Source organism: Pempheris klunzingeri, chromosome 5 (genome assembly GCF_042242105.1).
Source record: "Pempheris klunzingeri isolate RE-2024b chromosome 5, fPemKlu1.hap1, whole genome shotgun sequence".
Lineage (NCBI taxonomy): Eukaryota > Metazoa > Chordata > Actinopteri > Acropomatiformes > Pempheridae > Pempheris > Pempheris klunzingeri.
Window position 1 is genome coordinate 8427014 of NC_092016.1, and position 111680 is coordinate 8538693.

Below are 111680 nucleotides of genomic sequence, written 5' to 3' on the forward strand. Positions count from 1 at the left end.
ATGAGCAAGCTGATGACTCAACAGTACAGTTTGTCACTAATTCGGTAAAGCAACACAGTTTTCACCTGGCAGATCACAGGCGTGGATGTGCAGCAAGATGGTGCTGAAAAAAACACACAAAAAAAGACAAAAGTAGATGTTTTCCTTTCAGGCATAAAATCATAGATGCATAACAGTTACTGCCAAAAAGCAATCCATTTGCAAGAGAAGGGAGGTGAATGACGCAGTTGGTGAGTAAACAGATGGTGTTTTAATGCTCAGATGTGTCAAACACAAGCTGGCTAGCTGCACTTTCTGACTAATTTCATACTGCATTAAATTCAGCAGATTTTGTAGAATCAACAGTGGATTTTCTATATGGATATACAGCATAGTGATGAACAGTGGGGTTAGCTGTTATCTGTATGTATGGTATCATCTCATAGAATAAAATGTCATACTTCTTTAGCCAAAACAAAACTATGAAGACGATGGCAAAGGAGGAAACAATTTAGAAATGATTTTTATCATCCATCTGTTGTCTACACCGTTTATCCTTAAGGGTCGCTGGCAGGCAGGAAACCCCCCCAGACAGGTTGCCAGTCAATCACATAGAGACAGACAACACTCACATTCACACCTATGGCAGATTTGAACCTGGAACCTTCTTGCTGTGAGGCAACAGTGCTAACTGTTTGTGGACAGAGATACTAACTAGTCTTGTTATTTAGAGCTGTCACCATGTTTTTGGATAGCAATTAGGTTTCACAATGGATTTACTCAAGACCATAGCATAAAAGCAGATTATTGCTTATTTTTATTATTTATCAATTATTTCTCATCAAAACAAGGATGTTCTCTTTGGTTTGTAGATTCGTGTTTTCTTTCTTTTTTATCACGGCTCTGAATTCTGTGTCTTGTGATTAACTTGGTATAACTGACAAATCAGTTGGTTGTGCCATTGTTGACCACTAAGCCTCCTTGACTGATTATAGTTAGCTAGTGTAAATCCTATGAGAATGAACACTTAACAATAGAAGTATTTACTAATACTTCAGTTATCATCACCATTTCTAACCCTTAACCAGGCTACTTCATTAGCACCTTCTTTCTGCCCTCATGGATAGTTAATTGCAATGAAATCCCGATAGACAACCAACAGTATCAAAATATCTAAATACTGACAGATCATGGCAATTATACAGATATTCAGAAATATTCTGAATAGTTTCTGGAAACAAAGACACATAGATGCATTATTGTCAATATACATTAACTAATAAATATGTTTATCTCATTTTCTTTAATCAATTAACCTTAACCCGCTCGTGCTCAGAACATTTTTGGTAGGGTCACCAAATTTCGCGCTACACCTCCTTCGTCACGTTCCCGCGCACGTACGCGTCGCGTACCTGTAAAGTGCTTCGCGCTCGTGCCGAAAGTAGCAAACAGGTGTCCACCGGAGCACGTGAACTGTAGGTAAATATTTGAATATTTGTGTAGAGAGCGGTAATTTGATAATAACCTCACGTATTTTTGTTCCATGAATAATGTCTTCGATTATTTTCACGCACATGCTACCATTTGTGCAATAGCTTTTAGCAAGCATTAGCTTTGAATGTATAAAATAGCGTTTCCTTAGCTAACGTATAGCTATATTAGCTAGCTATGTTAGCTGGCGAACTTGGTCAGTAGTTTTATTTATATGATATATTTGCTTTCTGAGCGTGTTAGTCAGCAGGGTATCAATATCTTTATCTAAATAATGAGTGCCGTAAGACTCTCATGCTCTGCTTTGTTCTGTCCTGTTTTTATTGATGCGGGTAGCTAGCTAGCTAGCTACTTTAGCTATCACTCTGCAGATATGCTTACTGCTGTGCGGTGTGTGCTGTCTAAGCTTGTTTCTCCATTGTGGAGGAGAGTAGAAGTGGATGGAGAGAGCATTTACTCCGGTACAGCAGGTAAATGCTACATTGGTACAAAGTATAGCTGTCAACCATAGCTAGATAAAGTTCACCTAGTTAGCACTACGAGCAACTCACCAACAGATTTGATGCCATGCTGTTTTTGGTCCACTTTTTTTCTGCTCATCAGGTATGGAGGACATTCGCCACCTGCGGGGCAGTGTGGTAACCCAGCTTTGCCTTGACTATGGCATGATAGACGATGCAATCTACTTCACCAGTGGAGAGGTGGTGGGTGGGGTGCCACTGAAAGAAGGGGACCTGGTGAACTGCATAGCAGTCCGAGGTGGTTCCCAAGGGGGATGGAAAGCCTTAAGGGTGAGAACGCCGTGCTTCCCTCCTGCATATATACATAATACTTTAGATTTGCCTTGTGTCAGTAATGTTTTTTATTTATTTGGGGGTTTTTGGGGGGTGGGTTGATGAAGTAGAACATGTCATATTTTATGCATGTTCTCCATCTTTATCAAACACCAGAATCTTAGGATCTTTTGCTATTTTTTTTTTTTACCCCACTACACAAAGTTGGGGTAGACTGAAAGGTGTCGGAGGACTACGTGTGTACTTATTTATTCTTCCCCTTTTATCTGAGGATTCAGTTAGGAATGTAGGGACATAAGCTTTTTCAGGCATACACCATTTAATCCTGCCATGTAGGTGGAGAAAAGTGCAGTTGCTTGGGAGGATGGAGGAAGAACCGCCCTAGAAGCTGACAGTATGCAGCTGCGACCTCTCATCGGCACAGTCACATCATTTGATGGAGAAGGTGGCTACATAAACCAGACCACATACTTCCCACGCTGCAGTCTTTGGGAAGGTACTGACACTCACGACTTTACATGCTAAAATTGTGAGCCTCTTGACCCTGTGATGCTTTGCATAAACTTACTCGGTTGTCTACAACCACAGGGCTTTTTTGGTCCCAGAACTGTCCAACATATTTGTCTGATTTCACAGCAACCTATATTTTCACAGTGTATTTGGTTAGCTGTCAAATGGAGAGCAAATGGACAGCCACACCATAATTTACTCTCGCTTGGCTGAAGGCTGATGTTAGCTTTCATCCCTGTTGGCACATTCTGTATGTTTTTTTTCTCTTTTGTTAGGTTATGAGCCAATGAAAGGAGACTGGGTCCAAGCAAAATATTTCATCAATCCTACCCAGTGGACCACCCAGGCTCATTCTGTTGCCCCTTTACGCTATTGCCGCTTAGACCAGGTAATTGTACCATTGAAGATTTTTGGCTATACACTTTTTATACAACTTTTTTTAGTATCTGTACAAGGCGTTGCATTTAATGAGCGTTAATGTTAATTTGTGCCTACCTAATTCAACTGTTTAATATTAAAACCTTGTTTGGTTATAAATTAAATTCTTTCATTCTGCTAAGCCCTCTGAATGATCTGCTATCTCCAGGTACATGTGACCAGTGTTTATGGTAACATTGGAGTGGTGGAGGACAGTGTGTTCTTCAGCCTGGACTCTCTGCTGCTGCCTGCCCACTACCAGCCTTCTCCAGGTCACCTGGTCAACCTGGTAATGGTGGAGAGCAGTCAGTCTTTCTACTGCTGGAGGGCCCTGTGTATGGCACCCTGCCAACAGAGGTATTTACCAGTGTTTGGACTTGTCTCTTCATAGGGCTGCAACTTACGACTATTTTCATTATCAGTTAATCTGTTTTATTTTTTTGAGGGTTAATCATTTGGCCTATGAAACAAATACTGAAAAAATGCAACTCTCTACTTCCCTTTACTCAAATGTCCAAAATCCAAAGGTATTCAGTATTACTTGCTCATGTGGGGATTCTTGAATCCTTAAATTTGAATTTCTGAATCAGAGGGTCTTTCTTAATTGAAGAATTTGGTTTAGACCTGCTCTTTTTTGAAAAGTGTTTTGAGATAACTTCTATGAATTGGTGCGATATAGATAAAGTTTGATTAATATACTATGACGGATCAAATCCATCCTTTTTCTCAATTTTTCTTAATAAATGACTGAATCTACTTATCACTTTAGCTCTATATTTTATCATCAGCAGTGTAATGGCATTTTCCAAACTCATTTAAGTTTTCATGTGGGTGATGGAGATCACCAACATCATTATTCGATGGCCTTTTGTTATTTTTTTGCAGTGTGAATGTTACTGCTGGGCCTCTCCCTGAGGCTAAACTCCAGAGCATTTTGGAAAACAAAGGTGGACTGGATGTAACGGACTATGGCCAGTTTGGGGATCTGATGATTGGGGAGGAAAGAGAGCTGGTGCTCTGGATACAGTGAGTGATTAAAGAAGAAAGAAAATATTTGCATTTTGAGTGTAAAACTAAGTCAAAAGCACTAGTCACAAACTTCTGTAAAATGTAAGTATAGTCTTTATGAGAGGCACTGGACATTACCCACAATGTTTTTTATCTTTCCAACCTACATCAAAGCTCTTGGTGCTATAGTTCATGTGAGAGATTAGATAAGACTATGGAATACCTGTTACAGAGCAAATTACTTTTTGCATCAATAAGGCAATGCACTTTACTGAATAATCTTCATTTTTGTCTCAAAACAGAAATAAGAGCACAGATGTCCAAAGACTGAAGTCCTGTGACTTTGCTGGCTGGGACTCAAAAGAACAATTCACCCTGGTTACTGTCAAAGGGCCCACACCTCTGCGACAGAGGCAACAGCATTTGCAAGAAAACGGCTTAGAGTCTGAAAACTGCACAGAGTCTTTAGAAAAACAAGTCAGTGATGCAAAAGAGGTAGACCTTGAAAATGGTGAACTGCTGAAGGAGACAATCCATTCCCCTGGTGTAAGGACCGACATGGATATTCCACCAGGAGAGAGGCTGTCTATTGTAGTAGCCTGCCAAGCAAAGTAACTTTATTTTTTTTTTTTAACCTCCTGTGGTGGCACTTTTGTAAATGAGATGCAGTTTGAGGAATAATGGATTAAAAAGATGAATGTAGATGGGAATATTTGTTGACCTATGTCTGGGCCTTCTGTGTTGCCATATAAAATAAGCTTTATTTATTTAAGAGTTGAGTATCTCTGTGGAACTTGTGTTAGTATGTTGTCTGTACAGCTAAATTCCATGTTGGAAATTTCCCAGGAGCCTGGGAAGCTGTGCTGAGCTGCTGTTGCTGCACTTCTCCTCTTTCACCATTGGGAGGCGCCTGGAGGTCACTGTGGGCAGCGAAGAGGAGAACCTGCTGCAGCCTTCTGTGCCCTACAGTCCCAGTGATGCATGTCCAGTCTCAGTAATGCCTTCTCATGTTATCACTGTCTCTGCTCCAAGAGGGCCACCAAGGTATCAAAACTTTAGATTCCACTGCTGCCTGAGGAAGCACCCCAAGCTTGAAATGAACCTCCTAATATACGTATAGCTGCTCTGATATTTGCCACTCACTGCGCTTATTTGCACTAATATAAAAGTATGCTGGCAACTTCAAATTGTCTGTTGTAGTTGACAGTATGCCCAACAATGAAAGTACGTCATGAGCCATTGTTGTTTTTTCACATCCCAAGTGGAAAAAAGTTATTGAAAGAATACACAAACCTATTATTAAATATCAATGTAATTGTTGGTGTGCAGTATTGTTTTGCTATCTCTAAAGCCAAGGCCATCATACAAAATGAGTTATTTATGTCATCCCTTGTTTGAGATTGACTTTCCCACCTGTAGGCTTACAAAGCGGCGGCTGCCAAACTTCCTACCTATGTACCCAGTGCCCCACGCTCTCAGAGACTGTGTGGAGTCGCAGAGGGACGTGCTGGTGGTTCAGCCCTTTCTCGGAGAGGTGTGCATACCCATGATGAAGTTAAACTGGTCATGTAGAGTAACGTAATAAAAGTTGATTGATTAGTGGTGCTTTAAAGAGCTTTGCATTATGGAGTATACCAATATGTGTTTACTTTATGAATGCATGCTTCTTGAATCAGCATCCTAACAAAGAAGTGAACATTTGGGCCTCTGAATTTTGCAATTAAGGTGATGTTTGATATTAAGATTGTCCCTTATTTAGAGAGCACAGGTTACGACAAAATTGGCTCCAGTGGCTACTGTTCTGTGTCTGTCTTCATCAGTTTTGGAAGAAAAAAAAATACAGTTTACCTTCAGGGCTCAACTGAAATATTGTATTTTCTCTCTCCTGCTGTGTCTGTTTGCTCAGGTGCTGTCACCATCCAACATGCATTCACGTTTCTCAACCCTTCTCTGGCTGGAAGAGCTGCATGCAGAGAAGGAGCTGAGAGAATTCACAATCACTGGGGCCCTTCTCCGGAAAGGAGCAGTCTACCTGCACCTAGACGTCCCTGGGCTGGCCGAAGGCAGACCCAGTGTCAATATAGGTGAGGACGCCTTGGGTGTCTTGCTTAATTACTGCAAAGGTCAATGTAGTGAGTTTTTTGAGGAACACAAGCGTTGACAAGTTTGCTCTGCAGGTGACAAAATAGTATTGAAGAAACCACACAGTGACGGCCTGGTAATGGAATATATGAGCTATGTGGCTGAGGTATGGCGATATTTGATACTCTGAAGAATTAAAAGTAAAATGCTTTTTGAACTTAAGAATTCATGCAATGCTCTGTTGTGACTCAGATCAATGATGAGGATGTGAGTTTGAGAGTGAACTCAGAATTTCAACGCAGCTACCTTGGAGAGCCACTTGATGTTGAGTTCTCTTACAACAGGTTAGAAAAGAGACTGCGTTTTCATAAATGCAATGCATTCATATTTCACGTGGTAATAATGTGACATAGTTTTAATATGAGTATTTTAACTGCTTGTGTTGCCAGATTAACCATTAGGCGGTGTCACAATGCACTTGACCAGACAAAACAGTTTGGGGAAAGTAAGTAGATACAGTATAGGTTTTTTTTTTTTTTTAATGAAATGTCCAGCCACTGTCTCATTGGAAAAAAGCCTTTTTCCCATAGTTTGTTTTGCTACAAAAGGATAATCAGAGGTCCCTGATGGCCAGAAATATAACAAAATAAAATAAACAATGTGTTTTAAAGAGATACATTCCGGTAAGGCTTAAATTCTAGGAAAGGAGTGAACATTGGTTGTCTTTATTTTAGCAGCAAAGCGATGCGCTTTATTGAAAAGCCATCCTAAAGCCATCTGACACTGCCAAAAAACTGACTCTGGAGGGTGCTGTTTGTACCTTACCATATCCTTAGGAGTTGAGCAAAAGCCAACTGGACTTGTTGAAGAACTGAAGAAGCCTCTTGGATGGGAGGCGAAACGTCTTCAAGTACCTTCAACAAGTCCAGTTGACTTTTGCTCAACTCCTAAGGAATAACTATGACCTGGATGACTGAGAATCTTCACAGACACCTTACCGTATCCTATTTGTTTTCGTAGGGAGAGACAGAAGAAATAGAATTGGCTCTAGGGATGAATTTAATATAACATGTTACTTCTCTAGCACTATCTGCTTAATTAGGTGCTTGGAATCATTTTGACAACCAAAAATTATGTTAGACTTCTTGATGGATATGTAATTGTTTAATAGACAAAATTGCAACTTCAACCATTACAAGTTCAATAAATCTTACTGAATCTTCATTTTAGGCACTTCTTGTTTTGATTTCTATTGGGCTTCACACTATTTTTCATAAATAGTTTAAAAAGGAATCTAGTAAAACTTAAATTGCATTTTTCATTTCTCATCGTTGTGCAGTTCTCTACCCCTCTAGAGTGACCGTTCAGACCCCTCAGTGGACAGGAAAATGGATAGAGGAGGAGCCAGACCAAAACAAAACAGTGGAGGACACTGAGGTGAGTGAAGGAGAGAAAAAATTAATGGCAATAATGTCATTATGTCTAGTTTTGATTAAGTGTAATTGTATCTGAACACCAGGCTCCAGCCATGGAAAATGAAAAGGTGTCAAGCATTTCCATCGACATGAAGTCAAAAGCCACACAGACTAAAGGCACAGGTATTATGAGCAATTTTTACAAGCATTGCCTGTGCATATTAGTTAACAGTGAGAACATCAATGACAAAAGTGTAATCCCTTATAGATGGCAGACCACCATCCAAACCCATCCCCAGCCAAGGGCACTTCTTTAACCCGGACCTGAACCCCCCTCAGAGAGAGGCAGTGAAGAGGATCCTGGCAGGAGAGTGTCGGCCCATTCCTTATGTGTTGTTTGGACCTCCAGGCACCGGCAAGACCATCACCCTCATTGAGTCTATACTACAGGTATGTTCCCATTAAGATGACATAATATACCTCCAAATCAGTTGATAGGATTGGAAAAGAAGGTCTCAGGTTGCAGGGTGAATAAGGAAAACTGAACACAATTTTAACAACTTAAGACTGCGATAGTGTGGATATGTCACCTTTCAGTGTTATGCTGATTAAGCTGAATGAAAGTCTTTCCACCTCCAGGTATACCACTTTCTTCCCAGTAGTCGGGTACTCGTATGCACCCCTTCCAACAGTGCTGCTGACCTCATCTGCATCCGCCTACATCACAGTGGCTTTCTGCATGCTGCAAGCTTGGCCCGTGTCAATGCATCCTCAAGGCAGGACGAGGTACTGAACAGCGTCAGGGAAAAGACTTACAGACAAGACTTCTAGCAATAAATTTACAGTGTATGATCAAAGGGAAAATATGCATGATCCTGTGTGCTGTAAGGTCTGCACAGGTGCTGGCGGCATTCGCCACCAGGTTGGGCGGTTCGATTGTAATCCTTCTTAATAATAGATGAGGTTGTGATAACGTGCTCTGGCTGCATCTACCTTTTGTGCAGTGCTTTATCATCTAAAATGTGCGTGTGATGTTGATATGACTGCTTTTTTCCCTTAGTCCATCCCAGAAGTGCTGAGACCGTACTCAAAGGCAGGAGAGGACATCCGTCATGCCTCTTTTCACAGAATTGTGGTCAGCACCTGCTCCAGTGCTGGCATGTTCCATAATACAGGACTACAGTAAGGCCTTGGCTGTAGTGCAGATAGTACTCAAGAGTTTACATTAGCTGCTTTTGTCCTGTCTTCTAACTCAGTTAACTAACTTGTTTTTCATCAGAGTGGGACATTTTACCCACGTGTTTCTGGATGAAGCCGGCCAGGCTACAGAACCAGAGTCGCTGATCCCCATGAGTCTTGTATCAGAGAGAGATGGACAGGTCAGCACAAAAAAGAACTGGACTTTTACACACACATAACACACTGCTTCAAGTCTGCACCAATCTTACAGCAGAATTCTCACATATTCTCAGCTTAACCGATTCCTCACTCATTATTTTCCATCCTTGGTTCATTATTTATTCAGTTCTAATAATAATATAAATATGTTGGGGTTTTTTTAGGAAAAATTGATTTAAGGTTCATTATTTTGTTTTGTGGGTTATTTATAACTTGCCTTAGCTTTATTAATTAATAATGACCTTTTCCCTCTCCTGCTTAGATAGTGTTGGCTGGAGACCCTTGTCAGTTGGGTCCACTAGTGAAGTCCAAGCTGGCCACTGCCTTTGGCCTGGGGGTATCTTTGTTGGAGAGGCTGATGGCCAACTCGCTGTACTCCAGACACAACTCGGGATACAACCCTAACCTGGTTAGCACAGCGTGTACAAAATCTATTGTGTTTTTAGCCATTTTAAATGTTTAATAGAAGCAAATACCACAGTGACATTCATGAAGATAAGTTTCACATGCTATGCAGATGTTATGCTACATGAGACCTGATGCCAACTGTAGTACATTTGCCCATCTTTATTTTATTTTAGTGCTATTGTTTATACTAGCTACTTGTCAGTGTAAGAGGATTAGATTAGAATAATGAATCTTGGATGGATGTATCAGCAAATACTTGCATGCACTGTATGCATGATGATTGTAAAGCTGGCCTCTTACAGGTGACTAAGCTGATCTACAACTACCGATCTCATGAGGCGTTGCTCACGCTGCCCTCCAAGCTCTTCTACCAGGGTGAACTGTCTTTTAAAGCCCCCAGGGCCATAGTAGACTCTCTCTGCAACTGGAAAACCCTGCCCAAAAAAGGCTTCCCACTCCTCCTCCATGGAGTTAGGGTGAGTGGTCTTTAGACTGATGAAGATTTATGAGAAATATACCCTTGCAAGTCTAATAAACTGTGGAATGAGGCCAGTTTTATATCGCAGAATGAGTATGCATTTACACAGAGTTACCAGTCTATTAGGTGTGTCTGAAAAATCTAATCCTTGTTAGGCTAATTATGGAACTTAGTTACTAGGCTATTCAGCTCCCATATTTATTCCAGGTGTTTTGCTCTACCGTAGGGCACAGAGATGAGGGAAGGCAACAACCCATCATGGTTCAACCCAGTGGAGGCAGTACAGGTCATGCTCTACTGCTGCCAGCTAGCCAAGAAGCTCTACAACCCTGTGGATACCTCAGACATTGGCATCATTGCCCCGTATAAGAAACAAGTAAGATTGCACAGTTTATCAGTGACATGTTAATGGTGCTAATTCAATGTATTTTCACATTCATCCCCAAAGCAGTTAAAAGGGCTTTGAAATGTTTAGTGAAATTGCACATTGTAACAGTGTCCTATTCTCCTTATTACTCACCAGTGTGAGAAGATTCGAGTGCTGCTGGGTAAGGTGGGCCTGTCTGACATCAAAGTGGGCTCTGTGGAGGAGTTCCAAGGACAAGAGTTCCTGGTCATCATCATGTCTACGGTAGGCAGAAACAAAATTTGGGTAGTGGAAGTTACAAACATCAGGATGTGTTTTTATTCTGAATGATCATTGTTTGAATGCTGATTCTACTTTAATCTTTAATTTTTTTTGACAAAATTGAGTATTGTGTCATTGCCATTCAAAGAAAGATCTAACCGTTAGCAATAACTGACCAAAATATGCTTTAAAAGGTTTTGTAGCACCACCATGTGGTCAGTTAATGTAGTTTTTGTTGGGTGAACTGGTAAATCCATCTCTACCAAGGTTGGTCAATGTAGGTGTTGTGATTTCTGAGATCCTGAGTACATTAGGGCACAAGAAGATTCCAGCACTCTATTAATTCATCACGTGTGAGAAATGAAATGACTTCAGCCGTCTTCTAGAGCATAGTGTCTTGTGATGTTTCAGTATGTTCATTTACCATTTCTGCTAAAAAAATCTCTCAAAAGTTGAGGTAAAGGCAGACAAGGCAGCAATTATTGCTGTTGTTTGACCCTCTACAGCCAAATGATGTGTGGTCAAATGTTCACATAGATTAAAATGTCTTTGAAACATTTTGCAGCGATAGATTTGGATCAGTCCTAAATAATGTATTCATAAAAAATGAAAACTTGGTCAACTAAAAACAAAACAATTTCTATTTATCATATCAACAGTATTTTTTTATATGCAGACGGTGAGATGACTGAATTCCATTAAGGTATCAAGATGACGACGAGAAGGCTACAAAAAGCTTTTTTTGCACTTAGACTTTTCCAGTCTTTGTCTCTTTAGCTTGTAATTACATTTTTAGAAGAGCACCTTGATATCATGATTGGCAGTGATAAGGATATGCCAGCTATTGCTTGTGTTACTTTTGCAGTCTGTCTGTTAAGGCTGGATAATCCACTATAACATGAGGTACACTCATCGTACATTTTCAACAATCTGTTGCAATGATTTTTAGATTTAACACTTTTACTACAATAAAATACATGTATTTTTTTACTGAAAAGCAGATGGCATCATAGTCTCTGGAGCATAAGCCCTCATTTGTAACCTTTCCATACATTTATTCTGTATTTTGGCAGTTACACAGTTATTTTCATTGTCTTAAAATATAGGTGCGCTCTAATGAATCGGTAGAGAGTGATGATTTACAGAATGCGCTTGGCTTTCTGGCCAACCCTAAACGCTTCAACGTGGCCATCACTCGTCCCAAAGCCCTGCTGTTAATTGTCGGAAACCCCCACATTCTCATTAGGGTGAGTAACAAAACACAATATTTGATCCTAGGTTTTATATAGTATGTTTTTGTTAAGTGTGCCTTACATCCAGCCTATTGATTGCTTTAAATTACTTAAAGGGACATTTTATGTGGATGTCCATTCAGTGTTAATGGTAAATGTAGTCAATTGAAGTAATAGATACTTTAGTGTGCTGCTGGAAATTTAGCTAGTTAGTAATGCAAAAAACAACAAGGAAGCCAATTTAGCCTGTAGTTCTTCCTTGCCCTCAACCACGTCACTGTACACAGCAAATAGCAGGGCTGGTGGCAGAAGAACAACAGGTTTTGTAGCAGGAGAACACATTTCCATCACACAGACACCACAAGTATTTATTGCTTCAATTGGCTGCATTTACCATCAACACTAATTTGACATCCATATAAGACTTGACGAAATTCCTCTCAAATTTCTTTCCAGGATGCATGCTTCAGGGCTCTACTGCAGTACTGTTTCATCAATGGGGCATATGTGGGCTGCGACCCCCCTCCCTCCCTGAGAGACTCTAAGATGTATGTATATTGATCAGTCATCACATAGTCTTTACTCATGATAAGTCACACTCTGTGGCCACTTTATTAGGTATACGTATAGAATCGAATGCAACCGAATACAACTCTTGTGCAATAAATTCTACTTTCATGATGCCTGTAATCTTTATTCTTTGGACACAGTTAAAACTGTTAATTGCATCATGTGATGCTGCACTAGACTGCATTATATCCAGAGATGTGTCTAATCTTCTGCCTCCCTCATGCATGAACATTTGGAACATATTTCAGGTTGTTTTTGCTTAATTGCAATAGATTGTACAGGTATCTGGAACCAGCATTCACACAAAATATATTTTGTTGGGTATAGCTTTTTTTCTTAATGGAAGGTAGAAGACATGCATTTACTTAGCATACTTTTTTATGTGACAGAACATGCAATGAACTAAAAATTCCTACCAAGAACATTAACAGTTTTTTTTTTTATTAATCAACCCCCCTCTTTTTACAGTGTTGCTGAGGAGTGCATAAGAAGATGATGTAGTCATGGATGGTGTACCTCAGCTCTGTCAACGTGACCGTCTTATCATGTTAAGTTTGTTTTCCCCCTTACATTTCTTTGGCTTGTCTCTCATTTGTCTGTTTGCAAAAAGTGAGCTGTAACTGTCTTGATCATTGTCAGCAGATTTTGTATGAGAAGAGAAATTCTGAGAATGCCAAATGCAGTTCCAGTCGGGGATAGAAATAAAAGATGATGCTTGTGTACACTGCACAATTATTTCTGTGTCCTTTGATTATAAAGCTGATGTGCTTGACTGTGCATAAGATTTTTCAATTAAGATGTCACAGATTATGGGTAAATTATTGTGAACTGCGTCATAGCAGCAGCACTGTGTTCATCTGCCAAGGCTGCACGATAATGCTACTAAAATAATTTGAGTCGCGTTGGCCTGATTTTCCCTATGTGCAAGTATCAGCTCTTTGTTGTTAAATGTGAAATTGGAAGACAGCATTTTAACTTTTATTATGTTGAGTCATTACCCTAGTTTAGCATACTGAGTCGATCCACAGATGTCTGTAGTTTCCGGGGGCAAGTTGTCTGCTCACCTCGGCGTGGCAGCGTCTGCCCACAAGGCCCGGAGACTGGATGTGACAATTGAGTGCTACTGACAGTCTGCGCAGGGACTGTCAGTCCTACTGGAGCCCACTAGGATGGAGAGGGGAGGAGGGGGGGGCACAAGGGAAGAGAAAAGAGGCAAATGGGGGTTCAGTCTCTTAAGGTAATGAGTCTCTTGTGTGCAGGGAGGAGACAGCTTTTATCTGAGTTCGCTGTTGCAAGGGAGGCCAGCTCAGACACCCAGTCCCCCCTCCTCTGGCTCTGTCTTTGATGTATGTCTCAGGTGTGTCCTGTGCTGTCCCACTCTGCCAATGTAGACAATGCTTGGGAGGGAAAATGCCCCAAATAGAATTTATATTATGCTATTCAAATGATTTTGGTTGATAACATTAGCATTTATGAACTGACATATTTCCCAGCTTAATATCGGAGCCAGAGAACTTGAATTTACAAGGTGCTAAGTTGAAAGTTGGTCTATTGGTACTACTGTAATGACTGAGTGTGTGTTCATAGAATATCTGAGATGTCTCTCTCAAATTAGTTTTAATGTAGAATTAATACCTATGAACCAGACATTACCCCCAGATCCCAGTTAAGTAATAATGGTGTGCTATTGTAGTTCTAGTGTAAGTGATTTGTCTCTAGGTGGTGATGTTCATTTTCATGCTGTGCCATATTGTGGACATAATATGAACTGTTTTTATGTTAATGTTTTTTGTCTTTTTTTTGTAAAACAGATGTCTGCAGTGATGAATCAGAAGAACTCAGTTAGTACTAAGTACAAAAATGGCTAAATGGCTAAGCCTTGTTAACATGGTGTAAAAACAGACTGACAGTGTTGTGATTCTAAATATGTCACATTTGGCCATCTGTTCCACTGAAGTGAAACGGATTTGAGCAGGATGATGTGCACTAGTAAAGAAGGTTCTTAAATCCACTGCACATGTTTGTGCACCTGTAGACAGAAGCATAGACAAGTCATGTTTTGGTCCAGTGTAGACCAAGATAGTTATGTTAAAAGGTTTATTTCATGTTCTTAAAAAGCATCTAAATACCACCTTTGCCAGATTGTCTACCGGAGGGCTGTTTTACAGATGGGTGCCCAAGATGAGACCGTTTCAAATTCACATGTGTAGGTTGTATAGCAGAAATAACATGATTTGTATTTTAGATATCTCCTTAAAAGTACTGAGTTATGATAATTTTTGGCAGTTCTGTATAAGAAGAATTTATGGTAACTTATGTGGTGATTTTAAATTATGGCCAGATATTCAGCCGAAAGTAACCTTTGGGTTTAGCAATGTGAATTAGAAGAGGATGACATGCACAAGTAAAGAAGCCAATCCAGGATGTATCCGATATATTGATGTGGAATCTGTCGAAAGAAGGTAATTGTTGTCTTGGATTAGTCATCTATTTTTTATTTTCATGTGTTTTTAAAAGCCAAGTACTGTCTTTTGCAAGACTGTCTACTGGAGTTGTGTTTGACAGACAGGTGCTCAACCATTCAGCTCGTACTTTATCACCTTCTCATTAACTGCGGCAGGGGCAGGCAACACATTACCAAGACAGACACAGTGTCTACAGGCCAACCATTAGGCCCAACAACAGACCCCTGCTGGGCTCCTGGCAGGGGGAGCTTGTTAAATGTGTGGACCCATTGTTCTCCCAAACTGGTCTGTGACTCTAATTGCCCAGTTAGTCCCCTCTTACGGGCTGTACTCGTCTACCCGAACTGGAACCAGCCTCCACTCATCAGATCAGGCTGTAAAAGTTAACTAAGCTGGGGCCGGTGGAGGGCTCTGACCTCAGACAGGGCTGGTGTACAGGCACAGGAGTGGGAGCCACAATGACCATGGCAGGCTGGGTGGGATAGAGACCCTCTGATTCATGAGGGAAAGTCCTCCCAAGGCCCAGAGGCATCGGCCCCAGATACACATCTAAATCTGGAGACAGACGACATCCAAACAAATGCGATGATGCTGTAATGTAGTTCTTTTGTTAAATTAAGAGGCTTAAATACAGACAGAGGCCGAGACAAATTAGAACTTGTGTCTGTGCCCCTGGTCTGCATCTCGGGACGAGATCTTTGGTGTCTTGAGTGGGATGTTGGTATGTTAAGACTGAATGTGTATGCGTCTGCCTGACAGCAGATGTTGCATGTTGCAGTGGTTATATATGGTAATAAGAATAAGACGTTTATATCGTCTCATAAAGATTTAAAGACAAGTTGTCATCAAATACAGTGCAAAGGAAATTTATGTATCTGTCCTTATGAAAGGGAAAACATCTACAGCGGCGCTGAAATTGCATGAACCCATTCTAGACAGTATAACACATATTGGGGTTTTCATGAGTGTCATATACAATGATGCATCTGCAGCAAAGTTTATTTTCTTTCTGCTGATGCATTAAAAGAGGTAGGCTAATAGTATTTTGTATGTGGATCTGAGTTTGTGTTATTGGCAGATCAAAGCCAGGTAAACCAGAAGAGACGCTACTTTGCTAATGAGAACTGGAGGCGCTGCAGATGAAACCCTTCAATTAGGAAGCACGGATACATGAAAGAGACTAGCAATATGAAGGAGACTGCCTGTCTGTCTACGAAAACCTCATTTCTTTCTAAAGGAACTTTCAGAGATGCTGCTTGTGATGCTCTGCAAAATCTGTATGGTACTACAGGATTTGGTTGTTTTTACATATCAGTCAAAAAAATGTCATTTTATTTTTCCATTATTGTGCTCAAATCAGATATAATGTAGGAAGCAGACACATCATTAACTTTTGAGGTTGCAGAGTCACAATTGCAGACTCTGCAAAGATTGTGCCAAGAAGCAGTACTTGTCAGCCACACGTTGTATACTTTAAACACCAAGAGTTAGTTTTTACATTTTTCCAATGAGGAGTTAACATTATGTTTTTTGTTTTGATTATGTGTTTATTTTTCTACCTCCTGAAGCTTTAAAAGCAAGTGAAGCACATTCAGCCTTCTGTGACTGGACTTCACTCAGTGAAAGCTGGCTTGTGATTGCCCATTGTCCCCCCCTCCCTACCACCACCACCCCCCCTCCTCACACACACCCTCCATCTGCTTACTGCCCCCTCTCTGTCTGCAATCATCACAAAACAAGCCGTTGTCTCCAAACACACATCGTCTCTGCGTCTTTGATAGGTAGTTGATAACAGACTTACAGACTGATGGGGCTGGCTGACCTTGCTGTATATAAAGCAAGCAGCAGCAGTTACGAAGTCAGTCAGGGACAGCAGAGACTTCTGACAACAAGCAACCTCAGTGAAAGCTCATTTATCTTCCTCGTGGACTCTGGATTTCACAAACCCTTCAGTATGGCTGCATTCTTCACTGTAGCTCTTCTGGCTCTGGCATGCCCTGTGATGGCATTTGACATAGGTCAGTCCACTCGTTGCGTCACCATCCCCAACCAGATGAAGGTCTGCAAAGATGTTGGATACTCTGAGATGCGGCTGCCCAACTTTTTGGGTCACAGCAACCTGGAAGGCGAGGTTGTGCCCCGTTCAGAGGACTGGAGGCCCCTGCTGCAGACTGGCTGCCACCCTCAAGCCCAGGCCTTCCTCTGCTCCCTCATCGCTCCTGTCTGCCTTGACACGTAAGGAGATTTTTACATTTCTTCTTCATTTTAGCCTAAATGTTGTTTCTGTCATTTACTAGTGTAAGACGTTGACTTTCTCTTTTGAACATTTAAAAAAAAAAAAATCATTTTAGTTTCTTGTTCATTGTGTAACAATTTGTCTTTCCTTCCTTCAGTTTTATCCAGCCATGTCGTAGCCTGTGTGTGGCAGTGAGGGACAGTTGTGCCCCGGTGCTCGCCTGCCAGGGTCACCCCTGGCCTGAGGCACTTGATTGTGACCGCTTTCCTGCAGAGGAAGACATGTGCCTTTCTCCACATGCAAAATTTAGCCACTTTACCAAAGGTATGCACTGACCACAGACTAATCATTAGAATTCTGTTTTACTTCACTGCCCCGTCGACCAATTCTTATGATTGCTGCACTGTATATGCCCTATAGTCCTTCTAAACTATGTCTTATTTGTTGTCACAGACTTACCCAAACCTGCCTGCCAAAACTGTCCTTCTGTGGAAGAGGCTCCTTCAATGAAAACAGTCCTGGATTCTTTTTGCAAGTATGACTTTGGTAAGTTTTAGAATTCTTTCAGTAGGCTGTTATTTGTCGATTGTTTTCATCCTGTTTGGATATGTTGTATAGCCTTTCTGTTTAATTGTCCAAACCAGATGGTTAATTTTTTTTCTTCTCCACAGCTGTGACTGCTAAACTTCACCGCCGTCGCATACCCATAGGAGAGCCAGAATTTGAGGTTGAGGGCCGCGTTGAGTTTATTCGCCAGGGACCTCTGCTGCCTTATGACACCCAGCACCTACTCCAGCAGTGGCTCCTCATCAACATTCAATGTGCCAATGCCCTTGTGCGCCCCGGGCGGTCACAGCTTTACGTGCTGACTGGTTCTGTGCAGCCTGATGGAACCCTCGCTCTCACTCGTCTCTTCCCTTGGCACAAAAAAGATATAAATATCACAATGGCTACTCGCAAGTGGAAGCCCCACAGATGCTGAATGGATCGATATGTACATGTGAAAACGGGAGCTCTGAATCTGTGTTGTAAGTGTAGAATCACATAAGAACAAACTTCTCATATGATTCCACACCTAAAACACACACTGAAAATCAAGGAGAAATTTTGAGATGGAGAGTTTCTTGGCATTGGGTGTTGGCGAGAGTAAAAAAAAGCTAAATGTAAATGGATTTAAGAAACAGCTGGACATGAATACCCTTTTACTCCCTCAGCAGCTCACTATCTCATCTCTGCTCTGACAGCACACAGGAATAGAATGCACTCAAACTTGTACATAATATTAATAAATGTAAATTGATTGTAGATTCTATTTTCTATAACAGTATTGTTGTATTTATGACATCTCTTTATGTGCATGTGTGGGAAAAAGATGGCAATAAAATATTTGTTCTGAGAAGATATACTTTCTGAGTATTTGTAATATTGCTATTGCTGAACCCTTTACAGTCCTGTGGCACACACAATGACATTCTTTAAAAAAGGGCGAGTGATGAGTAGGTCCTCTGTTGCCCTTTACTATCACAGAAACAAAACATCGGGTCACTTTTGAGGTGCTGTGCCCCTTCTCATTGCAACCATTGAAATGGGACGTGACAATGGGTAATACAATATGAAAATAAAACGTGCATGAATCAATTTCAATGTGAATGCATGTACAAATTGGTCATTCCATAATGTGGAAAGTGGCTCTGGATAAGAAGCAGAACTGTTTCAAATGACTCATGACTGTATTTGCTGTACACAGCCTGTGGCATTGACCATACAATGTCATACTAATGAGAAGATAAATCACTCACTTTACAGCTGAATAGCCTTGTTTTCACTACCAGGCTGAGCACACCAAGCAAGGATTGTTAAACAATGGGCTTAGTCTATATCTTTTTATGGTAGTATACATTTTTATGCTATGCTCCTGAGGTTGAGCTAAAATGCTGAATGCACTGAAGTGATCTGAATATTGTTAATGCCCCAATTAGACTAATTATCTTCAATGTATGGGTTTTTAACAGTGTTATTTATCATGCTTTTTATGTACTGCTGAAGCAAGAGAAGAATATTGGGACTTATACACTTTTATATTGGGACCTAAAATTATATGAGGATGGTTGGAGATCCTGCAGCTATTTTAGCAATTGCTTTTTAAATTATTACAATTATGGGCACTTGAGGGCTGAGCACCACAAAAAAGTTTTTCATTTATCTGATACGAATGTTGATTACTTTAAACCGACAAAATGCCTAAACTAGTCTACATTGTGTAGCACCTTTTCCGCCTGGGTTAGCTTTGTCTGCTTTCGGCTGAGCAGATAACTAAGTGAAGCATACTGTATGACGTGCAAAGAGGAACATCACGTTTTCTTTTATAAACCAATTTGTTTAATCAGCAACGTCATCATTTTATGTGCTAGCTTCTGCACAAGTAGCTCCATTCATCATCTGGTGCTCCACTGCAAGCAAGGAACCATGAAAAAGGATAAGATGGCAACAGGCAAGTTCAATGCAATAAGTTTTTATTTATATGTGGTGCTATAGTTTTTCGTGACTAATTTTACGTTTTTTCCCCTCAGTTTGCGTTGTTGTTCTTACACTGGTGTTCCTGGAGCTCTCCATGAGGGTTGACACTACTCCTATCTGTGCCTATGGACAGACTGGATGCCACGTTTCTACCCTGGCAGATCTATTTGACAGGGTCATACAACAGTCTTCAAGGATGCATGGCATCTCCAATGATCTGCACTCTGAATTTGTGAGTTCTTTTTCAGCCCTGACATCGATCATCCATCACCATCCATCACACTTTGACCTCCATTCATATATCATCAATCACGCTTGTTTGAGTTTGGAATTTTTCAAGCCCCAGTATCACTGTGTGATATGTGTGCCATCATTGCAGGAGCAATATTTTTTTCCCAGCAAGAACCTCATAGGAAAACGGAGGTGCCACACATATGGCATAATAACACCAGATGATAAGGAGAATGCACAAAGGCTAGGGGTGAGCATTTGTGTTATAGATATTACATATGGTCATTGCTACTCATGCATGTAAGCATCTTGTCCGAGATAATATAAAGACAATTTTTGCATGGCGTCTGGAAAGTTGTATCTAGCTACCAAGTTAATTAAGTAGTTCTTTCATGTGCAGCGAGACCAGCTGACAGAAGTGATCCTGAGGCTGCTGGGGGCTTGGGCCCCCCCCCGTCACAACTTTACTGGAGCATGTCTCAGGATCAAAATCAAGACTTCAACCACTACAGCTCCAACAAGGCACTAGAGATCAGTGATATGGTGCATGAGCTGAGGGATGGAGTTGCAAAAATGGCTGAAAAGGTAAGCATCCTGGGTGTGTTGTGTGGTCATATTACGTTAATTATTATAATGTTTGAATATGCTGGCTTATTTTCAATGTGTCACATTGGTAGTTGGAATGTATCCCTATAATACATTTTCACAAAGTTTATGTATTTTTATTTCTTGGACCTATTCTATTTTTCTGTATGCATTCCTTGGAAGAATTATGTACCCTTGATTTTTCTTCTGTCCATTTCAGATGAAGCTGTTGGGAGTGCTTGGTAACACTGTGGGTTACATCTCTCCTGAGAGTTTGGTCCCCTCTTCTGCCTTTTCCTTCTACAGACAAGGAGAACTCCACTCTATAGACCATCATGACCTTCTCTACTGCTTCCGCAGAGACTCCAACAAAGTAAAGAATTACCTACGTATCTTGAAATGCACCACCCTTCCTGGACTGGACTGCTAATAGTGATAGCAAAGCAATCTCTTGTAGTATCTTTAAATTGGCTGACTAGAAACCAGTCTTTGTTTCTCATTAGCTTTTAACTGCACGTCATGTTTTGTGTTTACATGATTTGTAATGGATTTAATGTGTGCTTTACTGTAAATGATTGTGTTTGCCTCTTGCAGTATTTGTATTATTGGTAATTAAGCAATTCTGCATGTGAGCCCTGAGCATGAAAATATCAAAAAATAAAAATAAGTAAACCTTCATTATTGTTTTTTGGTCATCGTCTTGTTGATGGAGAATACATCTATATATTTGTTAATTGCAGAGGGTGTATAGAAGTGTTAGATTAAGCAAAGTGGAAATCAAGATTCATTCAAATGCTTTATTTACAGTTGATATATGCATTCAAGGTCATGAAAATAATTCTCCAAAAAATATAAGCAAAATCTGACCTCAAAAATGTTTTGGAGTTTGAGCAGAGTATTAGCATAAAGCTGGTCAAAGCATGAAAAAAAGGCTGATATTTTAAACGAAGTGACTCATTTATGCCTTTAACTGATTGCAATTACAATCGAAGAATGGGAATCTTTCCTGGAAAGACTTGTCAGTGAAATAAACAAAAGATTGCTTACTGAAGCCATTGAAACGCAAAGTGATTGACCAAGCAGTTTAAACTAATTAGCCTACATTTATGATGCAACAAAATGGCTACATGCATTGCAATATCATCAGTGTTAGTCGTAACAGAGTAGTCCATCCACATATTTTTAACTCCCTCCCTGTACTGAAGGCTTTTTATAGGTTTTTGTGGATTTGAGAAAGTCATTAGTTTATCATCCACTCATTGCTGCGTTTCATGTGTCTCTAATACTCTTCTGTGGCGATGATCTCTCTGTTTTTGCATCAGTGTGATTCTGTGATGGTTCTTCCTCTTCCTGAGCGAGACCTTGGGCCATGAGCTCATCCATCGGGGAGCGAGTGTTATGAACCTCCTTCTCCTTGCAGTTCCTCCACTTCATTCGGCGGTTCTGGAACCAGATCTTTACCTGAAGCAGTAGGAGGATGGAGAGGCATTTCATTAAAATTTGTGTGGTATATTCATTTTTTGCCCACCACTTTGCTTCAACAATTGCTAGATGAGTTGACATTCATGGTGCCTAAAGGAAGACTGACTGTACCTCTTATACCACCAGCAGGTCAAGTTTTCACTTATCCTGTGAAGCAGGTGATTTTCTGACTTTTCCTTTAGCACCACCATGAGGTTCATATTTGTGGTTTAAAGTAAAATGTCTCAAACCTATTGGACGGGTTTACCAATGAAATTGGTACAGGCATTCAAATGTTCCTTAGAGTTAACATTGGTGATTCCCAGACTTTCATTTAGCAAAATCGTCAGGTCATAATTTTGATTTTAATATTTTGGTTTATGACCTGATTCCTCTAAAAACTCCACCACCACCCTCTGTACTTTGTGTTCAGTGCTTATTAGCAAATATCAACATGGTAACACACTAAACTAAGATGGGAATGTTATCGTCGTCGCTGTAAGCATCTTGAGTAAGTCTAAGTACAACCTCAGGGAGCAGCTAGTGTGGCGGTACACTCTTGGTCATGTTGTAGTCAATATTCATCTGGGTTTTGCTGACTTTCATGATATTGCCAAGCAGGATTTAAATTTGTTCGTCAAGATTTGTAGTTGATGAGCAAGAGAGATTTTTCTGTTACCTTCCTATGTACCCCTTGTCACATCTGAGCTGTAAAATGAAATATGGCTAATTGGCCATGTGCCTTATAAACACATTTTCTGCTTAATGTCTTTTTGAATCAGAGATTAATCAGGCAACAATTAGATTGTTCATACTCAATTACCTGTGACTCTTTGAGGCTGAGATCAGCTGCCAGTTTGTTCCGGTCAGTCTTACTAATGTATTTCTGTCTTCGAAAGGTTTTCTCCAGTTCCTTCCGCTGTTCTTCAGAAAACACAGCCCTCCGAAGGATCCCTCTGCGTGATTTAGGACTTATGTCAGTAGACCACATTCGAATATTTGCTCCTTCTGAAAAACAAGTTGGGGAAAACGCATATAAATTTCAGTATGGTGACCCAAGCTACTAATTTAACATCAATTAAGTACAGGTCAATAATTAGAAGCTGCCATTGGTGACCTGTGGACATAATCCTAAAATGAAGTGTAGTGTCATGTGAATCCAGATAGACAGAGTACAAGTAGCAGCCAAGGGAATACAGAGGTTGTGAGTTGAGTGAATTGAGATGAAACAGCATGTTATTGGCTAAGCTGGTTGAGGATAATTTGTTTCATGATTTAGACCATTTTAATTTAATTCATTTTAAAGGCACAAAATCCAATTCTGTCCACAATCAGTATGCACGCTTCACCAACCATATCGCATTTCTTACCTTTCAATCCCATATCATGCCTGTTTTTGTCACACTCACTTTATCACTCACTTTTGATTTCTTTTTTCCTATTTGTTCAGTTTAACAAACTGGGGGTGACTAAAGAGAATAGAAAGCCAGTTCAACTGAGAAAAAAGGCATTTGATGAACTGTGAGGAGCAATCCCACGCTACTTCACTCACAGGTGCACGCACAACAAAAGTCAAGTGGAACAATTTATCCAATCCATTCAATGTTGCCTTTTTAATCTGTACGACAAATCTGCACATAGACCACCTCTAGGGAGCACATAACAGGTTTGGACATGCTTCTCACTTCTCTATTGGGACTCAATAGCTTTCACTTAAATAGCTGATTACCAGGTCATTCCTGGGCAACGTGTGTGTCTACCCCAGTGGGCCAACTATAGAGCCCTGTGGGACACCAACAATAGAGCCGTTCAATAGAAATGCCATTACTTGATGGCTCAGTGGCCCAACACTAAATCTTTTCACTTGCAGGTATGAAGCCAGTTTGTATGTGAAGATGAGCTCGAATAAGTCTATAAAAGTCACTTCCATTGAATGCTTTATGTCCTCGTCCAAAAGTCTCCAATGGACAGGAATGAGAGTTGAAGGACAGGAGAAAGGAGGGGGTCGGCGAACCAAGCTCTTTAGCCAGACAATGGCTGGGGGATGTTCCTGGTCCAGCCCTCTTCTGTAGAGAAATGGGCAAGTTTTTTGTGCTTGGCGGAGTTCATTGCTGCAGTGAAAAATTGCAGTGAGGTCGCGTGTGGATGGTGGAGTGAAAGTGCCAATTGGTCACAGCCAGACTTGGCATTGTTGTGTTGCTGGGCACTGTGGGAAAGTGTCAGCCTACTAAAAGGAATCCAGGGACGTGTGGGATGAGAGCTGTCTGATTTGTGCTATTTTCCGCAACATTTGACAGGCATCATTGCAGCAACTGATATTAATAATAACCAAAAACAAAATAATAGAATAATAATAATACCAAAACTGCTAGTCTTAATTAATACTACTAGAGCAATATATAGTACTAGTATCTTGAATTGTGAACTGAAACATTTCAAGCACAGTTCAGAGGAAAGTTTTAACATTTCAGGCATCATTGCAGATTTCCTGAATGTTTTCAAATTTCATGTAGCTTGAAAAATAAATTTGAATCTGTTGGCATTCACAACAAACATATTAATGTGCAGATGGAGTAAGCTTTGAAACAATCTGCCTTATTCAGCAGTAGGAATCCACACCTAGTAATTATAATCTTAATATGACAGAAGACAAGATGTTTATTAGCTGTGCATATTTGCGCTGGTAAAAGTGTGTATTTGCAAGTACAAAATAGGGGGCCCCAGGGACTCTTAAAAGCCTTGCAACCCACCCCTCTTCCCTGTCCTAAACAGCCGTGAATGGTTATGAATAGAGCTGTGCAGAGTTGAGCGGAGAATTAGCTCTTTGGCATTGCATCAGTAATTAGCTGTGGAGAGCATGGGAGACCCTGCTGCTAATGCTTAGAGAGTAGCTGAGGCATTGCTGATGAGGCATAAAACACTCACTGGAGAAGACAGGAGGGGGGCTGGACCCACCACAGCATGCCAGCAGATACTGCGGGCTCTGCAGGAAAACACTGCTCAGCACACCTGCAATGATAGATAGGAACAGTCATATATGGTCATGTAGTAACCAGATGAGACAGGTATGATCCATTAGGGACTATACCTGGGTCACCGCCAACTTCTGAGGGCATTTGGAGTCCTACCTCTTCTTGTTTTTTGGGGTTTTCTTTTTAATAAAATTTTTTCAACAGTGTTAATCATTAGGTGATGTATACAGATGGAATTATTTTTATTTGATTTTGACAGCCATATTTTATTTGGAAATTATTTACAAACTCATTTTGAAAATGAATTGCTTAAATGATAATCGGGTTACATTAATGCACATACCGTATTTAGAAATGTTTGCATCAGTTTGTAATAGTTTAATTCTAAACGCTTGCTTTATCATTTATTATTAAGTCTTAAAGTATTTGATCTATTAGTATTACTGATTTTCTTTTGAAAATAATGTCATTAAATTTGTTAAATTAAATTTGTTAAATTTCAAAGTACCCAAAACATTAAACAAACATTAAATTTAAAAAAAAATCGTACTCAAGTGAGTAAGACTACCCGATAGAGGATATAAATGCTTTACAGTAAATAAATATTTTTCGTTAGTTTGGTAGTATACACATGTGCATGGATATTTTGCAAAAGCGTAGCAGGGTAATTTCAATGGTTAATAGTCTGTCTTGATGAATTAATTTAGTAAAAGTAAAAAAAAAAACAGGAACACTTACACTTTGCTTAACTGGGACATCTCTTACAAAGATACATATACACTTTACATGAATCTGAGATACAAAATTGCTGTCATTAAGGGTGACATGTAATCTAATCTAGATATATTTATTTAAAACATCTGCTTGCATAAAGCATCTCTTTACCTGAGTGTGGCAGAAGTGGTCTTCCTAAATCTTTCACCTGCTGGGGACTGTGGGCCTGGCTTTGGTAGGCTCCATGCTCAGAGCCCCAGGCTCTCCTCAGCTGTTCACACGCTGCTAGTCTCAGGTGTCCACCTGCTAACCTTTCTGGACGACCTGAAGTCGTCTGCGATTGCAGCAGATTGTCAATAAGAAAACTCTTTCCTGTGCTCCCAAAGCCTGGTAAAGCAGGGGGAGAGCCAGCCATATTCCTCCTGGTGCAGCTCTGAACTGAGACCATCCTGTTCACACAGTGACCCGCACCCTTGAGTTCCCTCTTCAGCAGTCACAGCTCAGTGACACTAAATTCTCCTTTAATCCCTTCTTGAGTGACCAGGCCAACTTCATTAAACTCTGAGGAAAACAAAAGTTTTCTGCTCTTCCTCTTTTGGGCCTGCACTTTGCTACAGGGCTGTGTCGTGATTGGCTGAGAGGCTCTAATGTGCTTCTCAATTCAGATAAGGCTGGGGTCCTTTCTGGAGTGGCAGAAGGTGGGTCTGGCTCATTCATTATGTCAACTAGCCTATTAAATGATAGACACCAGAGACAATGAACTGCTGGCCAAAGTTTAACATGCACCAAACAGTCCTCTCCAGTAGTAAATAGTTTTCTCTTTTCTCCAGCCTCCCATTGTGCCTCATACAAACCCCTCAGCACTTCATTTGCAATGTGCTTTTTTTCTGTTTCATTTCAAAAACATTGCTCTGTGAGGGTTTTATTAATTGCACAGTGATTTAAAACCACGTCACGTTTGTGTGAATAAACACAGTTTGACAAAGTAGTGCAATCAAATTTAAAGATATATTTTATCAAGAATCATGAGCTAAGTGCGATAAACAATAAATTTTTTTCTAAGAAAGTGACACCACCTAATGTCACCTTCCATTGCCTAACCAGATGACTTAAAATTTGGTTTCATAATCAAATTTGTATAAATGTAGCATTTTTGTGTGTGTATGCAATTACATAATAAGAATTTTCATAGTAGTTCTATATGATACTTTTTTAAAGATTAAATGTTTCTGTTGATGCAAATGCATTTAGATTTTTCTATAACATGGCTGTGCTATTGTTGTTGAACATTGACAAGATCTATTAAAGGATTGAAGACAACATTCCTTAGTTTTAATTGTTCAATTTTGGTAACTTCTAGTTAGCTCTAGTTTATTTGCCAGTCAGTCAAAAACTTTTGTTTAATTTACAGAGGGGTTTAAGTTGTGCTCTAGGTCAGCGTTAAGAGACCCATGTGTCTTCACAGGCAGCCGACTCAACCACCAAAATATTTATGGAGTGCCGACCCTCAGTGTAGTGGGGGCAAATGCATATTTGAAGATTGCAACTGTATACAAAAATGGTCACAAAAACACATACACGTGCATATAGTGATGTTTTGGCACATACACCTCCAATGAGAGGCTTGTGTAACCTTTCACACTGCAACTAATGATCCTCAACATCATAATAGAAAGTCCAACAAGAGGGGCGACAGACCCTGAGTGTAGGCACAGTAAACAGGCATATCCGTGCTGGTTTGGGGGGGGGTGGTGGGGGGTGGCAAGGAGCGCCAGGCTGCGCGTGTAGATACCTCATGCTGAGCATGGAAATTGGCCCAGACAGCTCAGCCTATTGTGTGATGGCCAGGGAGCCAAAGGTTGCTTGTAATCAAATTTGAGGTTTTATTCCTCAGACTGGTGGAGAAGGCATAGCGCTCTGTCACATGATGAGTGTTAGCAAGTCTGTGTGCGCTATCTACTTTTGTATAGTGAGAGTGTGTTAACATGTTCCACATAGACAAGTGGCTGTGATGGTCCCCCAAGGCTTTTTGTTTGGAGGAGAGTCATTTGTTCATATGACACAGAGAGAAAACAGGAGGGAACCCCAGGCTGCTCTCCAGTGCTGATATTAACTGTATTTGTTTATACTTTGAAAGGGCCCTGCTTGTGGTCAAGGTATGTTTTATGCGATAACACTGAGGATATTTGTGGAGTATTTTCTTCCCACATCACTTTCCACATGAATTAGCCTTTCAGCAACAAATAACAATCTGTGGCAATTTTAAAAGTTGTTATGAGCACCTCAAAACTAACAACACTCCTGAAATCATCATGTATGTATTGTTAAAATCACATATTTTTCTGTGTCCATCGACAGTTTAGGTAGAAACCAATCTTACTCAACGTGGTGCATGTTTTAAAAAGCATCGCTAAGAGCGTATCATCATTAAGATTCACCACTTCGTAATTAGCCAGATTCCAATAGAGCTCTCCAGGAGAGGGAGGTATAATTAGGCTATTCTTAAACAGTAGGTCTTGGAAACACCCTGAAGCAAGTTCATGTGAATTTATTTGATGTCCATCTCTTTTTAGAAATGGAGGGAAAAAACAGGGGTCCCTTCATTCAGGATCCTCACAATAGCCCTGTTGAAAGCTAGCACTCTGCAGACCGGCTGAGATCCCTTTTCTCTCTTTTTAACCCCACTAAAGCTCTTAAAAAGATACCGGCCCATTGCACACGCAATTGATATTCCACCACTCGAACTTAATATCGTGAATGGAGGGCCAAGCTCTATGAATCAGGAAGACAATGCGCTTAGCTTAGCAGCAAACTGGCACTTTGTGTGGTGTGTCTGTGCCCCAGAGGAGGAAGTTTCTAATGTGAGCCTCACAATTGTGTGTCTATAGAGTTCTAATGAGCTTCTGTATGCTGAGTGAATGGCTGCGGGCCATTCACCATGAGGGCCCAATGAGCCAGCTCACTGCACACATTCACAATAGAATCCAGGGGAATTGGGAGTGGCTGGGTGGAACAACTGCACTGCACGGACAGTCTATAAAGGAGCGCCATATGTAAAACCATGTTTCGATTAAGAGTACGTCTATAGTAAGTTGGTTACATTTAAAAACACGTCGCCTAAATTTCAGCCCTCTAACCATACTAAACTCAAGTTTTTCACCTAAAAAGGAAGTCCTTCCATAATGGAATCCAGACTGGATTAACATGGCTTGTTTCTGTGAAGCGGTGACACATTTGGAGTGCAGTAATACAGTTAAGAAAAACAAAAAAAAAATACATCAGCAAATGGCCTGTGGAGCATTTCAAGCTCATCAGTGATGTGAGTTTTCAAGGAAAAATGCCGCAAATTAATAAGAGTTCTGAGTTGTTTGTGCTTTTACTCGTTGACGAAAAAAAAGCTTTTTAAAAGGAAAAAGTCTAAAAAGAGTGGATGCGTGGGCACTGAAAATCTTTATTTTTTAAATGTTTTATATTCGTTTATTTGTCAGATTCATCGACCAGAAAAACATTTTAAAATTCAATCTGTTGTCCTTTTATTTAATAATTATCCTAATTATTTTTAGGATGCTAAACATTTATTGAAATTGAAAGGTATGATTGAGTTGAAAAACGTTATTTTGAAAATCAATTTGACAAAACATTGTGCTAAAATTTGGTCTCAATATTGTTGTGACACAGTCTTAATAAAAGCTGCATATCATGAGCTCCACAAAGCTGCTACTTCATTGCTCCGCAGACATTTGAAAACTGCTAGCAAGCAAAGTTACCACACAAAAGACATATAACCTAATGAAAAGGTCAAACCCAGCAATATAAAGTTGATCATGTCATACTGCCTGCATTTCTCAGAAGCAAGTCCACACTCCTCACTTATGATATTCCTGTATTCCAGGCTGATGCTGTTGTATAGTCTTGTCATTTGTTCACGCTTAACCTCACCTGCACCTGCAGTAACTTTGTCTTGCCCATATCTCAGGTCATCCAGTATTTAGCCGTCTGATGGTCCAAGAGTGACACTGTCTGTTGTACCTCAGTACTGCTACACTCTGATGCCGTCACTGCACTCCACTGCCATGCACACAAGGTGGCACTGAGAGTATGAAAACCACCTGAGGTTAAGTGAAGTGAATGAGATGAAAAAAATCTAGCCTGTGTTCTATTTTATTTTTTCCATACTTGTTTTAATATTTTTTGATGAACGTTTTTGCATTGCTCATCATTTTGTCATTCTATTAATTTAAACTTGTGCTGTTGCAGCTCTTGAAGCCCCTTTGTCATCAAATGCATCGAAAATGCAACTCAACACAAATCTATATCTAACTGTTAGCGGTGTATTTACATTTCCTGTGTTTAACAGAGTTGTAACAAAGTCTCTCTACACTCTCTATTATCCACCTAAGAAATCCTATACATTCCAATTTGCAATAAAGCGTCAAAGTGGTTCAAATGGATATTAAAAACATTATTGAGCGGACAGATGTAATGAATCATTAGAGGCTACAGTTTTAATATGACTCATGAATGTTGAAATTGAAAGACAGACAAGGTCAGTATAATATATATAATAATTAATCAACAAATTAATCCCAGGAGAAAGCTCTGGGTAGAATATGGCCAGTTTTTCTGTAGTTCTTTCAAATCCTCGCACAGCGACAGCAAATGATTCTCCTTTGTCTATGGCATTGGTACGTCTAAATGGTGTAGTTATGGCCAAAGTGAATACGCCCCTTAGAGCTTTGTAATTCATCACCCATCTGGATCTTTTAGAGATGAACGAAAGGACTTCCACTGCCCTTGCCCTGAGAGATTTGGTGTGTGAGTGAGTGTGTGAGTGTGTGAGTGTGTGTGCGCACAGCAGGAGAGTAGGTGTGTGTTGGCACTGTGTGCGTTTATTACTTTTCATTCTTGGCTGGGCACAAGCTTTAATGACTCTTATTTTCCTGATGGCACTTTAGGAAATGACAACTTGTGGGCAATACAAAGTAATTACATTTCCTGTGTGTGCACCCAGAAGAAATCAGTATTATTAATAATGAATAGAAGGTTGGAGGCCCTCTCACACAGCTGATGCGACACTCCGCCACCGCATGGAGAGCCATTGCCTGCCTTTGTTTTATTGACAATAGCCACCCATTAGCCTATAAGCATGCTGTCTGAACAGGAGACAAAGGCCTATTTGTCAAAACACATCAGTTTTGCATGACTCATAATTAGAATAAAACATGTTACTGGAATTAATGAAAACTGAATCGAAGGGGTGGCAGATTAATTTGACAAATAAGTTGGTGTTAATTTGGGGTCCTTAGAAAGAAGCTGAGCACACGCAGGATCTAGAACTGTCCCTATAATCATGTCTGCTGGTCTCTACTTGTCAGCCTACTTCAACAGACTTTCCCAACCATCCAGAGTTTCGCTGGGGTTTCTTGTGGACTTGGGATCACATCTTAACAGAACATTAACAAAAGGCTCCCATTCATGTCCATCTGGCAGGACATTTATTAGGATTCAGTGAAAATATAACTGTTTATTCTCATCTTTAAAAAGAAAAAAAAGAAAAAAGAAAGCATCACTAGCTTGGTATGGCTGCTGATAAAACGGTTGTTTCAACGCGGTAATTGGTCCCATGGATGACGAAGATCCAAGACGGATAAACAAATATTCAAAGCACAAAAAGCATCTGTGCTTCCTAATAAGGCATTAACAAGGCTGAGTCACACAGCCAGCCAAGCTCTCCATTTTAATTCATTTTCATACCACCTGCTGATATGCCAAACTTCAACTTTAGTGGATGACTTAACTAACTGAAAGAACAAAACTGGATGCTTACAGGAGGTCATAGCTCTGATCATAGCATCGTTTTTGGCACTGTTGTAAACTCAATACACTGAGACAGTTGGTAATTTTGTCTTTTGACATCTATTCTTTATATGAGGACAGAGAAGGCAGATGGTTTGAAAGAAGTCTAAGTCAAACTGGACCATTCCTGAACAGAGGAGGAGGCTGCTGCGGCATCACTTATCTGCTGCTCATAATGCTGCCATGACATTCCTTCCCAGGCAGTTTCACACCAATTTACACTTAAATTCATGAGGCTCTGGACCGTCACGGTTACCATGTGACCTTGACAACTTCTGTGACCTCATGTAACATCAATGTGAACCCACCAAAGAGGTTTAAATGCTTGGGGACTCTGCCTTTCAGTAGAACAGATGAAGCCTTTTGGATGAGTGCTGGAACATCTTCAAGACAAATAAACGGCAAACCTAGATGCCTGTAGAACTTCTGGACCACGTTATTTTATCTTTTATTGTGGTCATGTAGTATCAAAAGAATAAGAAGTATAGATATATAAGATAATATTTATCTTATTCATGTTTTAACACTAAAATGCAATAACCGATGAGAAAGAGCCATTATAAACTCTATTTTAAATTCTTGTGGTGATCCAAATTCTTCTAAAGATGCCAGACATTCATGTCTAAATGTTGTGCAAATGAGTAGAAAATGATAGACATCAAAATAATGTTTTAGCAGAGACTTCAAAAATATGTAAATCGGTTGCTAGGGAACATCTGTAGTGCTGTACAATCAAAAGCACTGAACTAGGTAAACTGAAAATCACTGCAGCATAAAGCTGTAACTTAACAGAAAAATGTAACACTAAACATTCCTGACAAAACAAAAACAGAACCTTTCAAAACATTCAATTTCCATGACAGAAGTTATGATGGACACACTGGTCTCTGTTTTAGTCGCCATTCATTTTTGCCAAGACAAAAATCTCATCAAAGAGCCAATTCAACATTTTACTTTCAGACAACCAAAACAAATCAGGGTTCTTCAATTGATTTTTCAAACAGATGATTTTCCAAGTCACCGTACATGGAGCACTGGAGCACAAAATGAAATTCATCCTCAACATCACAAAAATCACAATGAACACATAAACACGGCTCCTCAGGAATACCTTTATATTTGTGCAAACTGCCTCCGTTGCTAGCAGCATAGTGCCAGTTCTTATGGGCTCGGACCCCCTCCTTCTGTTGTTCCTTGGATCCATGGATCTTCACTAGTTATTTGACTCCATTTATGTTATGCTGCAAATCACTCATGAAAATAAAATGTAAATCAGAAAGAAAATATTGCAGCGACCTCTCCTGATCGAGGATAATTGTGTACTCTATCCCGGTTAAAGATCTGTTTGGTCAGCTTTTCCTCCGACAACTGGACAAGGTGTTTCCACAGCTGAACTATTTCACACCTCTGCTTTACAAGACATGGCTCCCACCCCGTGTCCCCTTCGATAGCCCACAGTGCAGCAGGCCTGTATTAAAGAAGAAAGCACCTCATGGCTCAACTCGGATAGCATTACCATCAGGAACGTTCTTAAAAGCCCACAGTCTTGCAGCATTAAATAAAAGTGAGGCAACCATTGAATCATAAAGTTAAAGAACACCATAAACTCATATTTCACATTTTTTGTTCATTTACACTCCATTGTACAGTTTTACATGCACACATAGGACCTATAGAGATGGTAGTGATGGGGCTGCCACAAAGTGGCGCCTCGGGGCAGTTAGGGGTTTGTTGCCTTGCCCCAAGTGATGCACTTCACACTTCAGCCTATGGTCTGTGCTGGACTTGATGAATATTATGTTATAGACACATACTTCAGACTTTAAACAGTTGCTTCAAATATAATATAATTTATGTCCCTTCGTCCCGATAGCTTGCTAATAATTCATGTCATTTGGTAATTTGATCATGGTTAATTTAGTTAGTTGTTCTGAATTTAATAGAAATTGATGATTTCGAAAGGATTTTCTTCGAAACAACAACGCAATTCAATCCCAATTAAATATTTTTCATCATTAGCTAATTCAGTCACTATTAGAAGCTTAATTCTTCATGCACGCTGGATTATATGACTTCCGCATGATCACCTGACCTGCATCATCCTTTAGCATTGAACTGGAATTAATCAACTGATCATTGGCTGTATTTTACCTTCACCTTTTCCAGAATCACACAGTTGTGTCAGAATCAGAATCGTGTTTATTGCCAAGTGAGGTTCCAAATACAAGGAATTTGACTTGTTATTTTCATGCAAACATGGTGAGATAAAAGAAAGTAGAATAGAAATGTGCAACAATAAAAATGTAAGTTATATAAAGAATATAAAGAATTATTTTTTTTTTTTTAAATGAAAGACCTGTAGGCCAATAGTTTATGCAGGAATGTGCCAACTATTGACCATGGAGGTATAAGAAGTATAAGGAATATGTGCAATGTGAAGGAATAATAATCCAAACTACTAATGTATAAAGAATTTGCCAACAAATACCAAGATACCCATCAGGGTTTAAGGTGCAACGTGGGCATTTTTTTTTTTTTTTTAGATTCATTGAGGCTTTTCTCATCTCAGCCCACAAGGGGGCTTCATTGTCCCTCTTTCTGCCTCTCTCACTCCTCGGCAGGTTTTCCTCCCCTCTCCCTCCCTCTCCCTCCCTCTCCTCTCCTCTCCTCACTCACTCTCCGGGTCTCACTCCCGCTGCTGTAGGAGCGTCTGTCTGTTCAGCTGGTGAGGCAGCGGCAGCTCGCTTCGTGCGTCCTCTCCGTTACCCACCTGTGCCGCGGGTGGTGCCGATGGAGCACATCCTGCGTTACATGGAATAATTTCTACATTGTTACATTTTCCCCCCTCTTTCTATCCGGATTTGCTTTTTTGTTTTTGGATCACTGGGCATTTAAAGTTGAGATAATGCCTCCGCTCAGCATTTGGGATTGGTAATAGCCTTCTGCGCGAGGGTGATCCATCATTCGCATGTGACTGAACAATACTGTCTCTCGGAAGTGGACAAAACATGGACTAATTTTTTTTATATACATTCACCATGGGATTATTACAGCTATTTCGGGTTCTCGGCATATTTTGCGCCTCCTCAGGTAAGACACAGGGCTGTCACTGATTGTACAGTAACCATTTCTTGCAACATGTAGTATGTACGGTGTGGATGCATGTAATTGAATTATGTGAAGTTCTGCGTAATTCGCCACCTAGGCTTTTCCACAAATAATCCCATCTACTTGATGTAGCAGCTTGTTACCTCCCATCTCTTCCCCTTACACCAGCAGGAAATGCATGTAGCATCACAGGTGTCCTTGCGTGCAAATAACAATGACAATCTTGTTTTTGTGTTTTCCAATTAGTTGTAGGCTTTGGGGTTGACCCTGCCCTGCGCATCAGCGTGTTTGATGAACTAACGCTGGGGGAAGGCTTTGAAGGAGTTACTCAGGTCCAGGGCTTCCACAGCGAGTCTAGAGCTTTCCACTTCCAAGGTACAGTAACACACACTCCCTTTATTTATGCTCATAGATGGGGTCTAAAATGTGTCCATAGGAGGCGATGAGCAGGTGGAGGAATGCTGACCGAACTGCCCTCACTGAAGAGATTGCTGTGCTTATTGACATTTTGTTTAAACAACTTGTCAGACTAACTGGATGCAGCCCAGTAATCCACGGATAAGCTCTCCTACTGAGATGCCTGATGAAGATCTTTTTGTGAAAATGTCAGATCATCTAATAAGGCCGTGGTCCATATGCCTGTATGTAATGTCACAAGCGTGTAAGAGATTTTCAGCAGCGGCATATTGTGGATTTTCAGTTTTCCTCTGTAACGGGACTTGTAGCCCGGGGGCCCTCAGATTGCCACCTGCCCGAACAATAGGCAACGTTAGATCTCCATGAAAAAGTGGGGTGAGCAGGGCAAGCAGTGGGGGAGAGACGGGTGGATCATGCAAAGAATCATAGAAAGAAGGAGCATAATCAGATTAGGCAGGGACAAAACCCTGTGTTCACAGAGATGTATGATGTGAGTGAATGGGCCCCTTGCTAGAATTTACCCATTGGTGATCTTCTGGAGTGTTAAAGCAGTCTGAACACATTTATAACCAAAATATGAATGGGTAGAGGAGTGAGTCAGGAATCTATGCTGTCAGTTGTACAGCAGTGCGCAGGCTAAATATGTTATCCATGGCATTTAGTACATAGCATTGTGCGAAACAGAGTTGTGAAAGCTGCGGTCGTGCTTGACTTTTTTTATGCACTGTTTTGCCAGTGTTACATCTTTTGTCATTTGATGTCAGACGCTCATTAAGATCCAAATGAGACTGTTAACAGCCCCATCACAGGGATGGAGATGTCTTATCATAACCCAGCCAAAAGTAGCAACAGAGGAAATTGCTTTTGGCTCCCAGATCAGTGGCAAAACCAAATACATGGCAAATCAAATCTTCACAAAGAGGATCACAACATGGATCACATACTGTACCAAAGTGACAGTGTTGTTTTGGGACAGAGAAACACCACATTCATTTGTCGACATTTTTCTTCTTCCCTCCTCCTTGCTGATATCTTCTAATCTCCCCGCACAGCCGCTGAGACAGCAGCACTTCTGCATGGAGCAGCAACTCCAGCATCTCTGTGAAGGCAGGCTATTTGATGTCCTCTGTGTAGACAACACTCAGAAGTGCTCTACCCAGGCAGGTAGCATGAGGGAAGGAGAGAGACTACAAGAAAGAGTTGGATAAAAAGAGCGAGAGAGAGATAGAGAGAGAGAGAGAGAAACAAAGACAGTTACAGGCAGAAGCTCCCACAGCTTTTGCCACAAAATGTAAAACACCACTGCTCCATGACTGGCACCTCTCTGTCATTACGCTCTTATTTCTCTGCATTACCTTTGCTAAGTACGTTTCGTTACCCAGGCGGAGAAGGCAGCTGCATGTTATTTATGGCAGAGCTTGCCTCCATTCTTCATTTGGGATGTCTATGTTAAGTCAGTGATGCTGGTTGAGGGGGAGGCAGGGAGAGGCGTACCGGCAGAGCAGACCTGGGCCTCTGTTTGTTTGTGATCAGAAATAGACAGTGAGAGGCACATACTGTAGAGGAGCAGAGAGAGTGAAGATAGAGAGAAAGAAGCTGAGAGAGAACTAGAAAGAAAGAAAGAAGGAGAGAGAAAGAGGGGAGGGGAGGGGGGGGGGGGTGCAGGGAGCAGAGCTGTCTGCCAGCTGTTTGATAGACTGTGCTGATTCCACATGTATGGATGCTTGGCTGGCTGGGACCAGCAGACAAGCCCACGGTGACATTCCGACGCTCATTAGATAGCAGGCAGAACATATCCATGGCTGTCCCTTCCACTGCCTGCCTGCCCGAAGGGAAAGCTGTTATCTCTGGGTGCTGGGTGGAGGCAGGAGGAGGGGTAGCCGCTGAAAGCTGAAAGAGAAGGAGCAGAGTGATTCACAGTATATAAATGTGTATATGTGCATGTGTGTGGATAAGGAACTGTGGTGTTCCCTATATCTTTCTATCAGTCTGCCAAAGTATGTTTTTTTTTGTGTGTCTGAGAAAGAGGAGAGCAATGAGCAGTGGGGGGATTGCTGTTTAGTGCACCCCTGCTGATGCTTTTGAAGGTAGCTGTCAGCGCAACATTGCATAGCATTAGGAGAGGTGGACCTCAGGGACAGGCATAATAGAGAGAGAGAAAAGCCCGCGGGCTACACTCCTCTCATGTCCTGATACCAGGTGATACCCAGCCACGCCACAAAATCATCACATCATTAGCACTTCCCCCACAGTTTTTAATATCTCGACATCCAGATATCTATCTGTCTCTATATAAACAAGCACAGGGGCCACACCCAGAAGCACTCCCTTCCCCCAACACACTTACACCCATACTCCCTCCCTCTCTGGCTACCAGCGTATGGACCAAACTCATTCGAAGTGCAAACATCACAATTGCTAGAAGCATCCTTTCAGCTGCAGCACATGACTCCCCTTTAATTGTATCTCTGGGTGTGCGTATGTGAATCCTGTCTGAAACATGTTCTTGCTCAGATTGTTTGAACACTGCCAGTGAGGTGTTTCTGTGTATGTTGTGGTGATTATGTCCCAGACTGCAGCGACACTGAAGTGTAACAGGATGGATGAGACTCATTTATAATACAGCAACACTGTGTGCGTTTTCTTGTGTGTGAAGAGGGAGGAAGACAGAGGGACTGTGTGTGAATGTGAGTTGGTTTCATCCAATGATGTGTGTGTAACAGATTTAAGTGTTTGAATAGGATTGACGATTGTATGTTTCCACTGTAGGGGCAACACTTATCAGGTGCTAGTATGCTGTTGCTGATAGTATATGGCCCATAAACTATACTAGGCCATAGAAGGATATAATGCAAGTGGTGAGTGGGCAGCTTAGTTCTTCAGCTACAGAGCCCACATTCAATTCTATATAGGTAAGCAGCTTCTGTACTCTTCGCTGAATTGTATTTAGCATGTTTAGAGCGTGTTGTTTTTGTAGCTAAGGCCACATTTAAAGGAAGGGTTGGAAAGCAAGATGAGAATTTACCTACAGGAATCAATAAGGTAATTAACACTGACAAAGAGGCTGGTGTAACATTCATTCTAAACCTGAAGAGCAGAAAGAGGCAAGTATGTAATGCAATGAAGAGAAGTGTTTTCTGTCATGCAAATAAATACATATATACAGTAAATAAAAACTTTAACAAGCAGAATTGAATTTAAGCATTTTTAGTTATAGGCAATGATACTCTTGAATTCATGTCAAAGGTGCTTGAAGCTACTGGTCCATTGTACTTTAAAAGTTCAATATATGAGATTCAGAACTACTAGATGTTGCACTAGAGCGCCAGCGTCTCAGACCAAAAGAAACTAACAAGAACTGCCTGTACCAGAGTCTGTCACTGAGCATCAGCTCGCCGAATGACTCGCTCATGCACTGCCAGCACAGCCACCAACACAAAGAACAGAGAAGCTTGGATTACCCACGTAGAGGGAGTGTGACTTCATTCTCTGCCATTACTCCACTATACCTTTACCAGTGTTGTTCCTAGCAACTAATTTCCCTGTCGGTTAAACAGAAATTTCAATTTAGACTGGTAAAAGTAAGAAGCAACGTCATGTAGGTTTGCTGAGTGTGGCTATGAGCCTGCAGGTTAATGCCTACACGCCTGTGGTGAATGTGGTTACACGTTGCTCCGGTCAAGTGGTTATATACCAGTTTATTCTGACACTCCTAAATATTCTATATCAAAATACTGTCAAACTGTGCTCGTTTTACAAGATGTCATCTGTGTTTACATCGGGCATTAGCTCGAGGGGGCTGCAGTGGCTTGTGCCTGCAAAACTAGATGCACCACTTACTGTAACTGCCGTTGTACCTTAAGTAGCCCTGGTCACGGACGAAATTGTGTGCATCCCTAATCTTAACAGAGTAAATAGCTGTTTGCCGCTGTATTAATGTTCAGAATCTCCCATATAGAACCTTTAAAGGGTCATTGATCACTGTAATTGTTCTACCCGACAATACTGGGTGCAAAGAGACCACCTCCCTAACAGATGTAACAGATGCAAACAAAATCTACAGTCCTTGCTCTGTGTAACAAAGTCACTTCAAAGTTTAGCTGAAGTTAGTATGAGGCTCTCACAGCTTTTTTTAAAAAAAGATAAAGACTTTATGGTCTGAAATTCCTCATACAAAGCGCTTTCAGACAGACACGGTTCTGGTTTTGGCTCCAGCTCCGCTCTGGTGTCTCAGAACCTTGGTGCTTTCTGGCGAACCAGCCCGCGTTCACACCATCTTAAGCGGAACCAAAGTGGGAGGACGTTACTCCGCGTTACTCAGGCGGAAGTAAACACAACACCGGCAAAATGGCGAATGTCATGGATTATCGGCAAACTTTCGTTGACACGCCCACTGATGATGTCACGGTTCGCGAGGACGAACAAACTTTTCAGGTCCCGAACCGATTTTTTTTTTCGGTTTGAACGCGCCGGCTCGTTCAAAATTAAGTCCGGGAACCGGAACCGGAACCGGAACCGGCACGGAGTGTGAAAGCACTCACAGTGTTTTCTTGCTGAACAGCAGCAAAGGGATGGCAACACAGAGTGGGAATTGTAAAGTGTCTCCAACTAACTCAGACTGCAGAGGCCTCACATTAGTTTAAGCTGAACTTTAGTGTTTTTGCATAGAAGCAAGATTGTGGATTTTATCCCTCATCGCTTACATTAAATCTACTTTCAGAAGGGATTTCTTTGCTAACAGTACAGGACAGGAATGTTTACAGCAACCCATAACTGTCTCAGTGTACTTCAAGGCAAGGCATAATGACTGTGTTAGGATGGACTTGAAAATATGTGAACTTAACCACTGCAGGGGCTTATTTCTTCAAGAACTTTCTGGAATCAAATGGAATTTTTCTCGGCTATATAGTGTAGAAGTCTTATTCTGTCCTGTTTCATGAAACTAACATGCATTTTCAGAAAATTCTTACTGATTTGATTTGGGAACATGTTGAAGAGATTGTACAGCGTGGCCGATCTTTTCAATAGTTTTGTAAGAATAAGACTTAAAGGACTCTAATGAGAGATGAAATAGCTTGAAGTTCTTCACTGTGACTTCTTGGTGTGATCTTAACAGATATCGCTCTGTAACCTCAGCTGATAACTGACATTTACCTGAATTTAGTCAGATAACCTTGCTTAGTCAGAATAATCCAGTCCACACAGATTTTAGAATATAAGGTTATCCTACTTCCATCAACATGCGTTGTGGTCTTTGCAATGTGCCCAACCTGACTGACATTATCCCCAACTCCCTGTGGTCAAAGTCTGCTTTACTTGCTGCTTTCTGAGGCGAGCCTGATCCTGCGTTCTACACCGGAGCGCCGATGACCATGGAGGGAGAGGTATTTCTATCCCCATAAGGCAGTTATACAGTCGGGTGGCTGGAAGGCTGTCATTAGCTCTGTGTATGTGTGAATGTCAGACAGTCGGTCACTGGGGAGGTGATCTGAGAATTGGTGAGAAATTGCTGGCCAAAGCAGTCCTGGAGGTGCCCTTGGCTCAGTTTAGTATTTGTTCCAGGAGAGTGGAGACACAGTGGGGGGAGATGGTCCGCCGAATGCAGATTGGCTGTGCATGGTGGAATATTCAGGAGCTGCAACAAACAGCTTTTGGTGGTTGTGGATGTATGCTTTAATCTTTTTGTTCGCTCATGTTTCAGCATATGTTTGTGGCCGTCTCTCTCTCTCTCTGTGTTGACTCAGTGTTTGTATGGAACTGTAGGCTAGCCAAAGGTCTGGGTTATAGTGTTCTGTTTGTGTGCCTGTCTGTGTTGCCGTCTTCACCTGTTAGTGTATGTGCATGTGTTCATAGACGCATGTGTGTGTGTGTGTGTGTGTGTGTTGACAATAATGAAGGGTTTGGAGTTTGCTGCCGGTAGAGAGTTTATCATTACTCTAATCCCTCTGGAGAGATATTCTCTTGCCTAGCACTCCCACACATATCCTTCTCTGAGCAGATAAAATGTGTTGTTTTGTCATTTTCCAAATAGAAAACATTATGCAATAAGAAAATAGTACACTTTTACTTGTTACATGCTAGTATTGTGTTCCTTCCTCCGCTGATTGGATCACAGTGTTTTTCTGGCCTCTCTTGGCTCTACGTGTTTAGTACATATCATGGCTCACTCACTCTTAACTGGTCAAGAGAAGGCTTATTTGCAGAATTGTTGAAGAGTTGTTGCAAAGACGTAGGAGGTGTTATCTTGTTCTGGCAATCCACTAGAGACCAAAGAATGAAAGTCCTCATTATTCACATTCCAATGTGCCCATGATCTTCTTATCTGATATCAGTAATACTGTTTTTAGTCACAATTTCTCTTGGGAAATAATTAAATTACAAATAGAAATGTACTTGCACCTGTCATTCTTCTGTCTTTGTGTCCTGGAGGAAAAATGATGAAACTTTTATCCAGTACAAAAACTTCTATTCTGTAAATACAGGTAGAAATGAAAACAGGGTGTGAGAAAAGGATTGTGGAAAAGCTGGGTGTATGTGGACTCTCAAGCTTGTGCTGCAGGGCACCTGTTCTAAATGCTAAATGTGTGAGCAAGTGATTGGTGCAGTGCTGCCAGCATACTTCCACGAGAATGCAGTGATGGAAGTGTGGGGGGGGATTACAGCTGTGTGGGGCCAAGGGGTCAGACAAAATAAGACCACATTAGACAGTTCAAGATTGGAAGTGAAGCTGAGGGATGGAAATCGTGGCCTGAGTGTAGCCATTAAAGCACAATGTACCCGTGAGATAAGATTAGGCTGTAGCCCAAAGCTGCGCTTCCTGGGGATGCTATTGAGCCCGAGGCTTTTGGAGATCTCAAGTCAGCTGATAAAACTCTGTATGTCTCAAAAACACAGCTTTCTCACATATCAGCTGGTCCTCATATTCTGTGAACAACTAGGATAGATGACAAGAGCTGTGTTATTGTGCTGAAAAATGTGCTGATTGGAATTTTATGTGCTAGATCATCATTTTCAAGCTATTTTGTGTCAGTATCTCACATCAGAGTGGTCATTAGGAGCAGGTGGCTGCCCCATCCAGGCGTCTGCCAATAGATAATCGACCAAAGGCCCCCTCAGCAGGGCCACATTGATTTGGCAGAAGGGAACGCTGGCCCTCTCATCACAGCACAAACTCATCCACCGCTCTTTCATGGATGTTTTAGAAATGCAGAGGTGTTACTGCTATAGCTTTATCTTTGTTTCAGTGCCTGTTAAGAGTGTTGAGATCATAGTGCTTTTCATGCAGGCAACTCTACACAGACCAGTTTCACGACTCAATCTAAATGAGAAGATGCCCCCACCCTACAATCCCCCAAAGTACCATTTAAAGCAGCCCCGTTCCCCTCAAAGTGTAAAGACTGGTGATGAGAATCATCCACTCATAGATCAAAGGCTCATGGCTGCCAAACTGCAGGGCAGCCCAGTGGTAGAGGTTCTTCAGTCCTCACCATCCCCCTTGCCTCATCAACCTTCTCCCAGTACGGACCCCGCCCTGACACCTGCTCCCACTGCGCTCATTTTTCTCATGATTGAGACGTCAGTGTAATCTCTGTTCAACACATGCCATGGCAATAGGCTGACCAGAGCATACAGCCATAAAACATTGTAAATCTGAAATACTCAAATTAAAGACACTCAATTGTAGCTTAGATTACAATTCAGTAATTAGGATCAAAACACACAAAAATAATTTCCAATAATTTCTGAGATTATTGTCAACAGTGGTCATTTAGATTTGGTTATTATGCGGAATCTGTTGATGGCAGCAGATTATTGCTAGGCAGAACTCCTGTTGCAGTCATTAGACCATCTGTCCCATCTCAGCCAATGACATTGGAATGATACTCCGCTGGCAGTGCAAAATGCATGAAACTGTGCCCTGTGCATCTCCTCTGGTGAGCAACAAATCTAGTGAACATTTTTTTTTTTAGACAGAAGTGACTCAAACTATGTCCCCAGTGGCTTTAAAAGCCTACATCAGGAAAAGGCTAATGCGGTGGTAGGTCCCCACCAGAAGTACGAATGCTTCTATTTTCAGCATGGCACCATGTTATCCTATATAACCAATGAGTTCACTGTGTATGCCAGTCTTGATCATGGCATTGCTTGGTGTTTCACGTTGCATTGTGTTAATTGGCTACTCCCACCAGCTGGAAGTAATGTTAATACACTGAGGAAAAGCCGCCACGCTAGCTTCCTGGAGCGTTTAAGTGTGCCAGGGCATCTTGCATGCATCCCATAGCTGGAAGTGAACTCTTTGATGTGATTGCTTCTGAGAAACGTCATCATTTATTGATGCTTCCATTAAAGTAGCATAGACGTCTGTGTAGAGTTGGAGAGGATGGAGGGGGCACACTGGTTGGAAGAGGAGCTTGTGAGCTAACTACACAGAAAACGCCCTCCCATCTACACAAGCACCATTAGCCTTTAACGTCTTCGCCCCAAATCCTTGGCTTCATATCTCTAATCCCACACCAAACAAGGAGAAAGCATTCCATTGATCCAGTTTTCGGGATAGCTGATACAACCTAACACATGTTTGGTACACTATTTGGTAGGATTAAGTCGTCTGATGGTTTTAGCAAGTGGGTGACGTCAATTTTTATTGGAGTGAATGTGGTGAATGACCTGACTTGATCTTGAAACGACTTAAGCTTCAAGGAGTGGTGCTAGTTTCCTAATGCTTTAATTTGACAAACATCCTCATGATTATTTTAACACATATTGAGGGTACACCAGCATTTATCAAAACAGGCTTGAGATGAAAATGGTCAACCAACTTGCGAATTTGAGTAAAATGATTTTAACAGTGTTTTTGGACTCTTTTTTTTTTTTTTGGAAAGTGTTTGACTTGCAGCTTCCTGAAGTTTAAATGAAATTCCTTTATTGGGAGTACAGTTGTAATATTTACCAGAGCTATATGTGCAACTGAAGTCTCCTCATCAAAATGCAGAAGGGAATACACAGATACATTTTTTTAAAAAAAGAAATATGAAATATTTTCATGACATTTTCTTTTACACCAGTAAGTGTGTTTAGTGTTATTTTTCATTTATGAATTTAAATTCAGCATGAGTTTATGTGAAGACATCAAATATTTACAGCATATAGCCTGTGAATCCCAGCCGGATGTTCTCTAGTTCCTTATAGCAAATGTTCCTATTGAATAACCACAAAATGTCAATACCACATTTCACTTCACTACAACATATTTCAGTATATTTCATACACTGAAAAATACTTTTACTTAGTGAAATAGTTTTTATTGACAGTATTCTGTCAGTATTCTATCCTGGCTATCATCTCATCAGTGCCTTCATTCTGTCTAGATTTAAAATGGTATTGAGATGTTAGCTGTATCCACATACAATTTGTAACACAGTGTATGAAAATTTGAACTATAACATGCAAAATAGACATTCTTAGTCCACTCATTACTATTGCATATTCATATTCATAAGTAATCCCTTGACAATTCACAATTCACAGCTACGGCTCTAGCTTCTCAGGGCGTCGGCCTGGCCTCAATTATTTAGCAAATGTCTTTAGGTTAATAAAGCATACATGTTAAAGACTCAGTGTTAGTCCTAGTTTTTGTTTTCATAATGTTAATGTTTTTGCCAGATCTGCATGAGGAACTGGCTCTTAATCGTGCAAGTAGTGGAAATAATAATGATGATAATAGCGAGCCAGGTATGTAGAGTAGGTCGTCTACTCATCACAGGGTGGGTGGTTTGATCCCCAGCTCCTCCTGTCCAAGTGTCCTAGGACAAGACACTGAACCCATAATTGCAACTAATGTTTTGGGCATGTTAGCTTGCTGCCATCTCTGTGTGTGTGTGTGTGTGTGTGTGTGTGTGTGTGTGTGTATGTGTGCGTGCGTGCGTGCATGCATGTGTGTGTGTGTGTGTGTGTGTGTGTGTGTGTGTGCGTGCGTGTGTGCGTGTGTGTGTGAATGAGAGGCAACTTGTAAAGCACTTTGGATAAAAGCACTATATAAATGCAGCCATTTACCATTTGGCCATTAAAATAATATCTGATATTTCCCTCTTCATTCTAGGGTCCTCGAGGGAAGTTATGGCTCCTGCTGAGGTCTCAGAACAAATGGTTCAGAAGCTGAGAGGCAAGAATGAGTTTACCGTGCTGGTGACCCTCAAACAAGATCACCTCAACTCTGGGGTCATCCTCTCCATTCATCATTCTGAGCACAGGTACGATCATTTTGCATTTCACATTATAATCTGTTCTATAATACATAGAAAAGGGTAGCCCGTGCCATTCATTCAAAATATAGCCATTTTTGAAAGTTGGATAGACTTAGAAATATATATCAGCAATGCATAGCAAATTTTCTAAGTTAATTGGAGATGCATATTTTAGCAGTGTGTAATGGAAAAGACGGAAATGTCACATGGAGCACCGCATAGCTTTATAAAGCCCCACTGATTCATTCAAATTAGATTAAAATTGTTCTCTAAATTTAGTGCCACTCTCTGTTTTGTCACATCAGCAGTCTGTAACATGTTGATTGTAACCTGAATATTTGTATTTGATGAGCATTTAGATGTTTTACACGCCAGTCGAGTCAACAAAGCAAATCACTCTGTATGCCAACATATTATTCACAGCCCATCAACGTTCCAAACATTGAGTCTGTGATCGTGGATCGAAAACTGATGTGTCTCTATCCGCAGTTAGCATGCTAATGTTTTCCATTAGTTTGTGGTAGCTGAGCCGTTGGATGATCAGAACAGCAATCTGAATCCACATAATGTGTTGATTGAACAGTTTGTACATTAAAGTCAGTCCTGAGAAGAGAGCTCAGAGGGATTTTAATGACTTTCCCCACTGCTGATGAGCTTTTCCAGCCATTCATATGCAACAAAGCAGCACTGCATGGTTACGCTTGGAAACGCGAGAAGGACTAATTTAGCGTCAGAAGAGTTAGGTAGTGCATTTATGGAGCTGGGACGAATGTGTCCCATTCGACGAGAGTAAATCTATTAGATTTGGTTTGTAGATAAATCAGCTCCATTGCCACACTTGCATTTGTGTCCATTTTTCTTTTGAATAATGTTTCCAGCAAATGGCTGTAGTTCAAATAAGTCTGTCTTTAAAGGCAGAGGTGAAGGCAGCTCTTACCATTAGTGTCACTACGCTGGGTGAATCTCAGTGGTGTTGAGAAGAGGATTCTGTTAGAATACTAATACGCCAATATAAAGAGTTGAACCTCTACATGTGAGTTATTGTTGTGTGTTGCTGATGTCGCACTTAACATCCATAGAGCACCATTATGCCTGACCAGTGATGTGATTAAATTCTAAATGGTGCTGCAAATCTGGGGAGATGTGAGTGCACTGCTTGGAAATGAGTGACATGTTTATCTCAGCACTGTGCTGAGAGAAGCCCAGACACTTTGGTGATGCATGCAGGTTTTTGTGTTAACAGAAATAAGGATTCGACCTTAATGCAACAAGGTCTACTGTGCGATGCAGGGAGTGCAAATTGTCATTGTGTTGCTGTTACTAGAAGCGGGTTGCCGGCGCTTTTATTCCGCAGGTTCCTGGAGCTGGAGAGCAGCGGCCAGCGCAGTGAGGTGCGTCTTCACTATCGTACCAAAGGCCAACAGGCCCACACTGAGGTGTTCCCTTACAGCCTGGCTGATGACCAGTGGCACAAGGTCTCTGTGGCCGTTAGTGCCACACATGTCATACTACATGTCGACTGTAACAGGTAAGAAGCTGGGGATGAATATTTGTGAAAATAAAACTGAAAATACAGATATGACTGTCTCCTGTGTTTCCAAAGCTAACTTTAAATTAGGATGCACCAATCCCATGTAACCAATTGGCGTCCGCCCCGATCCTGACCTAATTAAGTCGGGGCCGTGACGTGATCGGTTCGCATTGAACTTGTTTTTTTTATTATTATATTATATTTGTTTATCATTATAAAATTCAGTTGCTTTCATTGAGTGACTAAACTCAGTTCATGTGCCTGCAGCATTACCAGCATTATCATAAAAAATGATTCCAGTGAGTTCTACAGATTTTAAATTGGCTGGGGTAGTGAAGTTGGTTGCTGGAATGCTGGTTGAATGTACCTTGAGTTCACCTGCATCATACGTGTATCTGCTGTATAAAAGGGGTTGTTACTGTTTATGTGAACAGATCCTTCCTGGCACAATAAAAGAAGCAGACGGCAACACCATGTGTATCACACAAAGCATGTTGCTATCTATATCCCCCTCAGGGAAAGAGTTAACCGAAGGATTTAACAGGGCAAGACCTGCGGTGCGGGGGAAATGGTTATTCTAAATTAGTGATGGGTAAATGGGTAAAAAAAAAGTTATAGCCTGAATGTTGTAAGCATTCTGTATTTGTTTTGCAGGATCTATGAGCGGGTGGTGGAAGCCCCCTACATGGACATACCTGAAGATGCCTCCTTTTGGCTCGGACAGAGAAACGCTGCTCATGGCTTCTTTAAGGTTAGCACTGGTGTACAAACCTTCCTCTCAGAATCGTAATGTTGATGCTTGTCCTGATGTGTGATAAATGATTCAGAATGGCAAGAACATCTCAGCTGTTGCACCAGATTTTCAACCCATACTCAGTCTTGGATTGTACTGTATCTTCTCCCTCTTTTTATTTGGCTTGCTTGGTTTTATTTATTATAGCTGTTGGATTTAATTGCATGCATTTCTCAAGGCTTACCATTTTAATTCGAGGGTTGCTCTGCCTACCATAGGAATTGACATTTTTTTTGTCATTGTTTGTTCTGTTTCCCGTAGTCTGCAGCTAAGCCTAGTGCAATTATCTCAGCAACCCCCACAACACTGATTTGGGAGAAATCATTAAATTGCCTCTGGACTATGCTCATTAAGCTTACTCTATAGTATTGTTTATCAGACAGAGAGACACGTATCGCCTCTCCCAGACTGGACTGCTCTCCAAAAATTCCCACCTGGGGTGACATGTTGGGGCAAAATGTCAGCTTACAAGCAACTGTAACTATTTTAATCCATCTGCTGGCTCTGTGTTTGATGGTGTGGTGATGTTTATGTTTGTACGTGTGTGTGTGTGAGTGTGTGTATTAATGCTTTAGACATTGTGTCCAGGCTGTTGAATTTCCTCTGTGTTAATTGGTAGATGAAAGAAGCCTAGGAGGTCACCCACTAATCTTGTCACGTAGCAGCATCTCTCCTCGCCACTCTCTGAAGCCTTGATTAGTTGCTAGGGAGGCATGTCTTCTTTTAAAACACACAGCTTCATTAGGGCACATGCACTCACACACACACACAGACAGCCAATGTCTGTATGTGGGTGTCAGCTAAAGATGAGAAAATCAAACCCTTAACGGTTATAGTGAAGACTTGAATCAAAATTAGTGTGTCTGCATATCTGCTTCACAACTTGATAAATATCTTCTTTACGGGCTGCAGACATCGTTTGGTTGCAAGATCTATTTTACCTTACGACACATTTTTTGAGTATTATCAGTGGTATGTCGTCTGTAGTTATATGTATACTGATGTCGTAAATTGTCTCGAAAGGCTGAAAACAATTTACTTTTAATTCAGACAATCTCTCCTGCAACAAGAAACAGCAGGTGTTGAAACATGCAAATCAGATCTTATTTCCCAGTCTCCCAGTCTCAGTTTAGTCAGAATATATCTTCCTATGATTGTTTGCATTTTGGAGAAAATGTATATTAGTGCATCAGAAGTGATTCAGCTCTCGCACTGCCTCTTGTTGTTTTTTACAAATTCACATTTCCGGTACAGATGGGGCAACTGTCGACGGCCCACGTGTTTCTGCATCCATACTGCAGTAAACAGAGCGTCACTGACGTAGAAGAATCGGTTCAGAGAGTTAACTTTATTTTTTTTCAGTCGCCAGAAGGTGCAAAGCAAAGTCTAGCAACTGCTTTGATAATGCAGAATTACAACACAAGCTCTGCTTAAATACAAAGTGAAATGACAAATGCATTTTTCAGTTTTTAAATCATGCATCTCTGTGTTAATTGCTCATTAATCTCTTGTTATATGCCAGAATGTGTACTTGTCCATCCTAAACTCAGGGACAAACACATACATTTATTGAATCAAATGTGATCTTGGTCAACTAGCTGACCCCGCTCTCCATATAAAGCTTCTGTTTATTAGCTTGTGGATTGTAGGATATCATAGGAGGTGTTTTTTAAAACATTTTGGGTCTGATTTAGTAATTAGATCATTGACAGCTCCCTGATGCTCTTCAGCTCTGTATCACCTGTTGTTGCTAAAGCCGTGCCTACTTTAAAGTGATCCAATCACATATAAAAGATTTCATTTAAATCCCTCTTGTTGAATAAACCCTATCCACATATTCACACTGCACTCAGAAATATCATATTACTGAAGGTGAAGACATTCTAACTGTTGTTCTCACTAGAAATGGGGAAGTATATATCACAATGCAGGTGAAGTTTACTGTCGATGCAGGATGGGAAAAGGGGATGATGGCTGCAGGTGGATGTATAGTTTTATGGTACAATCACTAGTATGACAGACACAACTCCAATCTGCTTCCATTTCAGCATGTTGCCATGAAAAATCAGCAAATCTTTTCCGCAGGATTTTAAATTTATGGACGGTAAATTGAAGTGGCAAGACAATTTAAAAAACAATTTCTCCTAAGTTGCACCCCTCCACTTCTGTAAGGGAAATAAATGCACTCAAGGAACGAAATGGGCCAGGTTACCATGGCAACAGAGTATCTGTGTGTAAATGTGTATACGTGTGTGTGTGTAGTATGTGTTGGGGGTTCGGCCACAGGACGAAAGTAGCTATCAATTGGGTCTTATGATTTAAATTGAATCTGTATGTCCTGTTTGTGCTTATCAGAGGAGATTGGAAGAAAAAATAAAAATTCCATCTACGTACTAAAACTCCCACATCATTGGTTCACTTAACACCTGTTGGTGTCCAGTAAAATGAGATGATTCATCCAAGACAACTTAGTAGACATATTATCTCACCACGCAACCATCTCTTACTCCACATTTTGAAAAATGTATTTGCACTCGCTCTAGGACTTAACGGTATTTCACTGTATTCTGTTTCATGATTGCAGCAGTTTACCTCTCATGAACAGAGCTGTTGGTTTTGTGTTGGCTTGTGCTGCTTACACTTGAGTTCCATGTTATCTCATGTGGAAAATGTACCATAAGCACACTTAGACACCATCGTCCCTCTGGGTCATTATCCACTTACTACACATTAGCATGCTTCATCTGACTCTTGTTGCCCGTTAACCATCTGTAAGGTGTTATTCTCCCTGATTGAAAAGTTTGTTGTGTGTCTGCGTGTGCAGGGAGTCATGCAGGACGTGGAAATCCTGGTGATGCCACAGGGTTACATCTCACAGTGTCCAGATCTGAACAGAAGTGAGTGCAGTCTCTTGCTTAAAACTTTTTATCACTACTAAGTAAATGTTCAGTGCACAGTGTAATGGTTGAAGAGTAATGACACCGTCAGCATATAAATTGGCTCCCTATAAGGCTCACCTTTACATTGCAATTCTGTCTGCCACTGTGCACAATCTCCAGCAAAAATGAAACCGGGTCAATTTAAGCGGATAGTGTTTTTGTTTTCCCTATAACCTTTTAGTAGCTATTCCCAATAGCTATTCCCTACGACCACACACATATAGGGTCCGGCATTATTACCTGTTAACATACACAGGAAAGTGTATAAATATTATAGTACTTTTGTAAGAGTAAAAACACTCAGTTTGATGCTTAAAAAACTTAAAGCCACTGAAAATCAAGTGATGCATCTTGTGAAAATATGTCTATTTCCACTTTAAAGAAGTATTTCTTAGAGCGTTTCATTTAATTTAAATTACCTGTTGTGCCTATTTTTCTAGGCAGAAATGCAGAAAGACTCATTGGAGTAAATCAGCTTAGCAATTGAGAAACAATTCTTCCCTCAGTCTCTCCTGTGAAAAGTCTCTTTTTTTTTTTTTTTACCATAATTTAGACAAAATGCAAATTAATACAGATTCTTCTGAATTTATAAAGCAAAAGGGTCAAAGTCTTATGAATGTTAACATGTGTCCACAACCTCAAGTTTGTGTCAAAAGATCACTGCCTGCATCAGAAACCAATCCCACACATTTAAGAAATTATTATAATTTAAAAGGGTATATTTATTAATCAAAATCCAGTTGCTGCTAACTCCTCCTGCTAACAGGGAAGACACACAAAGATCTCACGGTTTAAAAATGATTCTCACACTGATTTTATGTCCCCATGCATCCAAAAGTTGCCAGAGGACATTGCTAACCACAGTTTAAAGTAAACGAGGTCCTGCAGAGAAGACACTTACAGTTACTTTCAATAATAGAAAGTGATGAGAGAAATTGCAGTGAGCTGCTGTTGATATCCCCTAAATTAAGTTAGTGAGTGAGTAAATAAATATAAATACATTTTTTTGTTTTGTTATTGAGTTTTAAATCCTATTTCAGTTCATATTAAAAAAATATATGTACACGTTTTTATCTTTTAAAAAAAAGATTAGTTGTATCATAACAGACTAATTATGCACATCTGTAACTACAGCTGTCTTTATTTGCTATTATCATGATTGCAAATTATAGAACTAGGTGTACTAAATTGCAGTATACTGTATTGTCTCTTGTATCCCAGCATGTCCGACCTGCAATGATTTCCATGGACTTGTGCAGAAAATCATGGAACTGCAGGACATCCTTGCTAAAACATCCAGCAAGGTAATGCAATGTGATATAATGTGTTGTAATTGACATTTAGTCAACAAATTGAGCATCATCTCAAAAAAGAGCAGCAGTTACTATTTTAAATGGACTCTTTTTAATAAAATAATTGTAAATTGTGCTGTAGCATAAAATGTGCACTTGTCAATGAGCTGCTGTCATTACCATTCAATGCAACAGGCATTCAGTGAAACATTAACATTAAATGTAATATAAGCCTATCATTGAAGTCTTTTCTGTTCTGATGCAGACGCTGTCCGTGCAAATGGTGTTAATGGTTTCTAATGACTTACTTTTGTGATGCCATTGGTTTGCTTTTTAGGCTTTGCTTTCTACATGTGAATATAGACACACAATGAGACTGACTCTTATCTTCTCTCATTCTTGCCCTTTGTTTCTTGGGGGGGGGCGGGTCGGCGTGAGCAGCTGTCCAGGGCGGAGGAGAAGATGAATGGGCTGGATGGCTGCTATTGTGAGAGAACCTGCAGCGTCAAGGGGGTCGTCTACCGGGAGGACGAGGGCTGGACAGATGGCTGCAGGAACTGCACATGCTCGGTGGGGCTTCATACACTTGGCTGTGTGTGTGTGTGTGTGTGCGTGTGTGTACGCTGGGTACATGGGTGCGTATGTAGAGTAATAAAGAGCAAGGGAGGGCATTCAATTTTAATTATGTGTGTGTTTGTGTGTGTGTGTGTGTGTGTGTTTGTGTGTGTGAACATACTAAATCTGGAATTATGTGCTTGTCATACTATATGTGATTGTTTCATGCATACATACATTTGCAGGCATGTGAGAGTGATAGATACGTGTGTTTGTCTACGTGTGTGTGTGTGTGTTTATATATATATATATATATCTATGTGTATAGCGTGTGTCTGTTACAGCAAGAGAGAAAGGGAAAACATGCATTTTTCATCATGTCTGTTACACTGCGTTGCTTCAGGTTTGTGTGTGTCTGTGCTTGCGACTGTCTACATCATGCGACACTACATGCGACATCTACACATTTATCACTCCCATTGTAGGTCTTGGCTTTTGTTTTGCTCCCCCGTTCATCAAGTGTGTGAAGGTGGGGGTGTGTTTGAGATTGTGTTCGGGTAGGGTGGAGGTTCAGAGTGCAGGGGCCCCATTGTCAACAGCTTGTATTCTCATTATTTCCTTGCATTAGAGGAGGGTTGCCCCAGTTTACCCAAGAAAAGATACTGTACTGAAAACCTCCACAGTACCCAGGATTAGACACATCGACAACACTGCTTAGTAATGCTCAATCCTCTCAAGGGTCTACTTTGCACTGCATAAAGTGTGAATAATTGCCAAAAAAAAGAGAATTAAAAGCGATTGGAGATGTGGGGCTTGTACCACATCAGCAAACAGATTTCACCCCCTGTCAGTCTACTCAGCTTTGGAACATGAAACTCATTCGCGGCTACTGAAGCCCACCGACCAGCCAATGAGATGCCTTCGCGCACCACTACCCAACATGCAAAAAATAGGAAATCACATATCTCTCAGTGCACCGCACCTAATTGCTCTAGACAGATGATAATTATCATCAGGGATTTGTTCTGCTCACTCATCCAATGAAATCTCTTCATTTGCTGGGAACGATGTGTTGCCATTCCTGGGCTGCAATTAAGGAATTAGATGGGATATGTTCCTTACCTTATGTGTGGCAATTAGCTGTGACCTTTAAAATTCAAAGGTCATGCATTAAGATGTTATCATTTAGGTGGATCAGGTGCATAGATGTTGCTGTCACGGAGTTTTCATCCGTGGAAGCAATGTTAATTATAGGCACAGAGAAGACCCTGGGAAAAGGAGACAGCATTTAAATGTATTAGATTTACATTAACCTGTAACTTTGAACCTGTGGAAATCTACTGTAGGCTATGAGTAGATCTACAACATAGTCATTGTCTTCTGATGTTTTAAAAATCAAATGTACCTTTGATTTCTAGACCCAGGGATCCATCTTTCTAGCATAAATACAAACGAAGTGGGGGTAGGTACGGGTCAAACATCTGTATAGGGGTTTGCTCACACCAGCATTTATAATGGTGAAATTCAAATGCTGTTGAAAAGAAATACATTTTTGTTATTTATTTTATTGGGATTGCTCAGGCATAACATTTTGCTGAACTTGATCGGGCACATTCGCACCATTGACAATTTCACATGATCTTAAGAAGTTAGCGTATTAGTTGTATCGCACCATTTAGTTTTATATAGCCTTGTTCTGCCAAAGCATAACCACCCCAAAGAGATATCGCATAATTTGCAATCAGACAGAAGTCAAAAATGGTACGAATATATTTCTTGACAAAACTGTGTTAACTTCACAATACACTATGTCAATTTCATTTTCACCACCTGTTTCACAGGGATTCGTGAATGAATTTGGCCACTTTTTAGTTGTACCGGCTGTTAAGAGTGGCCTTGTTTCTTTGTGAGACGATTCAGGGATTCATGGGCAGGATGTGCAGACTAAGGTGTGGAATGGAGGGACAACAGCATAGGCACAATTATTAACCTTTAGGAGCCACAGTGTGTAGCTAGCATGCATTTCGACGTGCATGCAGGAGAATGTTGGAGAATCGCTGAGGCTTGCGCTGTTTTGGCAGCCAATATAGGGATGTTTGTGATCCATTGCCAAATAGAAGGACAAAAACAATGAAAATAGGAAAATAGCCACACTAAATAGAAAGACAATGAATGAAAACATCTCAGATTACTGCAGCTTTTGGCTATAACTCACTGATCAGTTTTCCTGCTAAAAATCTGATCCTACTTAAGCTAAAATTTAGAAATTAGAGCAGAATCCTGATCTTTGTTGTGAAGTTGTTGTCCACTGCTTCATCCTTTTTCTTTACATTAAACATGCGTTTTTTTCCCCTTAATGATGTAGATTACTTCATAAGCATCTCAAAATAAACTCATGCTCATTTTATTTACTGGGCTAGTGAAAAAGAGACATTTTGTAAATTATTTTTTAAATTGAATTTGAATTTTGAATTGAATTGAATGAAGTTTTGATGTAACTATTTAATCTTTCAGTATCCGCCTGAAAAATCCAGAATTGGTTGGCCTATAGAAGTCTCTCTTTAAACAGCGTGTTATGTTTTTCTCTGCTCATCAGAATGGCACAGTGCAATGTGAGGCCATCTCTTGCCCTCCCCCTCAATGCCCGGCGGGTACAGCGCCTGCCTACGTAAAGGGAGCTTGCTGCAAGGAGTGCCAGCGTGAGTGGAGTACCCTTAACCTCGTCACCCTCCTACACTCATACAATCATGGACACAATTGCACACAAACACGCAACAGCAAAACAATGTCCACCAACACCACCACCAGATTTAGAGCACACATCACGCCTCCACAAGGGCTGCCTGACAATTGACCAGGGCTCTGCTGTGTTGCTAAGCTACCTCCTAACATGCCTCTTGAGATGGGTCCAACCTTTTGCATATACATGGACCAATCAATTATTCACTAGCTGGCTTCAAAACACAGATGGCCACCAGTCACACAGACATGAGCCAGTAAATCTGGGATAGCTGCGTGTCATGTAAAGTAGGTCCTATTTATGGCAGGCACGTTAAGGCTGTGGGAAAAGTGGAGAAGAAAAAAATATTAAATGCCTGAAATGATGTGCACTCTCACTACTTCTTAAATGTCCATTTTTTAACTTTTGAGCACTGGTATGTTCTTGCTGGATAAATAATTCTGTTTCATCGCGTATCTACATAGAGGGTCTGTTTTTCTTCCACAAGACTCTGAGTTCAGCAATGAACTCTTATTAGCCTCCTCACCGCAGCACTCTGCATCTCATATTCTCTCAATTCCCCTCTCAATAAAAATGGATTTCAGAGGATATTAGCTTCTCTCACCCCCGAATTCCTCTGATATTAACCCCAATGAAGAGATGTGATGTATTTGCTTTTTAAAGGCAGAGCGGCCCTTCAACGTATAGAACAAAATCTAGCATCTGCATTAATTAGTATTTTTAATAACTGATGTTCTCACCTGTGACTTACAGAAGGTTGCAGACCATACGGATGGTAGAAAAATACAGCACACACTACCTAAATGATGTGTAGTATTCTCTTGTAGATCTCACTCCACATTTTGTGCGAGCTGACTACACTTGAGAACTTTCTCACCACACACTCCCACACACTGCTGCCGATTTAACTCTTTATCAGCAAGAAACCATTAGTCTTGGATTGTAATCAGCTTGCGTCGGCATCATTTCCACTGACCCACGGGGTCGGGCCGGCAACAGAGGGATTTAAAGTATGACTGTGAATCTGCTGCTGTGTTACACAAATATAAACACGTAGCAGGTAATCCCATTAAACTCAACACCCCTGTGCTTGCTTATCTCAACGAGGTAGACAAATACACAGCTAATTACGCATGCCCGAGCTTTGGAGAGAAGAGTGCTCCAAGTTTCCTCACTACAAAGACATGATTCACTCTCCAAATTAAAGCCTTATCTGGCAGCATAAGGCCTTGCGGGCTTTTTTTTGATGATCCGTCAAGTAGGACCTCAAATGGCTGTTTCAAAAGTCCTTCGCTTTAATGATACACTGCTTTGTGATCGGCCTTGACCTGTGATGTCAATCATTTCCCTTCCTCATATCAGTCTGAATCTATCTGACCCCAGCTGCTCATCAAACACAGGCTGTCTGCATATGTGATTATTTTTGCACCTCCCCCCACCCCATAATTATATAAAACAGACTCTCCGTAGTGTTGCAGTGAGGAGTGCTTTCTCTCTCCACAGGTTAATTCCTTAGTAGCATCGCTTAATTGGGTTTGATATGCTTGATTTGTTTGACTCGGTTTACCTGAGGACTTTGAAAAAGAGCTGTAAATAACAAGGACAGATTGTATCACACATGTAAAACAGTACAATCTGTGCTCATGGTCACAGCTGAGAGTAGATTTGGCTTAAATGTGAATATATTTGGTGGGGCAGTGGGATAAAAATGTATGTAATTTCTATGCTTTTTAAACAGCTTGTGGAAATAATGCATTAAAATTGATTATAAATAGATGGCTTAGATAAAAGCCAAATTATTTCCTGGCTGGTTTTTGAAATACGTATATATATACTGATGTTCATCACATACAATGAACAATTGTAAGACCTCACTTTGGAATCTGGAAACTTGATCTAATTGACATTATGTTTGACATTTTATGGACCAAAAAGGTTTTATTGATAAATCAATCTGCTCACAGGTTTACATGTTCTTTTCTAGTTCTACTCAAAGGAAAGTTATAAAACAATTATCACATTATTTTTTTGAATGAAAAAGGAGTAAATCATAGCAAATTACACTCAGAATTTCTTCAACAACAGATTGAATTCACATGTATATAAAAATCTTACAGCAACATGCAAATCGAGTTTTTTTTCAATGTATTGTGTTCACACTCATTGAAAAAACATAAAAATAGAGATTATTATTTTGAATACATTATTAATGAAATGTGGTTTCAACTGAACAATTTGCTTTCATGTGTATGTTTATTTTTTATGTTTTGTGGGTTTATTTTTGTGTGTATGCTGATGATGTTTCTGTGTCTACTACCAGCTGTCTGCCTGTTTGGTGGAAGAGAGCTGGTGGAGGGGGATCAGAGGGCTGTGCGCGACTCCTCTGGCAGGTGCATGCTGTTTGAATGCATGGTAAGTCAACACACACACTCACACACACACCTAGCGAGAGAAAAAAACACTTTACATACTCATTCAAATGATTTTTATCGATTTTCTGCAGGAAAAGACTCAAATAACTCATGTAACCAAACACTTCAGCTATATTACTTTCCTTGTAGCCGTGCATGACAACTTGCTAAATACTTCCTCCGCAGCCACCTTGGTCCAGCCTGAGAGGACAAATCAAGCAGCGACAAACCAATATGAAAGATTGTCCACTTTAACTGAATTTCATTGATCCGACCCGTCATCATTATTTTCTTTGTGGTCTGAATAAATTGCCCAAATCATTTTAATTGCATTTTCATTTGCAGGCCAGTGCCATGCAAGAGTCAATCACAGGATGCCACAGCCATTCTTTTGTACCAGTCATCAGATACCACAGTGGTCCCAAATCATATTCATTTCCCAATTATTCAGAGTATTTGCTTTTGTCTTCTTGGCGCACCATATGGGTGAGTCACTCACTTTTGGGAGTAATTCACTTGATGACATTACACCAGGCAGGCCCAATCAATCACAGAAAAGTGACTTGAAGTTTTTAATCACCCAACTCGATCATGTCAACCAGCTCCTCCATAAATTCTGCAAAGCTCCATTAGAATCTGCAGTTTCAGACAGCTGCCTGGCTTGCTTGCCCACACCTGGCCCATCTGTAGTCCCAGTTAACTGACTGGCAGTCCCAGGCAGATCAAAGAAATGGGGACGGGGAGTGCTGTCAGTCAGCCCACTGCTGCAGACTCCTGCAGGCTTCCCCTGACAGCTGCTTGTCACGCCTCTGATCTTCTGTCTGCCTGCTGGCTGCAGGGGGGTTTCAAGTTTTGGGTGGTGGGCAAGAAGTAGAAGGTACAGCTTGTTTGAAAAGTTGTTGGGGGACTTGTGGGGGAAGTTTGTTCCAGAATTACACCTGAGCGCGCTCACCCTGTGTATTAGAGGTCAGGACAGACTGGTTTAAGATTATCCTTAAGCAAAATATTTGTGCACCACAGACGGATAGAGAAAGCCTATAAAGCTTATTGCCTTTGTCCAACTGTGTCTAGTGTTAATGACTCTTAAATTAGCATCAGTCAGAGGGACACGGATGAGATCATTAGAGGGACCTGCCAAAGGCATGCTGGGAAAAGGAACCCCCTAATCAGGTTTTACACTCTGACTAAACACACATGCAGGGATAATCCAGAAGATTGATTCACTGTTTGTATAATAAAGATGCATCATGAATCATGATGTAAATCACTGAGGATGAGAGGAGGAGAGAAGAAGGCAGGTGTTTTTTTTTTTCTCCTTCCAGAAGTAAAAAACTGCTATTGACCAATGAGTAATTGGTTTGTAATGAACACACAGGGAGGAGGGAGGGTGGGAGAGTGAAAGAGGAAACAGAATAGATGAATAATTACCTTCATAATTACATCCAGGCGTATAGCAAATCAAGAGGGACAGAGTGGGCCTAAGCAGTGGCTCATGAGGACTGTGTTTCTGCCCATCACAGGACCGGACCATGCATCGAGTGGTCCCCAGTGAGCCTTGTCCGGAACTCAACTGCGCAGAGTCGGAGCAGATCACCTTGAGTGACAGATGCTGCAAAGTCTGCAGAGGTATGGAGGAAACATCGTCCTGCACTACATCACTGCTATAATTATTTAAAGTTATTTTCCCTTTTTGCAGGTGTTTCTTCTTTGCTGGCAAAAACTGATGCAAATCAATCTAAAACAGCCTGCTCATGTGATTCACAGTTTTTGGACATTTAGCTCAGATCAGATACTGAATATTTCCAGTATGTGTGAATCATTTTATTTATTTCCTTTATGATTATGAAGTCAGATGTGCCAGAGGGAAATCGTAGCAAATAAAGGTGAATTCACCCTAATATTCCTTGGAAAGAAGCTACAGTATGGATACTCAGACAATAGGTTACAATACTGTGACATAACCTTTCCACTGGCCCTGTATGCCTCCATCACTCCTCTCCTCCTCTCTCCTCTGGGTCTCAACCTTTACCTCTCCATGCCCCCTGCAGGTCATGACTTCTGCTCAGAGAGCCACGGCTGCGTGGAGCACTCTGACTGTGTGAACCTGGAGGCAGGAGACTGCTGTGTTTGTAAGGATGGCTTCCGCCCACTGCGAGACGATAATGCCTACTGTGAAGGTACAGCATTGCTCTGAATCACAAACCCTGACTTTTAGCTGAAGTTTATTTGCCCTCCAAGCGCTGGAGGTGTTTGTTTTTTCGTGAATGTGCTCGGGTTGCATCAAAGGGGTCATGGGAGGAACCTGCTCTTTGCTTTTAGGAGGGCCTGGTAGCTTTAATTCAGTGTTATTTTAACACTGAAATATTTCCACTTGTCATGGTGTTCTGACTGCTTGATCTCAGCCTGGTCATTTTCAGTTTCGCGAAGTGAGCACAAAGATAGCACACGCAATTTCATCACAAAATGATTACAGACAACTAAAAAAACATGCTTGACATTGAAATAACATGGTGAAAAGTGAGTGTATGGGGGTTGGAGGAATGGATATACATCAGTCTTGAACTTTGGTGTTTATTCATTCAGCATTACATGGGTATTACAAGTGATTTCTTACATGTTTTTCTATTTATAATGAGTTTTTCCTCTCAGACATGCTCATATAACCATGAACAACACCTTGCCCTAACGTCAAAGGATAATACGAGTGTTGTATTTTGTTTATGCCAGTTTTGTTCTTTCTTTTATCCCTGCTAGGGTCATCTCACAGTCAACATAGTAGAGATGTCACGGCTTATTTTCCAGCTTTCAGAACAAAGTGTTTTCTGCTACTCATCTTAGAACAGTATCAAAGCAACTTACACAGACTTGCCATAGGCCTGAGGTAGATTGCCCTGCACAGTAAATACAAGACATTAGATCAGTGTTTTACAATTTTCGTTCTATTTCTCTTTTACTGGGCTTTTATTTTAATAAGCCCACCACGTACATACTCTTTGCTGACCTGACACCTGAAAGAGTTTGCTCAAAAACGTTGGCTTACGAGCTTTATTGTCACTTTAGTGCCATGTTTTTATGTTTGGGCTATTTTTGTTGGTTTGATTGAATTTTAAACAAAACAAAATGCTAAAAGATGGGAATAAACATAGCATGAATTGCAAAATAATGTAGACATTAGCTAAATACCCACTAAAACACTTTGTTGAATTCATGCTTTTATCGCATAATCCTTTTGTGATGGGAGTCTGTAATCCCCTCATTATGTGTGTCCACAATGAGCAATAACTGCCTTTCAGAATGTATTTTGAGAGGCTAATGTTTGTCTTCTAAGTCAGTTGTTTAATTTCTAATAGAAAAAAATGCTGATGGTCTTTATGTTTGCATGCATTTAGTGTCACCCTGCAGGGGGGAGCAATTAAAGTTATCCTATCTGTCATCGGTGAGGTCATTCATAACTGATTGCACTCTAAGGCTCGGATGTCTTCAGCCATGTTGCTCTTCACGTAAACCACTGCTCTCTTTTTAAAACAGACAATGTCTGACTTGATTGTCTTTTCAATGTTTCGCATTACATGATTGAAACACATTCTCTACACCTCATTTAGCAGGTAATTTCTAGTTGATGGTGAAGCTCTGAAAAACTTGCTCAGAGTTCAAATGTTCACACACTAAATTGATGGTGCTTCAGCTGAATTCCTCATCTCACATCTTGACTGAAATTTACCAGCTGCATCGTTAAAAAATGATGACTTTATCATCTCCAGCGCTATCCTGCAGTAAAATATGTAGTAAACATCATGTCATAACTGCTAACCCAGTGCATCTCTGATATTAATGAGCAAACACCGCATCAAAGTTATTCAGATTCTTCTGCTGTATGACCTTGACAGCTGCCCTGTCAATGTACAGCCCTCTTGATCTCCCTCCATCTTTAGAACATCTGTTTGTGAGTGCGTGCCTTGGCCTATTTTTTCTGTTTATCTACAGTCCACATACTCCTTGTAATCATTTTTCTGCCACCTTTGTCAACATGATGCTAAAGTGTCAATCGAGCAGCAGAGGATTTTGTTACTGTTACCAGGGTGCTAAATGGGTGAGTGGTAGTTCACAGCTTCTGCAGATCTCACCTTATTTGAACTTGCAGATATGAGCAGTTGTCCAGGTAATTAGACAGTCTTAGGGAATCTGCATAATTGAAGATACTATCTGTCTTAAATTAATGAGAAGCGATGGTGTTGGTTGCAGTTTTTGATCAAATGGCAAATTCTGGCCTCATTCGCTGTTACAGCGTTAAATCATGGTCTCTGAAAATATTATTCAGACAGCAGTGGAAAGTAATTAACATTTACTTGAGCACTTTGCTAAAGTACATCTCTGAAGCACTTTTTCAAGCATTTTGATTTTATGCCACCTTATACTTACTATAATATACTCCACTGCATCCTTTTTTGAAAAATGACATTTATTTATATACATTTACATTATTCACTTTATAGCTGTACTAATTACTTTCCAGATTCATTTTACATACAAAATATTTGTTTGAAATATGACACACTGTAAAACTACTTAACAGTATATAAATGGTTATAATTAGCTTAGTTTAACCAACAACTTGAAAATGCTGCTCATATGTTAATATATGTGTAAATATAATGTAATCATAAAGCACATATATTAATAATAAAACACTCCGCCATTCTGCAGGAGAACTTTTTCTATTGATACTTTGCTAATAATAGTTAAAACATTTTACTGCAGGCATTATAACTGTAATAGCATGTTTTTTTCAGTATTGCTGCTTTTACTTTCAAGTTGCACTCAACCAATTTGTGTATTAACGACTGAAGACTTTGTGTAATGTGAAAGTGGTTGTTTATAGTGACAAACTCACAGAGAATCATTATCCGATTCTGCAGCTACCCTCAGCTCTACCGAGTGTTCCAGCATCTCTCAGCTCATTCTTTTGGTTTTTTTATGGCGTGTTTTGGTTCCCTCACCACCCTGTTTTCCAGTCACAGCACGCAGCGTTTTCAGTGATAAATCCCTAATAGATAAACCAACTGCACCTGTAGTATTTGCCCAACACCAATAGACAGCAACTAGTGAACAAAGTGGAGACTTATCAAAGAGCCAGGCAGGAGCTGGTGAATATGAAAACAGAGCTAAAAGAGAAAGAATTACACTTATCAATGTCCTGAAACACAACAACTTATGAATGCTAATGTTGCTCTTGGTGTGCAGGATGTGTAAAAAGGCAACTGTTTGTTGAAACAACTTGGCAATATGTTAGTGTTGTGTATACATCATTTTGCGCTGGCCCCCAAGTGGCAAAAAAAATCCATTAAAGCATGTTCAAACAGTTTGAATGCTTCTCCACCTCTGTATTCTGGTATACTTTGACCCTATTTTCCTCAGGGCGGGCAATGCGGAATGGGTAATTATGTGAAACTAGCTTCCATTTAATACAAGTGTCAAAGAGGAAGATAAAACACTATGAAAAATATTTGACTTCATTGCTCTTGTCTAAAGGCTAGATTTTTGTTCCACCCACACATCACCATTGCATTGTATTACTTTAAAAATGTGCTTAAAACAATCAGAGAATATTGTTGTCATTCTTCACAGCTTGGTTGCTTTTTGTTTCAACGTTATCACATGTGTAATAACCGAAGGGTCCCCAAAGATTTTCATCAGCTGTAGAAATAAGGATAGTACAACCCCACCCCATTACGAGTGTGAAACTAAGTACAAGCAGAAAGACCTGTGCCTCCAAAATCAACACTTCAAACCCGCACTATTCATCTCAAGAGCTGGCTGACTCTTGCTATGAAATTGGATGGCAGTGTTTGTGGTGAGTGTTTGCATCAGAGACTGCACAGAGAAACCTGAAATTGACTCAATTTGCTGATGGAGTTCTCTCAAAAGCAATTGATTTTTTTTTTTTTTTTGTGTGTATGTCTGTAACTCACTTACTATATGATTTTGTGTGTGTGTGTGTGTGTCCCCAGTGTGGAAAATAAAAGAACTGTCTTGCTAAAGCATTGCGGATCCCAGGGATGGATGAGAGAATGTTTGTATTCGCATAATAGGTTCACTATTTGTGGCTGCTAGGAGATGTACAGAAAGATGAGTGAAATTGTCTGCTTTCAATTCTAGATGAGTTTCAATAAACAGTGGTGCCCGCAAGATGAGATGAGAAGTCCAACTTAGAGGTAATTTAGTGTATTGAACACCGCAAGGAGATCATAAAACAGAAAGACATAGAGGCCCACAAGATCATAGGTTTTTTGTTTTATGTACACACACCGCACACAAAGCATTTTTTGGCTATTGTCAAATGTAAAGACAAACATCACAAAAAGCAGAGACAGATACTAGCTCTTTAAAACATTCCTAGGTCAGAGATGGGCTCAAAATAGCCGATGAGATCACTTCTGTGTAAATTTTTCATAGAAGCAGCAGTAGGGAAAACTCAGGGGGATACTAGCCCTGCCTTTGTGTAAGTCTGTGTGTGTTTGTGTGTGTGCAGGTGCATGTCTGTGTGTGTGTGTGTGTGTGCTTGAGCGCTGAGTTAGTTCTCCAACAGAAAAAGAGCTCATGGTGCAGTCAGACTGAAGGCCTATTTTGCTACATGGATGTGTGTGTTTAGGACAGAATTAGACAGAGGGCCGAACAGTGGAGAAGTGACAGACTGTGTGATTGTCTCTAAATTGAACAATCAGTATAGTTCAACATGTTGAGATAATACCATTATTCATCTCTGTATTGTAGAAGACTGCAGACAGAGAGACATCTCCCATTGTTGTCTGGTTTTGAAATGCCCTACTTTAGAAATTCTCTGTCAGAATTGCTCAAAAAGAAGGGCTGCTCGGTTGTTTTTTGGAGCTTCCATATGGGAATTGAGAAATACAAAATGATATTCTATAAAATAGAGGCAACGGAAAGAGACAAAGTATGCAACAGGATTTTATTTTGATGTAAAGCGCATTCGGGCTGGTTAAAATGGCTTATAAATGATATTGGTATTTTCAGGCTATGCCACGATATGACATTTTCTCAGGTATATCTAAGTTTATTTGATTACATTTTAGAATGAAGCCTTGTTTTCTGATCTTACTACCCTGTCCAGCAGAATTGACAGATGCCCTGCAGTCTGCATTATAATCATATTGACATTATTAGACCAGAAATGTCCCGGTGTTGTGTTTTGGCCTGCCACATCTGCTCGGGGTCTTGCATTTTCAGATGACGTTACACATTATGACATTATGACTGGCTGAACATCGCAAAGATGCCTCGTGTTCGCCCCAGGGACTGCCGTTTAAATGAACAAATTTTGATTGTAGAGTTAAAGATTTAAATCTAATAAAATGTAACAATTTCAAATGAATATTGCAGCTTTTAAATTACATAAGCTTTGTGCCATGAGTTCTGGTTGTTTGTTTGGAGTTAGTGTGTGTCTTGCTATGGAGAATTATCAGTCTGACTGTGAAAATATGATTAATTTTCACAATGTGTCAATATTACTTGATATTACATTATCACTTATCAGATGTTTAGATTTTTTACATCTAGTTTCACCAAGATAAGGATGGAGAATGTCTTCACCGAAGCACCGGTCTTCTTTTGAATACATATTATTAGATTATTTATGCATAATGTCATAATGTGCAGCGTCATCTGTATCCCCGGGCAGGTCTGGCCGGCCAACCGCATCTGGAACTTATAGGCTGAAGCAGGCCATGCATAGTAATGACAATGAGATAACCTCAGGTTTATGTTAAAAAAAGTTACATATCACACCCTATCACTATTTCTGGACCATTGGTAGCAAAAGAACACTGGTAGCAAAAATAAATCAAATTGTAAGCGCATCTTTGAGAAATGACCCTTCTTCTCACTTGATTTATTACTACAGTGTACACCTTCCTAATTATTCGTAATTATTTGCTGACCCATCATTTTCTTATCCTAAACCTCACACTCATCAACTCATGCCTAAACCTAACCTGAATCTGAATGGGTTACCAAATAAGTACTAGTTCATGCAATGTTGCTTCCGGGTCTTCTTGTACTCTTCATAGCAGAATTGCAGATAATGTGGCTCTGACAGGCTGCTGATATTCTGTATTTGTCTTATTTCCAAGAAATCCCATGAAAAGACCCAAAATGTACAGTGTGTTAGACGATCTCTCAATGTTTCCTGGCTTTCTGCAGACTATCAAACATTTGGCTCTCTAGTGAGTATTTACAGCAGCAGGAATGATGTACGTGGGACTGAATCAGTATAAACTACAGTGCCCATGTTCATCACAACATGTCAACCAATGCATTGCTGTGGCACATGAAAGTATTTTAATAGATTTTGGACAACAATGGAGCTCTGTGGCACAGAGGAATAAGTCATACAGGATCAGGCTTTGGCTTCACGGGCAATTCTTGTTTGTAGGATCAGTCCATTGTTGGTTTTGGATTAGACTTAACAGCCAAGGAAAACAAAATATAGATTTATAAGCAAATATGAGAAAATGGTCATATAGCATACACAAAACCATGTAAAGCAGGTATTTAAAAAGCTTAAAAAGCAGACAAGGAAAAGAAGCAGAGAGGAAGACCGCATACTAGACAATTAATAAACAGTATAACAGTATAATGATGTATAATGATGGCACTGTTGTTTGTCCAATAACCAGATTTGTACAATTTAACATTGTAGATAATGTAAGATTATTTTGAATAATATGTAAGATTATTGATAGAAAAAAGTCTGCCTGCTTGAACACAGACTGAGGTTTTTTCACCTACAGTATAAGGCATTACTGTGTGTGTGTTTGTGTGTTTGTGTAAGCATATCATGTGTGAAGATAGACCGATCCCGTGCCACTGCTGTCTTTTGAATGTCACAAGGTGGCAGCAGGCTAATTGGCACTGACTGAAGAGCACGGCCTGCTCCAAAACCCAATCACTGCCGGGATGAGCCCCGAGCTTCTGCGCTCCCCACCTGCTAGGGCCCTGACCCGCCCCTCACACACACAGATGAATCGCGCACATATACACACAGGCAAACAAATACACATTCTGACTGGCTGTGTGTGTTTATACACATCACCCCTGTGACCCTGCTGAAATGTCGCCCAAAACAGACAATTCCACCATCATCCAGACAGTCCAAACAGTATCTGAGCACTGCTCAACCAATATCTTTCAAATGCCACATGGGAGAAATCTCCGTCCTGCTCCTTTTCCAGTTGGGATCACATTTAATTTATTGACTGCTTTATACCCTGGTGGAGTTTTTTCAGCATTCAATAGGCAAGGCAGTTTTCTTTATAAAGCACATTTTATAGGTACTTTCATACAGGTACATATCTAAATATAAGAAAATGCAACAAGAGGAGAATAATGTATATGGCAACACGTGCATTGTTGAACTAAATATGGTTTTGCCATCAAAGCAAGGCAGATTTATTTGTATAGCACTTTTCAACAAGGCACCTGAAAGTGCTTTACATGAGACAAAAAGACATTAAGAAAAGATATAAAAGGAACACAAGAGAATATAAAAAGATGCACAACTACAGTGCAGTGTGCAATATATGAGTAAATAGTCCCAAGTTTAAAGGGCAGTGGTAAAAAGATTTAAAAAGAGATTTAAAAGAACTGAGAGTTGTAGAAGATCAGGTCATTGAGCCCCAAAAGCCGTTTCTGCTCCGTGTTGCTTATTGTTTAGACCTGTGGCCCACAGGCTGCACTCAGTCACAGATTGACGAGTGATTGATGATGATGCTCCATCGATTTACGCATGGTGGAAAATCTTTCCTAGATTAATGAGAGCCATTCACGCTGCCTCACATAAACAAGGCACTTTTGTCTCTGAGATGCATCAGGGTTCATTTAAGTCATGCCAGATCGAAGTGTGTTAAATGCATGTTTAATGTGACGTATACACACACACACACACACACACACACACACACATATATCAACATACAGAATAATGCAGGCACTCAAGGGCTGGTGGATGTTAAAAGGATTCATGAGTGTTTTTAGTTTGGACAGAACTATATGTAGAAGTGTCAAGCTGTCATGTGTTGAATATGCAGGGTTTACATGCACACCTTCAAAAGAGAAAACAATAACACACATTCACAGACCTTGCGATTATACCAGCAGACTCACACACACTGCTTCTCCTCCACCTTTTCCTTATTTGATGTTCATTGTTCTAAGTCAGGTAGCAGGCTTCTAAGTGTTTACAGTGATTGATCACAGTGTGAGTGTCTGGTATTTAGACAATGGATGTGCTCTCAGAATGCAGAGTTTCACTGTTGTTGTTTCCTAATGGGATTCTTTCCACTCAGTCATCGTAATTGGCTCCTGCTCCTTCTCAAATTGGCAGTGACGTTTTGTGTGTTTGTTTTGGGTCTTTTTGAGCTGGTTTATTTAGGACTGATTGTCTAATTAGGTAAAGTTGAAAAGATACTCAAAAGAATTTTCTCTTAAAATAGTAGCTCGCGTTTAGGCAGTGGCTCAGAAAATAATCTATGAGCTGCTCTGTTACATTTCACAGGAACTCATTTTGTCTGAATTTTTCCTCATTATGATTTCCTTTTAAAGCAGATATTAAATTATAATTGTCCAGAAAGATTCCAACAATAAAGGAGCAAACTGATTAAAAACACCTCACTCCTTTGTCATTTACAGCATTTTTTCAAATGAAAGAAAGTAGAAAAGATTTAGAGTAATTTTGCTCGTTGAACTGCCTTTCCCAGATTCACCCTGCAATACAACTAGAAGCATCTGTGTGTGCTAACAACCCTAAATAATCACACCCTCAGCAAAATAGAGTGCAGAGGAAGGCTACACCACTTTAAAGACATCAGATGTGGCTCTGATCACAAATTTTAGACATATTTTTAGTACTAAACGAATTATCAACTAATTTCATAACCAATCAGCAGGTTAATTAATTGGTTGCATTCCCACTCTTTTATTGTCTAAAATGATTGGAAAGCGATGAACTGCAATGCATGCAATATCATTAAATAATAACAATTTGATATTTAAGGAATGTTTCAACAAATGAGGCTTACTTTTCTTGCCAAGAGTCAGATGAGAGGTTCAGTACCACTGTTACATCTATCAGTTATCTTAGCTTAACATGATTTAGTGGAAATGGGGCAAAAAGATAGTCTGTCTCTGGCTGAAGATAAGAGAATCACCTCTAAAGATCACCAATGTGTTTTCAATGTCACACATCAAGGAAGTCACTGTGCCTGCGTAAGAAATACCTTTTTACCAGGCTAGGTGTTTCCCCCTGCTTCCAGTCATTACGCTAAGCTGGGCTAACCATTTCCCATCTTGGCTTCATAGTTACTGTGCACTCCTCAACGTGGTATCTGTCTTTTTATCTAACTCTCGACAAGAACTAATTTCAAAAACTTTGGCTAAAAACATTTTGGCCTTTACGTTGATTGAAAGCATCTTTTCCACACATCCTGACCACCAACTGTAACTCAGTACTTGATCCAGTGACACACCCCTAAACCAAAAGAGGCATCCTGTAACACCCTCTGATACCTTTCTCCACCCAAGGCAAGGCCGACCAGTGGAGATTATTTGCAGAGTGGGACATTGTTTGGCCAGCAGGGACAGCTCTTTGTCTCTCTCCTCTTTCCTCTGACTGCTATATATACGGCCACGAGGGAACTGGCTACTGAGGAATATCAGACAATGTTTTGGCAAGCCTCACCCCTCTGCCATGTATTGAAAACCATCTGCTTGGGTAAGTGAGCTGGGTTAGGGAAGGGATGGAGAGATGATGAGAAGACAGAAAGAAAGAGAGATAAAGAGAGAGAGAGAGAGAGAGAGAGGCCGCTGGTGGAATGGCACAGATTCGGGTGTCTTTGTGGGACATCCAAAGGCAATACCAGTGTTATCTCCCTTCTTCCAGACCTTGGTGTACTGCAGTATGAAACACAGATAGTCAGGACACTCCCTATTAGAAACTACATGTTATGCAAGTGAAGAGGGATAAGCTAATATTTACATAATGACTTGGATGAGCAACAGTGGCAATATTAAAAATGTTATGACCTCCAATGATATAACTACACTTGCTGATAGCATTAGTATCGCTGTGTATTGGATGCGTAGATATTTGTTCTAGGTTTTGGTACACAGGCAGTTTTTGCACACATTAAAGTCAACAGCAATTGTTTTTCTGTAGAGCCGAGGTCCTGATGCCACTTCTGGGTCCGCTGCTGTTCCACTAGTTTCAGTAACTCAGTTCAATCAGGTGCTTTCAGAGAGCAAACAGTTGTCGCAGGGCTCAAGCCACGGTGACTTCGGGCTACCACCGATCCTATCAGCCTATACACCACAGGTGGCAGCTAAATAGATGTAGATCTAAATAGAGGAAATCAATTCAATTTGTCCAGTGCTTTTTTTTCCTACTAATACTTCAAAACTAATAGTATATAATAATGATTCCAATCAGCCTCCGTTACACGACACACGCCTTATTCACCAGGCCTATGTGATTTAAACAATCATCATGTCATCGCTTATCGTGGCCTCTGCTCAACTGGCCTGCTGTGGTCCAGGGCTTGTAGAGTGTTTATTAAAGAGTAACTCCACACTAGATTTGGCAAGGAAGAATTGTAATAATTGGACTAATAATAATAATAGCAATAATAATAATAATGATAATAATTATTATTATTATTATTATTTTCTTTGCCTCACTGGGCTTAAAAGCATAGGTCTTGTGAACCTCTGAAGACACCTAATATCACAGCTGTGATATGATCAGGTGGTGTCTGTTGTACTTGACCGTTCCCTTCTGTTATGTAGTAGTATGGTGTCATGCATCACATTTACACAAGGTAAATTAAAAACAACAAAAAAAAATGTACAGTCTGCTTCTAAATATACGGTGTGTGCTGTTCAGTCCATCCATCTGTACTTCACTCATAAGTCATTAATCATTTGTCTTATTGCTGAGCAAGGTTATGTGGTAGTTCTAGATTTTTAATAATTTGGATTATCAGAAATGATATTGTGAATTTGAATTTAAGGTTTTCTTATTTCTGGATCTAAATGGCGGTGCTCTAATTCTCATACAGGTCTCTAACTATTAAAGTAAATGTAGCTTGCTGTAATTATTATCTGACAACAGGAACTAAAAGGTTTCCCTCTTTATGCACAACAAGGACGTTTTTTGTCCTAATAATGCAAAGTTGCCCACCCTCCTCAGGTGTGACTATGATTGATTCAGCAGTTATGCAGAAATGCAGAAAGGTGAAAAAAAAGGGAGACAGGCGTTTTCTAGCCATCCATCGTGGTGCGGCACAAGATTGACCCCGAGCACTCCATTCAGCGATAAAAGCCGATACTGACTCTTGGCCAGCCTTCTTTACTTGGCGCATCACGTGTGTCCATGTGACAGGCCAATCAAGAAAATGGAGTGCGTTAATGGAGATGGAGATGGTCGCTCTCCCCTATGCTTTCGTGCGTTGCCCCTCATCATCGGTCCTCCTAACATATTGTTTTAGCAAACGTAACTGCTGTCATCGAGGGCAAGATGGATGGTGTCTTACAGTTAATAGGCTTTAAATCAAAGCCACACCACGGATGGCCAATAAGAAAGCAGGAAGCTGTCACCTAAGACCTCTGCTCAAGGTTACCATTGCAATTGCGGACAGCCTGAGTTTGTTCTCTTACTTTCTCTCTCTTCAGTGACAGTTAATACCTTTTGCTGCTTTATCTCCACTTCTGTTCCTCTGCCATCTAAATCTCTTTGTCCTGCTATCTCAGTTGTTCACTCTCTTACACACACTTCACACTTTTCACCACTTGTACTTCACACTGGCTCTCTCTCATGCTTCATTTTTGTATGATTAATCCTCTACTTTGCCTGCCCTTTTCTCTCCACCTCCTTCCATCCTCCCCCTGTATCTCTCTCACTTCAATATCTCAGTCAGTCAGCGCTCAGCCTCCCCATTTCCCATTTTCTATCTAGCTCTACAGTATAGCTTCTCATGCCTGTCTTTGTCTTTAATCCAGTTTTTCTCCTCACCTGCCCTGCTGTCTGCCCTTCCCTCTGCCTCCCATTTTCTCCATACTCTCTCCACATCTGTTTCTCTCTCTCAAAGCCAGTCACAGGGTTTAATTAGCTTCCATTCATTTAGTGAAGGACACATGTACTTCCGTAGATGTTCGACGATTGTCTGTCTGTTTCGTTTATCAGTAAAGCTTTTGAAAAGCTGGAGGCAGAAAGTATTGATGAAACTGTGAAAAGAAGAAGACCAAGGAAATGTGAATGCCACCGTTGTAAGGCAGGTGCTGAGCGCTTAGTTTGGTGGGCGGTGCTCTACCCAAGGACATGCGAGCCGAATGAATGCCAATGCAGATCTATTGAAATTCAATTTCAAGTGCTCTTCGCAAAAGCATCTGGCACAGAACATATCCAGAGGTGAATGTCCTTTTGCGCCCTTACAGACACTGAATACAATGAATGAATAATAAATTGGGAGTGTCAAGGGCTATGTAGTTCATCTCTCGAAAGTGCCTACATTTGACCCGTGCTATCAACAGGAACAAGGCCCTGGAGAATATTACACAGCCGGGTTTGTTTGGTTCAAATTGTATTTGCATCGAATTGCATTTGGTTGCATCACATTATCAAGATTATTTTGTTTACCCTGGCAGTGTTGTGCATCTTCTGTCTGATGGTTTGGCATGCGGTTTAGAAACCCAGGAATAGCTGTTACTAAGGCAACAGCTAATATGGATCTAAATATGGAATCATGAGAGTGAGAATGAAATAAAAAGGACAATCCAATAAATCACATTCTTAAAGCTACACTATATGAGCTTTAATTACTAGGTTGCCAAAAGCCTCCAAAACAAACTCACAGAAACACAGCCTTGGTTTAACAAGTTCTTAGGCTAACATGTTAGCAAACAACTTACATATCTAGTGGAGACAGAGCAACATCCGGACCTCTTGACCGCATCTACACTCACCTGGACAAGATGCCTGTGAGAGTCATGTTTTTTGACTTCTCCAGTGCTTTCAACACCATCATCCCAGGTCTACTGGGTGAGAAGATGACAGCGATGCAGGTGGACCCCGCCATCGTGTCCTGGGTTGTGGACGTTCTGACGGGCAGATCACAGTATGTGCGCCTGAAACACTGTGTATCAGACAGAGTGGTCAGCAACACCGGGGCCCCACAAGGGACTGTCCTCTCTCCTTTCCTCTTCACCCTCTACACCACGGACTTCAACTACTGCACAGAGACCTGTCATCTCCAGAAGTTTTCTGATGACTCAGCAGTGGTTGGATGTATCAGCAAGGGTGATGAGGTCGAGTACAGGCCTGTTGTGGACAACTTTGTCATGTGGTGTGAGCAGAACCATCTACAGCTCAATGTGACAAAGACAAAGGAACTGGTGGTGGATCTGAGGAGGACCAAGGTGGCGGTGACCCCTGTTTTCATTCAAGGGGTCAGTGTGGACGTTGTTGAGGATTATAAGTACTTGGGGGTACACATTGATAACAAATTGGACTGGGGGAGGAACACTGATGCCCTTTATAGGAAGGGCCTCTATTTTCTGAGGCGGTTGAGGTCCTTCAACATCTGCAGGACTATGCTCAGGATGTTCTATGAGTCTGTGGTAGCCAGTGTTATCTTCTATGCTGTGGTATGCTGGGGCAGCAGGCTGAGGGTAGAGGACGTCAAGAGGAGGCATATTTCTGACCACCTAATGCAAACCCAACGTTAGGTTTTAGCTCTTTTTTTAGTTCAAATGCCAGAAGATTGGTGTTCAGCTTGGTGTGCACAACTTTCTTCTCATTTCTTTTTCTGTTCATTTTGGGGGGGTTATCGTACATATGATTCATATACGTTTCCTCATAGTTTATAAATTGGGACTTGTGAGACTCAACCTTGCAGTCAACTACAGAATGCACCAGCAAAATAATAATAACAAGTAAGCTAAAAGTGGCTAAAAGCTGAATAGAACAGTTGGTTAAAAATTCGTACTGCATGTCCTCTCACATTAAACTGTCAGTATCCAGCATGGCTCCACTCAGTCATTCTGGCTGATTACATTTGTGCTTGGGTAAAGCTATGCTGGGCGTTTTTTGAGGATGCCTAATTCAATAAAGTCTACCAACTCTAACAATAAAGTTTAATTTTTGATCCTTTATTGAAGGGAAATAAGTCCTGTTCCAAGCTGGAATCGCACCAGTGTATCTAGTGAATGCAGAGCAGGCTGTCTAACCATTTGGCCACAGAGGCTTTAAAGATGCATATTGTCCCTCTTTAACAGGTGCAACAGGAGACTGAATGAGATGCATAATCTTAACATGGCCTCACAGACCTGAGAAGAAATCTACTGTGGCAAAATAAGTGAAAGCTGCCTGGGTTTACCAGTGGGGTGTGTAGGAGGTTTCATATTACAAATACTGTAATGAGCGCTTCAGAGATTCAATACACACAGGTTATATTTAATAGCACAATTAAAAGGCTTAGACATCCTTATTATACCCACACAGTCATTTTCATGCATTTTAGCTGCTTAAATGTCTTTGTTAAGACTGTACGTACAGACTGTGCTTAATGACATCTCCCTGACTCACCCCTTGCATCCATTAAGATGGTCTTTATCACTGTTATTTATACTTTATCATTAAGTTTTGGGACCTCATGCTGGTCTTGGCATACCTCTGCCTAACTGAGCAGAGGGTTAATCAAAATTGAAAACATGTGCAGGGCTTTTGAATTAACTTCTCCAGTGGCATAATTCTCATTCTACAGTGTTTATTTTACAGCGTGTAAAAAGTATGCTCAAGTACACGGACGAACTGAGTAACCCGTGTTGGTATGGAGAAAATCAGCACTATGTGAGGTGCTACATTTTGAATAGACTGAAAATCGAGTGGTGCAACCTTAAGTGCTTCAGCGGCCACCTCTCAAGAATCCTCCGCATTTCGACCTCTGTCTCTCTCTGATGAAGACAAATAGCCCTCTCCCACTGGCTGCATAGAGGCCTTTAGGAAACCTCTGTAGTGAGAGCCAGCTAGGACCCAAGGTGGTTCCCAGGATGGGGGATGCACCCTAATTTCTCCTCAGTATAATGCAGGGGATGTCACTATAGCAGTGCTGTAAAGATTTGAGACTGAACAACTACAGCATTGGTCATTTTAGTAAGGGCCCCAAAAAGGAGAACGTTTTTAATTATTTAATTATTGTGACCATGACGACGAAGCTGCCCTAACCACAACTAAGTACTTATTTTAACACAAACCACAATATTTCCCTAAACCTAACCAGGGCCTAAAGATAAGGAGTTGTGAAAATCAGACAAAGCTGGATCGTTTTCCTAAGAAATCAACAGTGACTATGTGTTAATGTTGTCTCATCCCTAATTAGAAATTAATGAAAGCCAGAGTCAATTATGGCCCACTCCCACACCTTTGATGAATTCAGGAAGCTCCTAAACATCAACACCAACTTTGTAGAATAAAACAAGACACCAAATCAGCTCAGTTGGTTAATTTATTTGTTTAATCAGAAGGCGAGCTAATGCAACACTGACGAATCTGTGCATAAAATAATATGATGATTACATTCAATGTTTGTGTCTACAGATCTGTATGTTGTAAAGAAATTACATCTCTTTTCTGAACAGTTAACTTCAGACAGTTAAAAAGCTACCTCTGAAATAGTTAAAACTTCACATATTTAATTTATAGTGAGGCCACTATAATTCATTTATAGAGGGAAAGCTGATGACGCTGTTGAGATGAGGTTTGAAAACTAAAGAGCAAGTCAAAAGCGATAATGAGTGTTGAGCTTGAGGTCTGAGGCTTGATGTATAAATGTGATTAAAGTATTGTTTGCTCTGCACCACAAGAGGGTGTGTGTCATCTAACGACGAACATTTTACCGATTGTTATGTGAAGATGTGTTAATATCTATGACGTAGTTAAGGCTATACTACCCGCTTGATGCAAAGGATTAAGATTCAACAGATTCAGTTGAAGAAGATAGAAATGACTGCAATCCACATCTAACCAAGCTTTGTTCTCCCCCTCTGTTTTTCCCTCTCGCTTCTCTTCAGATATTGATGAGTGCGCTGAAGGGAAGCACTACTGCAGGGAGAACACCATGTGCGTTAACACCCCTGGCTCCTTCATGTGCATCTGCCATACGGGCTACATCAGGATCGATGACTATTCCTGCACAGGTGAGATACTCTGCTGGCCTTTTGACAGGCTGGAATCAAGGGGAGAAGTCACCGTTCTTATAAAGGCTCTGTGAGCATCAACCTCCATTTTGTGTATAGGTTGCTGGCGGACTTGTTGAAGTACGAATGAGGATGAAACTTTATTGTACTGGTGACGATATGAGGAGAGACATGCAGGTATAAAGAGATTCAAGAGGAGAATATGTCTTCACCGCAGGTCTCTACTACAGGAGCTTTTGTAAACCTGCAGTAGGTTATTGCCATGATTTAATTTGCATCTCTAGTCATACACTGGAGAAGGATATTTGATTTCATTATGATAAATTCTGCAGCCAAGACACACAGACTGCCAGAGACAGAAAGAGGAGGAGGCAGGCATGACATTCAGATATAAACGTAGTGAGTTATCAGTGTCACAGCAGTGTGAGACAAAATAAGGAAGCTGTAATAGAAAATCATGTTATGACAGAGAGACATAGTTATCATAGAACACCTGTGAAACACACTGTTAACCTCATCCATGTTCTGCACCCCTTCTCCCTTTTCCGGTTCGTCATATTCCAGACGGCGCCTGGTTAGACACACTTGTCTGTGAGTCTGCCACCCTGCAATTATGCACGGTCTGTTCATTTAATATGCGTAGGGATTAATGTCTCAGTTTGATTTGCTCTTATTGGTTTTGCTCTGATTACTAGCACCACATTAAAATAAAACACACACACAGAAATCAATAGCAGCCTTACTACTTTATGATTCAGCACAAGTTAGCAGTAGTGAAAAGACTGAACACTGAGAGAGTGTCCAATCAATTTTCGTTTGCGTTTGCTTTGTGTAGATTACACAGCCCATCTATCTCCTTGCTTTTTCAAAAGTTTGCCAAACTTCATAGTTACACATATTTATTCTATAAAAAGTGATAATAAAAATCTCTAACTTTATTATATATTTATGAGACAAGCCTGTTGTTGAGCTTTTTAAAATTTCCATAGTTGGTGTGAAGACTTATCCTTTGAAAACTGCACTTTGAAAATCAAAATAGATTGATTACAGGCCTCTTTGGAAATGCCAAAGTGTCTGTGGACACTTTCTGCTTTCTGTTTGTGTGTGTGTGTGTGTGTGTGTGTGTGTGTGTGTCTGTGTGTGTGTGGGTACGCATTCTTCGTCTGGCGTGTGAATGTACTCTTGCGCGTGTGTTGTGTGTGATAAGGAGAAAGAAAGTCATTGAGAACCTGAGAAACAGCGAGACTGTTAAACTGTGAGTGGAGGCGGCAGACCCATTTGTTCCTGATCAAAGTTGAAACCAAAGTCAGTTTCAAAAGCAAACCAAATCACTCTAAAAAGATTGTGTGGATGATTCACAGTCTTTGTTCTCAGTCTGTGCTGTGGGCGATGGCGGTAGTAGCCGTGCCCGTTCATAATAGCTTCCTTCACAATAGTTTGTTTTCAGGTTGTAGTACATGAGACAAATGCTTATACTTGTGAAACAAAAGACTCATGTCGCATAATCCTAATCCTAATCAAATTTAGGCATAATTTATTGATTGATGCATTAACAAAAGGTAGCCATGGTTGCATTTGGCCACAAGAAAATGCAAAAGCAACATTTACCTGCTGAAATGTGATCTGGCGAAACATTTTGTAAATTACTACCTTTGATCTACTATATGAGAAACAAAGCCAATGTCTAAACAATCAAATGGCAGACCACTAGGAATGGATAACCACTTTCTAAAATAGGCAACAATTGGTTGGTTGAGTTAGTAAAACACACCACATGCTGTGTTTTTGCTATTGAACGTCGGGTAGACAGTCACAGCAGCCTCTGACAGATAAATGAGGTACCAGCATCCGTGGTTTTGGCTACAAAGTCAGTAAGATAGTCCCAAATGTGGCCAGGCCTCTTCATGTCTAACACACAACCGATGATAACGTATAGAGAGAGTTGCAACAAAGGTCCCTGGCCGGATTGAATATTGTGGTTCATACGCTGCGTCTTAACCCCTAAGCCACAGTCATTTTCAGGCTCCAGTAATAGGGGATTTTAAACTTGAGGTAATCATTTTCTATGAAATGTTTTGCCCAGCAGAAAGTCTTATCTACAGGTGCTTTGGATAAAAAAACTGACAGTGAAAGAGCTAAGAAATCTGGCATTCTTTATTTGTTTTCACTTTTTTCACTTCATCAGATTATTGTCTTTGGCTAAGATACAAGTAGACGGTCTGTAGGAATTTTCACCTGATAAAGGTCTGAGGGGTACAAGTGATCAACAGTTTGGTTCTTTCACAGTCAAAGTTTAAGGGATTTTTTTCCTCTAAATATTATAATTTCTTGGCATTTTAGCCTGTATTGGATTGGAAAGTATAGGGACAGACATTAAACAAGAAGAGAGAGAGAAGTATGGCATGCAACAATGACCCCATGCCTAAGGGACTCTTTAAGCTCAACAGAAATATTGATTAAATTTATAGGTGGATAGGCTGTTTATTGATATCAATTGACATGACTGATGAAATAAATTGAAGTATATACTTTTTTCCATGTCATCTATTTCCAATCGTATCCAACTACTGGAGCAAAACTGTGAACAAAAACAAATGTTTGCACAGGAATTTATTTGAAAAAGTAAGAAATCTGTAATTTTGGAGATGTATTTTAATGCCATGAGTATTGGCTGCTACAGAGACACAGAAAGACTTTATAATGCCAAATGCAGGACCACACATAGAGTAAAATACATAAGAAAGTCGGAGTCAGTAATCCTTCCATAATGTGATGTCTCTGTCCTTCATGTAGAATAACACAATGTCATTCCACAGTGATGAGTGGCAGATCCGCCTCATTCATCACCAGTTGTTTGCAGCGTGTGAAACACAATGCTAAGTAGCTCCCTGTGTGCATCATCTCCTAAGAGCAGGCACTGTGCTGCATTTCCTCAGTGTCAGTAATTAAAAAAGCAATTTGCACCAATGCAAACTAACACAGCGGCAGCAGAGTGAAGGGCCTGGCTGCCGCCTGCGCTGTACGCCGTAGGATTTAGGCCCGCCGCCTTCCTGCCGTGCTATTGGAGTTTGAATTAAAGCTGAAAGAGTCAGCAATACAATGAACACCCGGTGAAAACTCCCATTTCCTACTCCATCTGGGCCCCCTGTAGAGACTCTCTCTTCCCCTGTCAATGGAAATCAGGAAATAATAGAGCAAAGTTAAGGATTTGTGACTTTGTGTCATGTTATGAGCCGGCTTCTGAAAGGCATAAACAAGTTAGAATTGAGATTGAAGAATAGTTTTTTAACAAATGCGCATTCATCTCTTTTTTTGTATTCTTGTGCCTTATTTAGAGGAAGAGCGGTCCTTGCTTACTCGGTCTTTTTCCATATTATCTTTAGACCACCAGTGTACCTTATGTGATTTCACTCACCTTGTTTTCTCTAATCTTCTGAGCTGCGGGCAAGTTTTATTGTTTTACTCATTTGTCTTTCTTCCCCTGTGTGCTCATTCCCCAGATTCACAATGAAGATTAATACCCCCAAACCCAGTGGATTAAATTGTGCCACTATATTTTATGTAGTTTCCTATTAGAATGCCTTCAAGTCACTGTAGTGGAATACACAGCCATGCTTCGCCTTATAAAAGTCAATTTGTGTGATTAAACCAAGGCTTATGCAGAGGCTTGATGTAATGACTTTTTCCCTGCTTCAGTCAAATTACCGTCATAATCTCCCCACTGAGTTATTGGTCTATCAGCTTCCACACATCCACCATCAGAGAGAGCTACTGAACACAATCACAATCATCTCCCCTCTTAGCCAATATTAGAAAGATGAATTATAGCCAAATTAGGAGTCAACAATAACATTCAGAGTCCTTAAATGAAAAAAGATAATGAATGTTGGAAAACACACCAGGCAGCATCTGCATGTTGACATGCTGAGTGCAGTGTCACCTCTCCAGTCCTGGTGGTAGTAATTGACAATAAGGGTAGGAAGATGCTAAGCTAGTAGCTACAGGGATGTACTGCTTATTAATAGCAATTGAACATCTGCTTCTGTTTGAGAAGAGTCCAAAGGGAGTGCTGATTCTTCTAAGTTGCCCACAGAAGAAATATTACAGCTGTGGAAGGAAACATTAAAGCCCCCTTCAGCACCTATTGACATTGTACATTCGCATGATATACGAGCATCTTTATCATCCTCAATGGCTTTCACCAATTAACGAATTGCAAATTCAGCAGAAACAATGTCCCAGTATTGATAGCTATATGTCCGCATGCATTACAGTGTCGTGTGTGAACCAGTCCGTCTAGTAAAGAGGATTACGTTGACTGTGGTTCATTTCATGGCTCAGTGTTTATGTGCAGAATAGTGGATTAAAGGACTGATCTGCAGATTTAAGCCTGGATGTTATGTTTCTCCTCAGCTTGTCAGGGGGTCAGGGAGCTCAGACAGAAGTCTGCATTTTACATTACGACCACCTGCAGTGCAAGAGGGCGCAGGTTCAGATCCCAGCTGGTGGTAGACGGGAGCACATGGACTTCTTGTACTTGTTTAAATGAAATATGTACAACCAAAAGTCCTGACACGACCCAGGCTCCATATCCAGTAGAGTCTTTAGCAAAAGAAACATCCCCAACTTTCTTTTGCCCCTTTCTTTGACTAGAACTTTATCCTTGATCTTGAAGGTCAACATTGCTCCTCTTTCTTTCCCTGTACTCTTCGTCTTTTCCCCAAAGTGCCCGAGGTGCTCCTCGCTGTGTGAGATTAGCGGCTAATCCATGAAAGGTAGCGGATTGGTTGTGCTCTCCCTTTGAATGTTATTAAAGAAGGCTGTCCTGAGGTGTGCGTGTGTGCTAGGTGTACATGTGCATGCGTGTGCTTGTGCCTGAGGTGTGTATGCAGGGCGTGTGTCCTTGTTCTAATCCTGTGATAACCAGACCCGGGCCCCTGAGGCAGAGGAACGGAGGGAGGGCTGGGCGGAGAAGAGGAAGATGGGATGGACAGAGGCCAGAGGTGGAGCAGGGGGTTTGACAACAACAGAGATCAGAAAAGATGACTTTCAGTCTGACAACTCAAAGGGTCTGGCAGCTGGGGGGGGGGGATTTGGATCAACATGGTTTCTGCCTGTTTTTCTGTGACATCCAAGTATTGTGCTTGTAAATCACATTGGCATTTGGCCGTACAAGACTTTAATTGCTGCTGGTTTGGGAAGCCAAGGCTGCTATGTATTTTGCATTTTAAATGTGCCTTATGGAGTTTATTGAACAAATAAAAGTTATATTGACTTTCAGTGCTTCTTTCTAAAAAGCATTGTGTGTATGACGTCTAACAAACATGTTGAATGCACAAATCCATTCAGAGTTGGTAGAGACCAAAGCAGAGCTAAAAGAGAGTGAATACTGGATTTACTGCCAGATGTTTATAAGCACCTGTTTGCTAAAGGTTCGCCATATCAACTTAAAAGATGACAAAATGACATACGTTATGGCATGTTTAAACATGTTGAAAGATATTATTCCATGGGTATTCCAGTCTTCCACTGTTGCCTTAATGTTTATGCTGGAAGAACAGTGATAGTTCTCCTGTTTGTCCACTAAAGAAATGGAAAAATCTTTCCATGAAATCCAGCTTTTGGCCCTCAAAGTAAAACTAGTTTTAAAAAAATAGTTTATATTTATATACAATAATTATCTTGACAAATGTGCTTATAATTTGTTGGTGTTAAAGTGCTTGAGGAAATCCATCTACAGTAAAGAGTACATTGAAAGTATAATAAAACTGTTTATACTGGTTCCAAGTAAATAGAACACTTGCTGCAATGTTACTATTGGCTCTTTTGTGGTTTTGTTTGTTCCGTCCTCTTTGTCAGACCTTGGCAGACAAATGAAGAGCCACAGAGGAAGCAGAGAAAGGCATCCGTATCATAATATCGTCTGTTATTCAGGCCTGTAATTGTCAAGTTAAAGTTGAGGCTACAGTGTTTTTCGGGAAAGCAGCCTGAGGTCAGACCTCTCTGAGGCTGGTGTTGTTTTGGCAGAAAGTGGAAAGTGGAGGGACTCAAGCAGGAGAAGACACGGCCAGCTCAACAGAGATCCCTGGTGACAGGCTGTACATAATTGATTGTTTATCTGTCTACAGCCTGAGCAGCAGCAGTCAGCGAGGAAATACCTCTCTCCCTCTAACACACATGCACACGCACGTTTTAGGGATTTAGTTGGTGATTAAATTTATAGTCGCTTACATTGACTGCAGTAACGTAATAAGCCCGAATTCCTAAATAACCAAAATTACAAGTAACCAGTGTTAAACTCAGGGGTCATGGTGGTAATACACTCTCTGCACACACAGACATGCACACAGAGCACCTGGTGGCTCTGCTGCCCTGTCTGTTCAGACTGACGGCTGGCTGTTGCCTGCTGAGGCAGATGTGACCTTGGAGAAAAAAAAAACCCTTATTCTCTTTCATCTCTCCTGTGCTCCTATTACTGTTTTTATATGCCTATGAGCAGACTTTAATTCTGCCCAACAGCAGGTGTGTGTGCGTGTGTGTGTGTGTGTGTGTGTGTGTGTGTGTGTGTGTGTGTGATGCAACGACAAGAGCAGAGCAGCCGGTCTTCCTAAGTGCCCTTCAATCCATCTCACACACACACGCACACATACATCATACCCTCGATAGGGTAGCTCATCACAATGTCACTTTCAATTTGGATGAGCCCATGGTCTGTTCAGGAGATATAATGGATTGGATGATGGCAGGGAAATGGATGACGCGGCTCAGGTCTCCTGCAACAAGCATTCACATTTCTGATCCTCTCACTCTTCAGGTGTCATCTTCCCGTCCTCAAATCTCACTGTCTTTCATAATTGCATGCATTTAAAAAGTCCCAAGTTGTGGAAAAATACATAAAAGTGGGTACTACACACAGAAATCGTATCCCTGTGGATGATGGGGGGCACATGAGATCAATTTAATGTCTGAACAAAATGTGCAAGAGGAAACAGCTGAGAGAAACACATTTATTTCCATCCCCTGCCAGGCGAAGTGTGGCCCAGAAATTCAGTAAAATAACTAGCAACACTCCAAACTGTTGCCTCCAGATTAGCACTAAAGTCTAATCTAAGAGTCTTTTCTAAGAGTCTTAACCTTTTCTAAGAGATTTAGTTAACTGCTTGTCCTTTGAAAGCTCTCTCCGCACTATAAACACATGATAATACGAAATGAATGTCTGGCTAAAATACTCGAAGTTAGAGAGAGAGAGCTCTCTTTCCAAAATGATTTTCATGATACATTTTTTTGTTTTGTTTTGCACCCTTTTGGATCATGAGTTGTTGAGTTCAATAAGGAAAAGAAGACTCCAGAAGGTTAGAACAAGTCCAGAAAGTTTTCCGCACTTAATGATGTAGTGCTCCGTAGGCAAGTACTTATCAGAAAGCAATATTTATGTGAATCTCCAATACACAATAGATGAGCATTCTTCCTTTGTGTGTCTCTGAGGGATAAAGATCTGCCTTTGTGTTCAGGGGCAGCTGAAGGGTGCGCATTTAAGTGCCTATTCATACAGCAGGGGAGAGGGCTTAAATGATCTACAGTTCCTTAACTGTTTATGTCGTATGCCAGTGTCAGATGAACATTTTCCACTGCTTCTACAGTTAGAGTATCTCCATTGCAGCAGGGGCTGAAAATAAAAACATCTCACCATGTAAACAAACATGGAGGCCCCAGAGGAGAAGGCCAGAGGGGTTCGATAAGTCACACTGTGATGGACCCCAGTTTAAGGGGGATAAACATTAATCGTTGATGCAGAGGTTTGTTTGCGAGCTTGATGCCCAGCAGTGGAGTTGGTCCAGCTGTTGGTAATGGTGGTCCTCAGATCCAGCAGCCTCCAGGGATAACAAATTGCGTTTATCTGAGCACACAGCTTGTTGACAATAAAATCTGAAGTAGTATACCAGGCCTGATTGTAAAAATAAGAAAGCTTGGCTTATTTTATCGAGTTTAATTTCTAAAGAGGCCTATTTATAAAGTGTATTCATTCTGTAAAATATGTGACAATTAATGATGACGTTCCTCATCATCTATTCTTATTTCTGTCTCATAAAGGTTGTTAAATGACAACTTTAAAAATGATATTTGATCCACCATTAGTAGACTGCAGCCACGGTGATCTTCTCTCCATTATTTGGGTTACATTATCCACCCAGCATGAGGTTGTTGTTGTATCAAAATAAAGACACTTAACAATTTTAGTTCACTTTGTGCGTTAGAGACACACGTTACTCTGTGGAGAGCAATGTGTGTTGTGTGGTTAAAACACCTTGATTACTTTATAATACCACAAACTGTATTTTAATCCTTCAATTACAGACGGTAGTAGCTGACTAAATGGTGCCATTAACACCAGAATAACCACAAGAGAAACAATATTTTAGTTTTGTTTCTTTAGTGGCTGTCACTCAATGTTGATTTTACTGTATATGTGAGGATTTTATCACATCTTTCCCTCTGTTTTTCTCACTCACGCAGCTGTTTTAACTTGTTTTCTGTCTGACTTTATGATATTTTTTCATGTGGTATCATTACCACCAATATTTGCACTCGGACTGTCTGGCTTGTATAGCCGATTATTCTCCAGGTCTTTATTGCATTTTACTTTGACAGCTTGGTCTCCTCTCCAGATAGAGAGGAAGAGATTTATTTGCCAGTTAGATACAGTATGGTGTCATGGCCTGTAACCATTAGTCAAGCTTGTCACATTCATAACAAGCCGTATCACTAACTCCACAGCAGCACTGATGAAAGCTTGGGAGTTCTGGTTCTGAGGGGACGTTTTAGTAATGCTTGTGGTAAACTTACAGAAAACATTTTACTTAGTACTTGGTGGGCAATTGTGCCAATTTAAAGCAGTCAAACTAAAGGTCAGTGACTCGTAAACACAAATACAAGAAAGCACTTCATTAATATATTCATCCATTTCGTACTACTGCACGTTTTCAGTAGTTATAAAACTCAGATTCATCATTGATACTATTCTGATATGCCGTGCCAAGGCAGAAAGGGGAATTAAAGCGAAACATCTGAAACAATTTTCTTTATGACAGATCATGATGGGAAATAGAGAAATGGCTCGTCCTCCAGTCGGCTGTTTGTCATTGATGTCTTATTACGAGACACACAGCTGTCTAACTATCGAGTCATTTAATCCGAGACTGAGTCTAAAATCTCTTTGTCTTAATGGAAAGTAAAACAAACTACCAGCTGGATGCGATCGTTCCTCGTATTTACAAGGAAAATAAACATCAAGTCTTGTTTAATCAAGTGTTGTTCTCCGGATGGTAGTAGTGATTTGCAGATGTGAGGACGAGATTGTCTGATCTGTTGCTGTTGCATTTTTTCCAAGATATATAATACAAATGTATGTATGACTAAAGACCTTGTTGAAATGAATGGCTGATGTGTTTGCTTATCCTCAGAGCATGATGAGTGCCTCAGCGGGCTCCACAACTGCGATGAGAACGCCCTGTGCTTTAACATGGTTGGAGGCCACAGCTGCTCCTGTAAGCCGGGCTACACGGGCAATGGGACAGTCTGTAAAGGTAAGCGCTGCCATCTTTGTGGTGTTATCTATTGTGTCATGCCCATGCCCATGTAAAACACCCCAATTAAAGCTCTTTCTAGAGAGCTGCTGTTCAGGAATATTCTGTTACGAAGTCAAATCACATTTATGGCTGACGCTTGGAGGTTCCCAACCCCACATCACCACCATGTCATTTGTATTGCGGTTATACTCTCACCATCACCTACTAAAAAGCCTTCTGTGACTTAGGTTTAATGAGTGCCTGTCTCTGTTTGATGTTCTATTTGCATTCTATGCTCTTACTAGAAAATTGACTTGACCTTAGCTGCTTAATCAATCCCAATCTATTTAAAGGGGAGCTGGACTGATTTTACACATAAAGATCAGTTTAGTCGTAATGAGGAGTACTACACATCTTGTGAAACGGTTTTATGTCCTCTATCTACTTAGGTTTGACTTGAACTAATGATAATTTTCATCATCGATTAATTATTTTCTTAATCAACGCTCATCGCTTAGTCTAAAATACTAAAAATGGCCAATCATTAATTTCATAAATCCCAGTATATTTGCTTCTTTTCCTCATACCTATTGACATCCAACATTTTTGGAGCTTGATCCAAACCAGTCAGGATATTTCAGCCTTTTTTGCTTCGATTTTGACCATTGTTTTTGAAATCAAATCAAAATAAACTGCAATACTGCCTCTGTAGCAACATTTGACTCCACTGCACTATGTGGGACTCCTTTAATTGTAAAGGGCTTCTTTTGTTTTTTTTAATTTCTCTTTCTTTATTCTGGAGAAGCAGTGTTGTGTATCCGTTCCATTTATTTCCATTGAATTCTGTCAACTTCAATGACTTCTCTGTGTTTTGGAGACACATTAACTAACAGCCTACTCACGGATAATGAACATTTTTGAATTAACCTTGGTGAGATGCATTAATCACACAAAATAATATCATGAGAGCCTGTAATGTATCACATCACCAAATTAGCTCTTATTCTGTATGCAAATACATATGCTGCTGCTGGTCTAATTACATAGTTAATGCTCGTAAATCTCAGTGAGTAATGGTTCTTCTCCTGTCGTCCACCTCTAGCTATGTGTGACGGATTGTGCCAGAACGGAGGAACCTGCATCTCACCTAACAACTGCGTTTGCCAGCAAGGATTTACAGGAAAGAGATGCGAGACAGGTGAGATTTCATTTTAGATCCACTCCTCCATACGCATACACAAATAGCCGAAAGTGAGACTTTTGGCTGAATTTGCGAGAAGGAACGAAAAACAGGATGAAGACGTGGCATAATGTCGAGGGGGTGTCTCTTTCTTCAGATCTAACGGGAAGAGGACAAATGAAAAGAGGAGGAGAGATCGTAGAAGGGCGCTTAAGATCAAAGTTGTTGCTTTAGTTGTCTTTGGCATATCTGGGCTCTTGTTTAAAAAGGCAGTGATAACTCTTACTTCATGGAGCTGTGACCCCAACAAAGCAGCTGATCTGTAAATGCTGACATCTCCAGTGCTCATACCCTACTATTTTCACTGTGTGTGTGTGTGCTTGAATGTGTTTGTGGCTGAGTGTGTGTCCACGAGTGCATCTGAAGGTGTGGGTCTGTGCTCCGTGGTGAATAATGAGCTTGTACCTCTTCCAGTGGCCCGATGGAGGATTTGAACTGCAGTTACAGCAGTATGGGAATTACCCCATATCACAGCCTATATTAATCAGCGTGGCATTGCTCCTCTTAGGCTCCATGCCACATCCAAATTACAGCTGCACAAACTCTTGATGCAGGATATCTGATAGGGCAGGATAGCTTAATGGAGTATTAAGTCAGCCTATGTTTATTGCCATAATACCATATCACTGCTCGCTCTCATGCGTGGAAATATGTCAAACACGACGTTATGATAAGACTCTTATTCAGTGTGTTTTCCCCTGCAATGCTAGTGATTTAAAGTAACCAAGAAAGACTATAATCCCAGTGGTTGTGCTAATCTATAGCAGCTACACCTTTCTCATAACCTGTTTCAGCCTTTCGTGGAGTGTCCTTCAGGAGACAAGCGGCCGAGCTAATAGAAAGTCAAGTCATGACAGTTCTCTCAGTGTGTGCGCTCTTGTTTGAGTGAAGCAAACTGAGCCTCTCTGCTTGCTCATTGGTTCAGATATTGATTGCACATAAAGGACCTTTTTTTTTATGAGGCATCCTTTTTACTGCCCGTCTTAAAGTAAATGAATTTCCTCGTGGTCCTTCTCTCAGATGCTGAGGACAGGGAATGTGTGTATGTGTGTGTGTGTGTGTGTGTCTCAGAGCTACTGAGAATGTGTTAACACACCTAACCATAATGACTTATCCTCCTCCCCATTTTGCAGCAGAGAAGGTTCTGAGGACCTCGTCCCTTAGTAATGGCACAGTCCAGGCAATCACACATTTCATTACTCTCTATAGTGTTTTAGATCCCCGCCTTTCTCTTTTTGTCCCCCACCCTCTCCTTACTCTCTTTTATGTGTGTCCTGCGCCATACAAAACAGTTGCAAGATAGTCTATCAAAGGAGAAATCTTACAAAATGTAAAGTAGCTTTGTCAAAGGTGATTCTATTCATCAGTCAGAATCTCAAAAAGCGGAGATCTATGAATAAATGTAGACTAAGTTTTTCTCCCACACATCTGTTTTCACCAGATCAATCATACCAAGGTTAGGTTTGGGCAAGGTTTCTGTTCTTAATTAATGCATATCTCCGTCCACAAAAAAAGGGAATGAATTCCCTAAAAAATCAAAGGCAGAACAAAAGTTAAATGTTATTATTGCAGCTACACCAGAGTACAAACAAGTGCAATGCTTATAAACAAAAGACTGGTCTTCCTTGAGCTCAAACAATCAGATTAAAATTAAGTACAAGCTTCAATTATACATGTGAGAATTTTCAATCACATCCAGGCTTCTCATTACTCTCATTACTCCAAAGCTCAGTGCTCAGTGAATGAACACTAATAAAAATGTCACAGATAATAAAAATGAAGATACACATAGATTGTCTTGACCTTTTCTTGACCTGAACAATGTGCTTTGACTTTTTTTGTGGATTTCCTACCTGGGCATCAGGAGCACCACATGCTGTGTGTTACAGTGTTGTCAGATCCAAGGAGCGCTTCTTCATTTCTAATTTTAATTTAAATTTTTTAATCTGTGTGATATCTCCATCTCCGAAATTCACAAAACTTGATGAAATGGTAACGGTATCTAGCTGTGCAAATACTTTGGTTTTAGTTCAGGTTTTTGAGATAATATATAATATGTATATTCTGCCTTCAACCCAATTTAATGCAGGTCAATGGAATTTTTGTCTATGGTGCTCACTGCATTGAAAAAAATCCATTTAACCTTTACCACCCATATGTATCCATAGATTAGACTATTGTCTGTCCTGTTACGTTTTTGTGATCACATTTTTATCAAAATTCAAGATATGCATTGATAACCAGTAATAACTTCTCTATTATTGTGGTAAGTCACAATACATACGTCTGAAATGTTGAAAATATGGCGATTCCCTACCTCAAAGTAGTGTGGCTGTGCACAGAGTAACAATCCTTGAAAACTCCAAAATGATTTCATGAGATTAATGAACAGAAACAGTCAATTTCATTTGATTTAGGCAGGCCCTCAAAGGAGGAATGGTTGTTTAACGTTTAATAATGCTTAACAGCCACGTGTCTTTCCAGAATCAGGGTCTTTCAATCAGTGTTATTCTTGACAATCTAGTGTAGCATTTATAGGAACCAGTTTCCTTTTGTAGAAACTAGTTCCAGTGAAAGCTTTTCTCAGCAAAGTCAGCAGTTTGACATTTTTGGAACAACACTTATTTGCTTTATTGCCAGCAGTGAGATCAATAATATCAATATCTAGCAAATCAATATTTGTTATTTGAAAGTGCAGCTACAGCCAGGAGGCAGTTAAATTAGCTTAGCATAAAGACCGGAAACGGGAAGCCTGCCCCTTTTTAAGGAAATCTACATATTAGCACCTCTAAAGCTCAACGAATCACTTTCTTTGTTTATTCTCTACAAAAACCATAATGTAAAAACAACAAACTCTGATTTTAGGGGGACGTTATGTGTCAGACTTTTTCTTTTGCTTTGAGTTTCTGAAGTCTTGCATTCAGGTTGCCAGACGGCCCTCCCTCCGTGTTGAACTTTAGAGGTAACCTTCAAACAGATATGATATGGTAGCTGTTTTGTGTCATTATGCTATGCTAAGCTAACTGTCTCCTGGATGCAGCTTCATATTTAACTCACAGCTACGAGAGTGGCATCAATCTTCTTCAGCAAGTGAGACATATTTTTTACTGTAATTTTGGTGAACCAATCATTGTCTTTTCTCCGTTAAATGTGACTGAAAAACAACTGTTTGCAAACAGTTTTCTCCAAAAAAATAATACAGTTGTCAGTTTCTTAATCACACCACGAGAGGAATGAGTGATTGGTGGCTCAGGGATCAGTCTGTTTTTAGGCTCATCTCCTCTCATCATCGAGGCCGATTAGAATTTTACGTTTGGGGACACGAACAAAAAACAAACGCTCACGTGCCCGTTGAATTTCTTGCACGCTCCCAGCGCCTCAGGCGACAAGATGTTTGTTACCACAGCTGCCGCTTCTGTGTGCATGTCTATCCCTCTCTTCCAACCCACAGTTTGACTGCTTCCCAATCTCGCTCGCGTCAGCCTTGTGACAGCTTCCGTCCTCATGTGCTTTCTTGTGGTTTCTAGTCCAAGACCACCATCAGGGCTCCATGCTACAGGGCTAAAGCCTCTGGCACTGTTTAGAGACTTCACCAGTCATTCAGTGCGAATGGTGGGGGGGTGTCCTTCTCACTGTGTGTGACAGGAGCTCCCAGTGAGGGAAGTGTCTACTGGAGAAGCTCACAAAGATGTATGGAGGTTAATGTACTGTTGGATATGCTGCTCTACTGGTGGGGAGGAGGGGGATGAGGAAGGGGGGAGGGGGTGAGACCAGTAGTTTGGGGAGAAGAGATGGAGATGTAGCGGGAGAGTGACAGATGCAAAATTCGAGGAGGGAGAGGCAAGAGAGGTAACGACTGGGAGGGGGTGAGAGGAGGTGAAGTGGAAAGGAAGATACAGAGATGTTGGGAAAAACTGACAGATGCGGCGATGGAAAGGGAAATGTAAAGAAAGGGATGGGTGGTTAGAGGGTAGGGGTTAGTGAGTTTTCTCTGCATTTGGATGCGGAATGAGGCTAGTGGAGTCTGTGCTGCAGGAGGAGGAGAAGCAGAGCAGGGTGAATGAACATGGAAAAGCTTTCACCAAGTCTGGGCTCCCCACCCCCAGAACTCTGTGAGCTTTTAGAAGCCTCCCTAGGGACTCCACCACTTCTTGTGCTGCAGCGGCAGACTGACGGCCTGTCATAAGACACCGAACGGGAGCTCCTCAAGGCGGTGCGGATACACACACACACACACACATACCTATGAAAATACACACACACTTACGTATGAGAAGACGCTAACAGCTAGCAGATTGTCAGCCTGTACGTTGGGGTGTTGTGGTGTGCCTATGTGTAATATTTGGTGTGAGTTTGTGTGAATCTATGCGTAATCGTACGAGCATTTGGCTGTGTGTTCTGTTTTCTGTTTGTGTTATGATCTTTTAGTGATTGTATGTGTGTGCTCAGTGGCTTGTCATTACCATTCAGGGGGAATAGATGGGGAGGGACAGGGGACACGCAGTGCTGACAGACAGACACCAGCTAGTGGAGAACTCTGACACATCATGAATTATGCAGGATACAGCTGCAGCGGGGCACATACACTTCAGTCATGGATATAAATGTACGCAGGGCCAGCCATGTAATGTGTGCCCTGAACATGCTGCATAGTCAATATTGTAACCCCAGGCTAGCACTTTTCCTTATATGGCTTGTGTGAGAGATGGGCAAATGCTGGAATATTAGGTTTATTTTTCAGTTAAATGGACGTCCATTTTCTTGCCTGGCTTGGTGAAATACAGAATGAAAATGTGCTATTAAGAAACATCTCATGTCTCTGTTAAAGGCTCTGATGGTTTCTTTTACCTACAAGTGCCCCAATGGCAAATAGTGAACTCATTATTTTGTGTCATTAATCACTTAACTATAACTGAATTCCTCTGATGAGGTAACATCAACACACATTGTGTCTTGTTGAAGTTGACCTGAACTCCATTTTGTCTTCCGTTTTATTTTTGGTTTGTGTTGCAAGTAATTTTTTTCTTATTACATTCATTTAGTGCAGAGAAGTAAGGTTACATCAATTGTCTCCCAATATGGATTTTTAGAAGTTTTAAGATCATTTCTATGGACACTATACACAAATGTTTGCATGCATTTCTGGAGACAGCACTTAAGAGCAGTAGAGCTATAGAGAGGTCCCTAACTTTGGCCCTCGATGGTGCATGGTACAATTTGAAGTAACTCAACATAAATTATTATAGATACTAAAGGTACATAAAGCAATGGAGGACACAGAATTATTGAATACATGATGAAAATGTGGACTAACTTAAAGTAAACAATCAGCGCTTGCAGCTTGCAGCGTTTTATATGATGCACATTATTGGATGGAGGTGTAAGAAAGTAAACATGCTGTACTTCAAACAAATTAGCCTCTAGACGTTGCACTTAAGCCCAAATTATGTGGACCAAGAAAACACATAGGTGACTAAAAGCACCAGAATAGAATAAGAGGAGAGGTTGAAAGAGAAAACAAAACACAAGGACACAAACATATTGGCACTTAAACATACGTAAGATCCCTTTACTTCAAGGTTGCAATGAACACTAAAGATATTTTAGACCTGTGAGTAACTGATGTTGCCAGAATCCAGTAGTTTACACCAAACTGTGGTCATCATTGTGAAAATTGTACTGAATGTTATTGCTCTGGGTGCCTTTTTAAATGACCTATGATGAAGAGAACAGCAGTGGAAATTGGCAGATATAATCAGTCACAATTCACAGCCATTTGATGCAAATCAATACTTTTATGAATATCTAATTGAGAAGCAGGTCAAATAAATTCCCATGATCCTTTTTCATGTCCATTTTCTCTATCTTAGCCTGTAGGGCTATTTATTTATTGTTTATGTTAAAGATCTCTACTCATATTGCATAAAACACAATTTTATACACAGAGAATATCTCAGTGGTCTTGCTAAACTATAGACTAAATGATTACATGTCATCTATGAGTCTTTACAATGCTTTTTGGAAATATAAGGAGAATGGGAGATTCATAACAAGGGATTTATGATCATTGTAGCATTAGGATGCTTTTAGGACAGACATTTTTAAGAGCCCATAGCATGAAATAATTGGACAAAACATCAGTGAACATCCTCCTCTGTTTTGCCTCAGATGCGTTTATTGACTGAATTGCTGAACTTCTCCTATGAGATGAATAGGGAAGCAGCCTTAGTGTTTCCTTTATTTTCAGCTCATTATCTTCTCCTTTCAAGCCCCTCTAAGCTTGTTAGGGTGCTTGGCCACCAGTTAAAATTTTCTGTCACCGTGCTGTCAGTTCTGTAACTAATGGCCATCTCTTCTGTCCTTGGCTGGCCTCTTGCTAGCTTCTCAAAGGACGCTGTGGGCTTCTCAAAGGAGTGGGGCATTTGATCTGATGCTGTGGCTGGACACCTCTCCCTTTCATCTTTCAGTTCATCTGCAGTCTCAAGCCCTCACGAGCACTTTTAATCAGTCGTGCTGAATCACAGGGAGGGTAGTTTAGCATCAACAATGTTCTTTAAGGACAAGGAGAGAGAGATAAAAGATTTTTATGTTCGGTGTTAATGATGCAATTTAGATTTGTGACTCCTACGCGCTCCTGGAGGGTTATGTTCAAGAGCACCATCCGGGGCCCTGGTACATTACACCTACACTGTAAATTGATGTTTTATTGGTAGGAAAAATTTTCATTGTCTCCAGTCGTGATCATTTAGTGTGCTACTTCTTCCAAAGTGATACACTCGTAAAGAGAAGTGATCTAAAGAGGGGAATGCTCCGTTTATGAGAGTGAAACGGCGTCATTTCATCAGAGCTTTCATGTTCTGAGTTTTCGAAGTATTCTACGAGGAAAAGAGGAAGCAAGATGAGTGAGGGAGGGAAGAGAAAATCTTGGACATATGTAGGAAAAGACGGTTGAGACACGAAGAAAGGAGAGGATATTTAATTACTGGGTAACAGCAGATGAGAGGAGATAAGAGGGGAGGAAAAGGGGGTTGCAATAAGGGAAGTTAAAAGGAGGTGATTCATGATGAGATGTAAAAATGGAAGAGAAAAAATAGCAATGAGGAAGAGCAGGAGGAGGAGGAGGAGGAGGAGGAGGGTAGGTGGCCAGCAAGCTCATGAGGAAACTTTGAAGGCAGTGAGAGGAGGAGGAGGATCATGGAGCCCTGAGGTCACGCTGGCATATTGACTAGGACAGAGAGCTGAAAGGGGCCAGACAAACAATTTGTTCCATCGGACCTCATTTATATTAAAGGCTTGTCAGAGTTTTAGACAAAAAGACAGACTAGACAGACAAAAACTTGGCAGACTGAAAGTCAGATAGATAAACAGCCAGAGCAGGAAGATATATAGAAAATAGGACATACTTGAATATGAACAGCTTTATTAACAGATACAAGTGGATAAGATAAGTAGACAAGTAGGTTATCTACTACTGGGCTATGTGTGCATGAAAAATAGGCCTTGCAGTAGTTGATGCGATGTTGTTATATCATTTTAAACTGCCAGGGCCACAGTGTTTATTACACGAAGGTAAAGATAATGGAAGAAAAACATCACAACCTCATAGTTGAAGTCTCCCCTGGGCGAACTCCCCCGTGACACTCAGACACAGGTACTGAATATTTAAAACCATATTAATTTTTTCGCCCCCTTGACAGCTCCCATGATGCATTGCTGCAGCTCTCCCTCTCTCCCTCTTTTGCTCCACAATTTGCCCACAAGGCCTGGGGGCCTGTGACTGTTTAAGCTCAAGCGGCTTGTTTAAGCACAGTGATTATGTATTCATTATTTATTTAGAGACGGCCTTACAAAGCACTCACTCCATCACTCGTAATTAGTGTGTCTTAATTAGGCCCTGCTAATGGCTGGAGCTGTCGTTTAACTGAGCGCAACCTGCTGCTTCTACCTAAATGACACATCTCCCCGGGATAACTTGCTGCTGTAGCCGCTGCAGTGCAGTGAACTGCACCGGGCACTGGACAGCTACACTGCTTTGAAGCCTAATAGAAATTAAATTGCATGTTTTTTACTGCTGCAGCACATTGACCTGCCGTGTGAATTACACTTCCTATGTTTTTTCCAAAAGTGGAAAAAAAAATCTTCTATTTTATTTAATTCATTTATTTTTGGTTTCATGGTGGAATCTATCTATCTGTGCACATAGTGTCTGTCTTTTGTCTTAAGTGTCAGGAATCCCTTATTATTTACTGACAGTGACACTGACTAACAGCCAGACAGCGTCCTGCTATGTGACACAAAAAGTGCCAGTTTGAAAAGTGCCCTGCTAACATAATTTTGCGGGCTTGCTTGCTAATTAGCGAGTCAGCTGAAGCACACTGAAGTGCAAAATGTCGAGTCTGGTCAGTTTCGATGCTAAATGACGTTGTCCTTAACCCTGCATTATTTTACAGGAGACACGGAGTATCATCACCATTAATTTGTCATCTTTCTGGCCACCTGACAAATATCTGGCTCCTGAGCTGCTAAATGCTGCGCTGTGCTCCCCAGCACTAACCGTTTGATGCTGGATTTGTATTGCACAGTGTGTTTATTAGAGCCTCTTCTCTAAAAATATTTTTACTGGCTGCCAAAGCAGGAAATGACGCTGATGACAGTGTTTGGACTGAACCAGAACAGTAAAGTTGCAGCCATATAAAACAAAACAATGAGCTAAAAGCACTCAGAAAAGCTGAGGGGAACAGGAATTCTTTTTCCACATTACAATTTTTGTGGCAATATAAATATAGTGATTAGTGCAGCTTTGAATGTACTGCTGGGCTTATAAACTACAGGTAGCAACACAGGTTTATATACATTGTGTCTCAGATAATAATAAATAATAATAATAATAATAATCATAATAATAATTCTGAATTTCAGAATGATTCTTTTTAAATGTTTTTGACTGCAAAAAGCAGTTTTTTAAAAAGTGATTGTGTGAGTACTTTAAAGGGTGGAGGAATGTTGCAGCTATAGGTAAGTGATACAGTGATTGCTTTCTGTATGCACTTGCAGCTACTCATTGTTCATAGGGCTTGTTACCAATTTACCATGATTACTCATCCACTCTCCCACTCAAGTGCTTGCAGATATGGATTTGTGTTTCAGTGTCTGTTTCATCTTCAAGAAGCCAGTGTGTAACTCAATCTGCCTCAGGTTTCCTGATGTTTGATTGATAATCTGAGTTTGCTCTTTTGCCTAATGAAGACTGAGGACCAGTGACAATCACTCAGTTGCTTTTTACTGTACAAAAAAAGAGCAGCGATCTGAAATCCATTTCTTGCCTCATCGCTTCGTCATGTACAGGCCAATAAAAGTATTGTAGACATTATTATTGACTTATAGGTTCAGTAGGCCTTTTTCAGCCATCATTGTAAACGTGATCTGACATGAGAAATTCAGCTCATTTTAAAATCCACTTACTGTCAAATGGCGCCTGTCTTCGTAGCAGCTGGAAAGGTTCAGTTGACATGCAGAGATGTTTCTGAATGATTCCTCCTGGAGCCTATCAGGATTATCAGGTACACCTCTATGGAAATGGAAATCAGTTTGAATTAGGTTACTGTACATAGGATGTACATGCGGCAGCAGCACTGCATCCCAGCCCTTAGGGCTATCTGTCAGTCAAAAAGAAGCAGCAGTGGTGAAAGGAAAGAATGAAGGGATAAAAGCAAAGAAGTGTTCCTGTCCAGGATTAGAATAGGAAGGCAAGACAAAGTGAGGGTGTTGGCGGGAGCAGGTACAATGAAAGGGATGCAGAGACGAGGGCAGGCTGGTGTAAACTCTAAACTTGGCCCTTTTCTGCTCAGAGGGAGCAAACTGCAGGGATGAGGAAAGGTGATGATGAGGGCGCCTCTCTTTTTGCCTCAGCTTTGAGACAGAGATAGACAGGCGAAGTAAAAAAGGGACACATGGAAAGGTGAGGCCAGAGGATTAAGAAAGAGAGGAGGGGGTGTTCATGCCAGAGTGGCATAACAAGCCCAGGAGGGTGCAAAGGAAAGTCTGTCCACTTGTTCTTCACTTTGTCCTTCGAGAGCTGCCTTAATAGAGCCCTTGTTACCAGGCTGCCACTCAGGATAACGAGCAGGATAACTGCAGTCTGTCTCATCGTCCCTCGTTTTCCTCTTTTGCTTATTCCTCCTCCATTTCCTCCTGCTTCCTCCTCCTACTCATCTTTGTCTCCTCCAAGCCCTCCTTCCTCTTATGCCTGCCTTCCTCCTCATCTACCTCATCCTCATCCTCCTCTCTTTGTGTTGGTATTCTTCTCTATTTGTCTCCATTCTTTCAGTCAGCAAGGTAACTTCAAAATAACCATTCTTCCATGGCCTTGACCTCTCTGGGTGATAGAGACAGAAAGACAGATTTTATTTTGCTTGTGTAGTCTTTTCTTCTTTTTTTTTTTTTCAAGAGTGGAGAGAGAGGAAAAACACGACGTGATTTAAAAAGTGAAAATACTGCAGCATACCCATCTGTGATTCAACAAAAGCAGTGGCCTCATGATTCAGTAGATACAGAGCTTCCAGACAGCGCCTTATTGTTGATGATTTAATTACAATGATCTTCCATTATCCTTTACACGAAGATGATAAAAGAGAAGGTGAGGCTTTTGCAAACATGTTGTCTTCCAGCTATACCTCAACTCGCACGTTCAATTTTGTCAAGTCCAAGGTGCGACGACGGTGAGTTTCCCTGTCCTCAAACGCCGCAGCACTATAAAAGTTGAATTGACAGCAGGCAAGAAGCGTCGCGCAGTAATTGTAGGTGACAGGTTTGGCTCAGATAAAAGAGAAAATGACAAATCTTTTGTCGAGGGTGTAACCCTCTGTTGTTATAGCCAGACAGTCAAGCTTTTAAAAGGTCTGAATGAAACTGGCTGAAAATAACCCATTTGCATATTTTTAGACTTACTTCAGCATCAGTGTCTGTTATAAATAGTATCTGACTACTCAGTTGTACTTTGAACAATTTCATATTGCCTTATCGGGGAGAAGAGCATGATTTGAACCAATCCAGCTTGATTTTTTTATGTATATGCATACCTCATCCAGCCTTTCCCTTAAAAAATCTCCCTATGCTTTTATCACACTGGAATTCACAGGCAACAAAGAGCATTGGATATTTCTCCTCAAGAGTGGGGAGAATTTATATTAATTTTCAAAGATAGGCTGGTTATACTATTTGCTGTAGACTCATGATTTTTAAGCAGTGTCCTTTTAAACCAGCATTGCTGTCCTAAGGGGGGAAAATGAGGTGCTCTGCTCACCAAACTGATGTAATTAGCGAAATGTGTCTTTTCGCTTTAAAGTCTGCCACATCGAAAGGGAGAGCTGTTTGAACCTGGCCAGTATGGAACACAGAAAAAAAGGAATATTCTGTAGAGTTTTTAGCAAACCTGATAGTCAGACAAATGCGGGTAATTTTTAAATAGATAAGGCCTTAATCTGCGGGACATTTGATCAACGGTTAATCTGCTGCAGAAATTCTATTAAAAGGCTGAGGGCTCATTAGCCAATAGATCTTAATCCCATTACTGCCTGGGCGGTGGGGGACCATGAGCCCGTCTGCCTGACGCTCTATGGGGGATACTGTTGCAGGCAGTCGTGGAGAAGGTCAGACACGGCACACTGCCATTTTCATAATGAGAGCAGAGCATCATGCATCATGCACAATCATAAAAAAGCCATCACTGGCTATGCAGACACATTTAATCATGGTGTATGTGTCTGGGCCTAACATATTTAGCCCTACTGTGTAATAACAGGCTTTATTTCCTCTCGTGTGGGCCTGGCCCTTAGTTTAATTAAATGTTAGCTGAAATATCAGAGTGGTCTGTCTCTCTGTGTGTATTATGCTCATTGTTGAAAATAATATTGGATTTGTTGTTGCTTGTTGTAGGAAGAGCTGTTTGTTGAAATAAAAGGGCTTAATGTTAGCCTGTTGTAAATGTTTCTTGTAAATAGAAAGAGGGGTTAGAGAATTAAAAAGAGAAACAAAGAAATGCAGATAGACAAACAGAGAATGACGGGGGGGACAAAAACACTTTTGCCAAAGACGAGCCGAGGAAAGAGGCAGAGTCAAGGACATTTCTGTTGCTGAGCCCTGTGAAAACAAACATCAGCTCCATTTATTGACATCCACCCACAGGATGTGTTGGAAGGTGTGTCAAAGCCGTTTGCAGAGCTTCTTTGCACGTCACCTTATAGAAAACTCCTTATGTCCAAGGAAAGTTTAATAGCAGTGTGCACACCTCAGGATTTATCTGTTTGCCTCCATGTGTCGGAGGATTAGACTGTGTACGATTTTGGCTGCTATTTCAAAATACAAGCCTGTTAAATCTCTGGCTTCTAAGAATATAGGCTTGTTATATCAGACTTATTCATTCTCAGCTATTTTTTATTGATACAGATGTCCTTCTCTAGCTCTGCAACTATGCTTGATCAATAAAGCCTAAGGACAAGATTCACTCAAATTCTCGACACATTCTTTTATCAATTATGAATCATCATTGTTGTAAATGCCTACCAGGCAATAAAGGAACTCAATAGCCCATTCACTGTAAAGAGCATATTCTGAAACCAACATGCTTGTGTCTGTGTATGATGTCTTCTTGCTCATCTTTTCTCCTCTCTTGTCTTCTCTTCTCTTCTCTTCTCTTCAGATATTGATGAATGTGCAGACGGCTTTGTCGAGTGTGATAGTAAATCCACTTGTGTCAACTTGCCCGGCTGGTACCACTGCGAGTGCCGTGATGGCTACCATGACAACGGCTTGTTTTCTGCCAATGGGGAATCATGTGTAGGTGAGTGGTCCACCTTCACTTTCTTTGCACAAATATTAAATACTATGGTGAAAGAATTCCCTGCCGATTTAAGGATTGCAACTTGGATAAGTTGCATTTTGTATTTGGTGTGGGACAGAAAATAATTTTTATCACAAAAAAATACACTTATAGACATATGTGGGTTAAAGTACATGTCATGAAATGAAAACAGCAGAAATTTTATGTCACTTGTATGTAAAAACTTGCTTAAAAGGATATGGCACTTGCTTGCTAATAAATTTAGTTTTACCTCAAACTTTAGAGTTTTTTCACTAGCAATACAAGAATATGACCTTTTTGGCACTTTATAGCTCCACAGTGCCCCATTAATTAAAACGTAAATTTAATTTTCCATTGAATGGCCCCAGATTTTATATCTCGGTGACAGATTTAACAGTCTTCTCTTTGATTTCTAGCTTAAGGATTGAAAGGCTCACATTACACAAGCAAGCACTGAAAACTGTGCCTCTTTATTAGGCTGAATGTGGAGACATGTGAGTCACCCGCCATCAGGAACTCACTCAACTTTTGTTTAACAGAATAAGATGCTTTGTCACACTTGTGTGAGTAATGGTATGATTGGATAGGTATGTCATTATCAGTGTGTTTTCCCCAAAAAAATGTCGGTTTGCTTTTTGCAGCCTGCTCATTTTCTGGAAACATTCTCTCTGATACAGCCTGTCAGGAGAAGTGTCAGCTGTCAAAATAGAAACCTTCAATCTACAGTAACATTGAAGCATTGCCTGTAACAATAGTGCTAGCGCTGCTCCACTCGTTGACCCCATCTTGGCTGTCAGTTTGATTTGGGAGAGGCAGGAAAAATCGCACATTAAAGGCAATCTCAAAAATCCGAACCTGTCTGAGATTCACAAAGCAAAGTTATAATTTGACTAAAAGTAGGTTTCTGGGCTACATTACAGTTGAATACTGTATGTTTCCCCAAGGATCTGAAAAATGTTATATTGCTACATTTGACGGCTGCATTTGAACCGACCCTGTGTGCATGTGTTTAGCAACTTAAGGCTGCAGGGAGCAGGTCGTTGTCTTGCTTAAGAGGACAAAGATGCTCATTGATACATATTGAACTTCAAACACCATTCTGTGAGAGGACATGCTCCTTTACCTTGTCACCGTATTGGGAATAATAAAACAGATCCCCCATTTCCGCAAGCCATGCATAAGCTGTTACCTGCACTGAGCATATGTACGGTGTCGCTTTTCTTGTGCTCCCTGCAGATATTAATGAATGCAAGACGGGGAGGAACACCTGTGCCAACGACACAGTGTGCTTCAACTTGGAAGGAGGCTACGACTGCCGGTGCCCACATGGGCACAACTGCACCGGTGACTGTATCCATGACAACAAGGTCAAGCACAGTGGGCAGATCTGGGTGCTGGACAGTGATAGGTGCTCCGTGTGTTCCTGCCAGGTAAGAAACAGCGGGGGATGGACACGTAGAGAACAAAACAAAAAGGGGGAGAGAGACAGGCAGAGAAAAGCCAAAGCGGGTCTAGATGAATTGGAAACAGACAGAGACTGACAAGTGGAAAGATAGATATGATAATAAAAAAAAGATAGGGAGGCAGATAGAAATGTGCCCAGTTCCATATATAGTTCCCTCTCTCTGTTAGTGCCTGTGCACCCAACTGGTCTATGATTGACTTTTCTGTTCTTTGTTTATTCTCCCTCGACTATCCAAGTGTCTAAACAAAAAATAACAAAGCAACTGTAAATCTGTTCCTTCCTATGAGTGATGCCGTCCCCCACAGGGCCAATCAGCAACAAATGTCAGCTTGTTTTGTCCTGTAACCATACTGCTCCCCTTGAACCAATCAGTGACATTTCGAAAAACAATGAAGCACAAGAGTGTAATAACTGATGCGTGATATAATGAATGATGTGTTAATATATAAAGGGTCACTTGTTGTGGTGGACCTGTAGATAACTGGTCACGGGAAGCTCTCCAGCGCACTGCAGTGTCTTTCATTGTTATTGTTTTGATATGGCCCATGACTCTAAAGGCAGCTGTTTTCAGCAAAACAGCCACTGTATGCCACCTGCCCAGCACCAAAGAGTAGACAATGTTAGCGAATGACAGGCGGCAGGAGTCTGAAAAGTTGAAGAAACTAGCAAGAAAAGCTAGATTTTTAAAATATCCAACCAAAAATATCCCACCCCCTCCCCTCAGGCTTTCCTCCAAAGCCACTCGCCCACAATACAAGAAAGTGCTGCCTGACTAATGTTACTGCTGGAGGACGAGTCCATGACAGTGATGAGAAGATTGGCTACCGCCGCTGGGTCGCACAACCACTGACTGACAGCCTCTCTCAGCTTTTCAGTTTGATAAATAAACATCTCTGATAAATGGTACAATTATATAAATACAAGCAAAACAGCCGTCATGAACATAACGTTACCTTTAGCTCTGAGTTACAGCTCACTCGTGCAGGTAGGCAGGGACTAAGGCAGACAGGCAGGTCGGCCTTCCAATCATTTCATTTGGACAAAGTGAAATGATTCGATGGCCTGTGACAGCCTCAGACACCAGACTTTTTGGGTCAAACTACTTCATCTGTCGATTGCTGTCGGGCTGTTTTGAGAATTTCAACAAATATAACAAAAAATGCTTCTAAAATAAGCTGCAGACTCTGCCTTTAACTTAATGGAGCTACTGAAGAGAAGATATTTCCACCAGGAGTTTGTGGAGACCAAAACAGAGCTGAAAGGAGAGGGAATATTGGACTTCGGATTTATCAGGTCACTAGAAACACAACTCCAAATGAATGCTAATGCTCCATGTGAGGCTGGATGTGTAAATAGCCAACTCTTAATCACAGTAAATGATACGTCAGTGTTGTGTTTATAGCTTGTTTTCACTGCTCCCAAGCAGCCAACAATCAGTTATGCCGGTTTGAGTTAAAGAATTAAAAACACAGATGGGACTTATCACACACCAAAACCTCTGAACTAACTTAAAACTTCTCGGTATTCAGTTCAATCTTTTCTGCAAGTAGAAGCATGTCATTTATGCATTTTAGGCTTGTTTTCCTTGCACTTTGTTTTTTATAAATTAATAATGTAGTTGGCAAACTAACTTCTGGTCCAGTCTATAATTGCAAAAAAAAAAAAAAAAAAAACAATAAATAGAGTGACTCTGCCACTTTCTAGTGTGGCAGGTCTTTAAAATCCATGGAGAACATGTGACATGGGGCATTGGTGAACAGACAAATGAAAAAAGGACCCCTTAGGGCCAAATAATATTTGTAAATATTAGAAAGCAGTGGTATGCTTCATTTGCACAAGCTTAATCAAATTCTCAGAAAATACAAAAATAAACGCTGCCCCTGTCTACACCCGCTCTCAGTTCTAAAACAAATGAGGAAATTTGTTGGGTAATGTGTCGACATGGAAGGAGACAATAAAGTGAGTACAGATGGAAACACTGGTACAATAAACCCCCATGTGACAGTGCTGTTGACAGTGACAGTGATGCCTTTGTGATAAGAAATTTAATTAAAGTTCTTGAGCTATATGTAGCGATTTTTAGCAGTGGTCTACCAGAGCGACTCAGACTTTTGATGTAGTCGTTTTGATTGATTTCTGACACCACAGTGACAAGGCATCTGGGAACAGTTGAGCTGGAAAATTCATTCCATCATCCCAAACATATTTTTTCTCCATGATTATCAGGTCACGGAGCAGTCATACTTTGCATTTCAACCTAATGCCAAGTGTCTGGCAGTAGTGGAGGGTGATTATAGCGGATTAGTGTCGGTAGTGAATGATCAAGCTGCAAATTATTCATTTGATTACAAAGGACCAGGACAGAAATGGCTCCCTAATTAAATGAGTCATATTAATTGATTTGAGAGATTGAGGAGCTGCCCGTCAAAATTAGTTGTATTGAGCGGTTGAAGGAGCAAAGGAGTAAACATGTTATTGTTTTGGAGGTGGGTGGACACAGCTGGATATTAGATGGAGAGCTGCTACTAACTGATGGGGGAAACCAAGGTCAAACATCACAGACAAGACAAAGACTGGGATGTGTCCAGATTGAGGTCATGCAATATGCAAATAATTTATTGTTTCAATCTGCTTGGAGCTCCAGATGGGTGGGGTTTTCCGCATCAGTGCGTCAGTCAGCGGGGTCTCTAATTCCTGAAACATTTCAAAAATTGAAATACTTTTATTTAATTAGCCGGGGGTGGGGGTAATCAGTTCAGAGAAACTCTAAGGTATCGCTGCAGTTCCTGGGCACTGAAGTGGTCCCAAATCTTAATAGAAGTGGCAACTACAAAAAGAACTGTGCACAACTGAAATTAATATTTGGGCAGTGAAAAACATGCAGGATTAAATGTCTGTTTATTTGCCATGGATTTTGTAAAAAAAAATTTTCATAAGTACTCATTCTGATAAATATTGCACTATATAATATACAATATTGTATGATAATATAAAATATACACGGATTTGAAATTCAGCAATAATGAGCTCACCATCTTAATTAAAATGACCAACAAAAATCATAAGATTGGCGGCACCTTGGTAAACAGCAATGTCCCTGCTTCATATTGAACCTTAAAATGTCATTCCCATCTCTCTCCCCTCATTTACTGTCATCTCTGTTCTTAGAATAATCTGATAAAGGTCTAAAAATGCCAGAAAATAAGAAAAAGAAATCACAAATATTGAAGTAAATATTCAACCTATTAAGCCACTGTTGAGGCTTCGCTGAACTGTAGAATTTTGAGAATTTTCTCATGAAATGACATCATAAAAAAGAGAAGTTGCTGAATTCTCCAGTGGTTTAAATACAGTATATTCTTTCATTATTCTTATTTTGATCGTGTGTTGTTGTTTTATTGTTGAGATTGTTTATTTCAATATAATATTTGCAACATGTTTAAGTAAAGAATAATGTGAGTAATGTTTGAGTGTGTATCCTTCCTTTTTCTGAATATGTACTCCATATATAGGATCCATATTCATAAAATGAGAAAAGACAAACAAAATAATGTGGTTTGATTTAATAGAAGGCTAAGCCAACATTCATATTTGGGAAGCTGGAAGCAGAGAAAATTTGCTTGAAAAATACTACAAATACTTGCTGGACTAATCTAATTCATTGACTGATAGTTGTCATGTGTGTCTGGAGTAAACATTACCACATTTATTACCTGTAGGGCTTAGACAGCGACATATTCAAGCCGTAGCACTAGATGTGAGAAAGGGAGAAGTGTGTGACAAAGGTAATGATTTCAGTCGAGGCCCACAGTAGTTCTCATATGTGGAAGGCACCTTATTTCTCCTAGAAAACAAGACAGCCAAGTAGCACCTCTTCAAACACCACACTGATGAATGGGAACTCCTGAAGAACCGCTGTGCATCAATTTTTATAAAATATATTTCACTGTGGTGTCTTGCCTGCAGTATGAGCTAAGACTGAATAACAGAGACAGGCTGCATGGCCTTTATTACAATATTTATTATCAACATACATGTTTAATGATCCCATCAAACAAATGGCCTTGTCTATGCGTGCATGTAAATGTGCGCTCATGCCTGTGTGTGGTCCTGTGTTCAATGTTTAATTGTGCTCATGTGATATATGTGTTTGTGCTCCCCGCTCAGGCTGGCCAAGTCATGTGCCGCAGGATGGTTTGCGACTGCGACAACCCGAACGCCGACCTGTTCTGCTGCCCCGAGTGCGACCCTCGACTGAGCAGCCAGTGTCTGCACCAGAACGGCCTGCTCACCTACGGCAGCGGGGACACATGGGTGGAGAACTGCCAGCAGTGCCAGTGCCTGGTGAGTAGGGACGGATACACCACACGTTCCATATGAAACCTGCATTGCTGGAATTTAGCCGATGATTTTAGCCGTGTGCGGTGAGAGCTGAAAAAACATAAGCATTCAGCGCTGTGCCACAGTGGCCGCAGAAGAAATGTAACAAATACTCTAGTCTCCATGGAAATGATCATGAATGAGAAATGTGCTCTGTAAAGAAAGTCAAGGAGAGAAGTTTTGTGGCAAGAGAGGGGGAGGGAGTAAGAGGTGAATAGGAAAGCTGAGAGGAGGAGAAAATGAAGATTGCTTTTCAACTTGTGGCAGAAGAAAGGGAGTGAATGATTAGCGCGATTTTAAAGAATTCAAATGACCCTCTGCACTGTTGTCTGGTGTGATGGAATTATACATTTTATTGAAGAATATTTCCAAGGTTAAGAGAACAGAAGTAAGTGTGTGTGTGTGTGTGTGTGTGGCTGGAGAGTGGGTAGATGTAACGAATCATCTGTGTGTGCTTTGAGAAGGTTGTGCAGAGTGTATGATTGTGTTGATTGATGAGGGTTTGCAGCACGTTTCATTTTGCGGTGTTGAGTGTCCTTTACACGCACGTTCTGTTTCTCACAAAACAAATAACACTGTCTTCAACCACATGGATGTTTCACAGTAACACATGTGCATCTTCTTCGTATTCTCATCTTCTTCCGTGTCAACCTTTAACCAAGGTTTACACAGTGCTGCTGTTCAAACAACAGAGAAGCATTTCACAAGTGTCTCCCAATAAACCTGACAAAAAACAATAAATCTGTCCGGCCTGTGATGTTCCTCTCACCGCATACCCATATGCATATTAAATGCAAATGTCATGCTTTACATTCTAGCCTACCATCCTGTCTCACCCACATTCAGCTGTGCCACACACCCACACCAGTGTCACTCCTTCTGTTCAATGACTCACAAATCATCTTCACTGTGGATCTCAGACGAGCTCTTTACAACTCCTTTTTCTTCTTTCATTCCTTTTGTTGCTTTAAAAGATCAGCCACACTAGTAGCTAATATAAGCTGGCTCCAGTCTGACGGATTTATGGTCTGAGTAGCAACAGCAATGTCATTTCCTCTCGCCATTGTAATGCTGTCCTGATGCCCAGACCTCAGGGCTGCTTTTTGGATCTCTCACAGCGAGCCATTATAGAGGAGCTTGAGAATCACTGCTCAGCTGAGAGGCAGCGGGGAGGCACAGTCGGCTGAAAATGGGTTTGCTCGGCTTCACTCATGCTCACTGTAGGCACTTATATATGTTGACACAAACACATTTGAGAATGCAGGCACGCCGGTCACAGCAGCAGAGCACAAACACACACGTACAATATACAAACACGAGTTGTACATAGTATACATGTGTAAACACACATGTACACATGTTTGAGAATGCACACACACCCGTCACCATGGCAACACATACTCTATGCTTTTGCATAGCACAGAGAGACATAAAACGCACTCAATTAAAGATGCACAGAGTCATGCACGCAAAACAGACGACCACCAGCCACGCAGCATAAAGAGCAGCACTTGAAAGGCCGAGGGAGAATGCTGCTGTGCGATACCGTACAGGGGCTCCAGTGGCGTGACAGGGACGTGAAATGAACCTTGAACGCTGCCACACTTAGCAGAGCCATGGCTGTCCGGGCTCAACAGGGGCCTTAAAATACACAGTGACAGCAGGCAGACGGGCAAAACATTCTCCCAAGACCAAGACGTGAATCCCTCTCTGCTATCTGTGCAATCATTTGAAATCAAGAATGTGGCCTTTGCGGAAGGTGCACACATGGGCCACTTGTGATTTGTTACCTTGTTAAATCAGCAGAAGATCAAAGAAGCGTGTGTTTCTGAACCCATAGGTTGTATATTAGGGTGAGGCGCATAAAGGACAAAGCGTGTGCTGGAGGCTAATTACCAGCCAGAGACAAATGTCACTAGTTTAAATTTCCTTGAGGCATTTTGTAACATGCGATCTACACAGTGAATCCTTACTGTAAAAGCAAAAAGATTAAATTACAGTAAGATAGCATGACGTTGAATTTAAAGCCAGATTTAAATAATAACCATCTTAAATATCCCAGAGAAATGAAAGCGTGGCTTCAGTTGTGAGTTGATCAGGTTTCCACAGCACACTGTTGTTGTATAAAAGGCAAATAAAAGCTGATTGTGTAGCAAAGCTTTCTCCTTTGTGACCATAAGTCACATCTGCATAAGCAGGCAAAGATGACAGTGCCCCTTATCGCAGTGTGGGACGGGTACCTGAGGCTACATTCAATCCCTCCCTCCGGCTACGAGCGAAGAGCGCTGCTAAGGGGGGGGGTTTCCCACTTCAAATGTTTACACACTACATGCAGGCAGGGAGTGGGCATTAGTACTATGTGAGCCTGTGCTTTATAGCCTAATTTACTACAACATTTCTAAAATGCTGAGCCAGACGATTTTCAGTGATATTAAATATCCCCAGTGGGACACTTGCATCGAGCCTCTTGCAACGTCTATGTGTGTGTGTGTGTGTGTGTGTGTGTATGCCTTTTGTGTCTGCTTGTGTGTTCAAACCTATACAGTCTGAGCTCATATTTCATTTCCTGAGTAGGTGTGAAGCAGAAACTCTCATGGATGACAGCGTACGCAGAAGTGGGTCAGGCCAGAATGATATAGGATGCAGTAGATGGGATGTGTAGAGTTGGCCAAAATATATATCTTTATATATGACCTGTTTTCTCAGGCCAGTAGCAAATGGCAGCAAGAGAAATCCAATATGGGAACAACAATGAGAGAGCGGGACTAGAACAAGTCAATTAAAGAGTTGGAGCATTTACCTCTGTAGTCTGGAAAAAAATTGCTGACTGTGTTGCAAGATTGCTCTGCTCATCTATATTTTTTAGGCACCTTAACAACTTTTTTTTTTTTTTTCATCAAGTGGAAACGCTCCCTCTAGCATGCAAATACATAGCGTCAGGAGAAATGTGTGTATTTGCATGAATAAACTGTTTAGTCCTGGAAAATGCAATAGTACATTTACAGAGATTATTTTGAACTTTCTCTCCTTTTCTTCCCCGTCTGTCTATCTATCTCAAATTGTCTCTCTCCGCCTCCGCAGCAGGGGCAGGTGGACTGCTGGCCTCTGCCGTGCCCGCCCGTGGACTGTGAGTTTACTGTGGTGCCTGAAGGCGAGTGCTGTCCCCGCTGTGTCACCGACCCCTGCCAGGCTGACACCATCCGCAATGACATCACCAAGACGTGCACGGACGAGCACAACATCTCACGCTTCAGTGGCTCCTCCTGGATTAAACATGGCACCGAGTGCACCCTGTGCCAGTGCAAGGTAGGGTGCCAGCCCCACCAGCAGCCTTGAAACACCAATTTACAGTTCACCTAGCCCAGTGGTAGAAAAGAAACCAAAGAAAAATGGTTTGGAAAAATGACAGCCCTTTGTGCTCTGTTAGGAGAAAAAAAGGAGTACTGTACACTGTGGCCCAGACTTTGCATTGTGGAGTTAATTTGTGCATCTGCAACACCTCATGGCTGCATTTACTACACATGGTGGTAAATATGTCTGTAGGTGTTGATGCAGCTGTTTGTGTGCTGATTCTGATCTGCACACAAATGTTTTATGCATTACATAAAGACAAAAAAAAAAAAAAAGGAAAGCGAAGGAGTTTAATGAAATGAGTAACTTTCAATCTATTTAGTAAACCAAAATACACACAGTTCCACATGACAACAATCGCCTTGAGAGAGACAATCTGTTATTCATACTCCCGTGTGACAGCTGCTGCGTTTTGTTAAAGACAGGACATTAAAGAGCATAACAAATGAGATGTGATGTTCCATTTGAGAATCATGCTTTCAAATGTCTGGGTTTGATATTATTAAGGATCATAGATCTCTATGTCCATTTTATAGCTCTAACAAGAATACTGTGGATATTCTATGACTTCTTTAAAGGAATAGTTCAACAACACATTATAGAGAGAGAGAGAGAGAGAGAGAGAGAGACAAATAGATAGATAGATATACAGACAAACATCTGTCAGCGGCACATCTCCGGTCCTCTGGCTCAGCTACTGTAGGTGTGTAAAGAGCAGACAAGTTTGCACACGCTGCACTTACAATGTAGCCTCAGATATCCTGTGTAGAAAACTGAGAAAAAACTTAATTGGTTCGAGTAAATCAGGTAGAGAAAGCTGCTCTCCGCAGTTTTCTGTTTTAAGACTTGTGGCACAGAACAATCACTGAGAAAGTAAACTATGCAGGCGAATATCCTCCTCATTACCCATTGTGAGCATAAATTGTTTGTCTCAGCTTTAGGACTAATCCACCAAGACTGACTCCCTCGCCAGGGTTTCTAGGATGGAATATTTTGTCTCTGCTTGCCTGACAGGAAATGATAGCAGCCATTCTCAATGGACAAGCTGATAAATATTCAATGTCTTCATGCCATCTTTCAAAAAATGTCAAAGATTTACATTGAGTTGAAATGCATGGACATGGATTTAATCTTTTTGAACAGTGATGCTTTCGGTGCAGTCAGTTTTATAACATTCTGTTTTGGTCATTTTGGTGATTTAGCACATACTGTGCTGCGCGTTCCAACTTTAAGCGAACCAGGGAGTTTATCAGTCCCCCAAGTTTACTGCGAAATGACTGTGAGAACATTCACATTTGTATTCTCAGTAGAAAGTCTTCGCCTTGGATCAGTTGGTGCCAAAATGATACCCAGAGGAGTTCTAAATGCCAAACTGAGTCTGAGTGCTGCAGCACCACCGCCACCTGAAAATATTATCTGTTGAGCTTCAAAAAGAGTTTGAGAGTTCCAATAATCCACTCGTGTGTTTCTTTGCTTTCTCTTTCCAGAATGGACACATCTGTTGCTCAGTGGACCCCATGTGCCTTTAGTCCTGGCAGACCTGAAGGCACCTGTACAGTGTTCTCCATGTAAAAAAAAAAAAAAAAGTAACACCACCCCTTTGTCTCCTCACTGTCCTCCTCACAGGCGTGGGTCAAACAGTGTTTGCATTGTTAGGATCTGTTTTAGCCTGCTGAACCAGATGGATGAGGGTTACTAATCAGGATAATTCAAACAGATCACATTGTCAAATACAGACAGTTGTACAAAGTTAACCTTCAGGTACTTTCTGCTGATTTCCAGCTCTTATTGTTCATTCTACATGGTAAACCACACCCATCTGGTACCTCAAGCATGTTAAGCACTGAGAGCGTCGTGCCAACACTCTCTGACCCGCGTCTGCCTCCTTAACTCCTCTTTATACCAAATGCAAACCTATGTCATACCAAACAGATGATGGACTACAGTTTCCTCAAACCCACTCTTTGTTCTGTCTCACCACTTAGAGTGAACCTTTAAGGATCACCGTTCCCCACTCCAAACCATCGCTACATGAATCTGTAAGATATTACTATTACTGGCATGACTGTGCTTGATGTCCAAACATTTTTGCTGATTTCTAAATTCTCAGTGATGATGATGATGATACCTTAGATAGAGTAAAGGCAGTTAGCATAAGGTTCCGTTGCCACATTTATGAGTCGTCTATATTATGTGGTGCTTTGTAGCATTTTGTTCCATTTCTCTTTTTTGTAAATTTTCTTTCCAAGCTTGTTATTGTGTAATAGTGAAATAAAGTATTTCCATTTACATTTAATTCTTCTCTTTGGCTTCTCTATGAGTGGGATTTATCAGTATTCATTGTGTTTGAAGGCTACACTACCAGTTTATAAGGTACACCTAAAGCTAAATGTAATGCAGTAATACAACAGTCCTTATTTGTTGCTAAATCTGTTTGAGAGGTGATTCAACTTTATGATCATTTTTGAATGCTGCAGTTTGTGGTGCTGCTGAATTTCATTGTGTTATACTGACAAGTTTTTCCTTTTTTTTGTCCAGCCCATTTATACCAATGAAGGTGGGCTAAGTAACAGAAGCACCCCTCTGTAAAATCCAATACAGCCCACCACAAACTGCAGCCTCCAAAATTATCATAGTTGAATCAATATATATCTCAAAAACATTTTAGACAAAAACTGATTCATTGCAGAACTGTTGTATTAGACTGCATTAGTTTTAGCTCAAGTGTACTTGATTTTCCAAACCTGTACATAGAAGAAAAAATGTCATCGTTTATCCCTGAACTATCGAAGATTCCACCAATTCAAAACTAAGTCTTTGCAAAGTCAAGAATGAACTTCAATTTGAATAAATTGACAAATTAATCTCACCTCATCTTTGATTCAATTTGCTCCCATGTAACTAAATGTTCAAGTGGCCCTTGAGGTGAGAATGCTTTGTCAACATCATCTTCATTTTATACACCTTTGTACTCATCAGCCACCTCGTATAATAGCTGAATAAATTTCATATTTTCAATCCTCTATATTTGTTACCTTCAAATTTAACACAAGATGTAGTGCACTTATGTTACGTTCATCA

The 111680-nt window shown here is 40.7% G+C and overlaps 4 protein-coding genes and 1 pseudogene across 4 annotated transcripts; 4 read left to right on the forward strand and 1 right to left on the reverse strand.

Annotated features, from left to right (window-relative positions):
* Positions 1–1843: 1843 nt before the first annotated feature.
* mov10l1 (Mov10 like RNA helicase 1) lies at positions 1844–14234 on the forward strand. The gene is made up of 26 exons (XM_070830468.1): positions 1844–1940; positions 2074–2261; positions 2601–2760; positions 3050–3162; positions 3361–3548; positions 4077–4217; positions 4502–4810; positions 5046–5243; positions 5619–5733; positions 6106–6283; positions 6377–6447; positions 6534–6625; positions 6731–6786; positions 7621–7722; positions 7808–7879; positions 7965–8146; positions 8336–8482; positions 8757–8878; positions 8976–9075; positions 9357–9503; positions 9805–9978; positions 10207–10356; positions 10504–10611; positions 11715–11855; positions 12297–12388; positions 14222–14234. Exons 1-26 carry the CDS (start codon positions 1844–1846, stop codon positions 14232–14234), a joined length of 3456 nt encoding a protein of 1151 aa, XP_070686569.1.
* Positions 14235–16829: 2595 nt separating this feature from the next.
* Positions 16830–18093, forward strand: szl (sizzled). Its single transcript, XM_070831472.1, has 4 exons — positions 16830–17110; positions 17269–17435; positions 17565–17657; positions 17783–18093. The coding sequence occupies exons 1-4, from the start codon at positions 16830–16832 to the stop codon at positions 18091–18093; spliced, it is 852 nt and encodes a 283-aa protein (XP_070687573.1).
* A 1484-nt stretch (positions 18094–19577) lies between these two features.
* LOC139201207 (prolactin-like) lies at positions 19578–20874 on the forward strand (annotated as a pseudogene).
* An 839-nt stretch (positions 20875–21713) lies between these two features.
* Positions 21714–26039, reverse strand: dbx2 (developing brain homeobox 2). Its single transcript, XM_070830473.1, has 4 exons — positions 25763–26039; positions 24831–24914; positions 22729–22913; positions 21714–21905 (listed from the first exon to the last, which is right to left on the reverse strand). Exons 1-4 carry the CDS (start codon positions 26037–26039, stop codon positions 21714–21716), a joined length of 738 nt encoding a protein of 245 aa, XP_070686574.1.
* An 8446-nt stretch (positions 26040–34485) lies between these two features.
* Positions 34486–110144, forward strand: nell2a (neural EGFL like 2a). Its single transcript, XM_070830474.1, has 20 exons — positions 34486–34537; positions 34802–34930; positions 45072–45222; positions 46571–46744; positions 47402–47498; positions 50365–50437; positions 51701–51783; positions 52213–52341; positions 54923–55025; positions 57387–57478; positions 58998–59103; positions 59526–59654; positions 75613–75738; positions 85200–85322; positions 86407–86502; positions 99242–99382; positions 100640–100833; positions 105036–105212; positions 108330–108554; positions 110087–110144. The coding sequence occupies exons 1-20, from the start codon at positions 34486–34488 to the stop codon at positions 110126–110128; spliced, it is 2442 nt and encodes an 813-aa protein (XP_070686575.1). The 3' UTR covers positions 110129–110144.
* The last annotated feature ends 1536 nt before the right edge of the window (positions 110145–111680 follow it).

Coding starts and splice junctions, on each gene's coding strand:
- mov10l1 (XM_070830468.1), top strand. CDS start 1,844: ATGCTTACTGCTGTGCGGTGTGTGCTGTCTAAGCTTGTTTCTCCATTG. Junction 1,941..2,073: donor CATTTACTCCGGTACAGCAG/GTAAATGCTACA, acceptor TCTGCTCATCAG/GTATGGAGGACATTCGCCAC. Junction 4,218..4,501: donor GAGCTGGTGCTCTGGATACA/GTGAGTGATTAA, acceptor GTCTCAAAACAG/AAATAAGAGCACAGATGTCC.
- szl (XM_070831472.1), top strand. CDS start 16,830: ATGGCTGCATTCTTCACTGTAGCTCTTCTGGCTCTGGCATGCCCTGTG. Junction 17,436..17,564: donor ATTTAGCCACTTTACCAAAG/GTATGCACTGAC, acceptor TTGTTGTCACAG/ACTTACCCAAACCTGCCTGC. Junction 17,658..17,782: donor TTTTTGCAAGTATGACTTTG/GTAAGTTTTAGA, acceptor TCTTCTCCACAG/CTGTGACTGCTAAACTTCAC.
- dbx2 (XM_070830473.1), bottom strand. CDS start 26,039: ATGGTCTCAGTTCAGAGCTGCACCAGGAGGAATATGGCTGGCTCTCCC. Junction 24,915..25,762: donor ACCACTTCTGCCACACTCAG/GTAAAGAGATGC, acceptor CTATCATTGCAG/GTGTGCTGAGCAGTGTTTTC. Junction 21,906..22,728: donor TCAGCCTCAAAGAGTCACAG/GTAATTGAGTAT, acceptor CTACTGCTTCAG/GTAAAGATCTGGTTCCAGAA.
- nell2a (XM_070830474.1), top strand. CDS start 34,486: ATGGGATTATTACAGCTATTTCGGGTTCTCGGCATATTTTGCGCCTCC. Junction 47,499..50,364: donor CTGCTCATGGCTTCTTTAAG/GTTAGCACTGGT, acceptor CTGCGTGTGCAG/GGAGTCATGCAGGACGTGGA. Junction 59,104..59,525: donor ATGCTGCAAAGTCTGCAGAG/GTATGGAGGAAA, acceptor TGCCCCCTGCAG/GTCATGACTTCTGCTCAGAG.